Source organism: Phoca vitulina, unplaced genomic scaffold (assembly GCF_004348235.1).
Source record: "Phoca vitulina isolate PV1807 unplaced genomic scaffold, GSC_HSeal_1.0 scaffold71, whole genome shotgun sequence".
Lineage (NCBI taxonomy): Eukaryota > Metazoa > Chordata > Mammalia > Carnivora > Phocidae > Phoca > Phoca vitulina.
The window spans coordinates 9412477-9556655 of NW_022589774.1; the positions used below are offsets into that span (position 1 = coordinate 9412477).

The 144179-nt window shown below is 45.7% G+C and overlaps 3 protein-coding genes across 8 annotated transcripts; all 3 read right to left on the bottom strand.

Moving 5' to 3' along the window:
- Window positions 1-4059: 4059 nt before the first annotated feature.
- On the bottom strand, window positions 4060-31420 carry RNASEL (ribonuclease L). The gene is given in 8 exon segments (XM_032393199.1): window positions 4060-6203; window positions 6205-6313; window positions 6977-7122; window positions 9871-10012; window positions 17407-17612; window positions 18788-18873; window positions 26949-28609; window positions 31191-31420. Coding segments are annotated over 7 exon segments (2214 nt in total). The 5' UTR covers window positions 28423-28609; window positions 31191-31420; the 3' UTR covers window positions 4060-6152.
- Window positions 31421-38126: 6706 nt separating this feature from the next.
- Window positions 38127-43933, bottom strand: RGS16 (regulator of G protein signaling 16). 2 transcript variants are annotated; one of them, XM_032393209.1, is made up of 5 exons: window positions 43748-43933; window positions 42709-42819; window positions 41854-41915; window positions 41401-41567; window positions 38127-40006 (listed from the first exon to the last, which is right to left on the bottom strand). In XM_032393209.1, exons 1-5 carry the CDS (start codon window positions 43789-43791, stop codon window positions 39785-39787), a joined length of 606 nt encoding a protein of 201 aa, XP_032249100.1. In that variant the 5' UTR covers window positions 43792-43933; the 3' UTR covers window positions 38127-39784. The 2 variants fall into 2 exon arrangements, with proteins under 2 accessions (XP_032249100.1, XP_032249099.1); XM_032393208.1 differs by having other exon boundaries at window positions 41854-41918.
- Window positions 43934-75537: 31604 nt separating this feature from the next.
- RGS8 (regulator of G protein signaling 8) lies at window positions 75538-119797 on the bottom strand. 5 transcript variants are annotated; one of them, XM_032393032.1, is made up of 7 exons: window positions 106833-106873; window positions 106418-106491; window positions 104361-104489; window positions 101497-101598; window positions 100593-100657; window positions 84811-84977; window positions 75538-83378 (listed from the first exon to the last, which is right to left on the bottom strand). In XM_032393032.1, exons 3-7 carry the CDS (start codon window positions 104384-104386, stop codon window positions 83196-83198), a joined length of 543 nt encoding a protein of 180 aa, XP_032248923.1. In that variant the 5' UTR covers window positions 104387-104489; window positions 106418-106491; window positions 106833-106873; the 3' UTR covers window positions 75538-83195. The 5 variants fall into 5 exon arrangements, with proteins under 5 accessions (XP_032248923.1, XP_032248920.1, XP_032248919.1 ...); XM_032393029.1 differs by lacking the exons at window positions 104361-104489; window positions 106833-106873 and adding an exon at window positions 119622-119797; XM_032393028.1 differs by lacking the exons at window positions 104361-104489; window positions 106833-106873 and adding an exon at window positions 119482-119706.
- Window positions 119798-144179: the final 24382 nt, after the last annotated feature.

Here is a 144179-nt window from a genome sequence, read left to right on the forward strand (position 1 = left end):
TAACCCTACACCTAAAGGAGCTGGAGGAAGAACAGCAAATCAAGCCTAAACCCAGCAGGAGAAGAGAAATAATAAAGATCAGAGCAGAAATCAATGAAATAGAAACCAAAAGAACAGTAGAACAGATCAACAGAGCTGGTTCTTTGAAAGAATTAACAAGATTGATAAACCCCTGGCCAGACTTATCAAAAAGAAAAGAGAAATGACCCAAATCAACAAAATCATGAATGAAAGAGGAGAGATCACAACCAACACCAAAGAAATACAAACAATTATAAGAACATATTATGAGCAACTATAGGCCAGCAAATTAGATAATCTGGAAGAAATGGATGCATTCCTAGAGATGTATCAACTACCAAAACTGAACCAGGAAGAAATAGAAAACCTGAACAGACCTATAACCACTAAGGAAATTGAAGCAGTAACCAAAAATCTTCCAACAAACAAAAGCCCAGGGCCAGATGGCTTCCCAGGGGAGTTCTACCAAACATTTCAAGAAGAATTAATACCTATTCTTCTGAAACTGTTCCAAAAAATAGAAATGGAAGGAAAACTTCCAAACTCATTTATGAGGCCACCATTACCTTGATCCCCAAACCAGACAAAGACCCCATCAAAAAGGAGAATTACAGACCAATATCCTTGATGAACATGGATGCAAAAATTCTCACCAAAATACTAGCCAATAGGATCCAACAGTACATTAAAAGGATTATTCACCACGACCAAGTGGGATTTATTCCTGGGCTGCAAGGCTGGTTCAACATCTGTGAATCAATCAATGTGATACAATACATTAACAAGAGAAAGAACAAGAACCATATGATCCTCTCAATAGATGCAGAAAAAGCATTTGACAAAGTACAGCATCCTTTCTTGATCAAAACGCTTCAGAGTATAGGGATAGAGGGTACATACCTCAATATCATAAAAGCCATCTATGAAAAACCCACAGCGAATATCATTCTCAATGGGGAGAAAATGAGAGCTTTCCCCCTAAGGTCAGGAACACGGCAGGGATGTCCATTATCACCACTGCTATTCAACATAGCATTAGAAGTCCTAGCCACAGCAATCAGACAACAAAAAGAAATCAAAGGCATCCAAATCGGCAAAGAAGAAGTCAAACTCTCACTCTTTGCAGATGATACGATACTTTATGTGGAAAACCCAAAAGACTCCACCCCAAAACTGCTAGAACTCATTACAGGAATTCAGTAAAGTGGCAGGATATAAAATCAATGCACAGAAATCAGTGGCATTCCTATATAACAACAACAAGACAGAAGAAAGAGAAATTAAGGAGTCGATCCCATTTACAATTGCACCCAAAACCATAAGATACCTAGGAATAAATCTAACCAAAGAGGCAAAGAATCTGTACTCAGAAAACTATAAAATACTCATGAAAGAAATTGAGGAAGACACAATGAAATGGAAAAACGTTCCATGCTCATGGATTGGAAGAACAAATACTGTGAAGATGTCAATGCTACCTAGAGCAATCTACACATTCAATGCAATCCCTATCAAAATACCATCCACTTTTTTCAAAGAAATGGAACAAATAATCCTAAAATTTGTATGGAACCAGAAAAGACCCCAAATAGCCAGGGGAATGTTGAAAAAGAAAAGGAAAGCTGGCAGCATCAGAATTCCAGACTTCAAGCTCTATTACAAAGCTGTCATCATCAAGACAGTATGGTACTGGCACAAAAACAGACACATAGATCAATGGAACAGAATAGAGAGCCCAGAAATGGACCCTCAACTCTATGGTCAACTAATCTTTGACAAAGCAGGAAAGAATGTCCAATGGAAAAAAGACAGTCTCTTCAACAAATGGTGTTGGGAAAATTGGACAACCACATGCAGAAGAATGAAACTGGACCATTTCCTTACACCAACACAAAAACAGACTCAAAATGGCTGAAAGACCTAAATGTGAGACAGGAGTCCATCAAAATCCTAAAGGAGAGGGCGCCTGGGTGGCTCAGTTGGTTAAGCGACTGCCTTCAGCTCAGGTCATGATCCTGGAGTCCCGGGATCAAGTCCCACATTGGGCTCCCTGCTGAACAGGGAGCCTGCTTCTCCCTCTGACCCTCCCCCCTCTCATGCTCTCTCTATCTCATTCTCTCTCTCAAATAAATAAATAAAATCTTTAAAAAAAAAAAATCCTAAAGGAGAACACAGGCAGCAACCTCTTCGATCTCAGCCACAGCAACTTCTTCCTAGAAACATTACCAAAGGCAAGGGAAGCAAGAGCAAAAGTGAACTATCGGGACTTCATCAAGATAAAAAGCTTTTGCACAGCAAAAGAAACAGTCAACAAAACCAAAAGACAACCGACAGAATGGGAGAAGATATTTGCAAATGACATATCAGATAAAGGGCTAGTATCCAAAATCTATAAAGAACTTATCAAACTCAACACCCAAAGAACAAATGATCCAATCAAGAAATGGGAAGAAGACATGAACAGACATTTTTCCAAAGAAGACATCCAAATAGCCAACAGACACATGAAAAAGTGCTCAACATCACTCGGCATCAGGGAAATCCAGATCAAAACCTCAATGAGATATCACCTCACACCAGTCAGAATGGCTAAAATTAACAAGTCAGGAAATGACAGATGTTGGCGGGGATGTGGAGAAAGGGGAACGCTCCTACACTGTTGGTGGGAATGCAAGCTGGTGCAACAACTCTAGAAAACAGTATGGAGGTTCCTCAAAAAGTTGAAAATAGAGCTACCATATGACCCAGCAATTGCACTACTGGGTATTTACCCCAAAGATACAAATGAAGGGATCCAAAGGGGTATGTGCACCCTGAGGTTTTTAGCAGCAATGTCCACAATAGCCAATCTGTGGAAAAAGCCAAGATGTCCATCGACAGAGGAATGGATAAAGATGTGGTATATATATACAATAGAATATTATGCAGCCGCCCAAAGGAATGAAATCTTGCCATTTGCAATGACGTGGATAGAACTGGAGGGTGTTATGCTGAGCGAAATAAGTCAATCAGAGAAAGACATGTATCATATGACCTCACTGATATGAGGAATTCTTAATCTCAGGAAACAAACTGAGGGTTGCTGGAGTGGTGGGGGGTGGGAGGTATGGGGTGGCTGGGTGATAGACATTGGGGAGGGTATGTGCTATGGTGAGTGCTGTGAATTGTGCAAGACTGTTGAATCACAGATCTGTACCTCTGAAACAAATAATACATTAGATGTTAAAAAAAAAAAAGAAGATAGCAGGAGGGGAAGGATGAAGGGGGTATTTGGAGGGAGAGACAAACCATGAGAGACAATGGACTCTGAAAAACAAACTGGGGGTTCTAGAGGGGAGGCGGGTGGGAGGACTGTTGGCCTGGTGATGGGTATTAAAGAGGGCACGTTCTGCATGGAGCACTGGGTGTTATATGCAAACAATGAATCATGGAACGCTACATCAAAAACTAATGATGTAATGTATGGTGATTAACATAACATAATAATAAAAAAAAAGAAAGAAAAAATACATATATACCTCAAAAAAAAAAAAAAAAAGCATTAGGCACTGGAAACCAGCAGGTGCTCAAGAAGTGGTGATTGTTACTTTACCATTATTTTCTCTCCTATGTTGCTTGTCCAGAACATTCCAGGCGGGCAACCTCCTCTCCTCTCTCTATAACTGGCACTCCTGCTTGACAAGCCCAGGCATAGAATCACCTTGCCTAACACAGTACCCAACATGAGCCACAAACTCAATTAAATGTTTGTGATAATGACAATGTCATGAGAAATATTTGCAGAGTGTCCAAGAAACCTTCAGAGAATTAAAGCAGAGGGTAAATTGTTCAGTTCTTTCCTTCCCTCTCTACAAAGACACCCAAGCTGGCTACTGTTCCAGAATAACTGGAGGGCTGAAAATAGCCTCCTTTTTCCATTACTAAAGAGCAAGATGCCCTTTCTTAAAATTTACCCAGGCATTACTCATTGAACATTTTCTATTATACTTATCACTACTCTTTATAATGAAAATATCACTTTGAGAAAATCAGACTTAATAAGATGATTCCAAGTTTTATTGAATATGCTTTACAAATGGGCATTTTGATTGACATATCCAGGCTTACTACAAATCAAAAAAACAAAACTTAATTTTAAAACCTAAAGCAATCTTCTTGTTTCTAAAACCTTTAGAACAGCCTGAAGTTTCTTTCTTCCAGTACTTCCTTTTTTTTTTTTTAAGCAAGGAGAGAATGATCCATGCAATCATAGGTGAGAGCGGAAGACATCAATGTCAATTTTGTTTAGTTTAACTTCCAACACTTCTTGACTTTAATGAAGTCAATGAAGCCTGGTTCAAGCTACCTTCTCTTCAGAAAGAACCTAAGATACTGTTGTTTTTTGTTTGTTTCTTTGTTTGTTTCCCCAGATCCTCCCATTACAAAGCTCCACCTTGACCACCACAATGAGAATAAGTGGAAAATACATCAGACTTAATGCCAGAAAATATGTTCAAATCAAGACAGTGATACTTCCTAGCTATGTATTAGAGCAAATCAACATGTCTCTATCCTCATCTGCAAAATGAGGATAACAGCATTTACCTCACAGGATTGTTTTGAAAACTAAAAGAGAAAATATGTAGGTGTAATTTATAAATTATAAAGCACCATTAAAATGTAAGGTAGCATTATTATTCATGTATGAAGATGGTTCATTCATTTTTCAATGAATATTTATGTGGCAGACTTTTTGCTAAGCATTAATGATACAAATAAATTTTATATATATATATATCTCATTATATATATAACTCATTGGCACTTGAGCTCTTATCTTATAGTCCAGTAGGGAAGAAGCATGTGAAGGTGGAGGGAAGCATGCTTTGATGTGGCTATAGGTGCTAGGGAGCCAGAGAAAACACTTGGACTGGGGTGTGGAAAGTGAGGGTGTTCAGGGGACTTCTTGGAGAGGTGACACTGGAATTGTTTCACTACAAATTCAAAAGCAAGAAAACAAATCCAAGTCACTCCTCTGTGAGGTGGTCCACATAATCCATGGTCCTGGGGCCCAAGTCAGTTCAAAGGTGTCCTGATCCCTTAAGGCAGTGTTTCTCAGTCTTGGTACAACTGATATTTTAGGCTGGATAATTCCATGTTGTGGGGGGGCTATCCTGTGCACCGTAAAATGTTTGGCATCATCCCTGACCTCCATCTACCAGATGCCAATAATATCCCCTTATCTTCCAGATTTGAAACCGAAAGCATCCCTGGACACTGCCAAATGGCCCCTCAGGGGCAAAACTGCCCCTAGTTGAGAACTACTGCCATAAGGTCATAGAAAACCAGTGCAGGTGGTTCTAGAAGGAATGGAATTCATACAATTAGTGCCTAGGCTTATTCTAGGTGCTTAAAAAATATTGAATGAATGAATAAGTGGAGTCAATGAATGAATGAGCTTCCTGGAGTCCCCTTGACATATTCCTTTTGGGATCCATCCAGAAGATCCCTGGGCTAGTAATTAAGTTCAAAAGTACCCACGTGAGTAATAACAATAACACAACATGCATTTATACAGTGCTCTGTAAAAATTGTGTGATCTTGGGCAAGTAGTTCAAACTGTCTGAGTCTCAAGTCTACCAGTTCTTGTTCTTTTTTTTTTTTTTCCAGAGATTTTAAGTAATCTCCACACCTACCATGGGGCTCAAACTCACAACCTCGAGACCAAGAGTCACATGCTTTACCGACTGAGCCAGCCAGGTGCCCCAGGTCTGCCAGTTCTTATGTGGAGATAACAAACCCTAGCTTGCAAGGTCATTGGGAGAACCAAATGAGATAATCAAGCATTAGAGGTCTAAGCACTCACTCCTTCGTTGCAACTGATAAGAGGACTCTTAGCAAGATGCCCCCCCACCCAGCTCCTGCCACTAAGCTTTACCTGTAAGAAGGACAAGGAGGGTAGTTGGAGTGTATACTTTTTTGGTTATAAACATGTGGGGAATACTGAGCACTGTGCCGGGACCTGACACATCCACTATCTAACTCACCCTTGCAAGCAACCAGGTTAGTTAAGAGGCCCAGAGAGTTGTGACATGCCCAGGATCACACAGCTAAATAAGTGCCTCCCTGAAAGCAAAAGCCTCAGCCACCACTCAGGGCTGACCTTCATCACACCAATGCTTGTTTGGATTGTGAGTTTTTGGGGAAATGCTTTCTGTATTCTGTGTTCTGTAGTTTCTTATAGACATACATGACCAGATCGGGAAAATTCTTCTGCAAATACTGGAAAGGTTCTCCAATTCTCGACCTCATCCTGAAATGAAACATAAATGTATTAGCATTGTTGTCCCCAGATCATCTTCCCCCTTTATAGCATCTGGGCCTGGAGATCTCTTTGCTCCCTCAATTTCTAGAGCAGAGCACGTCAGGACTTTGGAATCCAACAGAACAAGATTCATCTCCTAACAACTCTTCAGCTAATTGGCAACTTATTTGTGAACCCCAGTTTTATCATTCATAACATGGAGATGATATAGTTCCACAATCTCTTACCTACAGTTCCAAAATCCAAAAAAGCCCTGAAAACTGCAAGGTTTTTTGAGTTTGCAGCTACCATTTTGGGCAGCAAAAGCTGATTTCACTAACACGGGTCTACTTTTTAGACATTTACAGTGCTACATTCACCTTACCCAGCTGCCCAGTCCCCCGCACTGCTTCCCACGAGGGAGTCACTACCCTTCTGTTCAAGAGGGCTCAGCAAAAAGCTAAGAAGGAAGATGAGAGCCTGCCAGGCACATCCATCATTTATTGTTCTGACAATGTGTTGGCCCTTTTCCAAACAGAGGGAAGGAATTACTTTTCATTTCATCAAAATAAATTTTCTTCTTTCTAACAAATAGCAGATATAAATTTAGAATGGGATTTTTTAATCATCCTCATTTCATATATGGCTTACAGGAACAGAAATAATACTCACTCCTTATTTTTTTCTTCATTAATATGTTCTCCCAGATTCCGGATGAACCTTAGCAGATCATTCACAGTGTCCTTATAGGTGTAGGTGTAGGTGTACCTTTTATTTTCATAAAATTTATTCATTTCTCCCATAACATACTTGTCAATCTAAAAAAAACATTATGCAAAAGATGTGGTAGCACCACAGAATAAATCCTCATGGGATGTTAATACAAAGAGGCAAAATACAAATTTGAATATATGCCCAATTTACCACTAATTAATAGAGCAAATTAATAGAAAGAAATGAATGGAAGTAAATACTATACAGTAATGGCGTCTGGATGCGGGATCATAAGGAACTCTACATTCCAGTCTCTCTTTTCCAAATGAACTATTTTCATGAGAAATTAAATATATTGAAACATGGTTTAGGAATTCTTTGGCTGTTATACCAGGAAATTTGCTCATCATGCTATGCAGTATTTTTATCCTTGCAGTGACCCATCCGAGTTGGTAACTGATTGCATTTCCCCCTTGAAGAGGATTCATTCAGACTAACAATAGACCTGACAGCCATTGCCGAAGCGAGGGTGGTTGTTTTTGTTCGGTTTTTTTTTGAATTCTATTTCCAAAGGTCTCATGTTTCTCCTTGCCTCTAAGTGTCCCAGAGCAGTTTCTCTCAAGTCAACGCCTCTCTCTTTGTGCGTGCACCCTTGTCGATGGCTGTCATATTTAGAAAGCCTGTCTGTGTGGCAGGACGGGGCAGCCTGTGGAGAGGAGGCAGCAGTAAACACTGGAAAACCTGGCTCCTCCACATCGCCGCAAAGCTGAACGTCCAACCGTGAAAATGGGCAAGTCACGAAAAGCAACAGAAAATCAAAGTCTCACATGGGAACTAACAGATAAGACTTGAGTCTGTCAAAATTCAATATAAGTCAATGAAGTTTAGGGGAAAGAACTGATGAACTGGGAAACGAAAGAACAGGTTTTCCCTCCCGGTTCTGCCAATCTCTGCCTCTCCAGTCCTGGCTATTTCAGGTCACACCTCTGAGTCTCAATGTGCTCAACCGTTAAATGGGTTGGTGGACTCGATGGCACCATCTCTTCCTGCAGGGAGTGGCTTTAGCACACGGCCTTGGCAGCCAGACTGCCCAGTGGCAGACTCTGGGGCTGGCTCTGGACCGTTGGAAAAAGTGATTTGTCTGTGCCTCCATGGGCCCACCTGTGACAGGGAGGCAATTAGCTCAGAGGTTGTTATAAGGATTAACCGTGGAGACTCATAAAGCCCTGGGAATGGTAACTGCCATATAGTCAGCACTAGAGAATTGTCAGCTATTACTGTCATCGGCTTTGGTTTCAGACTTCTCTATTTCTGCAAGTTTAAGTTTTAGAAGAGGCTTTTTTTTTTTTTTTTAAGATTTTATTTATTTATTATAGAGAGAGCACGAGCAGGCTGAAGGGGCAAAGGGAGAGGGCAAAACAGGCTTCCCGCTGAGCAGGGAGCCGGGCACGGGGCTCGATCTCAGGACCCTGAGATCATGACTTGAGCCCAAGGCAGACGTTTAACCGACTGAGCCACCCAGGCGCCCCTTAGCTGAAGTTTTATAGACATTCATTAGCAGAGTCATGGTGCACCTACTCCATGCCAGGAATTCAGTAGTGGACAAGACAACGGACAGTCTCTTCCCTTGTGGAATTTGCAGGGTAGCCGGAAAGATGGACACCAAGGCAGCAATTATGAGTGTGATGTATCATCTAGGGGCAAGCGAGGGAAGGAAAGCAAAATGAGAGTCAGAAACAAAGAGGTGTGGGAGAAGCAGTCCTAGATCAGGCACAGGATAGGGAAGCTGTTGGTCTCAGTCAAAGAACTGAGGATTATGGATTCTCCCATAGTGCTTTGCACAGTCTCTGGGCTGCCCAGCATGCATCCCACAGGCAATGTTTCCGTGGGTCTCTCGGCCTTGCATGGACCATGCTGTACTCTGCTTCACATGCCCATGGCCTTGTGTGGGTCCAGCAGGTAACTGGTACTTGATAGATGTCTGCTAAGTAATAATAATGAAAGTTCTGGGAGGTGCCTGGGTGACACAGTTGGTTAAGTGTCCAACTCTTGGTTTTGGCTCAGGTCATGATCTCAGAGATGTAGCCCTGCCTCGGGCTCCACACTCAGCACAGAGTCTGCTTAAGATTCTCTCTCTCTCTCTCCATCTCCCTCTGCCCCTCCCCCCTCCCTGCTCTCACACACACGCATGCACTCTCTCTCTGAAGATAAATAAATCTTAAAAAAAAAGAAAGTTCTGATAGCACCGACTAGATTGAGATGATGGCTGATTTTTTATGTTTTACTATATTTAGTTCAAGTTAGGTGGACCCTTTCCTGAAGAGGAGGAATTTGAAAGATCACCTTTTCTTCACAGTGTGTTTTCTCAGGCAGAAGGTAGATGTGTGTGTGGCTGCTCAGAGCTGGGCTGTACACAGATAGCAGAGGCAGCTGATCACTCCCTGGATGAGAAGCCTCATGGTGGAGCAGCTCCTTGGGGTTAAACTCTTATTTAATCAGCTGCTCTTGTCACAGTAGTAATAAGATCATTAGCCAGGCCTCTCTTAGAACCAAGGCTGGAAGGAAAGAGCCCTAAGAAAGGAAAAGACCCCTGGACTGGGACAAGGCCTTCCTAAAGAGGAGTGTAGATGAAAGTCTGTCTGTCAGGAGGGCCTGGCCTCTGAAAGATGGAGCAGGGACCCAACAGGGCAGAGGGGGACTGGGATGGAGAGACAGGCAGGGAAATCACCTCTTCCACCCCTTGGTTGAGCCAGGCCAACAATATAAAAAAAAAAAGTTAGAAAAACTAACTTAACACATTATACAGATCCTTATTCCTAGAATAACTTCCAGACCATAGGAACTGTTCATACCTTAGAAGTCCACTTGGCAAAACTTCTGGAACATTCAGATTTTTCAGGTTTTAGTAGTTGGACAATCTTGCTCTTATGCAATCGTCTTTTGCAACTTTTAATGTCAGATTCATTTCCCACATCCCTAAGGGTCCTATAGCGGCTGAGGATGACAGAATTATCATGGTCATTCCATCTGCCCTCTCTTTTCAGAAAGAAAACAATGTTACATTTTGCTTTTTGATAAAAGTAGTAAAACCATGTCTCTAAAAATCCTGCATGATGAGAGAGGCAGACAGGCATCTTTTTCTCTCTCTCTTTTGCTGTTCTTCAGAAAACAAAACCAGAGGGACACCTGGGTAGCTCAGTCGGTTAAGCGTCTGCCTTCGGCTCAGGTCATGATCTCAGGGTTCTGGGATTGAGCCCCACATTGGGCTCCGTGCTTGTGGGGACTCTGCTTCTCCCTCTTCCTCTGCCTACTGCTCTGCCTACTTGTGCTCTCTATCTCTCTGTCAAATAAATAAATAAAATCTTTAAAATTAAAAAAAAGAAAGAAAACAAAACAAAAACAGAATCTAGAGAGGTTAAGTCACTGCTCCAAAGACACACAGCCAGGAAATGCCAAGCTGAGAGGAGAGCCTGGGTCTGTTGATTCCTAGCCTGACTCATTCCCACACCGCCCTACCACTATGGTTAATATCATGTGTTAATTTGTCTGGCCACAAGGGGCCCAGATTAAATAATATTCTAGGTGTATCTGTGAGGTGTTTCCAGATGAGATTCGCATTTGAGCTGGTGAACTCAGTAAGGCAGATCACCATCCCCAATGTGAATGGGCCTCATCCAACCCACTGACAGCCTATTTAGAATAGAATATGGAGGAAGGGAAAAGATGGCGGAGGAGTAGGGGACCCTATTCCAACCAGTCCCCGGAACTGAGCTGGATATCTACCAGACCACTCTGAACACCCACGAAATCAGCCTGAGATGTAAGAAGATAGATCTGGATCTCTACAAACAGAATATCGCAGGCGGTTCGTTTCAAGGTACAAGCAGGGAGCTGGGATTCCACGGGCAGATGTCGGAGGATAAACAGAAGGGGTAGGGAGCTGTGGGGATCCTACACCACCGGTGAGCGATGGCCTCTCATGCTAGGGCTGGGGCACAGACTTGCAGACCAGTAGCAGCAGGGAAAGGACTTTAGGGCAGCCCCCCCAGAGGGAAACCCAGAGCAGGGCCAAGCGTGCGAACTGGGGTGGCTGCTGGTTTTAGAAGCACAAAGGGCAGAGACGTGCCCTGACCTGGAGGCAGGACTGGGAGCCCTGCAGAGGGGCACACAACCCAGGACACTGCTGTTTATAGCAGCATGGACAGAAACTGAGATAGTGTGGCCGGGAGAGCTCACTGAAGAACAGATGGCAATCTCTCTGCTCTGAGGCAGAGGGTTGGAAACAGTCTCTTCTGCTCTCTCGGAAGAGACGCAGAAAGCTGCCAGGGAAAGCCCCCAGAGAACAAAAGCCCCAAAAAACCGGTTTTCACCAAGCCCATCCCACCTCATAGAGGGCAGGGCAACTCTGCCCAAACAGGGTTGCCTGAGTAACAGTGAGGCAGGCCCCTCCCCCCAGAAGACAGGCTGGGAAAACAAGAGGCCAGCAGCCCTAAGGTCCCTAGAAAACAGGTGCATCTTGCTTGGGTTGTGGTCAATAATTTGGACTCCATACATTCCCTCAACCACCCCTCAACAAAATGACTAGGAGGAGGAACCCCCAAAATAAGAAAGACTCAGAGATTATGATTTATGCCAAAGATTTACAAATGCATTCAGATATAACCAAGATGTCAGAGATGGAATTCAAGCTAGCAATTGTGAAGACAATGGCTAGAATGGAGAAATCAATTAATGGCAACATAGAGTCTCTAAGGGCAGAAATGAAAGCTGAATTGGCAGAACTTAAAAATGTTATCAATGAGATCCAATCTAATCTAGATAATCTAACAGCTAGGGTAAGCAAGGCAGAAGAACGAATTAGTGACCTGGAAGACCATTTAGTAGATAAAAAGGGAAAAGAGGAGGCCAGGGAAAAACAACTCAGAATCCATGAAAATAGAATCAGAGAAATAAGTGACACCATGAAACGTTCCAGTGTCAGAATTATTGGGATCCCTGAGGGGTAGAGAGAGAGAGAGGACTAGAAGATATAATTGAGCAAATCGTAGCTGAGAACTTCCCTAATCTGGGGATTGAAACAATCACTTGTGTCCTAGAGGCAGAGAGGACCCCTCCCAGGATCAAGGAAAACAGGCCAACACCCCAGCATGTAATAGTAAAACTCACAAATCTTAGAACCAAGAAAGCCATCTTAAGGGCAGTTAGGGGGAAGAGATTCCTTACGTACAGAGAGAGGAACATAAGAATAAGGTCAGACCTACCCACAGAGACCTGGCAAGCCAGAAAGGCCTGGAAAGACATATTTAAGGTACTAAACAAGAAGAACATGCAGCCAAGAATACTTTATCCAGCAAGGCTGTCATTTAGAATGGATGGAGAGATGCAGAGCTCCCAAGACGGGCAGAAACTGAAAGAACATGTGACCACTAGGCCGGCCCTGCAAGAAATATTAAGGGGGGTTCTATAAGAGGAGAAAGACTCCAAGAGTGATACAGAAAAGAAATTTACAGGAACAATCTATAAAAACAAGGTCTTCACAGGCAACATGATGACAATAAATTCATATCTTTCAATAATCACTCTCAACCAATGAGAACAAACGAAATCAATGTGGACGGCCTAAATGCTCCCATAAAATGGCACAGGGTTGCAGACTGGATAAAAAGACAGGACCCATCCATATACTGTCTACAAGAGACTCATTTTGAACCTAAAGATACATCCAGACTGAAAGTGAGGGGATGGAGATCCATCTTCCATGCCAGCGGACCTCAAAAGAAAGCTGGGGTAGCAATTCTCAGACAAATTAGATTTTAAACTAAAGACTGTAGTTAGAGACACAGAAGGACACTATATCATTCTTAAAGGGTCTATCCAACAAGAAGATCTAACAATTGTAAATATCTAGGCTCCCCAACATGGGAGCAGCCATCTACATAAGCCAACTGTTAACCAAAATAAAGAGTCATATTGATAACAATAGGTTAATTGTAGGAGACCTCATCTAAGCAATAGACAGATCATCTAAGCAGAAAATCAACAAAGAAACAAGAGCTTTGAATGACACACTGGACCAGATGGACCTCATAGATATATACAGAACATTCTACCCTACAACAACAGAATACTCATTCTTCTCGAATGCACATGGAACTTTCTCCAGAATAGACCACATAGTGGGTCACAAATCAGGTCTCAACCAATACCAAAAGATTGAGATTATTCCCTGCATATTCTCAGACCATAATGCTTTAAAACTGGAACTCAATCACAAGAAAAAATTTGGCAGAAATTCAAACACTTGGAAGCTAAAGACCACTCTGCTCAAGAATGTTTGGGTCAACCAGGAAATAAAAGAAGAACTTAAACAATTCATGGAAACCAATGAGAACAAAAACACATTGGTCCAAAACCCATGGGACACTGCAAAGGCGGTCCTAAGGGGGAAATACATAGCCATCCAAGCCTCACTCAAAAAAATAGAAAAATCCCAAATTCACCAACTAACTCTACACCTTAAAGAACTAGAGAAAAAGCAACAAACGATGCCTAAGCCATGCATTAGAAGAGAAATAATTAAGATTAGAGCAGAGATCAATGAATTAGAAACCAGAAACAAGTAGATCAGATCAACAAAACTAGAAGCTGGTTCTTTGAAAGAATTAATAAGATTGATAAACCACTGGCCAGACTTATCCAAAAGAAAAGAGAAAGGACCAAATTAATAAAATTATGAATGAAAGGGGAGAGATCCCAACTAACACCAAGGAAATAGAAATAATTATTAGAAATTATTATCAACAACTCTATGCCAATAAAGTGAGCAATCTGGATGAAATGGATGCCTTCCTGGAAACCTATAAACGGTCAAGACTGAAACAGGAAGAAATTGACAACCTGAATATGCCAATAACCAGTAACGAGATTGAAGCAGTGATCAAAAACCTCCCAAAAAACAAGAGTCCAGGGCCTGATGGATTCCCTGGAGAATTCTACCAAACACTCAAAGAAGAAATAATACCTATTCTCCTGAAGCTGTTTCAAAAAATAGAAACAGAAGGAAAGCTTCCAGACTCATCCTATGAGGTCAGCATTACCTTAATCCCCAAACCAGGCAAAGACCCCATCAAAAAGGAGAATTTCAGACTGATATCCCTGATGGATATGGATTCCCAAATCCTCAACAAAATCCAAGCTAATAGGATCCAACAATACATTAAAAGGATCATCCACAATGACCAAGTCGGATTTATCCCCAGGATGCAAGAGTGGTTCAATATTCACAAATCAATCAATGTGATAGGACACATTAATCGGAGGAGAGAGAAGAACCATATGGTCCTCTCAATTGATGCAGAAAAAGCATTTGACAAAATACAACATCCTTTCCTGATTAAAACTCTTCAGAGTATAGGGGTAGAGGGAATATTCCTCAAGTTCATAAAATCCATCTATGAAAAACCCACAGCAAATATCATCCTCAATGGGGAAAAGCTGAGAGCCTTTCCCTTAAGATCAGGAACACATCAAGGATGCCCACTCTTGCCACTATTGTTCAACATAGTACTAAAAGTCCTAGGAACAGCAATCAGACAACAAAACAAAATAAAAGGTATTCAGATTGGCAAAGAAGAAGTCAAACTCTCTCTTTTCACAGATGACATGATACTTTACGTGGAAAACCCAAAAGACTCCACCCCAAAATTACTAGAACTCATCCAGCAATTCAGTAATGTGGCAGGATACAAAATCAATGCACAGAAATCAGTTGCTTTCTTATACAATAACAATGCAACTGTAGAAAGAGAAATTAGAGAAACAATTCCATTTACTATAGCACCAAAAACCATAAGATACCTCGGAATAAACCTAACCAAAGAGGTAAAGGATCTATACTCTAGGAACTACAGAACGCTCATGAAGGAAACTGAAGAAGACAAAAAAAGATGGAAAAATATTCCATGCTCATGGATTGGAAGAATAAATATTGTTAAAAATGTCTATGCTACCCAGAGCAATCTATACCTTCAATGCCATCCCAATCAAAATTCCAATGACATTTTTCAAAGTGCAGGAAAAAACAATCCTAAAATTTGTATGGAATCAGAAAAGACCCCCAATCACCAAGGAAATGTTGAAAAAGAAAAACAAAGCTGGGGTCATCATGTTACCCAATTTCAAGCTATATCACAAGCTGATCACCAAGACAGCATGGTACTGGCACAAAAACAGACATATAGACCAACGGAACAGAATAGAGAGCCCAGATATGGACCCTCAACTCTATGGTCAAATAATCTTTGACAAAGCAGGAAAAAATATGCAATGGGAAAAGGCAGTCTCTTCAATAAATGGTGCTGGGAAAATTGGACAGCCACATGCAGAAGAATGAAACTCAACCATTCTCTAACACCATTCACAAAGATAAACTCAAAATGGATGAAAGACCTCAACATGAGACAGGAATCCATCAAAATCCTAGAAGAGAACATAGGCAGTAACCTCTTTGACATCGACCACAGCAACTTCTTTCAAGATACATCTCCAAAGGCTAGTGAAACAAAAGCAAAAATGAACTTTTGGGACTTCATCAAGACAAAAACCTTCTGCACAGCAAAGGAAACAGTCAACAAAACAAAGAGGCAACCCCCAGAAGGGAGAAGATATTTGCAAATGACACTACAGATAAAGGGCTAGTATCTAAGATCTATAAAGAACTTCTCAAACCCAACACCCAAAAAACAAATAATCAAGTCAAAAAATGGGCAGAAGATATGAACAGACACTTCTCCGAAGACATACAAATGGCCAACAGACACATGAAAAAATGTTCATCATCATTAGCCATCAGGGAAATTCAAATCAAAACCACATTGAGATACCACCTACACCAGTTAGAATGGCAAAAATTGACACGGTAAGAAACAACAAATGTTGGAGAGGTTGTGGAGAAAGGGGAACCCTCTTACACTGCTGGTGGGAATGCAAGTTGGTACAGCCACTTTGGAAAACAGTGTGGAGGTGCCTCAAAAAATTAAAAATAGCGCTACCCTATGACCCAGCAATTGCACTCCTAGGTATTTACCCCAAAGACCCAGATGTAGTGAAAAGAAGGGCCATATGCACCCCAATGTTCACAGCAGCAATGTCCAATTGGAAAACCCTGGGGCAAGAGCTCTCCTGAGGTCCTGAAATAGAGCCCCAGTGTTCACAGCACAATAGCCAAACTGTGGAAAGAGCCAAGATGCCCTTCAACAGACTAATGGATAAAGAAGATGTGGTCCATATATACAATGGGATATTACTCAGCCATCAGAAAGGATGAATACCCAACTTTTACATCAACATGGATGGGACTGGAGGGGCTTATGCTAAGTGAAATAAGTCAAGCAGAGAAAGTCAATTATCATATGGTTTCACTTATTTGTGGAACATAAGGAATAGCATGGAGGACATTAGGAGAAGGAAGGGAAAAATGAAGGGGGGGAAATCGGAGGGAGAGATGAACCATGAGAGACTATGGACTCTGAGAAACAATCTGAGGGTTTTAGAGGGGAGGGGGTGGGGGGATGGGTTAGCCTGGTGATGGGTATTAAGGGGGGCACGTACTGCATGGAGCACTGGGTGTTATACGAAAACAATGAATTGTGGATCACTACATCAAAAATTAATGATGTATTGTATGGTGACTAACATATAATAAAATAAAATTTAAAAAAAAGAAAGGTAAAAAAATAAATTTTATTGACATAAATATTAAAAAAGAAATAGAATAAAAGATGGAACTCATCCCTTCTTGTCTGATTTTTTTCAGCTGGGCCATCAATCTTCTCTTGCCCTCAGCCCTCCCAGTTCTCAGGCCTTCAGACCCTTACTGGAACCCACATCATCAGTGCCCCTGGCTCTCAGGCCTTTGGATTTGGACTAAATTACACTATGGGCTTTCCTGGGTCTCCAGCTTGCAGAGGCAGATCGTGAGAATTCTCAGCCTTAATACTGCATGAGCCATTTCCTTCTAAAAAAATAAATATATAGGGATGCCTGAGTGGCTCAGTTGGTTAAAGTGCCTCACTCTTGATTTCGGCTCAGGTCATGATCTCAGGGTCCTGAAATAGAGCCCCACGTCGGGTTCTGTGCTCAGCACAGCAGTATCTACTTAAGATTCTCTAAATAAATAAATAAAATATTTTTAATAAGTAGATCTATATTTATATTTATCATTTGGATATCTATATCTATATCTATCTAGCTATATATCATTTGAACATATATATATCTCATGACTAATACACTCATTGTCTCCCTTCTGGAGGCCTGGAATATGCCATCAACTTTTTTTTTTTTTTAAAGATTTTATTTATTTATTTATGAGAGCAACTTTTACTTACTTCTCCCAACTCCAAAAGAAGGGATGACCCAGCAGGCCACTCAGGTGCCCCTGCACATTGTCTCCAGGGTTAAACAGTTGATGAATGAGGTCCCGAGTTTCCTCATCTGGAGAAAGTTGAATCACCTCTTCATTACTTTTAGTCTTCAGTGTCTCAAAAGGGAGCTTTCCCTTCCTTACCACATATAGGACTAGCTGTCCAAGGGCCTGCACAAAAGCCACAAATCAAGCCAAAGGTGTCTGTGAATTCTCACTCTGTATGGAGGTGTGGTGCAGGTTATGACCAAATGGAAAGTGGGAGAAATCTCGAGGAGTCCACAGGTTCTGCATGGAGAACCCTTCAAGACAGTATATGGTCCCCACAATTTAGGTTTATAAGGAGCAAAAGATAATCCTAGGCCAGAGTTGTCAGGGCAAACTGCTTAGAGGAAGAGGAATTTGAGCTGGACCTTAAAGTATGGATCGAATGTCAATAAACAGGGGAGAGGAAAACTGTTTTCAACAAGGGAAATGCCAGGTCTCTGACTGGAAACTGAGACTTTGGGTTGGGACTATGTGAGATGGCAGATAAAGGAGCCAGTCCAGGTCCAGTGGGACACGGTGACAGCTCCAGGAGTTAGGCCATGACAGGGAAGAAAGGTCAAGCAGGAGGCCAACATAGGCACTTCCTACAGCAGGCAAGACACCAGTCACGGAAGGAACTAAAATCCTTTTAGCAGCAAAGGCCAAATGTGGCTGGAAAGCTCTTGCCCCAGGGTTGAACGTTCTGCACCCTGGAGAACCCCCCCAGGAGGAAACTGCCTGGACAGGGTGAGAGTCAGCCTGGGAGCTTTGGTCCACAGGGGTCAGGCTCTGTTTCTGCTGTCTCCTCCCAGGAGAAACAGCTATTTCAGGCTCTTAACCTCTGTGGCCAAGATTAGTTTCTTTCAAGCTGAAGACCAATCCAATCCCTCCCATGGGTTTCAGAGGGCCTTCGTATCTGGCCCTTCTAGGAGTTTAGCATACGAGTTTGAACGGAATGGGAAAAGAAATCCCATTTGCTTTGTCTGCAGGCAGGAAATACCTCCTGCAGGAATTTTGGAGGCCATTTGGACATACCTCCTGAAGGTAATTTTAGAAGAGGTATGGCATGCTCAATTCATTTCCTATCTAGCTGGTGGAGGAAGAGAGAGCCAAAGAGATACAGAAAGGGGCCACAGCAGCCCAGAGAAATGCCACTGTCGGCAAGGGAGGGAAGGCAGTGAGCCCTGGGCGAATGCCTTGGAAGTTAGTTAGAAGAGGTAAAACAGAAATGACGTCTAATTGGCCATAGGAAATAAGGGAATGAACGAAACAAATAAGGAAGCAGAAAGATGGAAAAGTAAACCAATTGTAGAATTTACCTGTAGATCTCTCTTGATTTCCTGCGGTTCTCCAGTCCACTTGATGCTTTCATCAAAATCTGCCAGGCAAACAGCATTCTTGGAATCTAAGGGATAGTTTATAGAGATACAGTGAAAATCCTCTCTCTTCATGTTGTAATTAACTTGAATAAATATGTACCACAATGCGCTATCATTTCTGAAGAAGGCAATAATAAAGCTTATATCTGCATGGCTATTTATTCTTCAAAGAGCCATGTGCACAGTGTCATTTGACTTATTAGTCAATGGCAGGATTTAAATTTCATTTTCTCCAGGCCTGGGCATGGGGAAGGATGAGGATAAAGTTAACCAGTTCCCCATTCAGGCAATTCCTGGGGGCAATGAGCACAGATTTATAAAGGGACTGTTGGCAGGAGATACGTTGACTTCCTAAGGCTAAGTAACAACTAACCAACGAGACTCCAAATCCAAGAGCAGCTTACCACAGCGCTCCACTCAATCAAGCCCACCAAGCACAGCCCCCTATGACACTGTAATCAGTTATCATGGATTAACCACGTGCTTGGAATGAGCCACTACCTCCTTGCCCTCCTCAGAATCGTTCTCTCTTGAAGGAAGCCACTGAGTCCTCGGGAAGAAGGATGCATGGATGGGTGAGGTCAGGAAAAAGATGAAAGGAGAGCAAGTCAGTGACCTGTCCTTGAAGAAGTAGCTCCTGCTTCTGGCTTGAAGGTGTCTAAGAAAGCAAACTGGGTAACTACAGGCAGCAGGATGGTCAGCACAATTGTGTGCTTCTCAAACCCCTTTGGTTCTAAACTTAGATATCAAAGTTGAGTGGAAACCCACAATCTAACAAAAACGAAACAATTAAACTATTCAACAAGGGTCTAGTGAGGGGAAAAATGACAGTGAAAGAGGAGAACACAGCACAGGCCCTGTGGAGTTTTGAGTCTCTGAGCAATGAGTGAATGTAAAATTAATTGCAACTTTATTTTTTTTAAAGATTTATTTATTTATTTTAGAAAGAGAGAGAGCAAGTAGGGAGAGGGACAGAGAGAGACAAGCAGACCCTGCGCAGAGCATAGAGCCCCATGCAAGGCTCGATCCCAGCACCCTGGGATCATGACCTGAGACGGAGGCAGATGCTTAACTGGTTGAGCCACCCAGGTGCCCCTAATTGCAACTTTAAAAATGCTAGCCCGAAGTGCAGGATGCTCTGAAAGTGTATAATAAGAGCCACATGGCTGTGTGGGAGAGAAAAGTCTTCCTTTAAGGAAGGACACTGAGAACAGAGATCAGTAGAATTCACGTGGGTGAATGGAACAGGGAAGAGAGAATTCCAGATAGGAATTCCCAAGGCGAAAAGGAACCTGAGGAATTCCACTCTGACAGAAAGGAGGCCCGACAGCCTGGAGAGAAGGGATGAAGTTGGAAAGTAGCCTGCAATGAGGTTGAAGGGGCAGAGGGTGCAGATTGGAAACCAGGGACTGCTTACAGCTATTCCAACTAATAAATCCCCTTCACTGTTTAAGCCACTTTGAGTTCTCTGCTACTTAAATTTGCAAGCACCTAAGGGAACACTTCACAACTCTTCTAACACTTGATTTTTTTTTTTTTAACGAGCCCCAGGGTTTTTTATTTATTTTTAGATTCAGTCAACATTGTTAAAGTGCTATAAAAATTTTAAACTCTTACACTTAGTTTCTGCACTTATAGAATCACAGACTGCTAACAGCTGGTGGGCAGAGTTAGGATAAAATTTGCACACTCCACCCTGCTGTCAGTGAATCAAGAGTCTCTTCATCCTCACTCCCACCAGAGCGATATCATCTAAGATGATATTTTTTAATTAAAAATTTTAATTAAATAAATAAATAATTTTTCATTAAAAATAACACATATTTAGGTTACTTAAACAATTAATTTTTTTTGTTTATTCTTTGCTGCTTATAAGTCACTGTTTTCTACCAGGCTCTTTCTCTCCTTCCTTATGCATATCCTCTAGCAGTTCTTTCATATATGGTCTGTGGGTAGGAAGTCTTCCTGGATCCTTAAATGTTTAAAAAATGTATTTCAACAACTGGTGCTTAGAAAAACTGGACAGCTACATGCAAAAGAATGAAAATGGACCACTTCTTACACCATACACAAAAATAAACTCAAAATGGATTAAAGACCTAAATGTGAGACCTGAAACCATTAAACCCCTAGAAAAAAAACCAGACAGTAATTTCTTTGACATTGGCCATAGGAACATTTTTCCAGATATGTCTCCTCAGGCAAGGAAAACAAAAGCAAAACTAAACCACTGGGACTACACCAAAATAAAAAGCTTCTGCACAGCAAAGGAAACTATCAGCAAAACGACAAGGGAGCCTACTGAATGGGAGAAGATATCTGCAAATGATATATCCAATAATGGGTTAGTATCAAAAATGTATAAAGAACATATGCAACTCAACACCAAAAAACACAAACAATTTGATTAAAAATGGGCAGAGGTCCTGAATAGACATTTTTTCCAAAGAAGACATACAAAGGGCCAACAGACACAAGAAAAGATTCTCAACATCATTCATCATCAGGGAAATGCAAATCAAAACCATGAGGAGATATCACCTTACCCTTGTCAGAATGGCTAGAATCAAAAAGACAATAAATAATAAGTGTTGGCAATAATGTGAAGAGAAAGAAACCCTTATGCACACTGTTGGTGGGAATGTAAATTGGTGCAGCCACTGTGGAAAACAGTATGGAGGTTCCCCAAAAAGTTGAAAATAGAAATACCATATATCCAGTAATTCCACCACTGAGTATTTACCCAAAGAAAACAAAACCACTAATTTGAAAAGTTATATGCACACTTATGTGCTGCAGCATTATTTACAATAACCAAGATATGGAAGCATCTCAAGTGTCCATCAATAGATGAGTGGGTAAAAAAGATATGGCATATATATACACATATATAATGGAATATTACTCAGCCATCAAAAAATGAGATCTTGCCATTTGTGGCAATATGGGTGGTCCTAGAGAGTATAATGCTAAGTGAAGTAAGTCAGTTAGAGAAAGCCAAACACCATATGATTTCACAAACAAAGGGAGAAAAAAGGGCAAACAAAAAAAGACTCTTAAATACAGAGAACAAACGGGTGGTTTCCAGAGGGGAGGTGGGTAGGGGGATGGGGGAAATAAAGAGGATTAAAGTACACTTTTCATGATGAGCACTGAGTAATGTCTAGAATTGCTGAATCATTATATTGTATACCTGAAACTAATATAACACCGTATGTTAATAATACTTCAATCAAAAATATGTATTTATTTTGAATCATGTATAATTTGATGGTTGTCTTAGTCAATTCTGGATGCTATAACAAATTACAGTAGATGGGTGTGGCTTAAACAACAGAAATTTATTTATTTCGCACAGCTCTGAACACTGGAAATCTGAGCTCAGGGTGTCAGCAGCATTGCGTTCATGGTAAGGGCCCTCATATTGGTGTACAGACAGCCATCTTCTTTGCTGTATCTTCATATGGTAGAAAGACAACTAGCTAGCTCTTTTTATAAGGGCACTAATCCATCCAAAGCAATTTTGAGAAAGAATAAAGCTGGAGGCATCACACTTCCTGGTTTTAAATTATATTACAAAGACCTAATAATCAAAATAGTACAGTACTGGTATAAAATCAGGCACATAGATGAATGAAACAGAATCAAGAGCCCAAAAATAAACCCACACATATACAGTCAACTAATATTTGACAAGGGAGCCAAGAATGCTCAATGGGGAAAAGATAATCTCTTCAAAAAATGATGTTGGAAAAACTGGATAGTTACATGCAAAAGAATGAAAGTAGACCCCTATCTTATGCCACTCACAAAAGCTAATTTGAAATGGATTAAAGACTTAAATGTAAAACCTGAAACCATAAAACTTCTAGAAGAAAACATAGGGAAAAAGCACCTTGATATTGGTCTTAGCAATGATATTTTAGATATGACACCAAAAGCAGAGCAACAAAAGCAAAAATAAACAAGTGAGACAACATCAGACTAAAAGCTTCTGCACAGCCAAAGAAACCATCAACAAAATGAAAAGGCAATGTATAGAAATGAAGAAAATATTTACGAATCATGTATCTGATATGGAGTAAATATACATATTAATATATATTTATATATATGAAATTTCTATGCATATGAAATATATATGTTTACATATATGTGAAATTTATATATATGAAATATATACTTATGTACATGAAATATATATATATTTATATATATGAAATTCATTCAACTCAATAGCAAAAATCAAATGCTCTGATTAAAAAATGGGCAAAGGACCTGAATAGACATTTTTCCAAAGACATTAAAAGAGCCAACAGGTACATGAAAAAGTGCTCAATATCAGTAATTATCAGGGAAATGCAAATCAAAACTACAATGTGATATCATCTCACACATCTGTTAGAATAATTATCAAAAAAACAGGAGATAACAAGAGTTGGTGAAGATGTGGACAAAAGGGAACCCTGTGTGTTTTTGGTGGGAATGTAAATTGGTGCAGCCACAGTGGAAAACAGCATGAAGGTTTCTCAAAAAATTAAAAATAGATAAAACAGAAGTGTATCTGAAGGAAATGAAATCACTATCTTGAAGAGATATCTGCAGGGTTTCAACATACGAATTCTGGGGGAATACTAAGATTCAGCTGTTAGTAGGTTCTTTCTCCTCAGTTCCTTCTTTTTGTATTCAGGTTACTGATGAAAGAAGTCTCTTACCAATCCTGATTCTGGTTTCTATGTAGGTAATTTGTTTTCTCTTGGGAGCTTTTGAGGTTTTCTTTTTCTCCCTTGATGTTTTGATATTCCTTTAAGTTGCGACTCAATGGGTTTTTTTCCTTATTTACCCTCAGCTCTTGGTGAGTTTTCAATAAGAGAACTATATCTATCTTTATTTCTGGGACATTCTCACTTTTTTTTTTTTTTCCAAATATTGCTTCAACCTCATTACTTCTTCCCTCTGAAATGCCTGTTAGAACTTTGGATCTAAATCCTATCCACCCCTTTATGCTTTTCTATTATTTCCTAGGAAAATTTCTCGGGCACATCTTCTAGCTCGCTAATTTAATCTTCAATCCAGTCTCGAGTTTTAAATTTTTAAACAATTATATTTTAAATTCCCAAATTCTCTATTCAGTTCTTTTCACAATGCTTATCGTTGCTTCTTGGATGAAATAACCTATCTTGGTTCTCTGGTTTTATTAATTATACTTACTTTAAAGTACTGTGGTTACTCAGGATGGCAAACTCAGTAAATGCCCATGTCCTAACCCCTGGAATCTGCAAATATTACTTTATATAGTTATACACTCACACAAAAGGACTTTGCAGATGTGATTAAGAATCTTGAAACAGTGGGCACCTGGGTGGCTTAGTCAGTTCAGCATCCGACTCTTGATTTAGGCTCAGGTCATGATCTCAAGGTAGTGGGACCGAGCCCCATGTCAGGTTCTATGGTGAGTGTGGAGACTACTTAAGATTCTCTCTCTTCTCCCTCTGCCCCTCCCTGCTCACACTCTCTCTCCCTCTCTAAAAAAAGAGAGAGAGAATCTTGAAATAGTAGAGATTATTGTGGGTTAGCAGGGTGAGTCCTAAATGCAATCACACATATCCTTATGCAAGGCAGGCAAAGGGAGATCTGACAACAGAAGAGAAGGCAATGACTACAGAGGCAGAGATTGGAGTGATGCCACAAGCCAAGGAATACTAGCTGCCCACCAGAACAGGGAAAAGGCAAGGGTCTCCCCCCACAGCCTACAGAAGGAATTTGGCCGTGCTGACACATGATTTGGGGCCAGTGGAACTGATTTCATACTTTTTGCCTCCAGAACTATGGGAGAATAAATTTCTACTTTTTAAGCCACCAAGTTTGTGATAATTTGTTCCAGCAGCCATAGGAAACTAACACACTCAGTTAGCTTTGTTTCTTTGGGTCTAAGTTCTTCTATTTCATGCATCTCTTTCATGGTATCAGCACTTCATAAATATCTTCAGTGATTTTTGACTGTAAGCCTTACTTTGCAGTTGAGAATCCCTGATCCCTTTGAGTTGCTTCTGTTAATGCCACCCAACACGGGGGAGAGATGGAGGCAGTTGTCTGAACTTCTGCTTTGCGTTTTATTCAGTGAAACTAGGGGGTAAGCAGGATGTGCCACTTAGTAGGGTGCTTTGGCAGAAATCTTGTGGATTTAACTGCTCTTTGTTTCTCTTGAGATTATCAACCACCCAGTGTCTCAAATAGTAGCCCTGTCTGCAGACAGACAGGCCTGGCACAGATGCTTGGTCTGTGGGGAATGCACAGGGTGTGATCTTCCTATTTTCTACTGATACAGCAATCTGCCTGTTAGCTGATCTTTTGTCTTCTCCTGCTTCTGGCTTCCATTACTCCTGAGTGGTGTTTCTTTGCACGGTTCCCACTTTTATGAGTAATATCTAGCTGTGGCATCCTGCATTTGTCCTGGGTTCCCATGTCTTTCTTTAATCCCATCCTATCATGTTCAGTCTCTTTATGATTCCTCAAAGATTTTGTCCTGTAAAACCTCTTTTGTTATTTTGATCCCAGCTAGGAATTCATTTAACAATCTTTTCCTATCATTTTAGGGATCTAATACAAAGAACAGTCTGTAGTATGTGTTAGGTTCACCACCTGGAGGCAGAAATATAGTCAATTCTCAATTCTCTATTGTTCAAGCTTAAGAATAAAAGAGATGGTGCCAGAAATTCTGAAGAAGAGTTAGTGACAAGTAATTTTTCTTTATAATGTGACATGTGACTCTTTTGCATCAAGATCAGCAGTTAGAACTGGGAAGGACCCTGCCCTTGGCTGCACCTTGAGGATTCTGCTTCACTTTGTAGAGCTGCACATATTTCTGGCCTTTGTCAGTCTCCCCAACAAAGTTGCTTAAAACCAGGAAGGAATGCCACTAGCACCTGTCCTCAAATTAAAGCCAGATTCCAGTTGTATTCTGATGTCTACCTACTTCCTTCCAGGTCTTGTCCAGGACCTTAAATACTGTTCTCTGCCTTTCAATACCTGAACCCTCTTTTTGTCTTGTTCCCTTACACCTACCTTAAATCTCAGTACATGTCTGTAGATTAGGTATCTGTTTCTGCTTAGCCCTCTAGACAAGTACCTGGCCTTTGCTGAGTACCTACTACGTACAGGTAACTTGTCTAACACACTGCACTTAGACCTCATAACAACCTTATGAAAGAGGTGTTAGTCATCTTAAATGAGGAAACTAAGGCTCACAGAACTAAGTGACTTGTTTGAGGCTGCAAAGCTACAAAGTGGCATGACTAGGCTGCAAGCCTCCCTACACATGGCTAAAGCCAAGACTCTTCCTACTGCACCACATCACCTCTTGGGACTTTACACTCAACTCTGCTTCTTTCCTTTAATGTTTCTTTCGTTTATTTTGTTTTTGGCTGAGGCCAGTGGGTGCTGACTCGTTCTGCCCACTTGGAGTCTGTTTCACTTGTTGCATCTTATCCTGGCATGCCCAGTTTTGACCTTGGTTTTGCCATTAAATTTCACAGTGGAGGGACGCCTGGGTGGCTCAGTCACTTAAGCGTCTGCCTTCAGCTCAGGTCATGATCCCAGGGTACTGGGATCGAGTCCCTCATCAGGCTCCTTGCTCAGAGGGGACCCTGCTTCTCCCTTTGCCTGCTCTGCCTGCCACTTCCCCTGCTTGGGTGCCCTTACTCTCTCTCTCTGACAAATACATAAATAAAATCGTTTAAAAAAATTTCACAGTGGCTACCATCTTGGCTGAAGGAACACACCTTCAGGATTCTCTGACTGGCAGGCTACTTTAGGAATTCAAATTTCTGGAGCTGACTCCATCCAAGACATAACCTTCATATTTGTATTTGCCAAAGGAAATATGAGGTTAGCCTGGTATTCCATTGGCATCTGTCACCTCCATTTGGGGTAAGGGTTATACCTGGTAGCAGGAGAGATAGCACTCTAATTATGAATCTGTTGCATTAATCCTCAAACTGAATAATCCACACTTACTCTACTCCTTTCCTCCTTGTAATGAAAATCCTTTCTTTTTGTAAATAAAGACCTCGCAATTTCTAAGAGAAGACTGGGGACTCACCTATTAAGATGTTTTGTGGGCACAGATCCTGGTGAGTGTATTCACACAGCAGATGTAGCTCTTCAACAGCCTTAAATACAGATGAGAGGGTGTTTCGGGCAAACTCGTCTTCCTCGTTTTCCACAGCCTGCCCACTGTGCTTGGCCAAGTGTTCCTCCAGGGTCTCCTCACAGAGGGCAAGACACACATACAGACAGTCCTTGTAGCTCTCACTCCCGTAGAATGTCACCAAGTCACTGTTTGCTCGGCAGTTCTGCAGACAGGAGACTTCCTGATGTCCATGTGTGCTGCCTTCATAGAATCGTTTCACAGCTACTTCTTGCCCTTCATAGAACCCAAGGTAGATGTCCCCTTCAGAAGTGTCAGCAATCTTATATTCTTCATCAATAAAGATCTTGAGTTTGCCAATCATAGGGCGGTATATTCTGCGGAGGTGTTCTAAGGCCTCCCCCCAGCGTGAGCTCTGAGGCTTCCAGTCTTCAGCGGGAGGGGGACAATCTTCTCTGGCCCCATGAGAGAGAAGAAGCTTTACAAGGGAACTGTCATAGTTGCGCCTCGCTATCATCACAAGTTCCCCACAGTCTGTGATGGCTCCTTTGTTGCATAACAGTTGAGCAATTTCCTTCAGTCTGAGTTGGACAGCCAACAGAAGCGCTGTTTTGCCCTCACTGTCTGTCTCATTAATCTCTATATGTTCTTGTTCCAAAAGCATCTGCACCAAACCCAAGTGCTTCTTTTCCACTGCCAGGATCAGGGGTGTCTTTCCTTTCTCTCCCCTCACATTGACATCAGCCCCATGGTGCAGCAGAAGGCGAGTGATGCCCTCCACGTTTCTATCATCAGAATTCCTAAATGCATAGATCAAAGCATTTCTGCCCATATTGTCACGGGCTTTGACATCTGCCCCCATCTCATCAAGGAGGATCTTCAAGACATCTACATGTCCATTTTCAGCAGCATCCATTAGAGCTGTGGCCCCTCCTTTCCTAAGCTTCTTTTGATCCTTCTTTGTCTTTCGGCTCAAATTCACCTTTGCCCCATTCTCGTACAGGAATTTTAAGGCTTTATCCCTCCCATTCACAGCGGCTTCCATGAAAGCTGTGAAGCCATTAGCATCACACTCATTGACATCCGCACCTTTAGAAAGGAAAAGTTTGAGCAGCTTCACATTTCCCACAATCCCAGCAATGATGAAGGGAGTGGCCTCATTCTTCTTCTTCAGACAAGGGTCAGCACCATAACGAAGCAGAAGATCCACCATGTCCTCCTGGCAACTTTGTACCGCGTTATGCAAAGGTGACCAGCCCCACTCGTCCTGGAAGTTGACATCAGCCCCTCTTTCCAGCAATTGTTGGACCAGCTTGATGTCTTCATCTTTAACGGCTCCAATTAACTCATTGCCATCCACTGATGTCTTCTCATTGCTGGAGGGTGTGGGTCTCTCCTGAAGGTCGTTATGGCTCTTGGTCTCCATGATGGTAATTACCACTGGCTACAACTCTGTGCCTTTGAGAAAATGAAAACTTATCTCCTTGGGACTTGATCAAAGAGACATGGAGCTCTTTGCACTATCAGGTTAAACAGAATTTATCTGGCTGTGGACCAGCAATATGAGGAAGGAAATACTCTTGGAGTCTTCTAACATTCCACCTGGAGATGAGCTATTTTGTAATTTTATAATAGTGAGAAAGCATTTGAATTAGAAAAATTAATTTTACTAGCAACTTTTTCAAAATACATCTACTTATTTATATAGAACTTTTTATTATAGAATATTATGAACATATATAAATTAAAAACAAGAAAATTTTTACACTGCAGTCCCACCACCCAGAAATAGGCATTGTTAAGATTTTAGGGGACTCCTGGGTGGCTCAGTTGGTTAAGTGTCTGCCTTAGGCTCAGGTCATGATCCCAGGGTCCTGGGATCAAGTCCCACATCAGGCTCCTTGCTCGGTGGGGAGCCTGCTTCTCCCTCTCCCTGTGGTTCCCCCTGCTTGTGCTTGCTCTCTCTCTCTGACAAATATATAAATAAAATCTTTTAAAAAAAGATTTTAGTATATTTTTTTTAAAGATTTTTATTTATTTATTTAGAGAGGGAGACAGTGCAAGCAGGGAGAGGGGCAGAGAGAGAGGGAGAGGGAATCTCAAGCAGACTCTGCACTATGCCGGGAGCCCGCCACAGGGCTCAATCTCACAACTCTGAGATCATGACCTGAACTGATATCAAGAGTCGGATGCCCAACCAACTGAACCACCCAGGTGCCCCTATTTTAGTGTATTTCTATAAATTTTTTAAAAAATAGTTGAGATCATGCTATGTGAGGATCCTGTATAAATATCCTGCTTTCTTTCATCTAATGCCATTGTATAAATAATTTCCTATGTTATCACAAAGTCTTTTAAAACATTTTTAATGGCTCTGCAATACACCACCAGTCAGTTGCTTCATTTCCCTATTACTAAACAGTTTTTAAAAACAACTTTTAAGCAAGATTTTTAAAATTGGAATTTTCTAACCATTCTAAATAATGTTGCAGTAAATTCAGCTTTTTAAAGCTTGTTTTCTTATGATAAATCTTATAATAGATTTCTTATGATAGATTTCCAAGAATTGAATGACTGGTCGAAGTGTAACAGCATGCCAACAGGTCTTAAGTGTTAATTGGCTTCAAGCTTATCCACTCTTTGCTTGCTGACCTAAGTCCCTTGATCTGTAGCAGAACTAACTTACTTTCCTTGAGGTTTTCAGACCACTGGCCTTGAGGAGTGAAGGACCAGACTTCCCAGAAGATAAGGCCTAACTCCATTCAGGAACAGCTGCTAGAGATGCTAGCCTACCTGTTTAGGGTCATACTGACATACGACTGACTGCCCGCACCTGCCACTCCTGCATGCAGCCCCCACCCCCACCCTCTTTGCCATGCCTTTCCCCCTAAAGCCCTCCAGCTTCCCCTAGGATGAGGAAGACGGTCTTTGAGACATTAGTCTGCCATCTTCCCAGGTTGCCAGCTTTCTGAATAAAGCAGCCTTTCCTTTCCCACCATTACCTGCCTCTCTAGTACTGATTTGTGAGCAGCCAGCAGGCAAACCTGAGTTTGGAACCGGTTCTCTGTCCGGTAACAAAAGGATTATCATTGTTTTAAAAATTCTCAACCTATGTTAATAAATTTCTTCCAGTGTCATATTAACATACTCTCACTAGAAATAGATGGTCTCTTAAAAGGAAAAAAACCCTCATTTATAGGGGAAAAAATGTGTTTTGTGTCAATTTGCATTTCTTACACCTCTCAGTGTATTTACTGGCTCTGGGCATGTCTTTATGCATGTGTGCTTCTATTCAAAGTAGTAGAGAGAAGTGGAAAGAGCTCAGACTCCAACCTCACAAGATTTAAGTTTGAACCCTTGATCATTTAACTTCAGACTGTTACTGCCTAATTGTGTAACATTAGGTTATTCTCAATTTTCCGTCCCCTCATGCATATAAAGTATGGCAAATATTAGGCATTCAATAACCGATAGACTTAATAATGTCCCTTCAGGAAAACAAAATTCAGCGATTCCTACTCTCGCCATCCAAGTGCATACACACGCTACACAAATGGGGGAGCTGGTGGTGTTGAGTTAGTCCAACTGCCCTTCGTCAGAGGAGGGCAACAGAGCCACAGTTCAGCCACCAGACAGCACGGAACTGGTCCTTGCAGATTTGTAAAACTGCAGCTGCTACAGAACCCGCCAAGCGCCTGTTTTTCAGCAACCTGGCCACCGGGACACTCTCCAAGCCCCCACCCTCAGAGATCTAAATCGATTGTGCTACAAAAGCAAATCACCTGGCAATGAAATCTTTGAGACACATGTTTGTGCTCAAAGTTCCTGCTACAACAGGTGTGAGACAGGCTGGTCTAAAGAAAGGAGCAGAGAAGGGAAGTCGAAGAAACCAAACCCCCAAGTAAAATAGCTGTCAGGTACAAGCCTGCTTTCGGTTTCGTTTTCTCGCTCTCACCATTGGTGCTGGACAGAGAGAGATGGCTTGATTAGGTACGGCGTGGACTGGACTGACTGCGGGCGAACCCTGGAATTCCGGGGTGGGGGGGGGGGGTGGTCAGGACCAGAGAGCCCGGCCAGAGGCCGGCGGGCTCCGCGCTGTGCACTCACCCCTTTCCATCTCCAGAGCCCGGAGCCCAAGGAATCCCTCAAAGGTAACAATTTCTCAAGCTACCCCAGCTCTCCAGCCCCTCTTACCTTCTAAACTCAGACGCCCCTCCGCTCTTCCTTGGAGAGCGTTCAATCGTCAGATCGCGGGGCCAGCAGCAAAGCACTTCCTCTCTGTGATCAGAGTCCGCGGGGCGGGGCAGAGAGAGAGAGGGAGTGAGGACAGAGCCGGGAAGGTAAAGCCGCCCGCCCCCGAGTCCACAGCGCATTTAACCCTTGGCAGGACCGCGAGGCCTCCGCTCTGACCGCAGAGGGCCCATCTGACGGCCCACACCGAGCCGAGCCCGCTTCGTCTTTACCACGTTATTCCAAATCCCCTATTGAGGGAAATGAGTGGTAAAGAAACATTTATTGAGCACCGACTGGGTGCGGGGCCCCCTGACCATTGCTTCACAAGTGACATGACCCCGGTTAACCCCTGACAACCCAGATGATGAATCTGAGGCTCAGGGAAGCTAAATAAACCCAAAGCCCAAGCTCCCTCACTCATCTGGGCACACTCAACTCACTCATTGCCTGGAGGCCCTGACCACCCCCCACCCCCCACCCCCCCCACCCCCCCACCCCCCGCCCAGAAGGGCACCAGTCGGGCAGTCTAAAGACTTGGTCCTGCAGCCAGTGCTGGGGCCCTTTAGGGGAGTGAACTCAGGTGGGTGGATGGTTTAACCATGTGAAGTCTCAGTTCTCTCGTGTAACATGGTTTTTAAGATTCCTTTCTGGTCTAGAAGTTCTGTTCTTGCCACTTTCCTAGCATTGAGATGCATACTGTGTACTGAACGCTGCAGTGGGAAATATTCCTGTCCTCAAGGAATAGCCAGTCTTGCTGGGGAGACCAACTCCTGCCTATCTTGAACCAGGAGAATCAAGAAGGGGTGGCCCAAGAGACATGTAAAGTATGACAACTGTTCTGGTAGGAGGAGACTTCAGTCTGCCCACAGAGACCCCAGGCACGAGGCTGAGTCCAGAGCTCCAGACTCTGAAGAAGGAGCCACCACCAAGAGCACAGGCAAGCAGGCTCAGGAGTGGGTGGGAAACCAAGGGGGAGGACATGCAGAGAGACACCTAGGCCAAGGCCAAGGCTAAAGATAAGGATGTCTCCCTCCATCCCTTTGGCTTCCCGTTTCCACACACAGCATGTTAGATATTGGGACACGGTATCTCACCCTTCCCTTCTTTGGACCTTCTTTGCATTTGACTTACCAGAAGCTCCTCTTCTTCAATCTTGGCAAGAAGACAATGGGGTCAAATTGAATCAGATATATTACTGATGTTCTCACAGCTTCATCACAATTTTGCTGATTAAATCCAGATTTTCCTGCTTTCCTTTGACTGTAGTAAACATTCATCTTAGCTATTCTGTGACTTGTTAAGAATAAAATAAAAAGATGAGGAAGTAGAGGTGTGGCTAAAATAGGAAATTAAAATTTGCAAACAAAACAAACAAAAATGCTCAGGACCCAAGTGATCATAAAGCAGAATTCCAAAGGAATAAACAAAGGAGTAGCAAGAAATGTGGGCAAGGCCAAACAGCTGGTATGGCTAGAAACTCCCTAGCACTTGCGAGTGAATGAAGGCTCTTGCCAGGGCATTCCATGCCCATGGGCAGGAGCAGGAAATGGCAAGACTCTTGCTAGCAGATGTCAAGGCATTAAGTCTCCAGAATGCTTCAGAGCAAGGACTCTGGTATCAGATTACCTCGCTTCAAATCTACACTCTCCCACTGTGTGTGATAGAATAATTACAAAAAGTAGCCACATTTTTTTTCAACCCTCCCTCTACCCGTGCCCTTTACAATTTAACTTCATACTTTTTCCTCATTAAGTACTCTCATTACTCCCCTCTTTGAATCTGGGCTGGGCACCCTGCCACCATATGAAGATGCCTGGACTAGCCTGATGGGTGATAAGAGAGACACAAGGCCCAGACACCACCATTGCCCAAGCCAACAACCAGCCAATCCTTAGATATATGACTCAGGCCAACCTAGACCAGCCAGCTCTCACCAGCGCACCAGTGGATCACAGACACAAGAACAAGCCAGTTGAGATTGGCTGAGCCAGGCCCAGAGAAGCAGAAGTGCCTAGCTGACCCACAGACTCATGAGCAATAATAAATGCTTATTATTTCAAGCCAGAGTTTTGGAATGGTTTGTGATGCAGCAATAGCTCACTAATAGAGCCCCCGGCTAACTCTTTGAATTTGGGCAATTTCCTTAAACCTTCCAGCCTTTGGTTGCTACATCTGCAATATGGTGATATCAAATAATAACATAAGTTACCTCACAGGAATATGGTGAGGATTACAGAAATGGATATATGTGAAGCACTTGGAATAGTGCCTATCACACATATGTAGCTATAATTCGTGGATTATAATCTGTGGAGCACTGTGCTGAATATTTTCCATAAATTTTCTCATTCTGTCATCACAAAAATCCTTTGAAGCCAGTCCTATTTCTTATTCACAGGTTACGGGAAAAAGTGAGTCTGTGAGAAATCCAGTAATGTGCTGAAGATCGCTCGGCTGATCAGTAGCAGATGTGGGACTGAATTCAGAGCCTGCTGTCTAAAGCTTGATTGTCTGTGAAACCGCCCCTTGGTACCGGCAGGATGGAGTAAGTTAAGACAATGATACTCTCCAGCACAGAACTCTCTCTTAAGTGGGGGCCCAAATTATAATCCAAATAAAGGATTAATCCACGCGTTATCACTTTTCTCAAAGTTTAAATCAAATCCTTGTCTAGGTTGGTGACCAAAGCTTGGGAATCACCAACACCGTAAGTCAAGAGGTATTTTTTCTAAATGATGGAGATTCAAACTGTTAGCTCCATCTAGCAGCTAACGGCATTACATCCCTCACCCTTGGGATCTCTCCTCCGTTATTTAAATTTCAAATCTTTCTTTTCTTCCCTAAAGCAATTTGAAGAGCTGGACCAATTTAAAGTTTCAGTGAAAGGGAATTAGCTTGAGATCAGCCCTTAATATGCCCTGAACACCTTTCTCTCTTTACCTAAGAGCTTCAGTTTCTAAAGTTAATTTAGCCCTATTGACTAAAGAAAATCTTGTTTTAAACCCTATACCCACTGGTTGTCTTACCAGTTATGCTAATTATTCTCATTTATATTAAACGTTCACATATTTAATAAAATGCGTTAGTAAACAAAACCATAAATTATATCTCTTGGAAATCATTCCAAAGGAAGGAGCCAAACAAAATAGAACCAAAGTCAAGCAATACCAGGGAAAAAGTTTGCCTTGCCTGGAATGGACACAGGGGGGCAGCAGAGGGTGAAGGATGGGCCAGAGTCGCCGGGGGTTGGGGGGGGCGGGGTGGCTTCCAGTCACGTGGGAGCAACAGCACCGATTTGGAAGGAGCGCGAGCTGACCCGGGTTTGAGGGAGTTGATGAATGGCTCAAGCCTTGATTTCCTCACTTGAAATTCTGTAATGCTCTGCACATCAGATGATATACAATAGTGAAACAGCTGTACTATTCTTGAAAGAAACGTAGACTTGGACTCTGGTTCTTCCATTCTATTCAAGAAGTCAATACAAGATTACTGACTGCTGCCTACTGTGTACAAGGCACTGTGCTAAGTACTAGGAATCAGATAATAATAATAATAATAGTAACTAATATTCATGGGACAATAACACTGTGCCAAACACTTATTTCATTCAATGTCTCCTCTGAGGGGTTCACTCTTCTATCTTCGTTTTACTGATGAGCGAACGACCCTAATAACTTCCTAAGTCATACAGAGAAGGAGCCAGGGTTCCAACCCAAATATTTTGATTCCACGGCCAGGGCTGTGAACAGCTTTGCTGCAGTCTGTTCGGTGCCATCTTATCAAGGTAGATAATATGGCTTCTGGCCACAAAGAGACCAGTGTAGGGGGAGGAAAACATGTGAAGTGCGCCCTACAGTGTGGACGGCAAAGTCAAAAGAGTATGTCCTAGAATCACAGACATGGGTGAGATTAACTCTGCGCAGTAGACATCTGGGAAGGCTTCACAGAGGAGGTGATGCTTTTGCTGGATTTAGAGGAGGGCATTCCCCTCCTCACCACCCCCCAGTTAAAAAATAAGAGGAAGAGGCCATTCCAAGCAGAGAGAACAGCGTGTGCCTAGAGGCCATCTGGGCAGGAGACAGCTCAGGAGAGGGACTTGGGTCAGCTCAGAGTGAGCCTCAGATGCCATGGTCAGATCTGGACTTTCTCTTGGGAGTCAAAGGGGAGCCATCAAAGGGGTTTGAGTGCAGCCACGACCTGCTCAGATCTGTGCTTTAGGGATGAAGACTGGCAGCGTGGGCAACGAGTGGGAGAGGCCGGGAGAGGGAGACCAGGTGGAAAGCTGTCTTTATAGCTCGGACCGGAGAGGGCGAAAGGCTCCTCTAAGGAAGTCTCGGTGAGCCTGGGGAGGAGAAGCTGGACTCAACCCATTTCCCAGACTGGCTGAGATGACATGTAGAAGAGATGGAGAAGCCTGAACTTGGGTGGCCAGGGCCTCTGTGTATCAAGGTCAGAGAAACGGAAGGCGGTGCGTATCTGTTGGGGACGACGATGACCCTGGTTTCAAATGTGTTATGTGTGAAGACCCTGCAGGACATAGTTGTAATCTGAACTTTCTTCCTGCTGGATTTGAAACTAATCATTAACTCAAGAGCCATTTGCTGAAAGCTTAGCTGCAAGGCCCTGGGGAGAAAAAGACCTGCCTAGTCCCAGGAGCTTGCCATCAGGGGCAGAGAGGTAGAAAGCAGGGATCTAAGTGTTCCAGTTCAGGTGAGCATCAGCAGCAGTGGTACATGAAGGAGAGGCATCCATAATCAGACCCAAAGGCTCAGGCAAGTCTCCCCAGAAAGATCCTTGAGTTGGCCCTTGGAAGATGCCTCCCTAGCTGATTAAGGAGGTGGAGGGCAGCAATGAGAGCAGGGGACACAGCAGGGAGGTGGTCCAGGAAAGTTGGAAAGTTGAGACAGTAACAGCGAATCTGGGACCTGGGACAGATCTGTTTTCAAGGGACAGGGGAGAGAGTAGCGAGAGAGGGCTGGGAGGCCAGCCACAGGCTATTTAGGAAATGCTTTCCCTGCTGAGCCAAAGCCTAGAGTGCTCTGGGGAGGAGGCAGAGCTGGGGAGTCCAAAGATATCAGAGCCACTTGCTAGCAGTGTGATCTTCAGGAAATCCCTTAAACTCTCAGTGAAGCATTACAGCATGGGACTGTTTTGAGCCTGACACCTGGGACATGTCAAAGGTCAGCAAAGAGCAGTTCTCCTCTCTAATGTGGACCTACCACCTTCAGCCACACCACGGAAGCCAAGACCACTTTTTATGTGAAGGGGGATGGGGACGAGCCTTGAGGATGGTCTCACTGGACTGTGGGGCCCACCAGCACGCACCCCCGCCACTGGATGTCCATCGTCCCCATTCATTTCTCTGTCACTCACTGATTACACCTGCCTTTTCCTACTGGCTGCCCACGTTGCTTCAAAAAGCGCACATTGGTGCCCTTGCCTAAACATACTCAGCATCCCCACCCACTATTAAATAAATGAGGTTACTTTCTGTTGAAAGTACAGTTACTGCTTTTGGTTTTCTGCCAGGCATACGTGATGCATTCAAATGCATGTAAAAAGGCAAAAAGAAGGAAAGGAAGGAAGGAAAAGAGGACAATGTGAATACCTCCCCGCTTCCCTGGGTACCCAGCTTTCTTCTTCCCTCATCAATCTCCACACCCATCTCTTGCACACCGGATATGCCCCCCAATGGTATAACTGGGCTGCCCTCGCATCTCCATCTCCGCTGCTCTCTCTGGCCCACTGCCCGGGGTCTGTTCCTTACCCCACGAGCCTCAGTCCCCTGAATCACAGGCTAACATACCTACCTCATGGAGCTGGTGGAAGGACTTCATGAGATCGGGGCCTGCCACAGCATCTGATCCAATCTTCCTTCTCAGGCCCCTCAATTCTGAATTCCTCCTGGAGTTGCCCACAGAACCCTCCCTTAGACCCGGGCGTAGAGTGTGAATCCACCGGGTTTTCTACCCGCCATCCCTGGAGTCTGGTCACTTACTCAGACTAACAATAGGGGAGAAATAAAAGCCAATAGAAGGTCCAGATCTGTGTACAAACAGATAATTCAAGAAAAGTGCTTGGGAAGATGGCAGTAGGAAGACCCTGAGCTCACCCCGTCCCACATTTTTAACTAGATATTGTCCACCTCCAAGTCAATAAACCAGAGTACAAACAGATAATTCAATAGAAAAGGAATTTTTAAATAGTGGTAAGGAGGGGGGGGGGAGGATTTGTAGGGTAAGAAAGGCTATTGGCGAAGGAAGAGCAGATATGATCCTTGCAAACCTACCCCCAGATTGTTTCAAGCCCAGCTCAACCCTCTTGCTCCCTCAGCCCATGGAATGGAGCAGCCTCACATACTGAGTGGCTTCCCATAGCTCATCTCAGAGACTTCTATGAAATTATTTGCAAAATACTAATGCTTGGAATTTATATGAAATTCTAATGCAAATTAAAAATGGGCAAAAGTGAATATGCCCCGAAAGCCACCATCTAACTGATCACCTGTGGCTACTGGACCAAGGGGAGCCTCACCTTGTGTTGTGAGAGGCCAAGTTGGGAATGGTTCACTCTGGGCGAAGTACATGGGCTCTCCGATGACAGCAGGCGGACTGGGTCCCATCGACACAACAGCCCGACGCAAGTTGGGGAATCACCGGCTACAGGAAGTGACCAATCTTGGTGGCCACCCTTAGCACATATCCCCTTCTCATCAACCCTGCCAGTCACCAGGCAGACATGGGTCTTTCACTTGGGCCTCTGCCTGGGACCCAAGAGCTGTCCCATGCGCGGGGAGGGATCGCCCGGGAGGGGGGCGGGGCGGGGGGCAGCTCCGCCCCCAGGCTTTCCCGGGTCCCTCCCCTCCCTCAGCCAGACCACACAGCCCTTACAGACGGGATCTCATATTTGGGTTTTATTTTTATTTTACAAGAATATAACATGCTGAAACAGGGAAACAAGGATAAAGTACATCATTCCTATCCAGGAAACCAGCTCCATTGTCAACAATAAATAAATATTTAAACGGTGAGGAGCCCCTGACAGGCGCTCAGAGGTTCCCAGCACATTCAGAGGTAGAGTCTGGTGGAGAGGGAGACAGTCGGGCGACCAGCCCCTGCTGAGATTCTCCAGCAGAGGCAAACTGAAATTACAATAATAAATAACAGTAGCAACAACACAACAGTAATAAAAATAATATGCTATGACAATGGTCACAAAACCGACAACACATTATACTTAAATAACTTTCTCCTGGAGGAGCTCATAGTGCAGAGAGAACAGTGTTGCTTTTCCTGGGGCAGAAGGGAGCCGCCTGGTTCATTCACCTCCTGGGCCTGGGCTCATGCAGAAGTCCCAACACAAAAATGTGTGTTTGGTGTTGCCCTGAGGTGACAAGCAGGTTCTGATTTCCCCCAGTCCTGCTCTTCCAAGCAGCCTCTCTCTCCAGCTGCACCCCCGGCTTCTGTCTTCCAAGGGCCATCGTGGTCCCTGGTCCAACTTCTCCCCATACTCCGGTAAGTGCACGTCACATCCACAGGAAAGAAACATAAGGTTCCCCTTCCATTCTGGGCATCTTTTTCCTTGTTCTCACACCCACAAAAAATACTGGCTTGATTTCAACGGAACTTTTGGGAACTGCCAAGAGATGTCTTAGGATCCTTTTCTCCCTCGTTCCACACTGCAGAGCGTAAGAACTCATTGAGAGGCCCCACGCCTTCTTCCTCATGGGCCCTACGGTCCAGGGCAGCCCGGGGCCAAGGGAGGGCACACCCCCGCAACAGGCCCTCGCAGGCCCTGCCCACAGGTGGACCTTGCTGCCAGAACAGGTTCGGGGACCGCCTGCAAAGGTCACCAAGAGCACCAAGATCAATTTCACAGGAGCAAGATGGCCCCTTTTCCAGGCTCTCTACTGATGTGGGAAAGGGGCTCCAAAGGCCAGTTTTTGTGGTATAAAAAAAAAATCTCATTTTGGGCAAGGGTCAAATTGGTTCTCTGGGCCGTGAGGCTGGGCACAGGAATGGGAAGAAGTGCAAGCTAAGGGGGCCGCGGGCAGCCCAGGGGCAGGTGAGGAGGACAGAGTGGGAAGGCACCGCATCCGCAGCTCCCTTCTGGGCCTGACAGCCTGGGAACTAGGGGAACAGGGCGCCATCTGAGCCAGCTCCTCACCAGGCAGAAGAGCTGATCTGGTCGTCTTGCTCTGTCTCATTTTCAAGTTTCCTTTATCCGTGTTTCCCAAACCACCCCGGAATATTTCTTGCCCCGTGGAAAACGATAAGAGCCAACAATAACTCCTTCACCACCTTCCCTCTCCCCGGAGAGCCCCACACAACCTTCCCCTTCGGCCCATATGTGCCGGTCCTGGAAGGGGGGGTGGGGGGGGACCCTCTCATGCATGGAATCCAGTCCCACAGTATCTGGAGGAGAGGGGGCTTCCAAAACAGGCTGCCAGATGGGCGTCTTCCTTCACTGTCCTCTCGCGCTTGCTTGGTAGAATCTGCCCCAGGGATGGGTGACCCCACCTCTCCTCCCGGCTGGCTCCCTCACTGCCACGAGGCTCAAGTGTGCAAGGGCTCTGCGGGGCTGCAGCTGGCTGGAGAGGCAGAGGTGGCCGAGGCTTGGGCCGCCAGGTCCCGGTAAGCAGGGGACTTCAGGAAGCGTGGATAGGAGTCCTTCTCCATCAGGGTGCGAGTCTTCCCCTGAGCCACGTCGAAGCACGTGGCCGTGACAGCCTGCAGGTTCATCCTGGTCAGCTCCCTGGTCTCGTGGTCTATGTTCACCTGTGGGAAGGAAAGCAAGCACATGGGTGAGGGGAGGGTGGGCCAGGCAAGGGGTCCAGCAGGCCGGGGGGGTGGGATGGGGAGAGGGCTGACTGGCAGGATTCTGAACCAGGAACCTGGGGTCTCCTGAGTTGACCATTAACTGGCTTTTCAATTCTGGGCCTGTCCGCGCATCGGACCCAGGGTCTGCCCTCCAAAAGTTATCAAGCATACAAATCTAATGCCTTTTCATCCCTGCCTCGGGACAGTCCTGGTTCAGATCGCCGTCACCTCTCTCCTCAGGTTAGTGCCAGAGCTGCTAACTGCTCTCTCTCCTCGCCCCGCACTCCTGTGGTCTGTTCTCCAGCCAGCGGCTAGAGTGAGCCTTTGAAAACTCAAGTCAGTTTGCCAGCAGCAGGGCCATCCTCCCATGTCACTCAAAGGAAAAGCCAGCGCACGTGCTGGGCCCACATCTGGCGCCCTGCCACTCACTGGTCCGACCTCCTCTCCTAGTCTGCCTCCCTCACTCTCCGTGCTCCACTCGGGCCCACTCCCTGCTGGGTTTGCACTTGCCATTTCCTGTGTTGGAATGTTTAGAAGGGAGTGAAGTGTTCATCTGTCACCTTATGGGACAGACCACCCCTCACTTCCCTTTGTAAAGCAAAAAGACTTCAAGTCCACCCACCCCATACTTCGGTGCTCCCTTTCAAAACCTGCTTTGCTTGGATCAGAACACGCACCATCCCCTGACATGTATTTACTCATTTAATCGGTTATTGTCATCTTCTCTCATTAGGGTAGAGACTTTTTGTCCCTGCTATGTCCCCAGTGACTATAACTATGCCTTGCATGTAATTGGTGCTCAATAAATCTTTATGGAATAACATGGAAAAAATTCAAGTGCTCAGAAAATACAATACAGCGTAGGATACAAAAGCAAGGCATTACTAGTCTCTCTCCACAAGGTGGCCCCACTCACTTTAGCAAACGCTGGTGGCCCCCGCGGAGACCTGAGGGCAGGCACAAAACCTCGCCGCCCACGGACCAGCCAGCCTGAGGCAGGTCAGCCAGGGGACTGAACCGGGTCACACAAGGTCCCCAGGTTGCCCTGTCTCCACACTCGTGTGTTTTGAGCCTCTAAAAAGGCCTTAGCTTGCAAAAGTGGGTATGGACAGAAGCCACACCACCTGCCAAGCCCTCTAGCCCCATCAGCGAGACTGAGGGTAAGGGCACCAGGAGCAGCAGAGCGCCTGGGTTTCCTAGTCTCCGGCCCCAGAAGCCCATCCAGCCCCGTGCCAAAGAAGATCACTCTCTAAACTCAACCCTCCCCCTGCTGGACAGCCCCCAGCCCCAATCCTCGGTGGGGAAGGAGCAGGCACGGCGGCAGGATCCCCAGAACATGCTGAGGCTCTGACCTCTTTTGGGGCTTCACGGCAGATAAATTCCTCAAAGATCTTTTGAGCCCGGGAGGCCAGCTTGGTAGCCGACCGGAGCTTCTTGAACTCCTCACAGGCCAGCCAGAACTCCAGGTTCTCCTCACTGAACTCCGTCTTCAGGAAAGCGTGGAAGGCGGCCACTCCATCTGGGGTTGAGGGAAGAGAGGGAGAGACAGGTCAGACAGCAGGACAGCGGGGGAATAAAAGGAGAAAGACAGCAATTGTAGTTAATGGCTCTATTTTTAGGATGTAATTTTCTTGAACAAGGACCTGCCTTTGTATTCTGAACAGAGCCTGGCACACTAGGGGATCATTATTATTATTACTACGACTATTATTTTGCCCACGCTTTTCAGCATCCCTCAGGCTGGCTCCAAAGCACATGGGTACACATGTGCCATCCACAGACAGACACAACAGGGTCCTACTCACTTTTACTGCTCAGTAGCAAGTCAAATGACTCTTTCCACCCCAGCACATCTTCTGAGAAGTTTCTGCTAAAAAAAAAAAAAAAAAAGCCAAGATTTTAATTAAAAAAAGACCAACACACTAATGCATAGCATAAATCCTAGCCAGAACTCTGATGGAAGTTGTATAATTCACACAAAGACTTGCTCAGTGATTATTGGAGCTGACTCCTCAAACTCTTAGTTGAGGCTACAGGTATTTTTCTTTTTTTTTTTTTTTACAGGTATTTTTCTAGAGGACAGTTCAATAACAAGAAACCAGAGCCAGGAACCTTCTGGCCCTCAGTAAGTAACTCTAAGACGGTCTCTTCACTGTCCAAAATTGTTTCTGTTCCTCTGACTCTGAGCTTTGTTTTCTACACTCCCCCCATGGAAATAAGGGCCTCAGGAATAGAGATTAAGTCTACCCATAACCCCAGACACTAGTGCAGCACCTCACACCCTTGACGTTCAATATGAAAGGGCTCGTAGGCAAAGTGCATGTTAATGGAAGAAGAGTCATTGACTGAAAAGCCTCAAGTGTTCTTAGACCCTGTCCTAGCCCTGGTTGCACAGACGATGACATCTCCAGGTGGGACAGTCTGGTAACTAGACATTCCAACCCTGATACACACATCTGTTGGTGGCCTCAGAGCCCTGGAGCCACCTACCTAGTCACCCACAGCAGACCAGCAGGAATCTTCACGAAAATCTCCAGGAAGGGGTCATCACGGCCCACCCTAGCACGTCCTAATTTCTCCTCGTATTTTCTTTCTTATGGCTCTTTTCCTAAATCTGGCTCCCTCCCCTCCAGGGCCCTAGGCCAGCTAGCAGGACTTACCCCTCTTTGCTGTGTTTGCTGCTCCACTCGAACTTGCCAACACTCCCAGTGTCAGAGCCCAGCTCTGATTTGTGAAGAAAGATCCCCAGCCGTGTCTTGAACTCTTTGGCTCTGAAAAACAAAGCAGGAACACATAAGGATCCTACATTGGCTCAGCCAGGGCTCAAAGGTTTATGGGGTCCCGAAGAAGAGTTTAGGCTGGTGTCACCTTCATTCCAGCCTCAAGGGTTCCTGGGAATCTTCTGCTGTTCCCAGGGCTTAAACTCTGCTTGTCTCTTTATATCACCAGCCCAGAAACAGCCCAGAAAGTAATGTTTCAGCTGTTCCTCAGTAGGACTTACACTTTCTGAGTTTAGAGCACAGCACACATGGGCTTTTTCCCACTTAAGTCACGCCGATCTATCTTTGTGCCTGTTGATTAGCAGAAGGCAGTTCAGCACCCTCTAGGCTTATGGTGACTATTTCTGGAACTGTGTGGAAATTGATTCCTGCTTTCACCTTCTTCACTTTTTCCTTCCCAGCCACCAGCTCCAGCAAGGACTAGAGGTGGTTGAGTAGCTCCCTGGGAAGTGGGCACATGCCTCACTGGTGGACCCAAAAAAACACCTCCCTGCCTTCTCGGGGCCGGGCAGGCCATGCTCCTAGATCTGGGCTGTAGAATGAAAACCAAGTGCTGAAGAAACTAGAAAAGGGAGTTCTGCCTGCTGATGCCAATGTGCTCCTCCTGCAGCCGGTCTTCGGCAGGTCCGCGGAGGACTGCCATTTGTCAGAGGATGGGGAATGACAGTAAGCAGGGGTTCCTCTGCTTCCCGTGGTTCTTCCTTCTCCCTTCTCTCGGCCCGTCGCTTCTCTAGGACTCTAAGGGAAGCATCTGAAAAGGTGGAACCCAGGTGACCTCCGCCTCTCCACTCGAGTCACTAGAGTCCCATTCTCCCGCCGCCCGGTCCCCAAGCCTGCCGCTCCACTCCCTAAGGATTGGGGGGGACTTGGACTTCTTCCTGCGGGCAGCGGGCAAGATCCAGGGACAAGCTCCTCTTACCTCTCCAGGCAGGTGGTGGGGAAGGTGGCCAGGGTCCGGCACATGGCTGCGGGTTCAGGGCAGCACGTCGTGGGGAGGATGGTGACGGGCTCCAGTGGTCTCCGCGAACGTGAGGAGGCAGAGGGGCAGGGGCGGCGACCGGCACTACTCAAGGCGCTTTAGCTTGATCAGGCTGCACGCGCGGACTCGCGGCTACCCCGGCTTTTATTCCCTCGGAGGGAGCGGGGCGGGGCTGAGCGCCGCCGACCAATCGGAGAGCGGGACGGCGCGCGGGTAAGGTGGAGGCGGGGCCCGGGAGCTCGACGGGGCGGGGCGCCCGCAACTTGCACACCGCCGGGCGCACGCGGCTGCCCTCCCCTCCGGGCTGCTCCGGGTGCGGAAGGAGAAGCGGCGGGGAAGTCACACGGCCCGAGAAGCGCCCACTCAGTTTAGTAGGAAAAAACCCGTCGGCCTCTAGTAAAATCAGAAAACCAACTCAGCGGTAGCGGGCGGATTTGCGTGGGGAGTGACGCGTTGGGGAGGCACAGACCGTGCAGACCACTCACTGCCTGCGCCTGAACCTGCTCGGTCCTCACGGACGGGAGCAAGGGGTGCAAGCCGCGCAAGGCAACGTGTTGATTATACTGATTACTACCATTTATTGTGCTCCTACCCGAATGCTTCTGGGGCTAAGTAGTAAGCCCTTTACCGCAGCTCCTCATCTCATCTCCTCTCCTCCGTTTCAGAGATGAAGAAACTGAGTCAGAAAGTTAAAAGAGACTTACCCAAGATCAGGGGGTTGGAATTAGCAGACAAATGGCCCGGGGTGGGGTGGGGGCGGGGCGGGGCTCTTTATTGAGCATCTGTGCGCCAGGCATTTTTACTAAGTGTCAGGTTAATTAACTTGCTCAGCGTTACAGTTAGTGTTACGCCAGAATTCAAACACGAATTTACCACGCTTTTTCCACTGCCCTCCCAGCCAAAATTAGAATCCCCACACCTCTGTAAAGTGATGAATGATCCTGGGTTTAAGCAGCAGCTAGTTCAGTGTCCTTATCTCTAAGGTCAAGGTAAGAAATACCCTCCCTCTCTCCTCACCCTCCCATAAAGGCCCTACAGCACCCTTCGCCTCCCACCGTGACCCCTCAGTTCCCCTTGGGATTGCTATTAATGAGGCTGCGTGTGAGGTTTAGAGTGTGGAATCCAGAGCCGGATTTCCAGGTTTCGAATCATGGCTCCACCACTTACTGATAGGAGACCTTGGGCAAGCTTCTTAACCTTTCTGTGCCTCAGTTTCCTTTTCTCTAAGATGAAAATATGATACACCTATTTCATAAAGATGTGAGGATTAGGTCAGTTCTCAGTTTGAGTTCCCAGGAGACAGGAAACACAGTTCCCCTGAAGCAGAGCCTTGCTAGGGAGAGTTCTCAGACCAGAGAGGGATTGAGGGAAACAGGGTTGCTCAGAGGAAGGAGTTAAATGCCAGGTTGCTGCAACAGAGACCACAGTTGGCCCCAGGGCCTTTGTACCACATTGACCATTCATTGGATGTGATTGCTCCAAGAACGTGGCTTAATCTTAAGCAAGGCAACCCCCTCTGTTAAGGCCAGAGGGACTGTGCTGGCAGCCTACAGCAGACAATAGGGTGGAGAATGAGGGCCGAGGTCCCAAACAGGGGATCTTGGTGGTGTACCGTAGCACCCCCAACAAGGTGCTTAGATCAGTGCTGAACACATAGTTAGCACTCAATAAATGTTAGCTCTCAGATTTATTTACTAGGGACACAGGAATTGCTAGACAATAAGGAAAAGTAGTAAGTTTTTTGTGTGTCTTGGGATTTAGGTTTTTATTTCATGAGGGGCATCTAGGAGTTGCTGTTCTTCAGCAAGGCCTGGAAATAAAGGGTCAGAAGAGAGAGAGATAAGAGGAGAAGAGGTCCCCAGCTGAGAGAGGTGGGTGAGACAGCCCAGAAAACCTGGTTGGGGAAGGAAAGGTTGAAACCACAAAGGGGGAGGGCACAAGAAGGCCTGGAGATAGTAGTTGAGCAAAAGAGGCCCAAATCAGAGCAACATGTGGGGTCATCTGTCAAAGGAGAGTCTCTGGGTAAGCCAGGGCCTGCAGAAGATGACCCAGTTAGTCAAAACATAATGCACTCTGAAGAGTAGAGTCCAGTCCTTCCCCAGCCTCCCAGTGGGTTAGTAAACAGGGGCAGGTGCTGAGCAGCTCACACATTGGCAGCATCATCCCAGATGTCAGCAGCCCCCCCCTCCATCTCCGGTTCTTCCTTTCTCTCAAGTGCAGGACTGCGTTGGTGTGGGGCAGGGAGAGGGGTAAGGGTTGTGGTGTGCAGCCAGGCAATGTAAGGATGCCTTTTGAATGTCTGTTTCTCAGCATAAGCCTCCGTCCACACGAGGCAGCAGCCCACGCGGCCCATCGGCAGGACTTCTGTGGAGGAGCTGGTCGGCTGAGGTGAGGCCCGCTCTTTCCCCCGTGCTGCTCAGGCTCCAGGGCATGATTGTATTATTCAGCTCTGGCGTCTGGGACAGCTTCTCTTCAAGCGACGAAAACAAGTCTATGGATGAATCGAATGCCCGGTCTTGCCCTCAGGAGCACCATGTTGGAATCAGCCCAGACATAGGCACATAACAATAATAATCGTGATTATGCACAGAATCTCCCTAAACCTTCCTGTTCCATCTGCATCCCTGTGAATAGGCCAGAGGAGCCTTTTAATTTCCATTTTGTGACAACAAAACAGCCAGTGCCTAAGGTGCCCTCTCTTAAGTGCCCTGGATCAGAAAACAGCTGAATCGTGTCCAGCTCTCCAGATTCCTGAGCTGGTGCTCTCTCCCACTCGACAAAGAAAGCAAAAGAGGCAAGAGAGACAAAGCGATGCTCGCAGTCTGGCACATCCAATCCAAGAGCACAAAGCTCAGGGCTCAAGAGGAAGAGCCCTTTCTGAGTTCAACCTGCCTTCCCAGTTGCCATGGTTACCTCTTCAGTTTCCAGGCAGAAACTTTTTGAAGTTCACAATGTATCCCAAATTCTCTTCCCAGGAGGTGGGCTGGTTCACGTCTGCAATTTCAGTAATGACTCGACAGTTGCTGTAAATCCAGCAAATGGAGCCCACCTGTGAACCGCACTGGCTTTGACATGAACCTGACCTCGTTTTTCGCCCAGCGCTCGCCGCACAGCTGTGCTGTCTGTCATGGAGGGTGTGGGGACACAGCTCCGCAGCCTGGGTCATCTGGGATCAGGATTAACTATCCCAGGACATCCCAGCCACACGGCCCTCCAGCCGCTTCTGCCTCTCTGCCTTCCCCATCCCCAGCACCATGCTCTCCCCCCAGCGGAAGGCCACAGAAGACCTTTATCTCCTGAAAAGGGTCAGGGGAAATGGATACACTTTCTTGACTTCTGATTTGGCATAGATGGTCCTCACAGGGGTCTGGATGTTCCCCATTCAATCATCGATCCACTGATAAATATTTATTAAGAATTTATTATGTTCCTTAGCCGGTGGGGAAATCACACAGCTTTTAGGCTCTTCGCTGAGTTTAATGACCTTCTATTTCCTCCTCGCGGAGGAAACGGAACTAGCACAGCGGGGAAGGAGAGGTGAAAGGAAGTTGTTGACAGGAGTTGCAACAGAAGTCCAGAAAGAGGAGACATCCAGGAGGGTCTGCAGTATTGAAAGAGGAGGGAATGAGGTTTGAGCAGGATGGAATACAGCCAGAACATGCCGGACATGTAGGAAGGAGCATGCTCCACGTGGGAGAAATAGCTAGGAAAAGCCAGTTGTAGTCTGGCGGTGCAGAAAGATTTAGAAATTCCCTATATATAGCAGAGGCTCTCAGGCATGTAGGATGCACAAGTGGATGTCACTGTTTGGTAGAACATAAAAACAGCAGGAGCTGCACACATCATGAGGCAGCTCGGTAAGGAGAGAGAGAGATCCCCTCCTGAAGACGGGAAAGAGGGGCTGGATACATCAAACAATTGTTTTTCCCGATGATCCTTCAGAGCACTGGGTACAGCTCACTTTGATGGCTGTTTTATGCTTCTCCCACTTCTCTTCCTCTTTCCTCCCTCCTGTCTGGGAAGAGCTCTGAGGGAATGGGAGTTTGGGAAGCCTGCTTTTCTCTCCCCAACCAGGCCAATGGACCCCTAGCTTCCAAGGCAGGGCAGTCTCAGCCACTTGGGGAGGAGGCTGAAAATCGTCGGTGGTACCCACGGCTGATAAGGGCATGTCTAGACTCCTCCGTACGGCATATAAGGCTCTGACCACCTGATCTCATATCCATCACCTCACACCCTAAATCCCAACCAAACTGAGCAGTTGGCAGGTTCCCACAACTCCACGCCGCCTTGCACGTACAAAGCCCTGAGCCTGAGGTTCTCTTGGCCTAAATATCCTGTTCCTGTCTGTACTACTCGTTTTAAAAGAAATTCCCGTCATGCTCCTTCCAGCCAGTCCTACCGACCCCTCATCAGAGGCGACCAGTATTCTTACTCCTAGAACCATAGCACCAGTGTTGACTCTTCTTGACTTTTGAACTTAATTTTGAGGCCTAATTTTGATTTCCAGTCTGTTTGCTTATGAGCTCCTGGAGGGTAGGGACCATTGCCTTGGTCACCTTTTCATCTTCAGCGTAGCACCACACCCAGTTCAGGGTATGTTCTAAATAAATGTTGGCTAGATGGAAAGCGTGTTTCAACACAGATCAGAACAGCTAGCATTTATTGCACACTTCCTTTGTGCCAGGCTCTGTTCTGTGTGTGCTTCCCTGAATTCTCTTCCAGCTCTCACAAGTGCCCCATAAGATGATTACCATTTTGTCCTCATTCTACATTTGAGGAGACCGTGGCTGAGATTGGTTAAGTAACTGGCCTCGGGTCACACAGCTACTTAGTGGTCGAGCTGGGTTTTGATCTCTGACAGTGCAACTCTAGAACCTGTACTCCTAAGCATACACCATGCCAGCCTGGGGTGTGGTATTCTCCAGAAGGCAGCATTTGCGCACCATGAGAAGAATAAAGCATGAGCCTGGGAAATCCTGACAGGATGCTCTAACTTCTCGAGCTGTCTTCTGTAACTTCCTCTTCTTATTTCCTCTCCCTCTCCCTCTTCTTTGCTAACTCCATTCTTCTCTTGTCCTGCACATCTTCCCTTCGGTCTCTTTGCCCTTCGTGTATGTCGTCACTGGCTCTGGACTTTTCTGCTTCTTCAGTCCCTTGTATATGCAGTTCCCACGTGTGGCGGCAGAGAACCCCTTTTTCTGCTGAAGTCCTTTCATGAATATCTGGGCTTTGATTTATCTTTGCAGGAAAACTCAGAGTTCCGTTGCTTTGCCTGCCACCGTTTCGGGCTGTGCTTCCCCATCTCTCTTGGCTCACACGGGACCCTGGTCCCCACCTGGAGGGAGCCCTGGGGCAGCTTCCAAGGGAGGCAGATCTTCAGCTCCCAAAGTCTTGGGGGAGGTTTGGGCCCTGGGGACCTTTGCTCACCTTCAGCTTCCTGGGAGCCTGACTGCTGATAGATGGCGCTTCCAGGGTTCATGCTTTCTTGATTCTTAAAGGTTGGCTGTGGCCCTTCACAGGCCCTTTGCTAGGCGTCTGTGGTCTGACACTCACGCATGGGCTTGCCCTCCTGGCCGTGATGGTCGGCCCCACCCCACACCTTAACCAACCGGCAGCCTGCCCCCGACTCCTGAATTCTCCCTGATGGCCGGTGCCTGGCGTCCTCCCCACAGCAGGCCTGTCCCCGGCCTATATGCACACTCATCCCTTGCTGCCTCCGCTCTCACCTACAAGTGCTCCTGCCATCACTTTGATGCAGTCCCTAAAGTGCCAACTAAATTAATGGCAATAAGTGAGCCCTGTCTCATCCTAAGACTGCAAAATAGGAGAAGTACTCAAGAACCCTGGGTTTCTAAATGTCTTCCCCTTTCTCACCCTCCCTCCTCATCCCTTTGTTCACTTTTGTCATGAATGTCATATTCCTGAGAGCATTTCACTTCTACTCCTGGAGACATAGAAACACATTTATCACAATGTGAATTTTTCTCATTTAATAATTCTTCAAGGCCCTGAGGAACCACTTAGGAAGAAAGATCAGAGGGGGAAAAAGGGAGCTCTGGGATTTGCATATCACTGAAAGGTGCCGTTTACAATTCCAACTCCCTGATCCTTCCCAGGCTGAGGAGTGAGGACTTTAGGATTCCAGAACTGGAAAGTCCGGCAGGTGCTATGTGCTGGACCGTGCCTCTTTCCAGGCAGGAAACAAGTACTGGGGGGCGGGGGTGGGATCTAATAGATGCCACCCCCTAGTTGGGGAGGAAAGGGGAATTCTGACCAACTCACTCTGTCACGTTCCTCAACCAGGACAACCACCTGTGCTCGATGTGAATAAAGAGAAGGCACACCGCTCTTTGGGAAGACTCTGCCAACAGCCTAATTGTTGCTTCAAGGGGGACAGGGATACAGAATAGGTGAGGATGAAGCATTGTTTTACTCTCCAACTATGTGTGTGAGTGTGTGTGTGTAGGGCAGGGGACTGAAAGACCCCCACAGAGGGAACCCTCAACTGCATCAATTTCAGCCCCAACCCACCCCCCTCCTTTCTCAGGAAACCTCAGCACATCAGATGATCCCTGATTCCAGAGACACACGATGTGCTCTCCGTGGTTGGAAAGCCACCTTTGAGATATGGGTGCTCGTGTGGGCAGATCTAAACCGGCCTTAGGGAGGCCTGGCCCCCTGAATCTTGGTGCCCAGCCCAGTGTCCCGCACAGCATGGGGACTTTTTAAATGGTGAATGAGGAATAAAGGAAATGCATCCCACTCTAGATGCAGTGGATGTCTTCGGGGTCATTGTCAACCCAGCTTTCCAGGATCTTGGGGATCACAGACATTCTTGGCCGAACTTCAACCAGACGACTTCCTGGAAATGGGTCACAGACAGGCCGGATTACGCAGTGAAACATGACTACGCACCTCCCAGGCGTGCCTCCCCCAGTGGCTTCTGGAGTCCCCCAGGGCAGGCAAACCGGCACTAAGTCTGGGAAGGGTCTGACAGGCATGAAGGGTTCCAGAGCCCAGCTTAAGATGGAATCTGTGCCACGTCATCCTACTTCTCTGAGGGTCTCGAGCAAGGAAAACCCCGACACACTTGGGCCCCCTCGCCCCCTCTCATAGGCATTTTGGAGAGGCATGTGCTGGGAAGAAGCTGGGGGCTGGACCCAGTAAGAACAGACTTCAGCTGCTTGGCTGACACCTGGCCTGCTCGAAACCCCATCCAGGAGGAAGGGTAACTGCCATTTGTAGGCCTCAATGCGATCTAACGCTGAGCTCAGTGCCGTATAGACACCACCACAGATGGTGAACCGGACAGCCATGGGTAAGTAATCCAACCAAAGTGACATACCCAGTAAATGGAGGTGCTAGGATCGGAACCCGGTTCTGTCTAGCAGGTTCCAGCCCCCGGCTACTCTAGGCCTATCCTCTTGCTTCTGAGCAGTGGACGCTGGTGCTACTTCAGGCCCTGTCTCCACACTGCCCTAGTTAGGGATTTCTGGGTGCTTACGTAAGCTGCAGATGAGATATGAGGCCCATGGAACAGCAAACCCAACATGTGAACAGCACCGGCACGTGCAGAGATGATAGGTCGGAGCTCTAGGAGGGTTTTTGCTGTCTCCTGGGAGTTAGGGACCTGCCCTCCGTGCAGCCTCTCTCCGTCCTTTGAGTCACCTCGCATGCTCCCCCATGTCCGGAGAGAGAGGGGGGTGAGGGTGCGGTGGGCTGATGCAGGGAAACAGAGGAGGTTCAAGGAGCAGCAACAGTAGCTGTGGGCGCCGGACAAGTTGTAAGGAAACGTGCCTGTCACAATGTGCCCGCAACACCTGAGCAGAGCGAGAAACGTGCTGTGCTGTGTGAGCAGTCAGAGGCTGGGGTTGGCGCGGTTGGGGCGGGCGGGGAGGGGGCAGGGGGAGCAATGGGAACAGGTGGTCCTTTCACAAGCTCCCAGGCCATCAGCCCCTGACACAGCAGCTGTCCTAGAAACAGGCCCAGGTGGACAGAGGGAAGAGCACAGTGGGGGGTGCGTGATGTTTTGCAGAAAAAGAAATGAGCTCTCCCTAATGGGCCCCACACATCTGAGCACGGGGAGACACGCGGCGAGCTGGGTGACTGAGCCTGCCCGAGCCCCTCCTTCTCCACCAGCTGTCTGGCTGTGCTGCTCCAAGTATGGCCGCAGGGGAACCTGCCAGATCCAAATCCCCGGGCTTGCTGAACCCCCAGGCTTGCCGAACCCCCAGGCTGCAGTAGTAACAGTGATCATGGCTAACGTTTAGTGAGCATTTTCTGTGCTCTACATTTATGGTGATTCTAGTCTTCATCTCGTTTAATCCTCGCACTAACCTCTGGAGATGCTACTCTCCTGTTGTTGTTTTACAGATGGGGAAACTGAGGCATTGAGAGGTTGAGGAAGGAACAGAAGGCAGAACAATGACCCCGTATGGGGTCATCTGACTCCAGCACCCGTGCATTAGCCACTCACTCCACACACACTGCCCCCGCCTCCTCCAGAGTTCCAGAAAGCTCTTTCCTGCTCTGGGTTTCAAACGCTCATTTCTCCAGCTCCAAGAGGATTCGAGAGATGAAGTTCTATCTTCTCTTACAGGTCAATCTGGTCTTCACTTCTCGGGAAGGGTAGAGGAGGCACAGGAAGAGAACGTTCTGCTTCCAAGACTCAGTTTATAGAGGGCCAGCCTTGGGACCCCCAGCAGCTTTTGACCCTGGGGCCATGCTGTTCATCTAGAACATCCCTCCAATCTAGAAATGGTTCTTCACTTACCCAGCAACTACCGAGTCCTCACCTGGAGTTTGGAATTCCACACATACGAGCTCATATAATGCTCGCTGTGAGCCTGCCGCAGGGGCTCAGCTCCCACCTCAGTGGCCGCTCCTCTCGCCTTCTGTCTGTCCATCCAGTACAGGTGCTGCTCAGGCTGTGGCCTTGACCCGCCTCTCTTTTTGTATGACGGCCTCTTCCAGAGTAAGTTGTTATTGTAACCATGTCTATAGGCTGATGACCACCAAACCTATCTCTCTGGCCCCTGCTAGAGTTTAAGGCAAGTTAGGTGCCTTCATACTTAACTTGTCCAAAATGGATTCAGTATTATGTACATGCCGCCGCATTTGACTAGATTAATGATGTTAATTAATGGCAATAAGGCATCTATTCACCTGCCTTTGAAGGAAATCTCACTCGCCATCAGTGACCCTCCCTTCCATCCCTCCTAACTCCAGTCAGCCTCCAAATCCTATCTACTCGGATCTGATCTCTGGAATCTTCCTCCATCTTCACAACCTTTGTATGTTAACCCTCTCATATGCTAACCGTCCTACCCATTCCACCTACTCTGGTGCCAGATAAAGATAAACCAGAGCATGGCATCTCTCTCTTTCAAAGCCTTCAGTGTCTCCCACCTTCCCCAGGGTCACCCTGAAACTCCTTATCAGGACATTCCAGTTCCTCCACAGCCTGGTTCCAATCAGTTGCTCCAACCTCCTCTTCTACCAGCTCCCCTACCCCTTCAGCTCTGGTCACCCTCTACCTTTCCACCAAATACTCCATGTTGCTCACCCACTTGCTTTTGCTTGCATTGTCATTGAGACCTGGAATGACCTTCCTCTTTTGTCTGACAAACTCCTAATTATCTGGCAAGACCCAACTCAAAATTCACCTCTGTGAACGTCCTTATTCTTCGAAGATGCGTGCTGAAATGCTTGGGAGTGTGGTCATGACACCTACCACTTACTGTCAAATGATTCAGCTATATGCCTACATAAATGTCTACCTATCTATGTGTCCGTGTCCACTGATCTGTATATCGAGAGAGAGAAAGACAATATGGTAAACCATGGTTGAATCTGAATGGTGACTGTAATCATCTTTTAATTCTTCCATATGCTTGAAAAAATTCAGTTATAAGTTGGAGGGAAAAAAATGACCTCATCCCTGATAGTTTCCTCATTGCCTCTGACAAAATGAATCACCCCTTTCTCTCTAGTCCCATAACACTCTGTGTTTGCAACAATACAGCACTTTACTACATTTTCCTTTAATTTTGTGTCTAGCAACTTTCTCTTCCATAGATTGTGAACCTGCAAAACCACAGTAGCTGCACACAGTAGGCACTCAATAACTGTTTATTTGCATGAATGAATGTCCTCTCCTGTAAGGCTGAGCTGAAGGAGCAATAAGCCATAGGAACAGGAAGTTACCATACTCCAGCCCCCCGAGGCTTCTTTCTCCATCACATGGATGCTCATGAGCACACAGGAAAGACACCTGGATAGGGAGGGAAGATAACAAATGGCTATTTACTGGATTGACAAAACGTAATTTAAAACTCAGGAGATCTAGTCTCTGTGACTGGTTCTATGACTAAGCGAGCTGTGTGACCATGGGCAACCACCGACTTCTCTGTGTCTCAGTTTTCTCACTTGTAAACAGGGAGTAATGATGTCTGTCTTAGCCATCAAATGGGGGGAAAGTGTGTGAATGAGCTCTGAGAAGTCTAAGATACATGCAAAGAATGCAGTGCTATCCTGATTTTTGTTATTAAACTGAGCAGGACTTTGTCCTGACCTTGACCGGTGAAGAATTCTGAGTCACTGGTTTTTAGGGCAGGGGAGGGGCTTTGCGTCCATAAAGAATGGGAATTTCCACCCAGCTAGAAGTAATGAGCGACTGTGGCTTGGGCCTCCTTTTCCCCACCCCTCTTTCCCTTTGCTCTGATCAAGTGATGATTGCTGGGAAACAGACAAAACTGGGGATCTTAAAATAGAGCAGCTAATGTCTGAACTCTCTGCCCCAGGCTCAGTTGCACCACCAGTCAACTTACACAGCACACACACAGAGAAATTGGCTCACGTGGCACCCAGCCCCCTGAGCCGGAAGACCGAGGCCATGGAAAAAGTCATGCGTTGATTCCAGAGGAAAGCGGTCATCCAGGAATGCAGTGTTTTGGGTGGCTGCCCAGCCCCAGCTCCATCCGTCCGGATGAGATGCTTTGCCCTGATGCTCCTGTATCCTCCAAGGCCCTGGGCCCCGCCAAGGACCAGCTCTTTGTGGAAGACGTGGCTATCCCACTAGCCGCAGCAGGCTGGGGAAAGTCAGTGAGGGGCCTCTGGGGGAGAGGCTCCATGACTCACTGGTTTCAGAAAAGCTTGACTTCCCAGGCTGTGAATGCTTAAGGTGGGGATGCTTATGCAAAAAAAACATGGGCAGACTTCAGTGCCTGGCAGTCGAGGGGCCCCCCGTGAGGATGGGGAGGAGGTCCCTCAGGCAGCTTGCGTTCAGGGAAGGAAAACAGGTCATGAACAAATAGCAAATTGGGAAAAATAATTGCCAATAGTGACTAACACAATCAAGGAAACAGAAACAGGGGGAACTACTTTAAGTTGAGGGGTTTGGAAAGGTATACGAGTCAAGTTCCTGTTGCTACGGACAGAAATGAACTTTCTCTGACTTAAAGAGAAAAAAAAAATTTGAAGGCAGTTCGGGGTAACCCGAAGAATTTTCAGGCAGTCTCAGAACACAGATAAGAACAAAGGGAGTCTCAGCAGCCAAAAATCCCTCCACAAAACCACCCTGATGAACGCCCAGCCGGTACCAGCAGGTACCAGATGCCTCAGCCCGCTCCCCAACCACAGCTGGGACTCCCCAGACCCCGCGGCCGGCTTTGCCGCCCTGGAAACCGGATGCTGCTGCCCGCTAGCCCCAAAGTGGATTCTCCACCACCTCATTTTTTTGCATCACCAGCTCCTGACTCAAGGTCCCAGAGGGGTGTACCTAATTGGCACCACGCTGCTTCTGATGCAAAGTTTCAAGCTGTGCCGGCCAGGCCTGGCCCCAGTGCTGCTGGAGGTGTGCAGGCCTGCACTTAGGGCACGGGGAGGGGGAGGTGTGAGGGCGTGTTGACTATCCATCCGCTCTTTATTGAAGTCCTCTCCCAACCCTGTGTGGCAGGGACAGCCTTTCTCCTTCCCCCCATTGGGATTTCAGCCTCTCTTCCAAGAAAACTAATAGCTACCAATTTTGAGTGCCTGTTCGGTGCAAATCCTTCACAGACATCATCTCTAAGGCTTACCACCTCTTTGCAAGGTAGTTAGGTACCGTCTCCATTTTCAGATGCAGAATCTAAGGCTGGGAGAAGTGAGAAATCCTGTCCAGGAAGTGGCTGAGCCCATAGTTGAATGCAGCTCTATTATGTTCTCAGGAGTACATGCTGCCTCCCGAGGGCATTAAAATTCCGGCAAATTTTCAGCACTGAAGTGATCCCCCGCTTCTGAATCCAGGACATCATACATGGGGGGAGGGAACAATAAACTCCATCTGGATTTAGGGCCTTTACCTGCCAATCACCTATGGCCCTCTTAATACTCCAGGACTGCAGCTGTCCCAGCCTTTCAGGTAGCCAAGCTCTGTAAGGCTGTTTGGCAGGGATCTCTGGTGTCTTCTTTGTCAAGGCAGACCCCTCCACCCCCCTGAGCCTTACCCCACCAAGGCTCCATAAAGCCCCCTGGGGTTCTACACTTCTGGGTTTATACTGCTATAGGCGAGGCTCACGTTCATAAAATGCATATGGCCCTGAAACTGTGTGTGAGTTGCATTTTTGTGACTCAATTCTATATACTCATTGGCTTACACCATCGTTTCAGAAATCATTGTTCATCTCCGGCTGCTCCTCACTGATCCTTGACAGCCAGGTACTTCAGCTTCAAATAGCATCCCCCTCTGCCTTCTCTACTTTTCTGTGAAAAGATCCATCAGCCAATATTTAAATGTACCAGGAAAGCTTACCATTAATGGACGTCCAAGGGGAATCATCTTAAAGTGAAAAAATTGCTCCTGCATAAGAAAGATCATCCCCTAAGACATTTGTATTATGAATTGGACTTTTTTTTTTTCTTGGCTTTAATGCATCAGATTCTATGTACACACTTAGCGGTCTAGTAATAAACCGTACTGTTAAATGGGTAATTTGCTCAAAGACAATGAAGAAAGAAAGAGAGGCGATGAGAATAAATAGGGATTTCTGGAGCTTTTTGTTACAGGTTAATCGTGGGTCACACAGCCAGTCATTCAGGACTCAGTTTCTCTCTTTGACACACAGAGCACAGAATCTTTTGTATATTTCATGAGGCTGTCATGAGATTTTAATGAGGCTCTCTGGTTAAGGTCCTTTGAGATAAGCACAGAGTATTATTAGAATGCCATCAGTATGCATCTATTAAGAGAGCAGCCTCTCCCCTATGGGTATGATGAGGAGGCTATTGCCACTGCTGGCTAAGTGCCCCCCACCCCCGACCAGGGTTCTATTTTCCCAAAGTGCTAGTGCCTGAATCATTCCTAGCGAGGAGCGGGGGCACTGCCTCATTCACACTTTTCCCCAAGGCCTCAACAACAAGACAAGCAAAATGACTGTAAGGTTGAAGACTTAGTCTCTGGCTACTGCTGGAAATCTGCACAGCGGTATTTCCCCTGGTAGCAGACAGCTGCCGTGCTAGGTGTGAATCAAACACGCAAACCTCTGGAGATTTGTCTTTCACTTCTCCGAGACACAACTTAGCGGAATTGCTGAAAATATGGTGACACATTGCCTCAGCACGAGGACTCTCGGGGAGATGGGGGAGAGGAGGGAGGACGGCTCCTCACTAGTGCTCAGGAGGGAGTGCAGTCCCATTGCCATCCTCCTGTGGGCTTCCATGCCCTGACACCATCTCTGTTCTCCACCCTGACTTTCGGGAACAATCAAACTATATAAGAAGCAGAGCAAGCCCCCAGCTGCCCCAGACACTTGGGACTGTGATTACATCTCTAGAGGCACTAGGGGCTCTGCCTGGAGACCCCAGGGCAGGAATCAGCCTGGAAATGAGCTTGGTTCCCCCATCTGTACCCTGAATACTTGAGTTAGGAACCTACTCCATGTGTGCACCTATGTGTACCTGTGTGCACACACACGTGTGATTCTTAAGCTAAAGGACTAAAATTCTCTCCAGAAATGTTAGTGGGTTTCAGCTGCACTCATTTGCCTTTCCCATTGGAGGGTTGGCAATCCCCTGATGATGTGCAAGCAGGAAGACACATTCTGCAGCCTCCTGCAATGATGGATGTAGGTAGACTTGCCATGTAGAAGCTGAGGGCAGCCAGGGAGCCAACAGAAGCCTATCCAGAACTCTTGCACTTGAGGCCTAGGAATTTATTTTAGGTCAATATTGTTTGGTACACTTGGCATTAGTTTATATGCAAATATATACATATCAGCTATGAATCCCAGTCCATTAACTATTTTCTTTACTTCTTATAGCTTAACGTAATCTTTTGAATTTGAGCATCCATTCCACAGACTGCTTGAGAAGCAAAAAACAAAATAAGAATCAGATCTATCTAAGGTACCTCTCTGCAAAATGGTATCAGTGTTATGAAGCTTTCTATAGCACCAAGGCATGAAGTAGTGGGAATGAGTGGCCTTCTGATCTTTGATCCTGTGTCCACTCAGGTTTCTGCTCAGACAGTTATAATCCTTATCTGTGATCAGGTCCAGCAGCCCCCTGCTACTGTGTTACTTATTTTGCTGAACAGGAACCTTTTACAGTATTGTCTTATGGACCCCTTGCCCTCCCAGCCCTTCCTTTCTAGCATCTTGCTGCTCCCTGGAGACAACCCTGGAAAACAGATCACAGGCCCCCTCTGCTTTGATAACTAAGAAGCTGTTTACTCCTTCCTGCCCCAGCCCCAGAGGAATCTCTTTTGAATGGTAAGACAAAACTCCTCCATAAAGGAGACTTATAGATGCCGACATTTGGGGCTCCCCATGGGAAAAAAAAAAACACAAAAAAACAGTGTTCTAAAAGCCCTGCTCATGCACACAGAGCTTCCAATGACACTCTTAGTGCTTTGCTCCTAAATATGAGTGAACAACCAAGGATTGCCAGATCTTAGAGCAAAATCTCAAACATGAAAGAGACTAAAACAAATGGCAAAAAGGAACCTGAGAGAAACAGAAACAATGAAGGGAACAGAATAAAAAATAAACAAACTAAAACAAAACAAAATCCATCATTAATATCTTTAGAGAAATAGAAGAAAATATTGCATTTGTGAAACAAGAACAGAGTTCTGTTTTGCAAAAAAATAATCGGAGAAAAAGTACAAGCTCTTGGAAATTAAAAATATGATAGCAAAAAAAAAAATGAATTAGAGGATAAAGCCTAGGAGCCTTATTTCTAACTAATAGAAATGCAAGGGGGAAAGGGGGAGACAGAGAAAACAGTGGGAAAGAAATTATCAAAGAAATAATATAAGCAAATTTTCCCCAAAGTCAAGCATAAATCTCCAAATTGACAAAGCCTATCACGTGTTCATACTGAATGTTCATATTGACTCACATCAAGCCCTGCATCACTGTAAATTCAGAACCCTGAAACAAAAAGGAGATCCTAAAAGTTGAGAGAACACAGTGAGGGGGACTGGGGAACAGACCAAAAATGTTGAGTGGGAATCAGGACAACATCAGTCTTCTCAATCACAATATTGAAAATGGAAGACAATAGTAATGCCTCCAAAATTCTAAGTGAAAACCATTTTCAACCTGGAATTCTGTACCACCCAAATCAAGAATAGGCAGAGAATTAGATTCTCAGTCAGAAAAGTCTCAAAAAAATTATCTTCAGTGTACTCTTCCTTAGAAAGCTACTACTGGAAAATATGCTCTGTCAAAATAAAAACAGAGGATAGGTGGGAGACAAGAATTAGGGGACGAGAGAGGTGAAAGGAATTCTCAGGAAGTTGGCAAAGAAAAGGGTTACAACAGCTAGATAGCAGAAAGCTCAACCAATCTCTAATCAGGGAGTCAGAGAACTCCAGGAGAGCCATCTGGGTGTGGGATATCTGACAGGCTTAACTATGTGGAAATGTTGTTGAGCAGTGTTTCACAGAGCTATGGGAGTATGTGAGAGAACTTAGTCAAGTGTTGATATAAAACTAAACAAAGGAAAATTAGAGGCAATTATTAACCCCAGGAAAAACAAAAAAATATGTGCAAGAATTGATATGTAATTAAAATACATTAATTGGTTTAATAGTAAACAATATTTATACAATTATGATAACAAAAGCATTGTTAACCAGAAATAGGGGAGGGCTAGAAGAAGAGAAGGAGGGAATGTACATGAATTTAAAATCCTCATTACCATTATAGGAAGTTTATAACTAATGTCTAAAATTGGTAAGCAAGCAGCACACTCTGTGAGTTGGAAATGTAGGGGACATACCAGATGAATAACTTAGAGTTGAAAGTGATTTTCTCTTTGGAAAAGGAAGTGGGGCAGAGAGAGAGGAATAAGAAATAGCTAATTTTTATTACATTTTTTTTCTACATATATAACTTAAAACTAATTACCCAGGAATACTTTTATTTAAAATAAAAAGTATATTAAGTAAATATTAAAAATGAACCCCACTGTATGCAAAACAGACATATAAACAGATCAGTAGAGAAAAGAATTACAGGTCCTACCTATACACAGGTAAGGTGTGGACATAAAAGAGAGAGATCATTCCACCTAAGGAAGGAGGGCCAATTAATTCCTGACTTCTACTTTTTCATCTTATCCAGAGACACTGCGGCCTGTGTGCATATACAGATGTGGCTCACTTGAAAAAACCTGAGAAGCAAGGTAGAAACTCACCAAACATTCCTGGAAAGGTGGTAGGGTCTGCAGGTTAGGACTGCAAACCTGAGCATCACACTGCCTGGCTTTGAATCCTACTAGCTGTGTCATTTTGGGCAAGTTACTTACCCTCCTCGGTCTCCTCAAATGTTTCTACCTCGTAGGATTATTTCAAGGATTAAATGAGTTAATGTATAAGGGGCTCAGAACAATTATTGGTACATCTCAGTATTCTCTCAGCAGCCACCAGGTGAATCAGCTGAGTGCAGGCGCTGGATAAGCAATGTGTGTGTGTTTGTGTGTGTGTGTGTGTGTGTGTGTGTGTGTGTTGGGGGTGTGTGGATTACAAAGAGCTCTAAGAGTGTCCCTGCCCTCTAGGAGCTTAAGGAGGGTTAGGGATTGGGGAAGAGGGAACACCTATAAATAAGGATATTACCAGCAATAGTGACCAGTAGCTGGATGCAGAATGGGGGGACTTGTTTCCTAGAGACAGTGGCTGTCGATATGTGCTCCACTCCATAGAAGGGTCTAGGAGACCCTTTTTAGATGCCCCTTTAGACACTTTTCAGTACCTCTTTCTCTAGGAATTTCTCCTTCCCCTCTTGCCTCCACACAGTAGCAGGAGAAGCTGCTGTGTCCTGCCTTCGTGCCTCCTTGATCCAGGAAACACACTCAAATCAAGCTGAGCCAATCAGGCTCTTACTTGGGAATTTCGGACCCAAGACTGAGAGATAGAGTGTTTTCTCTCTTGATTTCTTTGTGTCAGGACTCATATATAAACATGAAAGCTACTGGCAATTTTTTGCCATGGGAACTGGGAACTAGGAAACAGAAAAACAGTATGCAAGCAGAGAAAAGAGTGTGGCAGATACACAGAGAGAAACCAAAGTGGGAAGAGAGACAGGGCTTCTGGGTTCCTGAGGTTTTGTTCATTGTTTCTGATCCCAACCAGGTTACATCCCTGTCTAGATTCCATGGGATTCCTGAATACTGTGGCCAACCCCTCCCCTCCCTTTATTAATGCTGGTTTGAGTTGAGTTTATTTTGCAAACCAAAATTCTTTAGTAATAGAAGAGGTCCTCCCACTCCTTGCTCCTGTACAGGCAGGAAAAAAAAAAAAGATATGACCATATTCCCTGGTCTGGTGAGACATTTGGTAAGTCTAAACCTGGAAAAACCTAAAGGAGTCCCTAGGGTTGCACTGAGATAGAATCTGGCTCTGGCCCCAGGCCAGAGCAGCTTTGCTTCCTGGGATGGACTTGGACCTTGGACTATGGAATGGGCTGAAAGAGTGGACAGAGACTGTGGGCTGTGGGAGAAGTCAAGGCCATCTGGCTAAGGGACATTCACGCTTGAAGTACAGAGGCAGAGGTGAGAGGACTGACGGGAAGGCAAAGAGAACCAGTAACCACAACAACTGGAAGGTGAAAGGAGTGTCAGCAGCTACTAAGGCAAAGGTGAATTAGAGGAGGAGGTGACAAAGCAAGATTCAGGTGCAGGCCAATAAGTGGTAGCCTTGCCACCCATTAACATGTCCTCTTCTGCCCATTGTAAGCTAGGCAGCAAAATTTTGGGACAAAGGAATGAAAGACCAGCTTTTCAAGGATTCTGCTATGGACATGAGTCATGGAATTGAGTGTTTCCATTGTGTCCCCTTGGTAGGTATGGCTGAGGAGTCACTGATGAGCAGTTAGAAGCACCACTCAAAGCTACAATTCAAATATGCCAAAGAACCAAAGATCAGAGATCACACCTGGTTGGGAAACCTGAGAAGGCTTCCTAAAGGAAGTGGACCTGGAAAGATGGATAGAGTTTGAAAGACCAAGCTTTGCAATATCCAGTAGCCAGATAGGATTCCTCTTTGTAGCTCCATCTCCTGCAGTCCTAACACAGAGGATGCTCAAAAACTATATTGAACTGGATTCCAGGCAAAAGGAATAGCATAATAAAGGCAAAGGGTTTGAGCTCTGTGTACTGGGGCCACATGTAGTAGTCCTGTTTGTGGTAATATGAGGCACAAACTGGATCAGTGGAAGACATACTGAAGAGGCAAGTTGAGGCCAAAGCTGTAACTTAAGAATGGCTGATCAGGACTTGAACTCCCTGAGGACAAGGGCCATGGCAGTTATCTTAGTCTGCCTCATCATGGGCTCACCTGTGCAGAATAGATGCACAGAAATTAGTCCATTTTGGGGTGCCTGGGTGGCTCAGTCGTTAAGCGTCTGCTTTCAGCTCAGGTCATGATCCCAGGGTCCTGGGATCGAGCCCCGCATCGGGCTCCCTGCTCCTCGGGAAGTCTGCTTCTTTCTCTCCCACTCCCCCTGCTTGTGGTCCCTCTCTGGCTTTGTCTCTCTATGTCAAATAAATAGATAAAAAATATTTAAAAAAAAAAAAAAAGGAAAAGAAATTAGTCCGTTTAATTTAGGACCTAGTGCACAGAAATTATTTTTGCACACAATTTTTAGGATGAAACCCATTGAAATGGTAAATGCTTTGGAATGTAGACCTGTGTCTGAATCCCTCTTGACTGTTGGGGGTATACTTTTTTCTGATTCCTTGTGTTTTGTTGTATTTGTAGCTTCTGTCCCCAACTTGTTCCCCAATTTACTCAGTCCTACCCATGGAAGTAGCAACACACTGGTCTGTGAGTTTGGGAAAAGGAAGTGGGCATGCCCAAAGTGGCTTGTCTCCAGAAAGCCTGCAACCCCTACTCTACTCTAAGTTTAGTGGGGCCCCAGAGGAAGCTTGCAATTTCAGAGTTCAGTTCAGTTCAAGAGAGCCTATTAGCAGACCCATTTGGCAGCACCTCTCAGCCAAGCCTTCCAAACCAGCTTTTATCAGCAATAAAGTTGATATTTTCATCATTGTATGCCTGACTCCTGAGTCAGACAGAGTCCAGAACTCAGGAAGTGAGTGGGGAAAAGGACTGTTAGTTATTGACTCCCTGAAACACCAACTATTATTGGCTTGAGCATTTCTTACCAATATGATGGGTATGATGGTAATGGCCATCACATAGGGTTCAGTGAAAAACCTCAGATAATACATTAGATGTTTCTTAGTTAACAAAAATATCATAGACCAGGTGGCTTAAACCACAAACATTTATTTCTCACAATTCTGGAGACTGGGAAGTCCAAGATCATGGTATGGATACTGTGCGGAGAGCCGGACTCCTGGCTTGTAGAGAGCCACCTTCTCATTGTGTCCTCACATGGTGGAGAGAGTGAGTACCTTGGTCTCTTCTTCTTCTCATAAGGACACTAACATAATCATGGGGGCTCCACCCTCCTGACTTCATCTTTACCTATCATCTCCCAAAGCCCTTACCTCCTAATACCATCCCACTGGGGGTTAGAGTTTCAACATACGAATTTGGGGGAGGGGACAAAAATAAGCAGTCCATAACAGATGCTCAGTAAATGTTGGCTCTCTTTTTTGAACATCTCTACAAAGGCAGAGCTATATTATTCTGTAAGTCTAGCATGTTTTTTGATGTTTTGTAGAGGCTCGAAAAGTGGAAATGATAAACGTAGGGCCTCCCTGCAACTGATTCATTTCTGCCCATATTTTTTCAAACAGCTTTATAGTGGGATAATCAACACACAATAAAGTGTACATATTTAAAGTATAAAATCTGATGTTTTGACATATGTAAATGCCAGTGAAATCATCACAATAAAAGAGTGAGCAATCGGGGTGCCTGGGTGGCTCAGTCAGTTAAGTGTCTTACTTTGGCTCAGGTCATGATCCCAGGGTCCTGGGATGGAGCCCTGCTCCATGCTCAGCAGGGAGTCTGTTTGTGCCTCTGCCCCTCCACCCCTCGTGCTCTCTCTCTCTCTAAATAAATATAAAATCTTTAAAAACAAAACAAAAGCTCAGTGAGCCATCTATTACCCCCCCAAATTTCTTCAAGTCCCTCTGTGATCTCTGCTTCCCACTTGGCCCTGCTCTCCTGTCCCCAGGCAGCCACTGATCTGCCCTCTGTCTCTAAGAATTAGATTACATTTTCTAGGGTTCCATATAAAGGGAATCACAGCATATTCTCCTTTTTGTCTGCCCACTCATAAATTTGAAAAGGGGTAGCAATTACCACTGAATAGTGGAGGAATACTGATCCTGGAACCAAGGGACCAGGGCTCTTGTTCTGAATAGATAGTAACAAGTTGTGTGACCTTGGACAAGTCATGTAATCCTTCTGTGCCTCAGTTTCCCTTATCAGTAAGATGGGGAATAATAGTATCTGCACTACCTCACAGATTCATTTATGGTAGAAAACTGCATAAGGCATGATACTAGAAGATGTATAATGCACCGCATGTGTGTAGCTAGATGATATTTGACAATACTAATCTGAGGGGTTTTTTTCACTGCCTAAGATGTCCTCTTTCCCTTCCTTTCTTCAAGCAAATACCTGACTCTATACCTTCTTTTGTCAGGGAAGTATTGTACAGAGTGGGAAAACAGAAGTAGCCTGCAGATCTTCCTGGCTTTAGATTTCTCCGACTCGAAGCCTTGAGAAGGGTACAGGTTTGCAGAAAAGTAAAAGAAGGGCTTTGTGGGTTCATAATGATTGTGTCTTAGGGAAGTAGTGGAGAGGGTGTAGTGAATACTTCTCAACAGTCCTGCTACAGCATCCACCCCTCCTTCTCCCTCCTGATTCCTCTGGTACCTGAGCCTTTCTGGGATTCTGCAGGCCAATGAACTTGCCTCTTGTCGGTCAACAACCCCATCCTTTCACCTTATCCCTTTGGGGTCAGGTTTGACCTCCATCCTCTCGTAAGTCATTTGTCATTTCTCCATCTGCTGTCTCCATATATTATTGTGGGTTGGAGATGTTATCTAGTTTCACCAAGCTAAAGTTTATTTTGCTGTTTCTTATTCTCCTAGTTGTTTCTGAGTTGTTCTCACAGACAGTTTCATTGCTACCATCCCACCCCATCCGCAACTAGGTACTTACTTTTCTGTTTTTGCTGTTATTGTTGTTGTTTTATCATAGATGAGTTTGCCTGTTGTAGAATTTCACATAAATGGAATCATACAGAATGCAGTGTTTTGTATCTGGCTTCTTTTTTGAGTTATGTTTATCAGTAGTACATTCCTTTTCATTGCTGAGTAGTGTTTTCTATGAATTGATAGACCATGATTTGCTTATCCATTGTCCTGTTTATCTGGGTTGTTTCAAGTTTTTGCCTATTGTGTATACAGCTGTTATGAACGTCTGTGTACATGTCTTTTTGTGGACATGTTTTGAGATCTGTGAGTGGAGTGGCCGGGCCACAGGGTAGATCACTATTTAGTTTTAAAGAAACTGACAAACTGCATTCCAAAGTACTTTGTACCATCTTATGTTCCCACCAGCACTGTATAAGAATTCCAGTTATTCCACATCCTTGCCAACCCTTGTGATTAGGATTTTCATTTCACATATTCTAGTGGGTGTGCAATGTATCCTCACTGTTGGTTTTGGCATAATTTTTCCAAATGTTCCCTAGTCCCTAGCTCTTAGAGCTCTGGACAGGGGTCTCTGAGCCCTCTTTTGGGTTGTCATTTGTCCTTCACAAGTGCAGCTGTTTATGGGCAAGGGAGAATCATTATGATACTATGCTAATAGTCACGTGGGTTTCTGTGTTTACAGACGGTGGGGACCGCAGCCCATTGAGAGATCGATCCTTGGCAAAGAGAAATATTAATATGTCATTTGTGAACTTAGAAAAGAGGCTTCAGAGGCCACAAGTGAAAGATTATATAACCATTGACATCTATAAAAAAATCTAGCTGTACCTTCATGGGTTCAGTGCTGTGGATAAAAATAATCTGGAGGCAGAGAAAGGATATAAGAAAATGTTTTATAACTAAAATATGAAGAGGCTCTTGGGAATCCATCCAATTGTTAAGGACGCAAAGCTGTCTCAAATGCTGGCACCACTATTTACAAAGTTAGCTGTTGGCAAACTGATTTGCATTTTCCTAATGACTGATGGTGTCAACCAGTTTTTTTTAATTTGGTTTATTGGCCATTAATATACATCCTTTTGTGAAGTGTCTATGTGAGTCTTTGACCAATTTTTAACATTGTTCTTTGATTTGCATTGGGTTGTAGCAGTTCTTTACATATTCTGGCTACAAGTTTATTGTCTAATGTATGTATTGTAAATATCTTCTCCCAGCCTGGCTTCCCTGTTTATTTTAACAGTGTCGTTTGATGAACAGAAGTTTTAAATTTTTATATAATCTCATTTATCATTTTCCCCTTTTATGCTTAGCGTTTTTTTGTGTCCTAAGAAGCCTTTCCCTGTCTTCAAGCCAGAAAACTATTCTCTTGTTTTCTTCTAGAAGCCTTATGCTTTTTGAACTGGCCTCTGAGAAACCCTAGAAAGGCCTGGAGGGGAAATGGTGAGGTCTAGCCAACTTGACCCAGACTTTCTACCTCCTTTGCTTCCTCCTTCCTATGTCTCCACCTCAATCAAAGCAGGCTTCCATCTTCATTTTATGTACTTTTTTTTTTTTAAAGATTTTATTTATTCATTTGAGAGAGAGAGAGAGCACAAGTGGGGAGGAGGTAGGGGCAGAGAGAGAGAGAGGTGGACCCTCCAGCTGAGCACAGAGCCCGATCTCAATCCCAGGACCCCGAGATCATGACCCGAGCCGAAAAGACGCTTAACCGACTGAGCCACCCAGGCGCCCCTATACTGGGGTTTTAATTAAAACTTAATTTAACCAAAAGATTTCCACTTTGTCTTTCTTTCTTTTTTTTCTTTCTGGCCACTCCACTGGACTGTAAATTCCTTGAACACAGGAACTATGCAATCTTTTACTCTCCGTTATGTCCTCAGCTATGCACAATGCCTGGGCACCTTGTGAACACTTAATACAAATTTTTAATTGAAATAAACCTAACCAAATTTGAAATGGGAAGAGAGGCTCTATTCAGTTTAGCCAAATCTTACATAATATGTACTCCTGGGCTTCAAATCTGGGCCAGGCTCCCGTGAGGGGAGAAAGGCTCCCAGTGGGAATGAGATCAGAGGCCTCTGCCTGCAGTAAGCTCCATAGGAAGCAGTAAGAAAAGCATTGCCTTACACTTATGTAACCTTTTACTATTTATAAAACACCTTCATATACCTTACCTCCAAAAAAAAAAAAAAAAAAAAGAGCTCCTAAATGTAAAAAAAAAAAAAAAGGCAAATACCCCGGAGTTTCAAATATTTGGGAGGGGTACCGGGAGTGAGGAGGCTGGTCACGTTTTCAAACTGGACAGATTCTGAGCCCTTGGAGTGATGAGGACACTGAAAGGGCCCTTTTTCAAGCACCCCCCTTTCCCCAAAATTCCCACTGATGCTCAAGGTCTCACCAAGGTTTATCCCTTCAGACGAAGGTCTTTATCCCAGTCAAATGCTAGTCACCCTCCAGTTTCCACATGGTGAGGCAGGATGGGTGGTGTGAGAAGGTCAGTAATGGCAATGGGGGGACATATTTCCGGTGGGACACTAGGGGCCTCCAGGGTCTCCCTTCTGGGTCTCATAACTGCGCTCTGGTCAAAATCCGCAGCCACCACCTCCGTCTCTAGACAGGCAGGTGTGACCTAAAATACAGGATGCCCTCGCTTCCTGTCTGTGGCACCCACCTCCACCCCAATGCCTGGTTTCCGCCCCCACATTTTCACTATTGATCTCGGGGTAACCCCATCTGACCTAAGAAACTGTCCCAAGTCTGTTTCACACCTAGAAAATGAATAGTTGGAGACATTCTTTTTTTTTTTTTTTTTAAAGATTTTATTTATTTATTTTTTGACAGAGAGAGACACAGCAAGAGCAGGAACACAAGCAGGGGGAGTGGGAGAGGGAGAAGCAGGCTTCCCGCCGAGCAGGGAGCCCGATGTGGGACTCGATCCCAGGACCCTGGGATCATGACCTGAGCCGAAGGCAGACGCTTAACGACTGAGCCACCCAGGCGCCCTAGTTGGAGACATTCTGATGGTTAGATACTGTGAAGATTTTTTCTTAAGTATATAAGAAGCTCAGCACCATGCCTAACACATCATGAGTGCTATACCTTTTGAAAATAAGTACAGAGTTCATCCCGGGCTTCTGGTCTGTCTCATAGACCTAGACCTAATCATGCTGCTGGGCTGGACTAAGTCACTTTTTTCAGGGAAGACGAGGTAGCTTTCAGGTCAAGCCTGATGATTTTTGAAAGATCCATGGGTTGTGAAATCACTCGCACCCCCAAACCATCTGCCCAACTTCCATCACCATTAGGGTTTTCCAGGATTGCTTTCCAGTGACTTCTTTTCCTTTCCAGGCTTGCTGTGGTTGTCTCCTTTCCTTAGTTCTATCTGACACAAGAGCTGAGCAAAGGGGTCAGTACATGTGATTGCCACATCTTCTCCAGGTATTCTGTTCCCACAGATAGGAGGCTTGGGATGCAGGGATAGAAATCAGGGGACTGCTTCCAACCCCATGACAGATGTCACCCAGCTCTTCCACCAACCTTAACAGCACTGAAACTCAAGATGACACTTTCTTGTCAAATCTGAATTAGGCATTTTCACTCTAACTGGAGTTGAGTCTATCAATCCCCTGGAGGAAACCTGGAGCTCTGGAGAGCTTTCAGATTCAGCAAACAGTTTTTGGTTGCCTGCTGCGTGTCAGGTAGGCCTTGCATTGTGTGTGTGTGTGTGTGTGTGTGTGTGTTTAATTTCTATTCCCAGTTGCATAGTACAGATGAGGAAAGCAGGGCTCAGTGAGGCTGAGGGACTTGCCCACCTACAGCCAGCAAGGGGAAAGGTCAGGTTTCTAACCTAAGTTTACAGCCCCAGGTCCAAGTCCACTGTTCTTTCCATTAGACTACAGATGCCGCTCCAGGTGCAAAGCCAGACCACCTCCCCCAGCATCCTCCTAGAATATTACAGACCACATCGGGCTCTCATCTCTCTGAACACCAGCAGCATGGCCATGTGTTCATTTCACCTGCAGAAGCTGCCCAGGCTTGGGAGCTGTGTCTTGTTCTTTCCATCCACTGATATAATGCAGGACATGTAGGAAAGCAACCGTTTCCTGGGAGAACTTAACAGTCTCAAAGGCTTCTCATACATACTGTCCCCATCCCTCTGTCCCACAGGATAGGTGAGCTTCCTTTGCTCTAGTGAGGGAGAGGAGAGTAGTGGGAGGGAGGAAGGAAGCAGAAGGAAATTAATGAGTGACTTAGGATCCATCCCTAAAGGACCAAAGCACTAAGGATCCTGATTTATGGGGAGCAAGATCAGGTCCATGGTTGGCTGGGAAAATTGAGAGATTAACTTGATTTCTTGAGTACCTACTGGATGCCAGACAGTGCTTTAGTAGGTTGTTATGAACATTGCCTCATTTAATGCAATCCTGTAATGTCTGCAATCATATTTTTAATGCACTTTGGTGCACAAAACTGAACTAATCTTTATAATACTTTATTCATTCATACTATCCTTATTGGTCCATGCTTGGGTCTTAATTATTTTTTTTCAATCATTTATTTTAGTGATCTGATGAACACCCTTGAATCTACATCTGACCCAAGAATAAGAACACTAATGGTAATTTACCTCTATTCATGTGTTCCTTCCCTACATTGTCACAAATTAAAATAACGTACCAGCCCTCTCCTGTAGTTAATTTTCATAAGAAGCTATTAAGACTGGCTTCAACCGTCCGGTCCATAATCTCTCGAAATAACAAAATAAATAATTTTATCTAGGTGATTAAGAAAAACCCTTCCCTACCTCCCCTTACAACAGGCCAACCCCATCCCCGATCATTTCCTTGTTCTTTTTTAGTTTTATTGTATATATATGGAAACCTTAAAATATATTGTTTATTTTGATTATATTTAAATTTTAATAAAAGGACTTGCTTTTTTAGCTTAACATTATTTTGCCAAGATTCATCCATACTGTCGCTACTGGATCACCGGGGACCATCCATTTTCACAGCTCTACGAATTCCGTTGTGTGAATGGGCCACAATTTATCCACTCTTCTTTTGAGAGCCTTTCGTGTGGTGTCCGGTCTTTTGCTATTGTTACTAAGTGCTACTGTTGCTACTTAGCACCACTAAGAACAGTCTTGGGCACTTCTTTTTGTGTCCGTCTATAAAAATATTTTTGAGGTTTATATATCTAGGAATGGAAATAGCTGGGCCCATTTTACAGATATGGAAACTGAGGCTCAGAGAGGTTAAGGAAACTGTTCAAGATCACACAACGAGTAAATAACCAGATCCAGGATTTGAATCCAGGACTGCCATGAAGAACAGAGGCAAGGAAATACTGGGGGAGAGGGGATGTAGGGGGCTATTGGAATAACAAGGAAACCTTACACTTTATCATCTTATCTTGAGACTAGAACTTATAATTACTGAATGTTTTCAGTACTTTGCATACCTGTCCTCATGGCTTGGGCCTGTGCTGGGCTTGGGAAGCTCCAGAGGTTGGAAGAACCTCCAGCCAGCCCTGGCTCTGGTTGAAGCCACTTGCCCTTTAATCCCCAGAGCTGGCTGCTTAGTTACTGAAGTGGCAAAGCTTTCTGGGTTTCAGAAGCAGCCAGTTCCCAGGGTACCTCCTCCCTCCTACCACATAAGGTACTCCCAGACTCTGCCCCTGCCCAGCGCCATCCTCCCCCATGACACACGCAACCTCGCCAGAGCCTCCCCTGTCCTTCCTGATGGGCAGCCTCAATCCTCAGCCGCCCTGGCCCCGCCTGCCCCCTCCACCCCAGGCACACACACTACAGAGTGAGGCCACCCACAGAGCTATTTAATCATCCTGAGTGCAAGGCCACACCACAGGCAGAGGCGACAGGAAGGGAAAACAGGACCTGCAGCTGTGCTCTGATGTCAGTGATGGGGCAGGTGGGCATTCAAATAAAAATGAGAATTACCAGGCAAATACGCCCTTGGCAGAGCAGCTGTTCACTGGCCTCAGGCTTATAGGATTCCCAGATCTGTGTATATTTAAGTAATGGCAGGGCCTATAAAACCCCTCCCCAGAGGGCCCCCAGGCTCAGATCCTGTTCCTCTGGACAGAGGCCTCATTCTTTCCCAAGGCCACAGACCTGCCCTCACCCACGCCTTCACCTTCTAATGGAATTTGCAATCCGTTTTAAGGGAGATTGGAATTGGAAAAACTAATATCGAAGCCCTATAGATAGAGGGCCAGGGATATCTATGCACAGGAAGGACAGCCCCATGTTACCTTGGATCATCGGGGAGCATCCAGGCATTCACTGTGCATCAGATAAGAGCCCTAGACAGCAGAGACTGCCTTCCGAGAAGGTTCAGACTTGACTCTTGCCCTTGCTTATACTCTGGGTTAAAAGAGGAAGAAAATGAATGACAGATGAAAAGTTAAATAAATGGCTTAGCTCTCCCATAGAAGAAGTGACCTAGAGAGGTCTTTTCTCCCGGAAGGCAAAGCCCAGCCCCAGGAAGTGATGGAAGGCCATGGCCAAGAGTTCGGTGCTCATCGGCCAAGTTCTGTCTGCAATCCCATCCCGCCATTCGCCTGGAGACATGGCAATAACCCCTGAGGGCCACATGTACCTTTCTGTAAATGGGACAATAATGCCTGTTCCCTCAGGCTGTGGTGAGGATTGAACAATAGGATGTTTGTAAGTTCCAGTTATAAAGTCAGTCAGTCCCGGAGATGTCCTGTGCAGCAGGGTGACTATAATTAACAATACTGTACTCTGTGTCTGAAAGTTGCTAAGAGAGTAGATCTTAAAAGTTCTCATCACAAGAAGAGAAACTTGTCACTATGTGAGGTGATGCGTGTTAACTAGACTTCCTGCGGTGACCATTTTGCAATATATACAAATAGCAAATCATGAGGGTGTACACCTGCAACTAATAAAATGTTAGATGTCAATAATATATCAATAAAAAAAAAAACAAAAGCAAAAACAGGGATAGCCTTGCCTCGTGATGATGAGGGGGGGAAAGAAAGTGTTTGTAGAACATGGGCTTATAGTCTGCACTTCACAAATAGCAGTGATGCTTCCATCGAGAACTGCGAGCCCCCATCAAGTTCTCTGCTCCAATTCGACGATTATCAGACATGTTCTATTTCCTCACCTTGTCTGTTTCTTTCCTCTCTTTCTTGATGGGTTGTGGATGTGTACATAAAGCATTTTTTCCTACAGCTTTAAAGAATATCTCCCTGCTCCCCTATCCCCGCCAAGCCCCCCTCCACCGACTCCCCCCAACCACCACTCCCCCCAAAGGTGGGGCCTGGGAGGGTAAGCTGGGCTGGTCCCCGTGGAAGGGCAAGGGCAGTAGGCCGAAGCCCCCGAATCTCTCCACAGCAGCCCAGCCTGGCCGGCCTCTGCCTGGCCTGCGACTCGCCTGTCTGGCTCCGGGACAGATGCTTCCCCGGGGACAGGGAAGTGGAAGCAGGGGCAGGTGCTACCAAGACAAAAAAAGGCTGGCAGACAGGCCAGCTGCCAGGGTGTGGAGGGGCCCTGTGTGTGGGACCTGAGGTGGGGCAGGGTGGGGCACGTGACAAGCACCCGGGCCGCGGTACCCCGCTCACGGCTCACCTCCCAAAGCTAATGGCCCAGGCAGGCCGTGCTGAACACATCCTTTATTCTAGAGGCCAGGCTCCCTCGCTCCTCAAAAGAGGGCTTAACCCAGGCTGGTGAGCAGGTGGCCAACAGCTGCTCCCTCGACACAGCAAGACTGTCTCCGTGGCTACAAAGCAGGCCCAGATGCCACCCCTCTGCGTGAGAATGTTTCCTCCTGGCTGAGACAAGTCCCTCCACAGAGCTGCCTGAAAAGGGCCATTTGCCAGGGGGAGGGGCTGAGCCCCACAGCTCCCCTGGCTGCCCACAGGCACTACCTCCCCTCTTCTCTTGCAAGACCCCTTTCTCTTAGCAACTGCCAGCCCTGAGTCAGGAAAGCGAACCACTATATTCTCCTGGGTAATTGCTGTCTATTCATCTCCCCAGGACTCAACTCCCCTTCTCCCCTCCATGCAGAGAGAGGAAGTTTGCCCTACTCAGCACGCTACCATCTGGGGGATTCTGTGATTTGAATGTGATTATGATGCAGAAGGTCCTAGAAGCTCCTCTCCTAGCTCCTCACCCCTTCCTTGCCATTTCTCGGGACCGCTGCCAACCTAGGTCCTGCAGAGTTGTGGATTTAAATCATCCTCACTATTGGTTACAACTGACCTGAGAAAGCACCTACTGGAAAACCCTGACCATTTCATTTTTAAAGCATGGGATTAAGATAACTTCCCTTAACATCCCAGCAAACATAACACACTGCCATTCTGTATTCGAGGCGGGCTCCATTTGACCTACTCCAGAGCCACTTAGCACTCTTCACCTTGAGTGAGAATGACCACCATCAGTTATGTTTCCCGTGTTTCTCCAAAGGCTACAAGTCAAAAGTCTAACTCTGGCTCCAGCATAAACTAGGTCAGAGCATACCAAAAGTGCCGAGCAGTTGATCTGGTTTTGCAAGACACAGGATTTTGTTTTTAGACTCTGCCAATTCAAAGTTCAGTTAATTTGTTTGCATTTTGTGTGTCTCATTGGAAAGCCTGCATGACAAGCGAGAGTGATCCCTGTTCTCTTTAGGTCATAGGGCATGTAAGGAGGGGTCCTAATACCCTGGCTAGGGCAGAGCACCCTGCTGAATGAAAGGCACCTTGTTTTGGTTCTAGTGACAGAGGTCCTGTTTTTCAAATGAAGCTTACATTCGACCTACCGTGATACACTTGCCAACCGCCCCAGGACAGGCTCTGGGATGTCTACAAACCAGAGTCTGGATCTCCACTAGTTGTGGCTACTATTTTGGGGACACCTACACAGACCAGCTCCTGCCCAGGTGCTTTGCCCAGTTCCTCCCCAATCCTCACAGCCGCCTTGCCTGGAAATGTGGGAACTATTATCCCCCTTTTGCTAATAGGAAACCTGAGACTAGGAGAGGCCAAGTTCCTTCCCCAGGGTCAAACACCCAGAATAAGTAACAGTTTCAGGATTCAGTCTCAGGCATCTGAATCCCCATGTTCTTTCCTACCACGTGTTTAAGAGGAGAGCCCCTGCCCCTTTGGGTGCCTGCAAGACGGGTCTTAGTGCCTGAGGAGTTGGGGCTATTTCTCCCTCCGCGGGAAGGGCATGCATGGAGCATGGATGTGCTCGCCCCCTGCAGCTTCGGGAGACAGAGACCACACTTGTCCGGGGTTGGGGGCGGGGCCGTGACTCAGCCTCCCCCGGAAGAACGTGCCGAGCGAGATGGCAGTGGACTGATCTCTGTCCTAATGGAGACAGAATACAAGAGCGGGGCAGAAACAGAACAAACTAGCGCAACTCCTCCTGAACGCCCAGCTCGGGAACAGCTCGGGCAGATAATCGGCTAATCCAATTTCCAGCCGGCTTTGCAATGCGTGTCAGCCACCATCATTTTCCACCAGGCCTTCAGCTTCTCCAGGAGCCTGGATTTTTGGGCGAGCAAAAGATGAAGAACTGACCCCCGTTTCCACACCTCCCCTCACCTCTACCTCGGCCTGCGTTGGCATTGACATGCATCCTTCCCACTCCAGGGGCAGCTCCGCTCTGGCACCCCCTCCCCTCCCCTGCACCTATGCACCCCACCCCAGCCCTGCATTCCTTTCTAGTCCACAGCAAAGCAGGGGTTGAGAGCACCCGTTCTGGATTCGCAGAGCTGGGCTTCTAAATCCGATTCTGCCACCCACAGGTTGCATGCCCTTGCCTTTGGTGCTTGAGCTCTCCTGCTTCAGTTTCTTCATCTGTATAGGGGGATAATAACCCCAAAACGGTATCTACCTGTTATGGGCTGAACTGTGTCTCCCCCAGATTCGTATGTTGACGCCCTAACCCCCCATATTTCAGAATGTGACTCAACTGGGAGATAGGCCTTCAGAGAGGTGATTAAATTAAAATGAGGCTGTTGGGGTAAGCCCGAATCCAACCTGACAGGTGTTTTTACAAGAAGAGGAAGAGAACAAGGGGGCAAGGTCACCGGGGAAAGGCCATGTGAGGGCACAGCAAGAAGGTAGCCTTCTACAAGTGAAGGAGAGAGGCCTCAGAAGAACTTAATCTTACCTGCACCTTGATCTTGGACTGCAGATTGGGGACGGAATACACGTCTGTTGTTTAATCTGCTGTATTTGTGATGGGAGGCCTAGCAAATCAATACCCTACCTCAAAGCATTGTTGTGGGGTTTCGACTAGATGGAGCATCTAAATTGCTCTACAAAGTGCCTGGCTCCTAAGCGTTTTCTATTAGGATGGCCACTTCTATTAGTATGGCCTCACTTTCTGTAGCACTCATTTGGTAAGCCTTGTGCCAAAGTTGTGAAGGGTTGAGTTCCTGGGAGATCGAAGTAAGTTCTCCGAGGGCCCTGGTGGTAGATTTCTGGCCTCCGCCTCCAGCCTACCCAAGTGCCTAATCTATAAGGGCTGTTCAAAAACATTTGTAGATATAATATTCTTGGATTTCAAGAAATATCTAGGGACTGGAGCAGGGAACAAAGCAAACAGTCTTCGGGACGTTGATGGTTTAGCGGGGAAGGAGGAGACACTGATCACGTAACATCACTTGCTTTGAGTGGTGTCCTTTTGCTTCCACCAAGAAGCAAGTGAGCTCTGAATGGAGGTGCTCCTTTGAGTCCCGGTGAGCCCAGTGAGAGAGGAGACCGCAGCTTGCACCTGCTGTGGGCCTACTATGTACATCGTCTGCACAACAGCCCCAACTGGTTGACTCTGTTCTTATTTTAGTTTTTCAGATGAGAAAACTGAGGCACAGGGAAATAACTTCCCTAGGCTCAGACCACGTGTAAGAGTTAACAGCTGGGATTCAAACTCGGGCAGTCCAGCGTCAGAGCCCAAATTAGCAGGAAGAGCGTGCTGATGGAACCGCAAAGATAGTTCTCGCAGGCTTGTGGTTTTCTGTTTCCGTGGCCGGGCACGCAGCCACTGTGATGTGGGGTAGGGACCTGGTCTCTCCTCTGTGCTCTAGAATCAGTCGTGGGCAGGGGAGGCAGCACCCACTGACGGGTCCCCACACTTTCCTTCTAGCCTTCAGAATGGCTTTGTCCCATACCTCCTGGACAGGGGACAAGGACAGACCTCAACTAAGAAATGCAACCACAAGAGGGAGTTCTATCAATGACTTCTCTTTTGTTTTCCTCTGGCCACTTTGTTGATGTAGACAATAGGACCAGAAGGGATGTTGCTTGTTTTTCCCACATTTACTGCGTGTTAATGAGATGCTCAGCATAGTGTTAAGTGTTTTCCTCTGAAAGAGGCTTTGTCAAGGCCTCGGAGACAGATCTTGGATCCAAAGGGTTCCAGACCAAGCAAACACCGCAGGGAGGGAGTAGAAAACCAGTGAGGGGCATTCAAAACCTGTCCCACAGAGGAAAAGGTCAGGGGCTAGAGAGAACTTGTGAGGGTTTTTGGAGAGACCTTTTAGCATAGGGTGAGTCCAGCCCCCCTCCCATGGGGCTAGGGGCCTGCCTCTCACCTCACTCCCAGGGAGAGCGGGTACAGTGGGTCCCTCGGAAAGGGAGGCTTGGAAACCTGACCCCAGCCAGGAAAATCAAAACCATGAGCTATGGGCTGGCTGGGCGCCCTGGCAGCAGAACACAGACAGAGCAGCTGCCGTCTTGTAATTCTAGGGCGAGGAAGACCCAGATGCTTCCAATGGGTCAGCTGTGGAGCTCTGAGACCAAAAGACTGGCATGGGGTCATCTGAGGAGCTCTCCAAAAGGGTGTCCTGGAGGGACAAACAGATGGCAGCAGTGAGAAGTTCGGGCACTTCCCAGGACGGGGCAAGCCACCAGCCAGAGTAGGAAGGCATTCAGCCTGTTTGGGGGGAGCTGGGGGTAAGAGGGGAGGACTCCTCAGAGACTTCTCCAATGGACCCAGGAAGTTCTCCCAGGCCCAGAGAGCCTGAGGCCTATCCCAGAAGGCATGCATGTCAGGTAGGATCCCCTTGCTCCCTTCCCTCTCCTCCTTCTCCGCTCTTCTCAGTCCTGGAAGGGACAGAAACCCAAGTGGCAATAGGGGTGGGGGGCGTGGAAGGGAGAGGCTGGAAAGAGAGGAACCAGTCACCCGCCCTCCCCAACAACAGCGTCCTGTCTGCACCAGCCCAGGCTGCTACCACTCATAGCCCAGTCCACCAAACTGGAATTTGGAAGCCGTCATTTGCGTCACAGAAGGCTTTTTCATTTAACCCAAAGCATTCACCTTTGAAGAAACATCAGCTTTCCTTTAAAGATAGACCTTCTCTTGTGCATTTTAATTATTTGGATTATTAAGATTATTATTAAGATTTTACATATCTCTATCTTATCCCCACACCTGACAAATGACCTTTGATGAGCAGACACTGCACCTTATTCTCCTTCAGCCCTCTCCACGGGACCCGATCACCAGAGACACTCAAAGATTTGATGACTAAAGCACACTTTTCAGGGACACGCTGACTGTAAAAAGTGAAGTGCAGTCATAAGCAGGATCAACCCACTCCATTTTCAGATTGCTCCAGCTGAACAAATATATAAACCATCCCTCAGTCTTTTCTCCCCCTGCATTTCAAGCAGTAGGTGGTACTAATAAAAACACCACCTCATATTTGTATAGCACATTACAGTTCCAAAGCCACCCTCATTGCCCAAAGTCACTCTCCACCCCCGCACAACCCCAAACCCTTGCCACCCCAATTCCACCCACGTGGCTGCCTTTCCCCATGGCCCGCCCTGTGCCAGTCCTTGCCTGGTGAAGCCACGTGCCCCCTGGGGGGAGGCCATGTGTTATGTGAAGCGTCTCCTCATAAAGAGTCAGCTGGCCAGAAATGTGGGCAGAGAGTGAAGGGCAGCGCGTTCAGGTTCTGTTTATTATGTTCTCACAGCCTTGTTTATAGTAAAGGTGAATGACATTATTCCACTTTGCACAGTAATGAAACAACTCAATGAGGACTCCACCAGCCAAGCGGTTTATATGGCAGATGAGCTGCTACGAATCTCCTGTGCACGCCGCGTGACTCAGCTATGCTGCCGTGGCTGGGGGGCAGGCCGAGCCCAGCCACCTTTTCCCACATGCGGCAGAGGGAAGGCTGCAGAAGGGTCCAAAGGGAGTAACAACCAACAAGGGCACAGTTTATTGAGAGGGTCTGGACCCCACACCTGGGAAGGCCAGTGGTGCCGTCTTGCAGTCTCCCATATCGGTCCACAGCACCCTGTGGGGTCCTGAGAGGCCACGGGGACAGGAAGACATTTCTGCTCTTGGCTTCTTCCTCCACGATCTCATGCCAAGTGGCACAGGTTCTCAACGGCAGGGGTGACTTTGCTGCCTCTCTTGCTTCTAACCCGGAGAGACACATATTTAAAGAGGGCTGACACTCAGCCGACTGCAGGACAGTGTCAGATGGAAAATGAAATTCCTCTGCTTTGCTTGGGAGTAGGCACAGACAGGGTCCGGAGAGTTCTGGGCACTCATGTCGATGGGAGCCATCTTGCCTCTGAATGTGCCGCTTTTCACCTGTCCCTTCTGCTTGGTGGAAAAGCAGACGCCACATCAGCTGCTTGTCTTTCCCACCCTGTTCCTTCCTCTTCAGTCTTCCCCACTCCTACCGTCCCCCAGCTCTCAACACAATGGGTTCAGGTCTTTCCCTCACAGTCCAGGGCCTGGGCTATGGGGACACTTCGGCCCTGCTGAAGAAAAGCACCCAGGCCCTCCCTGCACCCAGAGGCTGGGCCTGCAGCCTGGGCAGAACACCATTTCCCAGCTTTGGTTTGTTCAGAGCACAAATTCTGGGGGGAGCACCAGAGAAGAAAATCAACTAGGAACCTTCCAGCTGCCCATCCAGCCTGAGACCAAAGAGTGAATCGTGCGGGCTTAGAGCAGGAACTGAAACCCCACTGTGGCCTTGGAAAAGAAAGCCCCGAAGAGCATGATATTCCCAGGATGGGACACACCCTTCGCCCATCACCTGAGTTCCAACTACCCTGTCGCAAGGCCTTGGACACAGAGGCACAACCTAATGCAAACGGCCAAACACAGAGTGCATGAACACACACAAACAAGGGAGAAGCCCAGGAGGCCAGCTTGGAGGAAGCACTACGAATGAGACTCGGATGCATGGCAAAGCCTCTCTGAATCAAATACCCTCCAGAGCTGCCCACCATCGGCCTACCGACTGCCTCACACCCCATGCAGCTGGGGCAGAAACATTATCTCAAAGGGGCACCCAGAGTCCGACTCAGGGCCGGCAGGTTCCTGGTTATTGTGCCAGTTCGCCTCTGGCTGTGCTCCAGCCCCCTAGGCCCTGCCGCTGGGTAAGCTCAGCCATACTCCTCCTCACTCCCCAGGCCGGTGCTTCCTAACCTCATCCGCATGGGCAGTCACCGGGGGTGCTTTAAAAATGACTGCTGTCTTGGGTCCCAGCCCCAAGGTGCTCTGGGGTAGGACCAGGACATTTAGGTCTGAAAACTCCCCAGGTGATTCCAAGGAGAAGCCAATGCTGGGAGCCTCTGTCTCAGACCATCTTCTTTCAAAGCCTACTACTCCATGGGAACATATTAAAAATGCAGTTTTCTGGGTGCCCCCCCCCCAGGTCTTTTGGATCAGCATCTCTGGGTGTGCCACCTGGGAATTAGCACTTGTAACAGGCTCTCCTGGTAAGCCCTGGGCACGCTCAGAGGATGCTGGGCATGCTCAGCCCACGGGCGCCCTGGGGCTATGAATGGTTGTCATTGATTAGGTTCTATTTGGTTTGCCGAAGGCAACAGGTAATCTCACACCAGCCTAAAAACAGGTTGACACTCAAGTAGGGCCAAAAGGCCGCTTGCGGGGTGAAGAGCAATCCTAAGAATCGCAGCTCTGCCTGGCCCACTGCCCTGGCTTCCCTGGGTCTTCAAAGGGCCCAGGCCCAGAGCAAGCCTCGAGCCTGGAAGGCAGTCCACAGCACGAGCCCGGCCTGAGGACCAAAGGAAGACCTTACACGGAAGAAGTGGCACCTGCAGATGCCCACCTAGTGAGGCGGACGAGGGTCCGTAGAAGAGGAACTAGGAGAGAGGGTAGGACTAGGAGACATGGAAGGTCAGGGATGAGGTATGCTTTGATATTGCTCTAGGTGTTGTAAACATTTCTCTTTGTTTCATCACAGACCAAAATCTGGCTTGGCATGACCTAAGTGCCTGAACATAGGCATCAGAGCAGAGAGCTCTGTGCCTTTTGTGGGAAGCAGGACGGAAAGGGTGTGAGGACAGCTCCACCCCATGGGAAGACCATCTCTGTGGGGTACTGGCCTCATGCTCACAATGGTCACATACACACGCACGCACGCAGACACTCCACGGGAGTACCATAAATATAGCTATCACATTCCTCTACACACAGACACACGCCCACATGCCCTCCCATAGCGGCAAAATTCATGATACCCAAGCTTGGTCCTTCACACCTCCCCATCGTGGGAGGAAGTCACCCAGCGCCACGACCCCACCATCTGCAGCCTTCGTTCCACAAACGGTTGGCAAGAACTCCAGGCCTCAGCTGAGGCCACGGCCCAACACTCTGTGCAGACTTCTCCTGGGGATAGTGGAAGTGGTAAAAAGGCCCCTCTTAAACATTTCATTTTTCCATAACTCTGTGCTGTTCCAATTTACATGCACTTCATATTCGACAGTAGAGTTGGCAGCAGATGCATGTTTCATGTGTAAACAATGTTTAAAATACCCTGTTCAAAAATTTGATCATTAAATTAATTCTGGCAGCTTTAGCTAAGAATGGTTTTTTACCCGTGGGGGCAGGGGAATACTACCTGATCTAACTAGGAACACCCATTTGAGGCTTCAGAGTTCTTGAACATGAGATTTCACAGGATGCTTCAGTGTGAGGGCTAGGAGGCATGTGTTCTCTCTCTCTTTGATGGTTCAGACAGACTCACCAACCCTCGCTTACAGATATAATGTGTTGTGGCAGGGCAATGGACCCTAACACCAGTGGGACTCAAGAGCCTCCTTGACCTTGTCTAGCTGCAGCCAAAGAAGGAAGAGATTCACAAAGTTACTGGACAGGAATGCAAATGCTGGAATCCCAGCAAGTGTATCTAAAGAGGCCCATCACCCCACAAGGGGAGAATGCAGCCCAGGTCTCAATCACCTAAACTCCAGAGCTTTTGCCTAATCATAGCTCTTCCATTTAGTCAGGCTGAAAGTTTTGGAGATCTGCAATGAATCCAAATGCATTGGCTGTGAATTATCCCAGTAGTACCTCCACCACATTCTCTATGATTTGGTCCACCTGGAGACCAGCCTCTTCCAGACTCCTCTTCCACTTTCCGGTCTCTCTGCTGAGGATTCACATCCCAGGCACTGCAAACTTGTGCCAAAGTCCACTTTTTCTCAGGCAGCTAGAGTGCTTTATGCTCATCCTCCAAGGAAGAGTTTCCTGACACAGTTCCAAAAGCAGCCTCAGGGTACCATGAAAGCATTTTAGGAAGATTCTCCACAGCCAGATGTTCACAGTGATCTTAGCCTCACCTCCTGTTCCATGTTCAATCCCAAAAGGTCAGAGATCAAGAAAGAAGTTGCTGAATAGCCAAGGTGGCCCTCATGAGAGAGACCTTTCTAAGAAAGCATGCTCCCAGGAAGCAAGCTGAAGAGTTACAGCCTAAGTTCCCATTCTCCCCCATCATAATTACATGACCTGCATGGAAGGGGGGACAGGGAGAGACAAGGAGAGTATTAGGCACCATGAGAGCTGTCCATGCTAGGGGAATTCACCTCCCTTTGTCAAGCTGTCTGTCATTCTAAGAGATCAGTGATGTGTGATGCCACAGGGAGGTGAGGGCAGAGAATACAGTAAGCAACAGAAAGGATATATGGTGCCCCATTGCACAAAAGTCTACTGGTGCTATGTTCCCTGGTCATTTGACTTCTGGAATACTTCTTGGTAGAATCGAGGAAGATTTGCAAGCTGTATCTTTCTTAAAAGCAGCTCCACATCAGAAGTCATGAAAGTCATCTCCCAAGACCCTTCCTGGAATTGCGAGGGTAAAAAAAGTCTTGTGAATTTCCTAGGCTAAGATGGGCAGTGATCACAGCTTTTCATACTGGTCCAGTGGAAATGGAAGAAATAGCCAACCTCATGGAGTTTGCCCCTTCTCCCAGGGCCACCTGTTAATGACAGTGCTAGAAACCTGGGATTCCCCAGAGACCTCTCTCCTACATTGTGAGGTCCCAGCACGCAGGACTGGCCATTACATTGTGACAGCAAATCACAAACATGAGCCAGAGTCTTCTAGCTCTTCCTCACAGGGGTATAGTACAAGTTAGAGTCAGGAATCTTAACTGAGGAGGGTATGGAAGTGGCGGAAATTGCATTTGCATTATTTACACATTAGCCCAGCTAGCAAATCTGCCTTCTCAGTGGAGATGACCCAAGGCATTATGGAGGGCAAGTCGCTGACCCAGAAGAAGGGTAATAGCAGCAAGGTTCTACCACTAACCGAAACACAAACATGGGTAAATGGAATAGAGTCCAAGCTCTGGTGACTGGATCTTACTTTGGAATGGCCTTTCATCCATTTCTCATTCCCAGGCTCCCAACCTAAACGCCATTGCTTTTTGAACACCTATCACATTTCACGTTAGAATATGGTCTTGGCAGCAAAGGGAGGGGAAAAGCCAGTGATCTCCGAGAGTCCCCATCTGAGGTCTAACTGAGCCTCCTCTGGCTTTGGGACAGCAAATCTAAGTACATTTTGGACCTCAGGAACCTGGGATAAGAGTCTTTCTCCATGAGGCTGTGTACTTTTCCCTGGGCTTGGTCAAAGCAAGTCAGGGATGGCTCCTGCATGTTCTTCCTTGTGGCTTCTCGGGTCTGGAAGTCTATGTTTACCTGGAGACACAAACAGAGAGCATGGTCACAGGCCCTCAAGGGCCAAGGTGCCTGGCAACTGTTCCTAGCTATGTAATAATTATTAATGACAGTATCTTATATATGTCAGCTGATTCATGCTTTTCAAACTGTTTTCCTGGACGTCATCCCTTTTGATCCCAGCAAGAATCCTGTGAGGTCTGAAGACCAGATACACCTCACCCCAATTTACAGATAAGGACACTGAAGAACGGAGATACTGAAAAGCTGGTCTAAAGTAGTATGGAAAGTTAGTAACAGAGTCAAGGCAAAACCCTAATCACTTAACTCCTAAGCCAGGGGTCTTCACCATATCAGGCAAAGGGTGAGACTGAAGGTAAGTATTAATGTGGATTCCGTAAAGAAAGCTTGCCCTACCTACTAGGGAAACAAATGTCCCCGGAAGAGAGACCATGGTTATAATGGACATCTCTCTTCCAAGCAGCATTATAAGGAGCCTACAATGTCCTGGCCACTGGCCAAAGATCTCCTACATCCCAAGTCAAAGGATAATTGAAGAGTTCTAGGTATATAATGCACTGAATTATAGATAGATAGCAATCATAGATAGCAAATATTTTTCTTCTATAAAACCATCCCAAGTAAAATTCTGCTTTATAACTCAGCATAGCAATTCATTTTATTATTGTAATGATACTAAGTTATAATAAGATAATATAAATGACTGTAATGACTCATTAAGAAGCAGTGACAGGAGGTGCCTGGGTGGCTCAGTCGTTAAGTGTCTGCCTTCAGCTCAGGTCATGATCTCAGGGTCCTGGGATCGAGCCCCATGTTGGGCTCCCTGCTCAGCAGGAAGCCTGCTTCTCCCTCTCCCACTCCCCCTGCTTGTGTTCCCTCTCTCGCTGTGTCTCTTTCTGTCAAATAAATAAATAAATAAAATCTTAAAAAAAAAAAAAAAAGCAGCAGTGACAGATGTTGAATAGGTGCTTTATCCCTAATACTCAGAGTAGTGTTGAAAGGTAGGGGATATTATACACTTTTACACTGGGGAAAATGTGATTCAGAGAGACTAGCGGACTTGGCCAAGATCACACAGCTAGTAACAAGATTCCAAAGTGGATGCTCATCCCATTAAGCCATGCTGCCTTCCACTAGGAAAACTAACATGGATTCAATGCATCTACCCTTGCAGAATCCCTATAGGAACACAGGTCCTGCAGGCGCATTTTTGACAGCTAAAACATTCCTAATAGAGCTCTTTTTTAGAAGCCCTGGGCTCTGCACCTTAAAAGTGATCCTTTTTTTTTCTTCATTAAGAGTCATCAGAGAGGTAAGGCTCCGTTCAGAAGACAGTACCCATCAAGACTGGCTTGAACCCCCACAAGGAGAGTGATGTGAGCCAGGAGCCATGGATAGAGGTCTTACAAGACTCTCGCCACTGCCAACACACCTCCCTCGGAGCCTGCACATCCACAAACTCCTCAAAGATCCTATGGGCCTTGGAGACCAGCTTTGCAGTTGACCTGGTCTTCTTGAACTCCTCACACGCCAGCCAGAATTCCAGGTTCTCCTCGCTGAACTCCGTCTTCAAGAAGGCGCGGAATGCAGCCACCCCATCTGTGGATGTGGTGGGGGGGAGGAAGAGAGAGAGGAAGAGGCTTAAGCTCATGAACTATAGAAGCAAGAGAGAAAGGCAGCAATAATGTGAAACCAGCCCGGACTGTCCAACCCCCAGTGCCCCACATCCTCTTGAAGACTCTCTCCTAAACACACAAGTACACTCAGAGGCAAGCTCTGCTCCTGCTCAAGGCTGTAGCAATGTGAGGGAGAAATGTTGAGGAAGCCATAGTAATAATGATTATGAGAAGCCCTGGTCACTCTTCATCAGCCTTCGGGGGTCACTGCCTGTCCCCTAATGCAGAGTCCGCTGTCCCCTGAGTCCACTGGTGAACCTGTGTTTCTAATGAGGCCAAAGTAATATTTGTAATGCATTCCCTACCCTAATCCAAGTTAACCACCCTGAAACAACAATCTGTTACAAGACAAACTACAGGAGGGTGTTAATGCCTCAGGGCAAATCCTTCACTACGACCAGAAGAACGTCTGAAAGTAAACACTGAAATTCAAACACTAAAGCCATTCTATTACCTTCACAGGGTTCCCAGCCTCTTCTACAAAACTTTTGAGGCCCTGTGTTTTAATGGTTTAGCCTGTGGATACTTTATTTTAAAAGATCTTGCTTATCAAATTACATGGTTTAATTAAGATTAATTATAATTTTTCTCCCGAATGATTTAATTATGAACACACCTTTTCATTTTTTTAAAATCCATGTCATGCATATTGCCAAACAGAGTTTCCAATCAGAATAAGATGAGCAGGGTTACCATGTAGATTTGGAAAACAACATCCACTGATAGCTTATACATTCAGTTAATGTTTTTATATTAAGATATATTTTATAAATTATCTTAACCCTCAAAACACTCTCCTCCACTCAAATTAGAGCTATATCTTTCTACAAACTGTCCTCAGGGAATGGGCAGACACAGCCTAGAATGAGGTGACTGCATTGGTTAAAAATGACTCTGACCAGAATGTTTTCTTTCTTTTCTAAAACTTGTTAAAAGGACAATATGTCAACAGTTCTTAATTCTGAGAGAGGGGATCACCTGAGCATCTGAGGCCCACCAGTGTGCACCAGGACAACGTGCCGCCCAGGGTCATGCCACGGATTGGTGGCGCCCTGCTATCGACACATTTAAATGTTTGTTTTTACTTTTGTGAGACATTTTCATTTCTAATTAAAAAGTCATTGGGTATCTTTGTCTTTCAAAATAGATGTTGTAATGTCCTACACTGGAATAATTGTCATAAAAAAAACCAAGACTTTTAGTTGCCAGAGCCAGGAACTTGAGAGAAAAGGGTTTTGATGGAATTCCCAAATCGAAAAGATATCTAAGTTTGGAGGCCTGAGTTCAAAGTGTTTAACAAAAGTAGGGTAGCCATGAAAACTACCCCCCGAGCCAGTACGTTTTTGAGAGTCAATGGGGGGCATGCCTATTAATTACACAGAGACAATGGGCATAAACTACGGCCACCATAGACAAAAACCAGAACATATGATCACCGTAAGACAAGACATATGGTCCTCTAAGATAAGGAGTATGGAGAAAGCAGAACATGATGTAAGGCTGTTTCCCGTCAGGCAGGATGGAAATAAAATTGCTCCTGTGCCAGGGAAGGAAGAGGAGAGTAGTGTTTAAACTCATATGAGAGTTTGGCTCAGGGCCCCACGCACCCTCATTCCTACATTGGGTTTAAAACCCTGAGAGGAGGGAGTAGAAACCAAAGATAAAATGAGAATCAAAGAGAGCAGGAAGCACTAACATGACGAAGATTAGACAGAGAAATGGCCAGAGAATCATTCATTCATTTTAACGATTTTTTTAAAACTACCAATGTACAAAATATGTCAGGTCATAAAATCTACCCATAAAATCCCTTGTGGATGCTCTTTTTTGCCACAGCTTGTCTCCTCCAAGTTCTTTTAGAGGTAACCCAGAGGTTTCCCCAGGCTCTGAGGAACTCAGATCTGAGAGCTAGCCTGCCTGCCAGGAGATTGCCATTGCTTGCAGAAAGGGCCCCTGTAGCAGAGGCCACAGGCAGAGGTTGGCTGGAATACCATTTGGAGCTGTGGAAGCCTCCAAAGAGACTCAGTGCCCATGAGAGCCAAGGTGGAGCTGGTCCAGCAAGGCAGTCTCTGAGCAGTGACCGGTCCACACATGACAAGAGCCATGGATGCTATCGGTGGATGCAGGGAGGACCTGAGGACCACAGGCCAAAAGCCTTCTCCTGTGGGCAGGGATTGGGAAGGAAAGGGCAGGGGGAGAACCCTAAAACACTGTGCATTTATCTAAAAGAGTAAATGCAAAGTGGCTTGGAAGAGTCACTGGGAAGGGCCTCTTGTTTTTAAACTGGAAGAGACCAAATCCTTTGAATGGCAAAGCTGAAGTTTGTTGTTTGTGTTAGATTTTGTGTTGTTTTCCATCGAGAAAAAATTGAATCCAGTTACAGATAAAGAAAATTACCTTTCTGCCTCCCTTGATGGCATTGGTGAAGATAACCCCGCTAGGGAAACTCTCCTACCTCATGCGAGACAAGAGACAGACATTATCTCCCTTCACTGAAGTCTCAGCTTTGTTGGGCCTTTGTGTGGATTGAAAAAGAGAGAACACCTGCAAGGTGCTCTCAGGAATGTTGCTGTACTTCTCCCAATCTTATAGGGGAAGAAGCTGATGCTTGGAGATCAGGCTTGACGGAGTTCACGCAGGTAATACTGTGTAGCATTAAAATACAAAGTATACTAACTCCCAATCCAACATAGCAATAATGCCTCCTCCATTCATTCACTCGCTCATTCATACACCCATTAAGGGACCCAGGCATTCTTCGAGATGTGCTAAAAACAGGCACAACTAAGCCCTCAGAACTTGCAGTGAAAGGGCCGTTTGAGCCAAGAAAATATAATTTGGTAGTTCCGATATACACAATAAGTGGGATGGCAGGGTAAGCATAGGTTGCTGTGAAAGCACCCAGCAGGGATGCCTCAGCCAGACCTAAGGCCCTAAGAAGGACGGAGAAGCTTCTAAGCTGAGATGTAAAGTAGGAGGAGCAGGAAGCTAAGTGAAAGAAGGGAAGGGGGGATGGAGAAGAGAATTGTAGGAAGGGAGAGCCACACCAGCGAAGGTCAATAATTAAGAATGTTTGAGTAATTAGAAATAGCTCAGGAAGACTAGTGTTTAATAATAATCACGTAAACAATTATTGAGCCTACTTATAAGATACATCAAGAGTCCTGTGAAAGAGCCAGAGAGACAGAAGGATAACACAGCCCTGCAAAAACCCAGGGAAGCGAAGGTTTTGAGGAGGAGAAAGCGGCCATGTGGCCAGTGCTACCCAGAGATCAAGCTAGCTACGGTCCGAGAGGCGGTTGTTGGATTCAGTGATGAGATTCAGCGACCATGGGCAGTTGCAGCTTTAGTGGTGTGATGGGGGCCCTGGGCACTGGGGTGAACGTGGGGGTGAAAGAGAGGAGAGGAAGCAGAAATAGTTCATTTAGATGTTTCTTGCAAGAAGGGGAGGAGAGAGATCAGACAGCATAACTGGAAGGAAATCAGAGGTCAGGAAAGAAGGGCTTGGGGTTTTCTGGTTTTGTTGTTGTTGTTGTGTGTTTTGTTTTGTTTTGTTTTGTTTTTGGTAAGATGGTCTTGAGTATGTTTGAATGCTGATCTAATCAGAAAAGACTGCTTGACTGGAAGGAGTTGAAATTAAAGGACAGAAAGAGTTTAACTGATAAAATGTTGCAGAAATAAGCCTGAGAAGAGAATTATGATGGAGAGGAAGAGAAAGGGCTGCATGTGGATACAGGGAAGTTTCTAGTTTGGGTGCAGGAAAATGAAGGAATTCCTGTCTGATTTTAGCTGGAGAAGGTGGTGGGACCTAGGGATGGCAGGGTTTTATTTTTATGTATTTATTTAGGATTTGGGGCAGAAAATTTTATTTATTTACTACATGCCATATTTTTTGCTGGGGATTTTGCAAACACCAGCTCAATTTATTTTCACAACAATGCTGATACATAGATAGTAGCACTCTGGTTTTCCAAACGAAGACATTAAGACTTACTTACAGAAGTCGAAGAAGTGTCCCAGTTCCACAGCTGGCAAGGGGAACCAAGTGTTGCTACCAGGTCCATATGACTCTAAAGCAAGATCTTTTTTAGATGTATTTGCAGGCAGAAGGAAAAGACCAAGGGAAGAGAAAGATTAAAGAATCAAAAGAATATATCTGGGGGCGCCTGGGTGGCTCAGTCGTTAAGCGTCTGCCTTCGGCTCAGGTCATGATCCCAGGGTCCTGGGATCGAGCCCCACATCGGGCTCCCTGCTCCGCGGGAAGCCTGCTTCTCCCTCTCCCACTCCCCCTGCTTGTGTTCCCTCTCTCTGTCAAATAAATAAAATCTTTAAAAAAAAAAAAAAAAGAATATATCTGGTGAAGACAAATCCTAGAGAAGGAGGGGGACCAAGAAGGAGGAGGAGAACTTGTCTCCCTTAAAGTCAAAAGTAGAGAAAAAGAAAGTGGGGTGGGTGAGGATAGAAAGAACTGGCCAGGGAAGGGGCATCTTTGAGATGTATAAGGCTGAACAGCTTTGGTCTTCATTAATTTGGGGTGAAGTCCCCGTGAAGGCAGTCTGCCTCCACGTGCTAGGCTGTGAGGATATGGCATGAGTAAATCAGACGAAGTCACCACCTCACAGAACTCAAAAGCTAGTCCAGTGTCACAGACATTGAGCAATAATTTAAAATAATTAGTTGAATATTATAAGTCCAGTGTGTGATATAGGGGTTTGGGAAGGGTTTGGAATAGGTACTTTGGAAAAATAAGCAGGAATAGGGTAAGAAATAGGCAAAGACTTGTGAGGTTCTAGGTTCCAGCTCCTGAACAAGGTTACAAGGCACCAGGAAGGGAGCAAGAACTTTTAACTCTGAGGATGCGCCCATCGTTCAAAGAAAGGACCGTCAGTTCCAGGTTGGCAGACGAAGCTTGAACCCGGAGAACAGCAAGGATTTAGGATCTAAACGTTGGAACATAGGAAAAGAGGAGAAGGATAACCATGAGGTTAAAAAAAAAAAAAAGGTTGACGTTAGAGAAGGAATTTTGAAAATGGACCACTGCAGGCCCTGAATGCGCACTTACTTTGGGCCAGGCACCACATTAGATGCTCTATGAACCACCAGCATTTGCTCCATATGGCAAAGTTAGAGCATAGGTCCTGAACTACTGCCATTTTGTAGAGAGATAAAGGAAGCTTAGAGAAATGAGATCACTTGCCCAAGGTCACAGGGTTAGTAAGTGGCATGGATGCCAAACTACAAAGCCAGCGTTCTTACGTGAGTCAGTGGTCCAGTCCCTGGCTCGGCATGATGGCAGGGCCTACAGGAAGCCTACGCCAGCAATGGCTGGAGGGGCAGGGAGGGGAGTGCCATCTCAGCCCAAGACAAGGGGGCCATGAGTAACTCCACAGATGGTGACGTTTCCAGAAATGATGGCAACAGATGAGGTGGGGAGAAATCGAAAGTCACTGTGGAAGGCAGAGGAGTATCTTGGAGTAGCAGAACAACCTAGAGACAAGGATGGACATGGGCAACAGAATTCAACTGAATGACATTGGAAGCAATTGAGACTGACTCAGGCGGGGATGGGGATTTGATATAAAATGTGTGGTAAACTCATACCCAGCTCATGATCGCCTGTTGGCTTCACTGAGGCAGCCTACGGAACCCTGCCCGTCCACCTGGGACAGAAGCACCACTGTCCCAGTTGGGAGCATCTGTTCTGATCAGAGTCAGGCTCATAATTAGCTCTGTGACCTTGGACAACACATTCAACTTCCCTGGGTCTCAGCATCCTCAACTGTAAAGTGAGAGGGATGGATCCAATTAACTCTCCCTGCGTAAGATCGTGCTCTGCTCTGTGCTCCTTTTGCAACTCAGGCCTGCATCAGACACAGCTCTCAGCCAACTGTTTCCCACCTCCCCCCCAGGAACATCGTCACCACCACACACTGAGGACTTACCCTGGGCCCAGTTCTGTGTTGTCCAATCTACATATATCAACTCATTCAATCTTCACACCCACCCTATTGTCAAGGCAGAGGTCCTGGAGTCAGACAGCCTGGGTCTGAATCTGTGCGACCTCAGAAAAGGGTCCTAACATCTTGAAGCCTGCCTCATCTCATCTGTAAAATGGGAATAATACTGGGACTTGCTGCCCCAGATTGTTATGAGGACGAAATGAGGCGATCCAGCAGTCAATACATGTTAGCTCTTATGGAAGCTCATTTCACAAAGAGGGAAAGTGAGACTTGGAGAGTTTAAGTTCAATGTGTGGGGTCACTTGGCCAGTAAGAGGTGGACAGTGGATTCGCACCCACATCTGTGTGACTTCAGAGCCCACTCTGCCTGTGTCTCTTCTCGTGATCGGAGAGCCTCATGTTAGCTCTCCCTCCAAAGGACGGAGGGACAAAAACCTCAGATCAAGCAATCACACTGAAAGTACTAGGGCAAATGAGATGTCTAGCTCACAGAGCTGGAGGTTCTGCAGGAGGACACCTGCCATCACCTTATCTGTGGTGACAACTGAGGCCATGAGGTGCTCCCGGTAACCTGGAATCTGTCTAAACTCTCTTCTCTCCTGCAGCACGGCCACCTCCCTGAGGCACAGGGCCATCCTACAGAGCAGACTGGCACACTCCCCAGTGGTGGCCTGGGGACACTGTAACAAAGTGTGGCTAAGTGACCTTGTAAAGACGTCAAGCTCTTTCAGGCGGCCTCAACCCAAGATGCGATCACCTGAATTTCCAGAGCTGGCTTCAGAGAGAGTGGGAGGGGGACCAAAGCAAAATATGGCACTTAAAATTTGTCAGGGATTTCAAAAGAAGAGCTTGAGGAGAGACAGGAAGTTGGGGGGAGAAGGCCTAGGGAGGTGAGATGGGGAAGTGAGGGGGAGAAGGCCTAGGGAGGTGAGATGGGGAAGCTGGGGGGAGAAGGCCTAGGGAGGTCTGGACCTAAGAAGCCGCATCTAGAGAACAGACTGTGGCAAAGAAAAAGCTCACAAAGCCCCACACAGACTGTGCCTGTCCACAGCCCTCGTCCTCTGCTCACCCACCCCTCTTGGTCCCAATCTCTTCCCACCCTGCCATATTCCCAAGGCTGCCTCTGAACAAGGCTGGGGTGAGGGTCACCGTGCAAACAAAAACTTCACCTGAGAACAATGGAAGTGAGAAGGGGGTGGAAGGCCCCCTGAAGCTGGAGGAGACCCTCCCCTTCCCAGAGCAGACAGCACCAGCTGCCTTTGTATACAGCCCACCTGGCCCAGACCTGGCCCACCTTTCCTGCTTAGGGGACCCAGCAAAGGAATTGTATGGGACCAGAACAGAGGCTTTTCTTCCCAGCTAGATCCTTTCCTCCTCCTTCTAACCCCTCCCACCTCTTCCCAGCAAACTTTCTGCCTGGTCCTCTCTCTGACTCTTCAGCATCTTTCTCAGCCCCTCATCCTTTTCTTCTGTCCTCCGTCCCTTTTTGCCCCTCCTTCCCTCATCCCCCTTCCTTCTCTCTACCAGGACCCTCTCCTTCCCTTCTGCTTGTCCATAAACTGGGGTTGGTTAAAATGAAGGATGTCCGTTTATTTCTGAAAGACTCATGAGCATTTACTGGCATCTCTCAGCGGGACCTGCTTTGCATTAGCGGTGCTCCTCTGCCTGGGCCCCTGTGTACCCCAGACCCTGCTCCTTCCCAGGTACCTAGGGAACTGGAGGCCCCCCTTTAGTACCTCCACAGATTTCAAGAAGCTGGAAAGAGTGACTTCTCTCTGATCCCTCATACTATTCTGCCTGGGATTCTGTCCTGAAGCTCTTCTGTCCTGGCTTGGACATGTAACTAGCTCAGCACCACCTTGGGCACCATGCTTAACCGCTCTGTGCTTCAGTTCCCTCATCTGTGAAATGCAGATCCTAACAGGACGTGCTCCATGGGGCTTTTGGGGTGAGGTGGAGTTAATACACACAGGGCCCAACCCTCAGTGAGGGCTCTGTGTGTCTTCGGGACCATTATGCCTGTAGAGTAATCATGCAGAGTAAACACACCTAATTCCCCCGAACAATCCTGGTCACTTAAAGGTGGTAGGTGGTAAACAGTTCAGGAAGATGGAAGAGAAACAGAAGGATCTGCCTTTTTTTTTTTAGTTTCATTTTTTCAGTTCACTTTGGTTTTCTTTGTATGGCATGCTAAGAAGTCAAGGCTCTATGAACATTACACATTTTTTTTTAATTAGTATCCGTCCAGTCGCAGGAAGGGAAAGGCTTACGTCCAGAATTCCTGGAACACTCGGCAGAATCCGGGCATCCCCCTGAGCATGCACAGAATCTCCAAGAACATCCCCATGGCCACACATGTTGCTGCCCACCGGCATTCTCCCGCTTGGTTCTGTGATGCAGGGTGCTTACATAAGAAAAGAAACTGGGTCACTATGAATGAGGAGTGCAGCTGGTGCAGCAGGGAGGGTGGCTTAGGTAACGGTTCAAGGTCCAGGAGCCGTGATACAGCTGGCATGTGGGTGGGCTTGAGCCTCACTCATTTCCCAGGCTTGGAAACATACCAGATCACAAGAAAGATTTTTCTTTTGGGTGGGGGGAACCTCTCTGTTTACTAAAGTGCTGTCCCAAAGACCAGAGCCCTCTTGCATCCCTGATCAATAGGAAAAAAATAAACTGGTGAATGGGTTCCAAGGTCAGACATTGGATAGGAAAGGAAAATATATTTATAAAATCCAGGATACATATACTAATGGTGAAGTCAAAAATCTCTTTCATTCACAACTGAGTTCACCACTTTGAAATTTGTGATGAGAACAGCAGTAGGATCAAAGTCTTTTTTGTGTGTGTTATCTGTAAAATACAGGTTTTTTAAAACAAATAACTGGGGCTTAGCAAGGTTTAGGTAAGGAGATTATTTAGAGAATAAACCATTTCCAGTTACTGACATTTATTGGGAGCAACTGCCATGTTAATTATACTTCAGTCTTGTGATTAACATAATTTTCTTCAATGATCTTCACTTTGTTAGTATACATATAGCAAGATGGTATGTTACAATAGTAGTAGGACCTGACAGTTGTTAGACTCTTTGAGCCAGAAGGGACATGAGAGACCCTAGGATCAGGCCCTAAACTGGACACAAGGGAATGGTGAGGCTCTAAGGTTGAGTGGCTTCTTATTCCTAGGACATGGTAGCAGCAGACTGCGGACAGCCTGGGTCTTACAACTCCCATTCCAATGTTCTTTTCTATTTTATCAAGCAGAAGCTGGGTCAACTATCATGAGAAATTAGCAAGGAGTTTTCTATTGAAGGGAAGACAAAAGAGAAGGGTCCCTAGTAGGGTAAAAGCATTCACAAATGACTCCTTCAATACCAGAGAAGTATTATAAAACTCCAGGTGCACCAGTCCCTCACCTAAAAGATTCTAAATGTCCAGGAATATTTGTCTAATTAGCCTGATATAGGAACACTGCTGGGAAGCTCAAAGAGGGAATATATCAGATTCGCCTGCAGGCCTTTTGAAAACCAAATCCCCAGAGGGAGTCTCTCACAGTCCCTGAGGGGAAGTTGGGAAGGGATGAGGGAGGGGTACCAAAAGCTCATGAGGCAAAGGAGGGTGAGGTATTATGGAATTTGAATAAGCCCCCTTGCGATTCTAATACAGTCCCCACTCAACCCTTGTGTTCAGCCTTCAGCTGCCTATGGAAAGAAGCTGATGTCATCTCTAGCATACAGGAAGTGTGAAATCCATGTTTTCTCAGTGAACTGAATGTTGTATTACAATAAAAATAATCAAAATCGTTCTCCTTTATGGAGCCCCCCCATCTCACGTTATCATGCTTAGCATTTCACAAACACAATCACAATTAATTCTCAAAACAACTGTGCAAGGCAAGTCTTACTCCCCTTTTACAGATGAGGAAAGCAAGGTTTAGAGAGGTGATGTAATTGGCTGGAGGTCATATAGCTAGTAAGCAATGGAATGGGTGTTGGAGGCCCATCCAATTGCTTTTCATTCAAACGTTTTGCAGCAGGCTTGGATTCTATATAATAGAATTATCTATTCCAGGCACTCCTTGTAGAAAGGCTAAATGCACCCATATTCCTGGGTGCAAGTAAAAATGATAGCAATGCAGACAGGTTGGCAAGGAGGAAGAAAAGCTTCTTTCGATCCGTGTTGACTTCCCATATCTCTTTCTAACCCTTAGCCTCCATTTATCCAGAAAACGCGCTTGCTGTATATGTTTATTTACTGCAAACAGCGTCCACCATACCTGCTAGGTAGCTGGCACTGGTGATCCATGGACGTCATACCATCGAAGGGACATTGGAAGGCTGTAATGCAGTGTTCAATGGGTTTCTTGGAAAGCACAGGCCACCTGCCTCCCAAGATGCTCCAGATTCATGCTTTACTTCCCTATGTTTTAGAGCAGTGCTTCTCAAGCTTTGGTGGGCATAAATATTACCGGAGGGCTTGAGGAAAAATTACTGCACCCCACCCCCCAGAGATGCTGACCCAGTAGGTCTGAGACAGAACTCCAGAATTTTCATCTCTTCCAAGTGCCCAGCAGCTGCTGGTGCTGCCTTCTTTGGATCACACTTGGAGTAACACTGTTCTAGGATTTTTTGGCTTGGAGAAGGATGTGGGGAGGGCGAGGCAATAAATGGGAACTGGATAGTTAAACTGTACATTCTAAAGTTAAGGACCGTTTGGATGAATAATTAAGGAATCTCATTAGCTTTAAAAACTAGATTTAAAAACTAGATCTAAAAACTAAATTTTAGCTAATAAAAACTTTCATGTTTTTGCTTGTTTTGGGTTTTCTGCTTGGTTGCTGTGTGACCAGATCAAGTCATTGTATTTTCCTATATCTCAATCATTATCCCAGAGGGGCTAATTTTAAAAAACTAAAAGCTTCTTTATTGGTCTCCTTTTCGCAGAGATGGATACTAACTCTGTGAATGCAAAAGAGCTTTCAATTGTACTAGTCCACTAACCTGGCATTCCCTCGGCCTGGCGGGGACAGGTCAGCATAGACCCTCCACACTCTGTGCAAACAATGAAACAAAGCCAAGGACCAAATGGATGCCCAGGGTGAGGTGCTCTGTCATCCAGGTGTGGGATCAGGCTGAAAAAAGGAAGAGGAAGGAGAAGGAACCCTGTCTACACTGTCCCCTTAAAACTGGAATGAATCCAACTTTTATGTCCCCCCAAAAAAAAAATCCCACAAAGTAAGGAAGGAGGAAGGAAAGAAGGAAGGAAGGAAGGAGAATCAGAGTTTGAACGGATTTAGAGCTCAGGACTGAATGTCCCACTAAAAGCTGGACAAATAACAAGCATATGTCTGAACATCATGAGGAAATCAAAGCAAAAGACATACAGTTTTGTGCACGCTCTCCCGCAACCCGTCAGAAAAAATTTCCCACAAGCTGGGAGCCTTCACTCTCCTGGGTATGAGCTACAGAGACAGGAAGGCTTCTGGGTGTGTGCACACACACACACACATGCACACACACACACCCTCGGGGGCAGCCTAGGTGCACAGCTCACAGACACCAAGTCTAACTGTCCCTGAGTGAGCAGGAAAAAGATGCCAAATTAACCCACATTAGAAATCCTTTGGAAACAAACGGAGGGTTCTAGAGGGGAGGGGAGTAGGGGCATGGGTTAGCCCGGTGATGGGTATTAAAGAGGGCACGTATTGCATGGAGCACTGGGTGTTATACGCAAACAATGAATCATGGAACACTACATCAAAAGCTAATAATGTAATGTATGGTGACTAACATAATAAAATAAAAAATAAAATAAAATAAAGAAATCCTTCGCTGGGGCGCCTGGGTGGCTCAGTTGGTTAAGCGTCTGCCTTCAGGTCAGGTCATGATCCCAGGGTCCTGGAACCGAGCCCCATGTCTGGTTCCCTGCTCAGCGGGGAGTCTGCTTCTCCCTCTCCCTCTGCCTGCTGCTCCCCCTGCTTGTGCTCTCTCTCTCTCTCTGTCAAATAAATAAATAAATAATCTTAAAAAAAAAAAGAAATCCTTTGTTAGCTAATAAAGTCATCAGCAATTGCAATTTTATTTTTCATTTCTTAGTTTAAAAAAAAAACCCTTAGCAGGTATCTATCCCCCAGACCTCCGTGCATGCTTCTTCAGCTTTATCCTTGTAAGCAAATGTGATTGGAAACCAAACTGCTCCAAATATTTACTTTCCAGATTTCTTTTCCCTCTTAAGTTTAAAAAGTAAAGTTGCTTTCTTCTTTTCCTGAGGTTTGAACCTGAGAAGTGCTGCCTACACAGCGGGACCCTGTCAAGGAGAGAAAGCCTCATAACACAGGTGCTTTAGCCCCTCATTTGGTTGCTTGAACCATTTCAGCTTTGAAGGGGTTTTACATAACCCTGCAAGCAGCGCTGACTCAAACCACCTGCCTAGGTGTTCGCTAATGGCCAGTCTCAGCATCCTAGAACAAGAGGGTAGGACTGGATCCCCAGTGCCTGAGACATCCTCTTCCAGATCCTTCAGTGCATAGATGAAGAACCAGATTTTCCAAGAGATTGAGGGATTCCGTTAAGGCTACCCAGCTATTTGGAAGCAGAAGTGAGTTAAAATCGTCCTTACGCAGGTCTGAAAACCAGCTAATGTTCGTAACTTAATTGTACAGAAGCATGTTCTCCAATTAAGTGGAAACCATGCTCTAAACCCAAAGCAGACCTGCTGCTGTCAGGTCAGTGAGGACTTCTAATACTGACAGAATGGAATTGAAGAGGAACACCAAATGTCAGGATTCTATTTGAAATCTTGAAGCTCCCTCGTCTGTAGGCAGCACACTGTATTATTTCTTATGTGATTTGTATGCATGTCCATGTCTCCGAAGGCTGCACTCTCCACCAGGGAGGTACTGTCCTGTTCATCTTGGTGCCCTTGCCCCCAACCAGCTGCTTAGCACAGACTTCAAACATCATGAACACTTAGTACACCTTTCTTTAAATAAATGAGTGCCCAAAACAGCCAGGCAGAGCAGGGAGGGTAAAGATGCTCTATAAATTGAGAATGGGAACAAAAATAATTATCTGAATTATCCGAAATAGAAAACTCCGGGAGGACAGTTTCCTAGGTATAGAGGATTACCAGGGGGGTGGTTTCTAGACTAATGCACATTTTTTTCCGGAAGCTCATTCAGTGATTCTCCTTTCTTTACTTTTTAGGACATTTTGCTATCTTAATTGAAAGCCCTGCACACCTCTGATCAACTGCTGTCCCTCCTAAGGGACCAGCACACATGCAATCCCTTTGGAAAAGATTAATCAGCCCTAATTGAGTCACAATATTAGCCCAAATTAATTAGACTTTAAGAAAGTTGTCAACACCCTTCAAGGTAACCTGGCTCTGTCGCCTCCCAGGGAGGAGTCGGTCAAGCTCTAAAACCTTGCAATTCTGCCAGTGACCCATGAATACAGGCCTCTTTCTTCTCAAAGACATTTACTCCATTGGCTTTTTATGTCTGTACTAAACAGAAATCAAAACAGAACATCAGACTCCAAGAAGGATCACAGAACTTTACAGTTCATTCTGCAGTGGTCTGACAAAGAAGCAATCTGGTGTCAGCTTGTAACCCCTTAGTGGAATCCCCATCTCAGAAAAGTGTTACTGCATTCCTGGAAACCGAAGCCATCCCCCATAGAAGCAGAAGCAAGCATCTTCAGGTCTAAAAGTCATTGAATCAAATAACATGGAAGCTCTTAAATCTCCAGGTCTTGCCACTGCAGCAATCCAAATATACCCTGAGATTGCATCCGTTAATTGAACCACCATAAACTCTGTCTATGATGGCTCAGCATTAATAATTGGCGGTGAAATTTGCAAACCTATTCTTAAGGCACGTTTATTTTGCATTCAATAAATAAAAGCATCATTTAAAAAACAATAGCACCATATTCTTTCAAAATACCTTTAAGTAGAGAACCCCAAATCATCTAAAGGTGTCCTCTTATGAAGATTCCCTGACCCAGGTGACAGGTAGCACACAGGTTTCTATCACCATTTCGGAATGAGGAAACAGCCTCAGGGACTTGAACTAAGTGAGTCAGTCATGAGGCTGAAATAGAAACCAAACTCCAAGATGACCTTGAAGCAAATGCAGCCAGAAAAGAAGGTGTAAGTTAATAGTGACATTTGTTTAGTCTATTGTGACTCCAGAAAACAAGTCAAAATGGCCTCATAAAGAACAAGCCTTACTGTCGAATCCTAACTATCACTGTACATAGGCCATTACCTTGGCAAACTCACCACATAAGCTTGCTGTGTGTGACATAAGCCATATGTCACACACACTGTTATCTCTGCTGCCTTGTTTTCCTTCCTAAGTGTAATCCATAGAACGCTAAAATGACTATGTCTCACAAAACTACATGCTACAAATATATGCTTATTCTTAGATTTTGCATTTCATTTTAAAATCTATTCAAGAGCATTTAGTAACCAGTTTATTAGGATCAGGGGCCTAGTCAGAGGGAAGTGCTCATCCAGCTGAAAGAAAAATCACCTCTAAAGACATCTGAAGATTGGGGGAGTCCATCAAGGCCACTCAATTATCTAGTAGCTGAGCTGGGTCAAAATCAAGAACACAGGTCTGACTACCAGCCAATGCCCTTAACCTCATTGTACAGAATCATGTTCCCCAATTAAGTGGAAACAAGACTCCAAGCTGAAAACAACCCTTCTGCTCCCAGATCAATCAGGATTTCTAATATTGACAGGAAGAATTTAAAAGGAGCACTGAAAGTCTGCGTGAAACCTTCTTTTCTGTGCAAAAGACCCTTCTCTCTTCCTCACCCCTGCTCTCCCACTCCCATGTATTTCAATGGCACTAGGATTTCAAAGCCTGATGAATTTGGACTTGCTTGTGATGAGAAAAAAGCAAGAGCTAAAAAGTCTGGCCGGCGTCAAGGTGTCCTTCCCACAGGGAAATATGCATGATTATTTCTGTAAGTTTTTTGGGGGGGGGGGGTGGATATGGGAAAACAGAAGAGGAGAGACAGCAGAAATGCATTCTAGTAAAACCCACACCCAGCCAGAAACTGAGGAGTGTGATACAGCTGGGGTAGTAAACCCCCAAAATAAAAAACAAGAAAACACAAAACTCTGCCAACTCAAGTGACTAACAAAATGCACACAATATTCATTTGATGGATAAGTAAACCAAGACTCTCCAGCAACTTGGCGGGGAAGGTCATTTAATTTTATAAACAAGATCTAAGATGGACACTAGACTGTCATTCCCACTGAGCCCATTACTCCAACTCCCTAAACTAAATTCTTTCTTGCTAAAACTGCTGAAAACATGAAGGCTTCTTGGGACCATCCTTTCAACCCAGAACACAGAAAAGAAGGCCCTCTTCCCACTACATTTAAATTACATCTTGTTATCTATATACTCCCCTAAGCAGGAGGCTCTGTGAGCGTAGGGACTGGAGCTGTCTGGGGCACCCGGCATAGTACCTGGATCATGGTGGGCATTTGGCGCCTCTTTTGCTAAATGGATGATTTGCTGCAACATGATGAAACCTGAATTCTACTTACACTTATGGGACAGAAGCACGTCAAAGGAATCTGCCCACCTCGTGGCTTCTTCTGTGGATAGTCTCCTAGGAAAGAAGAAACATCTCTCTTGAATAGTTCTGAAATGACCCTCCTTCTCCATCAGCAACCACTGAGATTTGCTCGGGGAAACAAATCAGAACAATGGCGGGCGGGGGGTGGGATGCAAATGAAAACCACCTGGATTCCTGCAAGTCTGTTGCTGTCAATGTGTACATTCTTAACTAACTAATGGCAAACCTCAGTACTGGAATTCAGTGTATTTGTATATTGGCTTTCAGTCTAAAAAACCAAGCTAAATAAGCGCAGGATATAAAGTTGTCAAGATAACAATGGAAAGAAACTGGCCTTAGCGTCAGAAAAAGTAGGCTGAGCTCCCGACTCCATATTTTACCATGACCTTAATCTCTTCACCTCTGCAATGGGGATCACGATGCCCACATCCCCAAACCCTGTGAGGGTTAAATGAGGTGCATCTATGACATCATTGAACCCAGTAGTTGCCCAGTATAGGCACTGAATCCAAATTATCTGAACCTAAGCAGAGTTTTAGAATACATTTGAGTGTTTGTTTCCAAACTGAGAGCTCAGACTGACAACTAAGTAGAACCAAGAAGCATCCTTCACCACAGCTTTATAAGAGTGGTGGATAATACGGTTTTCTTAAAAGTAAAAAGAGGGTCCCTATTCTGAGTTAGGTCACACATTCTGAAAAGGAAAATTCACATCCATGCACTCAGGGATATAAAAGGAGCCGCCAAGTGGCCGGAATTTATTGTCCCTCAGCTCATCTGGTCAACAACTCACTAGAGAACAGGTCCTACAGCTCAGTGGTGGGTGCCCCACGGTGAGCACCCTGGGAATGCCGTGTGGCCAAACTACTCACTTTAGAGCACGGTTGGGTTTGTCGGGAAGAATAGCTGTGAAATCGCTACACGAGTCTGACTTGTGAGACAGGCATCCCAGGCGGGTCCTCATCCCTTTGTTCCTGCAACAAGCACAGGGGCAGAAGGACGGGGAACTGTCATGATCATAGCTGTCAGCTCTATAAAGGGCCCCCGGAACTCTGCTGCAGGAGCCCGCACTGCCTCCCCTGACCCCCCATCCTTCCCCAGGGGGTCCCTAAAGATTTCATGAACAAGAGGAGAAATACCTAGAAGATCAAGGGATATATATACTCACTCCCTAACTTGACTCCTGGCATAGTAATAAGTACCCTACCCCTAGAGGCTTAATGCTCTTTCAAAGCTAACATGCAAGTTGATAGTAAGTCAATGAAGGTCATTATCTTGGAAGAATTTCTAAATTAAGATTCTCTGTAGGGAAAGGAAATACAGTGAAGACAAAATAACAATCCACATTTTGCTCTCCCATCAGGAGGGCAAGACAGCCACAGCTCCTAATTGCAAAGCCCCAGAAGAGGTAGCCACACGCACGCACGCACGCACGGAGAGTAGAGGGTTGCTTGCATAATACTGGGGTGCGTATCACAGAACCTCCAAGCACAAATGAAGCTTCCAGGCAAATTAATTCTGACTCAGGTGCTCCCCACTCATCTCCCAAACCTGGGGATACAGATTCATGAACGGCTACGGACCAGCCAGGACCAACACCTGCAGGTGAGGGCCAGAGCAGCTGGTACAATCAGCAGCTAAGAACCAGGGCCCCTTTCTCCATTCTTTTAGTTACTTAACTAAGCTCTCATATTCCTATTTGTATTTTGGCTTCTCTCAATCAACCTGTTTAAAACTTTAGCACGTATGTTTAAAATTCTCATATTTTTTATTTTCCTAAGGACCAGACATTTACATGTTATCTGTTATGGAAGGTCCGATGAGGAATTACACTAATGTCTCTCTCCGACGTCCAACATTAGCCCCTTTTTACCTTTAACCACAGATCAGCAAACTGTGTCCCTGAGAGATGCCTGTTTGTGTAAATAAAGTTTTATTGGAACACAACAACACCCATTATTTACATATTGCCTAAAGCTGCTTTCGAGCACCAGGGCCGAGTTGGGTGGTTGCAACACAGACTGTATGGCCCATAGAACTCAAAATATTTACTCTCTGGCCCCTGACAGGTAAGTTTACTGACCCCTGACCTTTAACCCATGGCAGCTCCTCACATGGAGAGCAAAGGGAAGTGGGAAGGGTTGGCTGTAATTCAATCAGGACCAAAGAGTGACTTATAAAAGGGCACTGCCACGTGCACGCTGGTAACAATGTGCCACAGAAATAGTCCCAGAGATGTTATTCTCCACGTGGAAAGGAAGTCCTTCTAGCCTGGCTTTCCCTTCCCCTGATTTGTGAATCCCGGGCCTGGGCAGAGACGCTAGAGGCCGTCCAATTCAATCTCTTCCTTTCACTCCAAATGGGCATCCATCCCTGACCCAAGCTAGTTATTCACAGAAATCTTATCCAACAAATCTAGTGGGATGGTATTATATTTGGCAAGGATGGACAACATTTGTATTCCACAGCCCATCTCCAAGAGCCTTTTAAAGCTGGAACATCCAAGTTCCCAGATATATCCCCTCTCCTGCAGAAAACTGGGCCTGCACGTCCTGTGCTCCCACCTCTTATCTCTGCCAGGCGCATGATGAAGCCATCAATTTTGTGGCGTTTTGAAACATTGGCGATAGCTATTCTCTCTCCTGCAATGGTGAGCATCCTATGTCCACTCACTCTTATAAATCACAGGGTGCTCTGCCCCAGGCCACATGAGCAACTGATTAAGGGCCTTAGAGTCACCACATTCCGTGAATTCAAGTAAAGGTCTTGCTTGGGCTGCACCAAGGCCAAAACCCAACTTCCAGTGAGTCAGTTCACTCCTCGGTGCCCCAGGATCATCAATCACAGAATAGTCAGGTCGATGCCCCCAAGAGCAATTAAGAGGACTTCAAAAAAATGGCAAATCCACACAAGCCATCTAACAACGTTTAGCAGGGGCTAAACCCTTTAGATGTAAAGGGTATAGTCGTTACCGAGACAACAGTGGTTCTCCCCAATAGTTTGCAAAAATCTTCCACAAAATATTCTTTGGGGCCCAATGGTTTTGATTTTCCATCTGGTCTAGCTGAGATCTGAATTATAACCTTGTTAGTTAGGTTTGAAATAATGGAAGCAGAAGTGAGAGTCAAAGGTTAAAGTTACTTAAAAAGGAAGGAAGGAGGGAGGGAGGGAAGGAGGGAGGGAGGGGAAGGAAGGAGGAGGAAGGGAGGGAGGGAGGGAAGAAGGAGGAAAGAGGGAGGGAAGGAGGGAGGGAGGGGAAAGAGGGAGGGAGGGGAAAGAGGGAGGGAGGGGAAAGAGGGAGGAGGAAGGGAGGGAGGGAGGGAAGAAGGAGGAAGGAGGGAGGGAGGGAGGGAGGGAGGGAGGGAAGAAGGAGGAAGGCGGGAGGGAGGGAGGGAAGGAGGAAACAAAAGTAAAAAGAAGTAAGCTTGCCCTTATCTTTCTTTCCTGTGCCAGGACCGTATAGAGGTCCCTAAATGGTTCGATGCAAGCTCATGCACAGTCCCACCCCATGAGTCCCGCCAGTCAATGGGAGGGTTTGGCACTGAGGTAGGTCCTGCTTGCAAGGCCACGACTTTGCAAGAAGCACCCCAGAAAGGAGAGCACCGTCCACACCAATGGCCTGAGGGGACGGACCACCCATGGGAGTCGAAGGCCGGGGCAGGCTCACACAGCAGGGGGGTGGGAAGGGGCAGAGAGGGGGAAGGGCAGGGGCGGGGAGACAGGTGAGCATCATTACCTGCGTGGCATCAGTAAAGCGGCCATACAGGCACACGCTTACGGTTAACCCTCTGGCCGGTGTGCAGGGACGTCAGGGCGGGAGATAGGACTGCGGGGCACAGGGATTTACCCTTTCACGTCCTCTCACCTAAAATCAAAGAATCTGCTGTAAGAGGGGAGCAGCCCTCTCTTATCTGACTGTGCTACAAATCCTCTTGGATGGCTTTCCTCTGACAGAGGGCCTCCCCCCACACAGCCCCTTCCCCACAAATGCCTGCTTGTCCTGACGAAGGGTGACCAGCTAAGGATGACCCGGGACAAATTGCTGGCTGTATTCGCATTGCTGCCTGTTGGTCAGGAGCTCCTATGTCCCCAAACACTGGCCATGACAGTGAAGTGGGGCACATTGCCCCAGGGGAGGAAGGCTTGGGCCTGGCAAGCCAAAAATTACTGCTCTCTTTGTCTTATTGCAGTGGGGCCCAAGTGACCAGCCAGCCAGGGATGGGGGGGAAGGGGGGGTCAGCACTTGCTCCAGAATTCCTTGATTGGCTGCTCTTCTGATTCCGGCCTGCCTCTCAGGGAACCCGTCCTGGAGTCCTGGAGCTTTGGGAGGGTGTGTGCGGGGGAAGGGTGGAGTAACTCCAAGGGAGACTTGTCAGGCCCCTGTCCCTGCACAGGCCTGCTCCTTTGCAGGATCGCAGGCACAAACTGAAGAAATGAATATGCAAGCCACTCTCTCTTGCCCAGATGGAGGCCTCCCGACCTTCCTCAACCTGGGACTGGCCCATTCCAGACCTGAAGCGGGGAGAAAGTCTGGAAAGGGGATACTGAGGTTGAGGGCTTGTTGACTGATCATCTCTCTCTCCTGAGGGTCCCCTTCTCAGTGCTTCAAACCCTTTGTTCCCACAGAAATGATAGGAAGAATCACGTGAAGAGAGCAGCCTATCCGTAAAGGGCTTCCCTGGGGAACCCTGACACCAAACATAGAATCCATTTTAAAAGAAACCTAATTTAGATAGATAAGGCCCCTACTGGATCTACTCTGTTTAAATTATTTTGGTATTACACGGAATATTTCACAAATACTTTTTTTAAAAAACACCTTCTCTAATAATACCAAAATTCATAAAATTAAAAGATTGCTTTGTTAAAACTAAAAAAAAAAAAAAATAGCTAGACTTTGTATCAAAGCTCATCCTCCAGGAGACTGGGCTTAGACTGTGTTCCCTAACAGTAGGAACAATTCCTTAATCTTTGTCCTAATGGTGCATCTACCTGCCTGCCCAGGAGTCAGGAAATCGAAGCCCTTCCCAGCTTTAAGGTTCTCTTCCAGCTGCGAGAAATCACTGTTTGGGGCACCTATGCCTCATTTTCTCTTGCTTATGGTCTACCGCCCGGAGGAGGGGAAGCCCGTGGTGCCAGGGGCCTTCATTACGCTGGTGCTGAACAGAACCAGGGATGACTCCCCCACAGACAGAGCAGGCAAGGTCATTTGGGGCAGGTATTACCAGGCCTGCAGTCACTGCCTTGTCGCTCTTCCCGTTCCCACTGCTAGCTCACCCTGGCTTGCCGGGACTGCTTCCATGCCTGCCTCTCTCCCTCCCAAATCCAGCACTGCCCACCACTGCCCCCCAGACCTTCCACCCTCCCTTCACTTAGCCTTGACTTCAATTCAATCAGAATCTGCAGGAGATCCTGGCCCCTGCTTCCTCATTCATCCCAGGACCTTGGGGCTCTAATTCCATCTGGCCCTTGACTTCCGGGGGACAGAGTTTGGGGTCCCCAGGGCCCCGGAAGGCCCATGGCAATATGCCCTGTTAGGTGGACATCAAGTGACAGGTGACTCTGGGGCAGACAGGATGGGACATAATGGAAAGAGGGAACTCAAGGAAAAAAAAAAAACAAAGGTTAAAAGCAAAGAGCAACGATTTTTAAAGAGGGGAAGAGAAACTAAGAGTCTCAGCGGGGAGAAAGCAATCAATATGCATGGAGAGGCAGGTTAATTAAATATGGATAATGCAATCAGCCCACATGGGTACCTTGAAGAGGAAAGAGAAAAGCAAAAGCAATACTCACTGTCTTTGACCAGTCCTCATGGCCTGCGGGTCTTTGCCAACTGGGTGGTCAGAGAGGCTGCGGGTTAAGGAGTTCTGGGGAAAGAGTAGATCTTTCTTTTAGCAGTCAGATCCTTGGTGGGTGAAGAACATGTGTGCATGAATGCACAGGCACACTCGTGCGTGCACACACACATATACACACGCATGCATGCACAACACACCTCCCCACCACTTGAGCCGGGCAGCAAGCGGCCCCGCTGAAAGCTCTTCTCTCTGCTTGTCACATCCAGTAAATACTGAAGCAGCCTACACCCAGCGGGCGGCGGCTCAGCTCCCGGGCACAGTCTGCACACCCATCCTCATTGGCAGGATGCAGGAGGTGCCCCTGAGCAGAGCTCGCCTGGCACTCCTCCCGTACCTTCCTCTTCACTAACCTGCTTCCTTGCTGCTCTGGCTGCAGCTCCGGGAGAAGTCCCCACAGCCCAAAGCTGCCTCCCTCTGCACCCAGAGGCTGGGCAGGGGGCAGCGAAGCCGTAGGTATTAACTCTTTCCAGCCACCAATGAGCTGAAAACCAAGTGTCCAGGGGGCCCTCTTCTAATGAGCTCTGCTGCTGGCTGAAGGCTGGTTGCTGCTCAGGGAGCAGGGAGCATAAAGATCTTGCCCCAGACAGCTGCTGACAGCAGGAGCCAAGCCGAATCAAATCTCCTAATGAGCCAGGAGGAGGGGGGCTGTCTTGCTGGGTGTGATGTGATGTGATAAATGCAGAGAGCAAGAAAGCTACGGGGCAGGTCACACATCTAAATTCCACCCCCTTTCTCCCAATTTCTATTGTGCTTCACTACCAAGCCAAACCACACAGCCCTGAAATTACCCCCTCCGCCACATCTCAGCTGTCCCCCTTACTCGACAGAGGCATTTCTCCCCCAGTCTGTCTCTACTCCCACCCCCCCAGCACCAAACACACCACTCCTCACTTCTTAATGAGAAATTTCCACCTCCTCTGCCTCCTCAAAACATGTAGATTTCCAACTCTGTGCTCCTGGTTTTTCCTACAGTGGAAATTCACCTCTCTCCCTCATCCATCACCTAGCGACTTTCCCGTTTGCATTTGTTATGGAGTGAGACTTTTCCCTTTGTTCTGCCCAATCGGCACATTATCCCTAATTTTTCTGTCTTCTGCAATTTTTTCTTCCAAACGACCTTACCCATATAGATCTTCACACTGCCTGTTTCAGCTCCAGAAGGAGAACTGTCTCTTCCTCTTGCCCTAGTACAGTAGTTCTCTGAGTATGGTCCTTGGACCTGCAACGTCAGCATCACCTGGGAATGTGTTAGAAATGCAAACTCTCAGGCCCCACCCCCAGACCTATAGAATCCTACTCAGGGGATGGAGCCCAGCCTCCCAGGTGATTCTGATGCATGCTAAAGTTTGCAAACCACTGCCCTGGGACAAAGCTTCCCTTCTCCCCATTTCACTCCAGTCTCCTGCTCCCACTCAGGAACTAGCTCCAAATGCACCTAACCTTTACCATAAGTCATTTTGGACACTCGGAAGGCGGCATTTGCTGGAGGCAGCAGAAAACTCTATGGAAAGTGATGGCTTGATACTAAAAATATTAGATTGCATTTGTTTAACCTTCTATAATGTAGAAAGCATGTTCATGTATTGTGACTCAACAACCCTATTCCATAGCCAGAGAGAGTATTATTATCCCTGAGTTACAGATGAGAAAACTGAGGCAACTCAAGGACCAGACTTGTTTTCTTAGAACTCTTATAGCAGAGCTCTTCCCACCACGTCATGCCGGGACCCAGAATTCCTGGCAGATCTATTGGTGGCATAACCTGTATTCTCCCAGTGACATGAGTCTGCCGCAACCCCACGTTGCCTGACGAGAGGATGAAATAAAAAGTCTGATGCTGCCTCCACAGTGACTCATTGTCTCTCTTGCAAAATGTCCACAGTGTGCCTCTGTTAGGTAAAGGGAACTTAGTGTTATGAAATGAGATGCAAAAGAAATGTTTCCCTGTCTTGAACGCCAGTGCTAGCCAGGGTTTAGAATTGAAGCATAAAGAGAATCCTTTGCTTCTGGACATATTCTTGATACACTGCCCCATACCAAACAGGTCCACAGATAAACTGGGAATAAAAGCCCAGTGATAAGCACTTCCCTAATCCAAGATTAGGTTATACGGTAAGATGGAGCCTCCCAGATTCCATGCACACAGCCATTGTCCAACAAGCCCTCGGTATGTGCCAGGTACTGGGCTAAACATTGCGCTACTGGTAACTCTCGTAACAAACTTAAAAGGCTGACATCTTTATCATCCCCATTTTACAGATGGAGAAACAGAGATAAATCAGTTACAAGTGGCAGAGCTGGTGCCTGATACCAAGCTTCCTGTTCTCAACCCTTGCTCTGCCCCTTGCTGTAACACAAAGGTGGTATCATCACGGGACTCCTCGTTCAGTGCTAAAATAGTGAAATAAAGGCCCCCTCCGAGTCTCATGCTGCCCCATCTGGCATCCAGGATTTAAAGGCACTGAGGAGATAGGGCAGGGCTGCGGAAGGGCCCAAGTCTCTGGTGGGGGCTGACTAATATTAACTAGGCATCAGAATCTTCAATTAGCCTTTGGAGAATATAGTCCTAGGAAGTCAATAAGCCAACCCAAACGTTTAAGGAAAGATATAATTATTAATAACATTTTAAGAAAGAGCAGGAATATAAAGAGCAGAGGGATAAGAGTGTGTGGACATGCATCTAGCAGGAGTAAAAAGAAAAAATTAAAACTTTTTTTTAAAGCAAAACATTCCTGAACACCAAAGCGTAACCACACAGCACCCTAGTTTGAGAAGCACAGACCTAGTACAGGCCCCCTCTCAGGGAAGGCCTCTATGTTAAATCTTCCTTTCTGTAGAGGCAGGTGCATAAGGAATTCCAGGGGCTGTTGGGGGGGGGGGCGGGGCTGGCGGCGAGAATTAAGCAGAACCGAGGGGTAAGCATTCTGGCATGGTCTCCTTTCCTGAAGGAGAGAGACAGGCAAAGGCAAGCAGGCTGGAGTACTAGTGAGAAAGGCACTCACCTACTTGGACTCTGTGTCCCAGGGCTCATAGCCCTGGCCCAGGAATAGAGAGCTCTGGATTCCTTTCTGGTTACTGCTTCTGAGTTTCTGGCTGGAGACTGGGCACGGCACGTTTCCGCTGGCGGCGACATGTGGTTTTTCCCAGGAAAACAGGCATTACAAGCTGTGCTCTGCCTTCTCAGCCTGCCCTGCACCTCTCAGCTCTTCCCATTTTCGGTTTGCTCCTCCTGGGAAACCCAACCTTCCCAGGCCTGGGCCGCTGCGTCTCTCCGGCATTGGTGCTCAGTCCTGCCTCTCATGAGCTCCAGACTGGCTTTTCCAGAGGACAGCTAGACAACTCCATCCCTCTCAGACTCTGCAGATGCAACTGTGTCAGAAACAACCACCTTTGCCTAAAAATCCTCCCTTCCTGCCGGGCTCCCTATGCTTGCTAATGAAATGACTCTGTCCTAGCCCCTCGAGGTAATAAGTATAGGTATCTCTGGCTTCTTTTTCTCTTTTGCCTTGTTGAATTGATTTTTAAAACTTCTCATTATATTTCTGAAATATTTCTCAACTTTATCCACCCCATCCATTGACACTGCCATTCAGAGGTTATTGGGCACCCACCACAGCGTATGCCTCTTCCACGGTGTCCTAAGTAACTGAGCTTCCTGCCCCCATGTCATTGCCTCCCCCATTCCCCATAAACCTCCTGGCATGCTACACTACTACCAGAGTTACCCACTGAACAGGTACCATAAATGGTCTGTATAGTAATTTTTGATGGGCTTCATGGTAGCGATTTGTCCTGCCTGACATTCTAACAATTTGGTCCCATTTACCTATCCAGGCTTATATCCCGTTGTGCATACACACATGCACACACACAGGCCTGATTCCTCCGCTGCCCCCTCTGTCCAGAATGTTCCCCACCCTTGCTCCCGGATCTACCTCTTAATTCCCAGTTGCTTCTCTAAACCTAATACCTGGAAGATAAAAATTCCCCTTTCCAAAGCTTTTCAGAACGGCCTCAATCAGAAGGAATCCTTCCATCCTAACACCACCACCACATTGCTGTGTGACTCTCTGACAGCCCGTAACCGTAGTCTGTAGTTTATCCTTGTGATTTATGTTTTCTGATCCTCCCAAATGACTACGTGTCCCACAAAGACAGACTCTATGACTTATTCCCCTTGCTATCAATTCTCATTGCCTCATATGAAGCAGGTGTTTAATAAATGTCAGCTGCATTTGATTTTGAGTTCCTGAAAAAAATCTGAAAAATCACCGAGGATTCCTTATGGCGGAAGCACTTTAGACTTCTGCAGTCTCCGGGTCAAGTCTGAAATCGGTCTAATGCTAATGACTCTCAGGGGCAGCAGCATGAGTACCTAAGGCATTTGCAAACTATTGTTCCCCACAGCCCAGTCAGGGCAGGGTGGAATTAATCAAGAGGAAAAGGAGCACCTGGCATTGTCACACAGGCCACAAAAATGTAATTAAATTGAAGATAAAGGGAATTAAAGTCTGCAATATAATATTTTTAAAAGCCATGTTAGTAGAGGTGCAGGTTTATCGCCAAACGCCCGCTGTGTGTTTATTTAATCAACATACCACCTAAGACAGTACCATATTAAAAGCTTTCCATAAAACAGTCATTCAGATATTAGATTTGAATTCTGGTCAGCATGCTAGAGCTCTTCCACAAATCTTTTAAAAGCAATTTCCACTTTGTAGCTTCCTAGTAACAGCAGAAACATGAATCAACATATGCTGCATTGATTTGGGGTTTCCATGGAGACTGGAAGGACACAGGGAAAGGAAGGACAGAAAGAGGCCACTCGGCCCAAAATTCTACTAAAAAAAAAAAAAATACATCTCTATTTCATTCCTCTGAGTATTAACAGCCTCATTTCCTGCTCATCAGTTCAAGCATCCGGATATTTAATTTGTAATAAGCCTGCTCAACTTCTCACAAGAAACATCAGAAGGGTTGTGGAAAGAAGTCAGCAGTCAAAGGTGTCAGCCCATGAGGTTTGCAAAGAGAACCGAACAAGCACAGGATCTGGAATGGGAAGAAAGGACCTCTGGTCCTAATTCTGTCATTAACTAGCTCTGTGACACTAACTACCTTAACTAGTTAGCTATGTGATCCCTAACATAATGAAGAGCGTTGAATTTCAATTCCTTCTTCTGTAAAACCCAAATTACCTGTCCTGTCTATTTTTCAGAATGGTTGTAGGAAAGAAATGAAAAAGTCTGTGGGAATGAAAATGCCTTGCAAATTCTAGTCCACTGTATTACCCTACCACAGACGGTTGCCAACTTACGATGGTTCCACCTATGATGGTTCCCTTATGATTGTCTGATTTTACCACAGTGAGAAAGTGATACGCATTAAGTGGAAACCACACTTTGAGTTTTGCATTTTGCCCTTTTTCCCAGGCTGGTGATATGTGGGATATCAGGGTGTTCTGTCCTGATACGGCTCTGTGGCAGCAGCCACAGCTCCGTCAGTCACGTGATCACCAGAGTCAACCACTGATATGCTTACAACCACCCTGTACACTTACAACCATGCTGTTTTCCACTTTCAGGGCAGGACTCAATAAGTTACATGAGATATGCAACACTTTATTTTAAAATAGGCTTTTATGTTAGATGATTTTACCCAACAGTAGCTAATGTCAGTGTTCTGAGCATGTTTCAGGTAGCCTAGGCTGAGCTATGATGTTTGGTAGGTTAGGTGTATTAAATGCATTTTCAACTTATGACATTTTCAACTTACAATGAGTTCATCGGGACATAACCCCATCCTAAGTCGAGGAAAATCTGTGTTATGCTTGGTGATGCTCTGAGCTTCCTTTTAAATGGAATTCTGCCAACAAGCAAGTATATGCAAATTTTTTTTTAAAAAAGAGAGAGAGAGAGATTGCTGATTTAGTGGGAAGTAGACTGACCTGGAAAAAAGAAGAGTGGGTTGGAGCAGCCTGAGTTTCAATCCCCACTCTGTAATCTTCCAGATCTGTAACTATAGGCATATTACTCTCCTTGAGTCATTTTCATCGCAGGTAAGAAGATCACAGTACCAATGTCGTAGGCTTGTTAAAGGATTGTTATACATATTAACTGAGGGATTCGCGCAACGCTTAGCAAATGGCAAATGAGTGTTTAGTGTGAGCCAGTAATATTAGCTATCTCATCTGCTTCGTCATCTGTAAAATGGGAATTAGAATTCCTACTCCTTCCTTACTTCACATAGAGGATTACTTGGATGACATCTGCTCAGCTATTTGATAAACTGCTCCGGAAAAGGCACTAAATAAATACAATGTTATTATTTAAAGATGCATGTTTACTACCTGCTAACGGAGGTGACACAAAAATGAAACACATTTGTGAGGATTTTCAAACGTCTAGGAGTCTAGGCGGAGAGGAGGTGACATGTGTCTGTTACCTTTTTCATTCTCTTTTGTTCCTCTCGAGCTTTCATTTGTCTCCTTGCTACTCACAGCAGCCTTTTCTTTTTTCTACCTCTCTTCTCTCTTTACTATCTTTATACCTCTCCTTTTAAGTGTGTCTAGAAGGAATTTTAAAATTAAACTTCAGAGACTTTGGAGTCTAAACTGAAATTGTTCCTTAGGCTTCCTAAAATTAAATGGTACACCAACATGGGGCAAAATGACACAAAATCAGGAGACGTCATAGAATTACAGGAATTACAGGACTGTCCCTCTGGCAGTGGTCACCAGTGTTAGATATATATCTATATATTTAAAGAAACACATCAACCAAATGCAGTATGTGAGATTTTGGATCCTGATTCAAATTTAAAACCATAAAAAAAATCAGGAGACAATTTGGGGAAATTTGAGCACTGATTAGGTATTGATATTAGTGTGGTATTGATGTTGAGGTTATTTTTTTAAGCAACTTATTAGTTAGAGATACATTCTGACATATTTAGAGTTGAAATGATATGCTATCTGGAAATTGCTTCAAAATCATCTAGGGTGGGAAGCGGGAGGTAGTACACAGGTGCTCATTGTTCTATTCTCTTGAGTTGTGTATATTTGAAATTGTGCATAAAAATGTTATAAACGGTATGACCACTGACAATATGTGCTTCAGGAAAATGAGCCGACAAAGTGAAAACTTTTAGTGCAAGGAAACTGAAATATAGAAAGAGGCCATTTGAATGGGAATTGATTTCCTGTATTATAAGTTTTCTTCCCCATGAATAAATCCATTTTCAGAAAAGCCTTTTATTTGACTTCTAGGGAGCAGGTGCCAAAATTCGTAGAGATTTAGAATGGGTATGACTCTTAGATATCACCTACAGAAATTAAATTTTAAAGAATTTGCCCGAGAAATCACACTTTTTTTTTTTTTTTAAGATTTTACTTATTTATTTGAGAGAGAGACAGAGATAGCAAGAGAGAGCATGAGCAGGGAAGAGGGGAAGAAGCAGGCTCCTCGAGCAGGGAGCCTGATGCAGGGCTCGATCCCAGTATCATGACATGAGCCGAAGGCAGAAGCCTAACCAACTGAGCCACCCAGGCACCCCCCAAGGTCACATTTCTTAAAGCATGGCCAGAACTCCAGCCCAGAGCTCTAGGGGTGGAATCCCACTACATCCTATCTTCCCACTGCTGAGCTGCCCACCCACACATCCAGAATCTAGGGCGATAAGTCAACCTCAGATGAAGATACAAATGATGATCTGTTCACTTACCTCCCCAAAACTTCTCCATTCCTATTGCAACCAGAGACTTAAACAGTAAACTTGGTTTTTACGAACTAGTGTGAGCTAGTCCAGTGGCCAGCAGCTGAAGGGCAGAAAGCCACAGTATAGGGAAAGAGAGGGCAACAAGCACAATCCTTCACACATCCCCAGCCGGATCTCCTGTTTCACCAAGATAATCACGGCCTCAAGTATGAAATATCTCAGCCTCTTTCCCTGTCTCCTCCCCTCCAAGTCTATCCGCATTTACACACAAGCTTACGTCCTACCCACCACTCACAGATGTGTCTACTGAAGGTAAATCCTTCCTCCTCTTGCCTTGGGCCCCTCCTTCCCACCTGCCCAGCTTTATCAACCCTTTATTTTTACTCTGTCCTTCTCCCATGTTATTCTACACTTACAAATAAAAATACTTTCATTTAAAAAAAAAAATTCTCCCTGGCGGGGGGGGGGGGGGGGCCTCCTTTTGTCAGCAAACTACCTGAAAACATTTCCTGTTTCCCTCCTTCCTATCCCTTCATCAGACCTTTACAATTTTGGCCTCCATCCCTACCATTTCGCTGGACGAGCAACCTCTATATTGTGAGGCTCAGCGGTCCAATGGACCTCTTAGCTGCACTTGCCATGGTGACCATTCAGTTCAGGTACCTCCACCCCCTTGACCTCCTCAGCCTTACACGCTCCCTAACTGGCCTTCCTGTTGGTCTCCTTTGCTGGCTCTTCCTCTGCCTACCTTATAATGCTGACATTCTCCTACGCTCTAGCCTTGGTTTCCTGCACTTTTCTCCTTAAATGCTCCTTGAGCAATCTCATCCTTGCCCATAGTCCCAACTACATCGGGTATACTGACCATTTCTGAATATTTTCCACTAATTCCGGTCCCTCTTCCAATTATATAGATTTTTATGGCCCATGGATTGCTGAACATACCCCTCAGGTATCCCACAGACACAACAAATACAAACACATCTAAAACTTGAGCGCATCCTAGTCCCTTCTTTTTCTGACCCATTCTACCCCCCACCCCCATCCCCCATGTCACCTCACACACACATACAAATCTTCTTCCTCTGGAATTCCTGGTCTCAGTTTCTGACACCACCATCCACTGAGTAACTCAAGCCGGAAACAGGGAAGTAATTAGACAAGACTCCTTTTCTCTCATCTCCTATAGTCAGCCAATTACCAAATCATACTGATTAAATCTCCTTGCAATTTTCACATCTGTCCCCTCCTCTCCATCCTTACTAGTACTGCTCTGCTCCATGTTCTGCTCCGTGGTCCCCGGTTCTTGTCCTCAGTGTCTTTGGTCTCTGTGATCCAGACATGCTTCTCTACATCAGAACGTGCTGTGATTAGGTGCCTGCAAGTCTCTTCTCCTAACTGGACTCTTAAGGCCATCAAGAGTAGGAAAGTGTTTTCATTCATTCATTCATTCATTCATCCACTTATTCAACTAATATTTAGGTATCTCCTATGTGCCAAGCAACGTACCAGGCATAGTACATTACCTATGCACGTTGCATATGTGAAAGCCGTATTTTTCATCTCTATATCTCCAACATTGAGCACAGTGCGTAGAACCAAGAAGATGCTCCATAAATGTTTGTTGAACCTAACTGAACCAGCCAGCAGACAGGTGAGTGAAACCATGTTTAGAGCAGGATGCTGGCAGGGAGAGACAGCTTAAAGTCATAGAAATGGCACAGGCTCCAATGTCTAGTGACGAGGGTTCAAGTTCCAACTCTGCCCATTCATGGCTGGGTCATCTTGACTGAAGGCCTTGCTTTCTAATCTATGAAATCAGAATTCCTAAGGCCATGCCAACCTCCTGTTTTATTGTAAGAATTCAGTGAGATAGATAAGCAAACATGGATTGTGCATTATTCAGTCTCCATGAAGTCACATTGACAGCATTGGAGTCATAGAAAGCAGGGACCCAACACCAAATGGGGGCAGGGGTGGAAGCTGCAGAGGAAGGGGCAGCAGGCCAGAGAGACAGAAGCAGCAGGACCTAGTTTTCAAAGCCCTGGGGCTGCAATATCAGCACAAGGGGCTGCCACGATTGCAATGTGGCTCTCTCCTATCTCACAGTGCCAGGGTGCTGGCTATCAATCTCTTCCCCTCCTTAGACAGTGACAAAAGCTTTACCACTTGCCATCAGGGTCTACAGCTGTGGGCAGAAAGCAGCTTCGGCCCTCTCCTCTCCTCTGAATATAAAACAAGCTCTTGCTAATCTTCCATTTTCAATGACTTCAGCCCATGGCTTTTATGTCCTCCCAGCTCCATTCTGGCCAGCCACTTAGAGTCACACGAAAAGGAAACCCCACGGCCATCAGACCGGGGATGGGCTCCGGCTCCAGCGCAGCGGTTTAGTGGTAGGAAATAGTGGAGCGGAGTCCGGGCCACCTCCAGGGACAGCTCTCCTGCTGGGATCTGCTCCTCCCTGCACAGAGCCCTCAGGGAAAGGAGGTGACTCGCTTTTGTGCCTGTGCGGGGTGCACATTAATGTCTGTACTGGGGGCAGGGGGAGGGGCCAGAGCTGTGTGGGTGCGCTCTGATGCACAAAGATGCTGAGCAAATTCTGACACTTTTCCTGGCGGGCGAGACAAGGCCTGGTAGGAAGGTAGGAATCTACCTTAAGCCATTTGGCTTTTCTGAGGCCTTCTTCCTTCTAGGACTTTTGGTTGAAAAATTCAAAAGCCGTTTGGAAATTCCATACACAGCACACTAATAAAGGCCCTGATGAGAAGGCTGACGCTGCCTGGACAGTGAAAAATATCCTGATCCCTGAGGCACAGATGGGAGCAAGGAGCAGTTCTAGCATCTCTGGAGATGGAGGTGTTTGGACAAAGAGGAAATTAAAAAGCACAAAACAGAGAGCCTGGGATCGGATAGGCAGCACAAAAATGCTAAGACATAAAGTCATTACATACAACAAAACTCACGTTTATATGGCACAATCACAACCTCCAAATTGCTTTCACTTCTCTGGCCAAATCTGATCAAGTTCCTTAGCCTCCACGAGCCTCAGTTTGTTCCGGGAAATTGAGAAGATGAAACAGCATAACATAGGGAAAATACCTAGCCACGCTGTCTGGTACACTGTGATCATTGGCAGCTACCATTATTCCTTTTAGTTTATCTCACAAACACCTCTGGAGGTAAGCTGGGTGCTTGTTCCTGTGCCCATTTTACAGACCACAAAAGCAAAGCTGTTCAGTAGCCCTGAGTGAAGGGCCCAGGATAATTCCACTAATGGCCCTAGGGACACTTGAACCCAGGACCCCCAGGGTTTTCTCTACTCTACACACATTACAACAGACTCGGTTGCTGCTGCATACTCATCACTGAGATCTGCGTTTGCAGGATTTTTTTTTTTTTTAATGGAAGTATAATGGGTTTTGTTCAGCCATCCATCCACACTCTCACTCAATCCCCTGGGAGTACCTGGCATTTGTGAAATGGCTATCTATTTAATTCAACTAGACAACGATTATGAGAAAGTTTTCAGATTCTTTGTGTGTTAGGCAGTGGGTGAAATTAAAGGAAAAAAGTGCCTGTCGGACCGGGTCCCTAGGGGCAGCTCACCGATGCCCGGCCCTGGGGGGCTACGGGGCACTAGAGACGCCAATCCCTGCTCACCCTAGTCCTATCGACCTTCTCCAAGAAATCTACTCTGAGGATTGAGCAGAGAGCGAACGGTTAATAAAAACTAGTTTACTGGATTGATTGAGTGCTCATGCGGCTATCATTCCCAAAATAATAACAGCCATCCATAGCATCATAAATACCACATTGCACATTTACAGCTTTGAGATTTCCCCAAACATGTATAGACTCTCATGATAACAGCTATCTTGCTGCCCCACTTTCCAGCACCCCCTCCATCTTCCAAAAAAACCCTAAAGTTTTCCAAATCTGTAGGAACAAATAATCCAAAGATAACCCAAGTTGCAGGCTGTGGTAGGCTTTCCTTATGTCACTAGGTTGAAACCCCAAGATCAGGACTTACAAGGACCTGAAAACCAGATTTTCAGTATGTGTGTGAAACAATGGATTGAGAGTGAATGGCTCTAACACAGAAAGAGAAAAGCCACTCTCCTCTACGCCTCCCAAAAGTCACTACTGAGACAGCCCTCAGAAGGACCCATTCAGCTGATGCCAGGGACTCATTACCTCCTATAAGTGGCAACTGTGCCCTCAACTCATTGCTTAGCAATTGGTGACCTGTTAAAAAAAAAAAAATTGGTAGCTACGTGTGGTGATGGATGTTAACTACATTTATTGTGGTGATCGCTTTGCAATATGTACGTATATCAAATCATTATAGTGAATACCTGACACTAATATAATGTTATATGTCAATTATATCTCAGTTAAAAAAAAAAAAAACCCTTGCCCCAGCGAGTCTAGTTTTAAGAATACATCTAAGAAAAACAATCCAGAAGGTGAGCAAAATTTTAACTATGATGTTATTTCAGTGTTATATATAATAATAAAAAAATTTTTAATTAAAAAAAAGAAATCAGCAACCTGCCAATGGATGTTAACTTGATTGGGGGGGGGAGCCTTTCACAATGTATCTGTGTATCAGATTGTCACATTGTACACTTTAAACATATCACAATTTTATTCGTCAATTCTACCTCCATAAAGCCGGGGGGGGGGCACGGAACACAGAAGAAACTGGTGACCTCCCATGTATTTTAATCTCCCTCCGACTCATTGGGATGGTGAGTCCTTCTGCATCGAAATGTGTCACCAGCGTTAGTCACCAGCAACGCTGGAGACCTGCACGCTGACAAAACAAAACAGATGCTGTGGGCAGCCAGACGGCTGTGCAGGTGACCCACTTGAAACAGCAGCAGAAAAGAGACGGTGTCACAGTGCAGATATCAAACCTATGATATTTTCAGAGCTCCCGCAGGGCTCTGAGTGAAGAAACCGCATCTCTCAAGGGGGGCCAGGAAACAGGTTTCAGGGGACATGGGGAGTTAGGACTGAGGAGAAAGGAGAACAAAAAAAGAACCTTTGCAGCTAAGGGCCCACTAAGTGGGAAGAACGGGCACCGTCCAGCACTCTTGCTCCTGGCAGGGGTGACAGGCTTGCCCCCCTCTGCAGAGCTCTGTTAGAGAATGAAGGAGGACGACAAGAGGATAGTGCCTTTTCTGCCCTGAGGTGCCCTGCCCTTCTCACAAGACTTGTGGCTGGGGATGGCCAGTCCAGGGACCCATCCAGGCCCTGCTGGAAGGAGCTGCTCTCTCTTACCTGTCTGGCAGTGGGCAGTGCAGCGGGGAAGGTGTGGCTGGCCCCGGCCCCAGCTGGGCATGGCTCGGTGAGGCCCTGAGTGACAGAGTCAGCCACCTCCTGGTACATGGGAGAAGGTGGCGGAGGACGGCCCACCTCACCTTAGCGCCCCTAGCACAGCTGCTGCAAAGTGCCGCTCGCTCCCCGCTCCCGCTGGCTCTGCTCGCTGGGGCTTTGCATCTCATGAACAGGGAAAGAGTGAGCGGCAAGGGAAGGGGGTGGGGAAGCGAAGGGAGGGAGAGGGGCACTCTGACAGATGATGCGTGCTGCCACGCAGAGGCAGAGTCGCAGAGTCGGGGGAGGACCCAAGACTCAAGACTCCAGCAGGATGGCACTGCCTGTGTGGCTCTCCCGCTGACAGCTCGTCACTGAGGGGCCGGCTGCTCCGGAGAATTCAGGGAGAGACAGAGAGCAGAGAGGGTGGCAGAGCCAGGAGGTGGGTAGGGAGGAGAGCCCCGGCTTGCACAGAGGGGAAGGAGGTGAAGTGGGGTAACTGGAACGGGGGAGAGAGGATCACCTGCTTTGGCTCAAAAACAGACCAGGTTGGAAGCATCACTTTATGAGGTGTTGTGGAGGAAAGACTGAAGCATCATATGCCTGGTCTGCCTTCAAGGTTGTCTCTGTCCCCGCTCCCGCCGCGCCCCCCCCCCCCCCCGTTCCATAACCAAGCAACAAGCCCACCCTGCCTTAGGAATTTGGAATGGCTAGACACTTTAGATCAAGCACAGCTCCAACTTTCTCAAAGAAAAGAAAAAGAATTGGCATGAAAGAGTATAATGCATGAAATATTTGGTGTCATATGTCACTCTACCCTGCAGGCAAGTCTGAGTGTCCCCTCCATCATCTGCCCAACCTCTGACCAGGGAGCTGCGGTGGCAAGAGCAGGAGCAAAGGGGAGCAGCCCCCCATCGGGAGGGGATGGAGTGTGTCACTGATGTTTCTGTCTGTAAAGTTCCGTTTGGATAGTCAGGAGCAAAATCTGCCGGGCAGCTTGGGCCAGTGCCTGGGGAAGCTTCTGAGCCTGAGGGTACCCCAGAGCATCTGATGCTAGAGTCTACTTGACCTGCCACTGACACGTGGCGGGTTCGCCACACAGGCCCCAGAGCTGACTGTCATCAGGCTCTACTTACAACCACAGCAGAGGAAGAGGCTGACAGGGAAGAAAATAAACAAACAATGGAAGCCGAAGAAGACCAAAGGAAGCTGCAGCTGGGGCACAGGCAACCAGCTCAGCTAAGGAGGGGAAGAGAGCACTCAAAGAAGGGACTTCTCCAGAGGGAGGGGACTGGAGGCAGAGGGGGTGGAGAACCGGTGTGCTGCGAACTTCTAGGGAGCTGTCCACCCCTGGTGCAAGCTAGTGCTCTTCTTCGGGCCTGTCTCCAGAGTCCTGACGAGTGCTGCCCCAGATGACCCCTCAGGGGTGGCGGATGGTCGGCACACCGCCTCGCCTCTGCAGACGGTCACGGTCACCATCTCACTGAGGCATTAAACGTCACACCAGTTCAACAAGATCAGGTCAATTCAGCAAGCCATCGTTGAGCCTACTGTGTGTTGGGGGGATGCAAAGGCGATAAGACAACTGACTTACATCTCATGAGATCCAGAGGAGAGAGAGATTTAACTATGTGACTCTAACACATGGATAAGTAAGCTGAAGACTCAGTGACACCGCGACACCGGGCGGAAAGAGAGACAGTCACCTAAGCCATCACATATGTCCTCCCAGAGGAGGTCTCATCTGACCTGCCCTTTAAAGGTGACCCATGGATTTTGACAAGCTTGAGTTTAATGGAGAGAACTCAAGACAGAGGAACAGCCTGGGCAAAGGCACAGAGTCTAGAGGTGCCTGGTACGTTTGCAGAATAGTGAGTGCTCTTTCTAGGGAGGCTGGAACAGAAAGTGAAGTGGGATAGGAGGCCACCGTGGAGGATGTGATTTAAAGGGCTCATTGTGACCAGATAGTAAAAAACTTTAAATGAAAGAATGTTGGTCAAGTCATTTTCATGATCAGACCTGTGCTTTGAGAAGACACTGAATGGTGAAGGACTGGAGGAGAGGGAATGATAATCAAGGTTATGCTGTAAATCCCCAGGCGAAAGGACGGGCACCAACATAAAACAGTGTACCCAAGAGGAAAGAACAAAGGACAGAGACTTGGGATGGTTGGATCAGCCGGACTTGATCTGGTGTGAGGGATGGGGGGGAGTCCAGAACAGGGGAGGGTGGGAAGGAGTTGAGAATGACCCTACAATCTCTCATTTGAAAACTGGCTTCAAAGGCTAGGGGACCTCAGTCCTGCCCTGCAAGGAACTGGATGGATCCAAAGAACCCAAGAGAGCAAGGAAACAGGTCCTTCCCTAGAGCCTCTAGAAAGGAACAAAGCCCTGTGGACACCTTGCTTTTATCCCAGCGAGACCTGTGTCAGACTTCCAGCCTACAGAACTGTTAGAATGTGATCATTTGTTATGGCAGCAGTAGAAAATAACATAAAGGAACTGTCCTTAGTCATAGTTAGGATATGTTTTGCATAATGTAGACATACAGAAATCATTGAAGAACCAACATCAGAAATTAGATAGCCTCCTCATTTCAGTGAAGCGTAAGGTCTAAATATCTCCTGTAGAGTATGTCATTCTCATACACACACACAAATGCAAGCACTCGTGTGCACACACACACACACCCCCACAAGTGAATGTCTGAGCTCAGTCTTAAATGATTTGTTAGGCTCCCTCCCCATCCCAGGCATATTCTACTTCTAGCAAAAGTGGCCGTATCTCTCTGATTGATTAGCCATTGTTGAGGAAGTCTTTCTTTGCTCTCCCATATAGTATCACCTGTCAAAGGAAACACAATTAATGCTTAAGGCTTAAGAGAAGAAAAGTAGAGAGGGGGACACCTCCTTTAGCAGAAGAGAGCCTCTGGCAATGAGAAAACAGAACCTACCAACCCGAAAAAAGAAAGTAAACAAACACAGAAACAAAATCAAAATAACCCTATCCCAGGGTAGGAGAAGTAGATTCTGAATAAGAAGAAAACAGAATAGACAAATGGATAGATACAGTTAATCAAAGGAGCAAAGAGAGCTGCTGAACCTCACCCTCTGGATCAATCTATATATAGCTCTGTTAGAGTTGAACCCTCTCTGTACTTGGATGCATATGGGCACTGGCCTGCATATGTTCATGTGCAAACACACACATGAGCATCACTCAGAGTTGGAAACTTGCACGTATCTGAAGGTTATTTGTAGAGAATAGAATTTATATGTATCCAGGAATTCTGTTCTCAACCAGATCATTCTGTAGGAGGTCTAAATGATCCTTCAACTATACCCACTTCTCCCCTATCCCCATTTCCACAGGCAGCAGATGGAAATGATGAAGAACATGGATTCTGGTACATTAAGAAGAGGTACTCTGTATACAAATTGCAGTTCTGCCACTTACTGGTTTTGTGACCTCGAGCACATCACTTAACCTCTCTGTGGCACAATTTCCTTTCCTGTAAAATAGGGATACTCATAGCACCTGCCTCATAGGGATGTTACGAAAATTAATGAGTTTATATGTAAGCAGCTTGGACTACTAACAGATATCCCATCTGCTCTCTCAGGATTTATGCCCCCCCTTGATTCCTCATAACATCCTGTACTTATCCATGTGTGTGTGTGTGTGTGTGTGTGTTTAATTATCTGGTTTCTTGTCTGCATATTCCCAATAGACTATAAGTTCCATGAAGGCAGAAACTATATCTTGTTTCACTTTGCTTTTCTCACATCATCCCATGTGTTCAAAAAATCAAAGATGAAATGGAGTTTTCTTTTTTTTTTTTTAAGATTTTATTTATTTCAGAGAAAGAGAGAGAGCACAAGAGGGGGTAGGGTTAGAGGGAGATGCAGACTCCCTGCTGAGCAGGGAGCCCGATGTGGGACTCGATCCCAGGACCCTGGGATCACGACCTGAGTCGAAGGTAGACGCTCTACCGACTGAGCCACCCAGGCACCCTGAAGTTTTCTTTCTTAACCAAGATTAAATTCCCAGAGTATAGGCTTAGATGTCTAAAACATGTATCAGTACTAGCTCTCTGTGGGCAAGCCATCCAACTTCTTTGTGTCTCCATTTCCTCTTCTATTAAATGACAGGGCTAAGCTAGGTTATCTATACATTTTCTTCCATTTCCATAATTCTACAATTTTGTCCTACATTTCTCTTGCTCATCTGGAATAAATCCTTGGAAGAGTTTGGACAAAGGATGTTTAGTAATTTGATAAGACCATTGCTCACGTATTATCTATCACAGGAGTGTAGACTGCGGAAGTGATGGCCCTCAGTTTGTTCACAGCTCTCTGTACCCACGCCCTTGGATACTCTCTCCTGCACTGATTCTAGATGCAGCCATGTAACTACTGAGTAGAAACATGTGACATAGTCACCACTGTTGTACCAACCAACAGCCAGTCAACTGCCAGACATGTGAGGTCGTGCTAGATAATCCAGCCACCAGCCAATCCACCAGCTGACTGTGGACACATGAACAAGATCAGCTAAGCCAGCCCAACCAAGATTGCCCAAATGATCTACATCATCATGACCTCAATAAATGGTCGTTGTTTTAAGCCAAGTAGTTTTAGGATGTTTTGTTACACAGCAAAAGCTCACTGATACATCATAGAGTAGCCCAGATTTTGAAGCCCATTCTGGGTACTTCAAGCTCCATTCCCTGAACACCAGTCATTTTTATTGTACCACTCCCCCAACTTCATTTCTAACATTAAAGAGCAAAAACTGACACAAGCAATTAAATGAAATCCAGGCTTTATGAGAAAGTCAATTTGTGTTTGTTTCTTCTGAAACCTTGGACCATCTTTCTTTGCTTCTGGGTGGTTCTATAATGGGCATATTAATTTACCCGCCTATCATTTATCAAACACAGCTTTGGAAGTTAACTTTGTGCAGGCGATTTTGCCGAACTGTCTAATTTTCCACAGGAATTGCTTACTCTCGGAGAGCAAATAGTCATCCTTCTTTGCCCATCACAGTCCCTAGTGTAGCATTTCAGTGATTTCCAGACCTGTAAATCATGGCCCAGTTATGTTTATAAAATTCCCAAATGGCAACCACAAAGTCGTCAAACTTTTATTTTTCCAAATAAGAACATTAAAAAGTTATCTACCATTGCCATCATTTTATAAAATAAAGATAATTTCGATGCCAAAAACATACAGGACATAATCTCAGGAGGAAAGATAATTCTTCCCATAAAAGTACAGTTGGCAACCCTGCACCACATTTAGGTACATAAATATTAATATAAAGAAATATTTAAACACATGCAAATGCCCATGTACACACATGCGCGCGCACACACACACACACACACACACTACATTGTGTTATTTTTTTCTTTCATTTCTCTGTGACCAGTGATTTATCTTTGGCACCTATGGATGGACTTGATTTGGGAACCACTAGCCTACAACATTGCATATACAAAACAATTACGTAGTAGAACACCTAGGGGATATTTTAGCATTCATAACCTCTGCTAAAGGGGTTAGTCTTTTTCCAGACTGACCTGGAAGCCTATACTAGAGCAGGCTCTGACCCTTATCACTGCAGCAGATACAAGTGAGATAAATTTGCAGCACCACAAAAATGGACATGTTGTAACAAATAGCTGCCAACTCACATTTTCCCAGAACACTCTGAGGGAAAATGATCTCCCTCCCTTCCAGCACACTCAGAATGGTGCAGCTAATGGAGATCAGGAATCCTACTGAGGGGACTCTGTGGACAAAGTCTCAATTTTGAGAAACTGCAATGCTGCTTACAATCACTCTTAAATAGGCATTTAAAAAAGCATTCTCTCCAAGACTAATATCTAACATGAATGGCCCAGTACACAGAAGTGGTCACTAAACAATGCAGAAGCAAATGAAAGAATAAGATAGTTACTACCTGAACAGAAGAGACATTTCCCAGTCTGCACCCTGTCCTTAGATATGAAACATTGGACATAAACAGCAGAACACACTACAGTGCAATGTACATGTTGTGCACATGCTTAAGATACATGTTTAGTAAACCGCTTATATACAACCTGTGTCTGGTAGATGTGGAATTTCAAAACTTCCATAGAATTGTGCACCTGCATCTACTCACTTACGAGCACCTGTACCCATATATACTCAATATAAAATTTGTTGAAAGGATGAATGAATGAACAAATGAACCTCTACAAGAGAGATGATTTACTTAGTAATTTAATCAACATATGTTTATTTAGCACCTCCTATGGGCCAGGCACTGTGCTAAGGATACCATTGCTAGGAATACTCCCATGAACAAAACAATCTTGGTTTCTTCTCTAGTTTTCATTTTCCTTACTCTGCCTTCATTCCTTTGTCAAAACCCATGTAATTTAAGAATCCACCAGCTAGTCCTGAAGATAACTCATAGACATCCCAAGGCCTTTCTCAATGATGACTTAATAAGCCCATCTTTTGTTTTTCAATTGTGGTTGCTCCAAACCTAGTCTCTTACTCTAAACCATGAGGTCTGAATTTATTTCTAGAGTTTGAATCTCTCTACTTGCCCTGGTGATCTCAAATCTGGCTCACCTCCCTTGACTTTTCCAATCCTTCTGCCTTAGGTAGGTATCTCCAGTCAATTTCCAGCCTATTAGGGGGCAACCACTGAAGCCAACCCGTTCCTAACAAGAAAGAAGCTCTGACCCTTCCATGAGTCAGTTCCCTTATTCTTAAATAATCTTTCTCTTGTCTTGAAAAAGAGCAACCCTTCAGCTATTGTTAAAAATAGGTATCTGAACCAGGCTGAACTCCAGCTGACTACTGTAATCAAAATTTTGATACTCAGAGAGAGCAGACCACGTAAGAGGAACCCTGACAAAATACTATCTTAACAAGGCTTATTCCTTGTTGAAAGATAGAAATAAAATACATTTTCTCAATTCTAAAACATATTTTTTCCTCACATTTTAACATTTCTGTAGCAAGATGTTTTATAATCAGCATATAATTATAATGTGGTAAAGGTTGGTGACCCCGATCTGTGTCAATGCCCCTCAAAATATAAAGCTGTATTAAAAACATAACTCATGTTTCAATTGACAGAATCTTATAACTGAGAAAATGTAGTGGGCCACGACATTGCCAAAGGCCAAGTGAGGGCTTATTAAAATGATTCAAATTGAAGAAGGAGAAAAGAAAGGCCATGAGAAAGGGTAGGGATTCCAAAATTTTTAATGCATTAATAATGTCTCTAATTCAGGGAACCAGAGGTAATACTGGGAAGGATGACACAAATAATCATTTTCCTCACTTGACAGTTTCTAGAATGGCTGATGATCATTGAAAGTGAAGGGATTTGAGTTCCCCTGTCTCTCCCTTCCCCTGCTACCCTCTGGCATAGGAGCTGCTGGATAATAGAATGAAGAACAATATAAAATCAAGGAGAAGGAAGACGCCAAAGCCACGCAGATTCTACAAACCAGTTGATAGACTTTGAATAAGGAGTTGACACCATCTGGGTCATTGTAGGGTTTGTTTCTTTGTTTAGATCTTTGTTTTATTTTATCCATCATAAGGACTAAAGAGGGCAGGTCTGGAACCTCACTGTTTTCATTTGAATCCCAGCTCCACAGTGTGTGTGACTTTAGGCAAGTGACTCAACCCAGCTGTGCCTCAGTTTTCCTATCTGTAAAACAGGGATCATAAGTGAGTTGATACCTTTACACTTACACTTACTTTACACTCCACACAGAAGCACTCAATAAGGTCATTTATTATTACTTTCTACTTGAAATTTCCTTAAAGAAAAATAATCCCTTCTCTCTGGAAAGCCGAGAAAGAATTCCATAAAGTCCTAGAAAAAACTTACATCCTTCCCTGATGCAGAATTATTTCCCCTCTAAGATTAAAGTCACATATACCTTTCCCCAGGACTTTTCCTTTTGGTGGGTTAAAAAAAAAACAGTAATATTATTTAGGTGAGGGTGAATTTGCTACTGGGCAAAATCCTTTTTCGGTGTTCAAAATTTCACTAGTCCTGAATAAGAAAAGGGCAGGGTGGTCCCAGTTGGAGTCAGATGCTTACCATTATTTTGTTTAACCCTGAAGTGAGTCTTACTTCACAAGCACAGAATTTACTGATGAAACTGGAACAGGAGGAACTAGCCACTGTGTGTACACATCTCCATAATCAATGTGTAGTTCCATACAATCAACTTGTCCATGTAAGTGCTCAGAGACTTACAAAAAAGAGTCTGCAAAAGACCTAGAGTCTGCAAAAAAAAAGCACCCAGAGAAACACAGACTATTTATTTAGACTGTTTTTTTATATATATATAATCCTGCAGAAGGTTAAGCAGAGGATGGGTTATTGCATAGACAGAGCTAGGACTCATGCATTCTGATTCATTCTTTCATATTAAAAGCAGCCTCTCCATTTTTGCAAATGACGTATCTGAGAAAGAGTGTCCAAAATATATAAAGAACTTATACAACTCAACACCTCAGAAACAAATAACCCAATTAAAAATGGGCACAAGACATGAACATACATTTCTCCAAAGAAGACATCCAGATGGCCAACAGACACATGAAAAGATGCTCAATATCACTTGTCATCAGGAAAATGCAAATCAAAACTACAATGATAGTTTGAGCTATTACCTCACACCTGTGAGAATGGCTAAAATCAAAAATACAAGAAACAACAAGTATTGTCAAGGTTGTGGAGAAAAAAGGACCCTTGGGCACTGTTCGTGGGAATGCAAACTAGTGTAGCCACTGTGGAAGACAGTATGGAGGTTCATCAAAAAATTTAGAAATAGAACTACCCTACAATCCAGTAATCACACTACTGGGTATTTACACAAAGAATACAAAAACACCCCTATGTTATTGCAGCATTATTTACAATAGCCAAATTATGGAAGCAACACGAGTGTCCATCGATAGATGAATGGATAAAGAAGATGTGAGATATATATATACCAATGAATATTGTATATATACAATATTACAATGGAATATTATTCAGCCATAAAAAATGAAATCTTACCATTTGCAACAACATGAATGGAGCTAGAGAGTATAATGCTAAGTGAAGTAAGTCAGAGAAAGACAAATACCATCTGATTTCACTCATATGTGGAATTTAAGAAACAAGAAATGAACAAAAGGAAATAAAAAGAGACAAACCAAGAAACAGACTCTTAATATAGAGAACAAACTAGTGGTTACCAGAGGGGAGGTGGGTGGGGGGATGGGGGAAATAGGTGAAGGGGATTAAGGAGGGTCACTTATCATGATGAGCACTGAGTAATGTATAGAATTGTTGAATCACTACACTGTAACCCTGAAACGAATATAACGCTGTATGTTAACTATACTGGAATTAAAATTAAAATCTCAATTAAAAAAAAAAAAAAAAACAGTTTAAGCAGTTTCTCCTCCTGCTGTACTTTCATTGCCCTGAGCTCCTCCATCCCTGGGCCAGAGGGTTTTCCACATCATGATAGAAACAGGCCCTCATTCATTTCATCTATTCCATCTGGCATTAAAGATATTGAAAGGGGAGTTATGGCTGAGTGTGGGTTTCTATCAGCAAGGCCTTGCGTTTGGAAATCAGAGAAATTTGCTCTCTGTGTGGGTAGTGGGGTGCAAGGGGGAGGCGGGCTTCTGCAGACCCACAACTGCTCCAGACACCTCCCAGGGAGCAAAGACTAGCTTGGAGACCCAAGCCTCAGTGGCAGGAGGACAAGGGAAGCGGGCCTGAGAACTTTCCCAACTCCAGCCTCTGGGGATTGGCATTTGCCACAGGGAGCATGGAAAGGATTTTACAGAAGAGGCTAGACACGCGCCATATGGCTGTGTCCTCAGAAAACTCTCACGAACATCCCTGTTGGAGGCTCTTCTCCCTGCGCGCTGGCTCCCCAAAGTCGGCTTCATTGCTGCGGGGACTTTAGGAATCCAAGGGGATTCACAGCACCATGGGGATTGCAATGAGGATGCAGGGAAGGAAAGTCTCTTGAGCGGCCTGCAACACGCTGCAGACTTGGGGTCTTCCCGGCAGGACGGATATCTCTATTCCAGGAGCCAAAGGTCTGAAATCTGGAGAAAGGGCTCCCTCGGGACCTATAATGAATGCTGTGCTCCAGCAGCGCCAGCATGGTTCAGCTGTTTGATTAATGCCACATGAAAAGGCAAATTTAATAGGAGAGCAAACCCTTCCAGGGTGCCTGCACTGGATAAGATCCGACACCTCACACCCCCGTCAAGAGGACTGCAGAGGGGTTGGTAAGACTCCTTCCAGAGCTCTGGGCCAAAGGCAGAAGTGTGGGAAGAGTGTGCCTTGGTCTCAGCTTCTGAGTCCTGAATGCATAACAATGTGCCCTGAGAGCCAGCCAAGGGGAGAAGGGCCTCCATCTGCTCCTTCCCCATTCTCTGCTCCAGCGAAGGGGAGGGGGCATCCTTCAGCTGTTAGGCTGGTCCTGTCTGGCTATTGGCTGACACATTTTGAAAGCCACTCTCAAAGGCTTTGATGAACTGGCTTGTTGCTGGGCAGCAGCTGAAGCCATTTGCCCTGGAAAATGGAAGGAAGCAGGTGTAACCACTCACCCCAAACTGACCCCCCCAAAATACACCCCCCCACCCCACATACACTCTACAACTGATTGGGTTACTTTGTCCCTGTACATTTTAATGAGTGCACCAATTTCTGACCTCTTAGCATCCCTTCCCTAAAATGAAACCAAGGGCAACACTGTTCTTGACCTCTCTTTCAAGGGAAAGGAAGTGCTAGCCCAGGGTGGTATCCTGGATAAGACTCCAGGTTCTCCTCAGGCTGATTCTGGCTGCAGAAGATGTGGGATTGCTCTCCCGATGTCTACTTTCCATAGCCTTCATGGAATAGCAGAGAGGCCGGAAATCTCAGGAAGACTGAATGCTTTTTATTAGATTCTCATTTCATTAAGTACAAAAAAAACCCAACCCTGAAACAACACTTTACTTAAGAATTAATGCAATCTCTAATTTTTATTAACTGATGGGATTTTATATCTGAAAGTGCTTTGAATTTAAAATTTAATATTTGAAAGGACTCTTTTGCAATCAACTAATTTGATCACTACCACAATCTAGTGGGCTAAGTGTCTTTGAGGAAATTGAGACACCAGAAGAAAACTAAATTATCTAAGGATTTATTCTAGTAATATAGCAGAACTGGGATTCATATTCGAGTTTTCCCAATCCCAGCTGAATACCCTCTCCAAGCTTCCTAATTTTAATAAATAAATTATATAGATCATGAATCATTATTTAAAAACCTGTCGTATAAATTTACCCAACATGTGTGTCATGTTTTCTTGCAAACCTGTTAAATGCTGCCCACATGACACTTAGGCCCCTTCTTCCTCTACCTGCAGCCCTATCTCAAATGAGGCAAAGAAGTGAAATTGGTGGCAGAGAGTAGAAGAGTGGGAGTTTGAGCTGATGGACAACAGACAGCCACTGGATGTCCTTGAGCAGAACTGTGACCTCATCTCAGCAGCATTTTAGGAAACTGTATCTGGCAGCAAGGTACTAGTCTCCGAAGCAAAGGCAGATCAGAGTTATCACTTCTCTTGGGCCATATTCATGCCCGATCTTGCTTTGGGACAAGTGCAACTTTTTGCCCCTCAAAACGTACCACGAATGAGTTTCCTGCAGCTGCTCCTGGGATGAGCTAAGACTTCAGGGTTGACCTCAAGATTAGTATTTAGAAACATCTGTCCCATCCAGCAGCCTGAAAAACTGAATGCTACTGACAAAGGATCTTGATTTCCTGCTGGTGATGGGGCAGAGCCTGGATGAAACTGGGAAGCAGGTTCTTCTATCTAAATAGGCAGAGTAAAAGTCCAGTCAATCCTTGAGCTGAAATCCTTGAGTTGTCACCTGTCCTCTGATCTTTCCTCCATCACTAATGGCTTCTCTGCTTTTAAAGCACTTGCCTTGTATGTCAGATACTCGTTAACAAAGGAATCAACCAGCTAACCTGGGAGAGGGGTAAAGTTCCAATCCTAAGTAAAATATTTCCATCATCTCAGATGTCCTAAATAAGCACATATTCCATTTTTCTGTGACTTCCTAAAGAAATTCAATTCTTTAACTTTGTTACCTAATCCCTAAGTGATAATAATGATGGGAATTTTAGACCAGGTCAAAGGCATGGGTCACCAGGGGATGACCCAATATTTCCAAAGAGATAACAACTTTTGTCTCATGATACCTAGCATACTTATATCACAGTTGTCTAATTGCAAGCACATGGCCCAGTAAGTCACCTCTTCTAAATGAGAGTGCATGGGATATGTAGGCAAATGACAAAAGGGCAGGAGCACTTTGATTGTTTCCAGCAAGTTCATTCATGCACTCATCCACTCATTCATCAGAAAACCTGTTATGTGCCCTGCACTCTGCAATGCTGGACAAGATAGAGGGGTCCAGAATGGTCCAGATTCAGTATACAATTCCAAGTTAGAACCCTGACATAAATTTTGCAAAGATCCCTACCTCTAGGGGTGCCTGGGTGGCTCAGTCGGTTAAACATCTGCCTTAGGCTCAGGTCATGATTCCAGGGTCCTGGGATAGAGCCCCATGTCAGGCTCTCTGCTCAGCCGGGAGTCTGCTTCTCCCTCTGCCTGCCGCTCCCCCTGCTTGTGCTCGCTCTCTCTCTCTGACAAATAAATAAATAAAATCTTTAAAAAAAAAAAAAAATCCCTACTTCTAGGCTTCAACCTCTCCAAAGTTCTAGCTCCTCCCCTCTGAAGAGGAAGGACCACTTTTTCCTGCCACCCAAATTTCTGGGAGAGATGCTTGTGTGGTAGCGGAAGTTATAAACCAGAACTCTTCTCTGGGGGCTGGGAAAGTTGTGGCATCTAATCTGAATGACAAACTGCTCTGGTCTCACGGGTCCTACCTACCACCCACACCCCACCCTCCACCCTGAACAACCTGGAGAGAGAGCAAATAGAAATCATCCAGGCGTGGCCTAATGGTGAATCTGTATAGACTTCAGCTAAGAAAAATACTACCCTTTTGTCTTGGGTCTTCAACTCACCACCACTCCAGGGTTTCTATAACTTTATTTTCTCCTAATACATGCTTATAGCATCCTCTCATCTTTTCCCTCTGTTCTAAAGTAGAAATGCAGAACCAATATCAACTATAACCTGATTATCTATAAAAATTGGGCCAGCACAGGGTCATGGATAATAACCACAGACAATTCTGAAGAATCATTCCAATTTGCTTTGGCCTACATTTGTTTATATGTGTGCATTTCAAAGTAGATTTACCTTCCTAATTAGGTTTTGTTGGCTTTCCTTCAACACACATTGACCGAGAAGTCAGGGAGGGGGCCATGGAGTGGGCTGAGTGTTAAGAAAAGCTGGTTTGAGATAAAAATTTGTAGGAGTGAAACCTCAAGTTGCATCATTCACTTAACAAATATTTATTGAATAGTAACAAATGGGATAGCACGGCACTTGGTTTTGCAGGAGATACATAGTCGGGATGAGATACAGTCTCTGCCTTAAAGAAGTTTGCCACCTTCTTAAAAAGAGTGCATAAAGACTTTACATTTATACAATGGAGATTTCACTATAGCTTTAAACATAAGCCTAAATAGCACTGTTTGTTTTTTTTTAAGATTTTATTTCTTTATTTGAGAGAGATAAAGAGAGAGAGAACAAGCAGGGGGGAGGGGCAGAGGGAGAAGCAGGCTCCCTGCTTAGCATGGGGGTGGGGCTCAATGCCAGGACCCTGAGATCATGACCTGAGCCAAAGGCAGACGCTTAACCGACTGAGCCACCCCGGTGCCCACAAATAGCACTGTTTTTAACCCAAATATCCACAGGGCCCAGATGGCTTTTGATCTAGTGAGACTCAGATAAATAATGATTCCTCCAGCAACCACACTGCAGATTTCTAGGTTTCTCTGCTTGTATAAAATGCAAGTTACTCAGCTTATATAAAATAGCACAGGAATCACTTCCCAAAGTACATGAGTGTTCACGATAATGGGTCGGAAATGTTTCCCCTTGAGACTCCACATCTGAATTTACTGACAAGTTAATCACTGAGGAAGCAAATACTTGATGTCTCACGTTGTCCTCAGTTTAACGATTTCCAGGCAAGCCCCACCACAGCTTTCCCTCTGGTTTATATCCCTGCGCCTGGAATCTGTTACACTCCCTCAAAGTGCAGAAGCCTTCCCAATTCAGTCATCCACAGAAGCAAAACATGCCAATTTGGGAAAAACAAGTAAGGGGGCAGGGCTGTCTTGGACCCACATGGAAAGTGGGACAAACGTATAGTGCCATGCACTAACCTCCACCCCGGTTCTCCCCACTAAAACTGGTTCCTTTCCACTCCCTCTCTGTTATTTCCACCAAAGGGAATTGGCAACGTGGATTATGTGCATGTCTCTTGTTAGGCGTGAATCCCAGATCGACTCTTCCTGCCCCCATTTCTAGGAGTCCATCTCAGACTCAAGATATCCTTGGTAGAGTGCGAGGAGAGAACGTGTCCCTGTGCTAGGAATGAGTGAAGAATTCACAAAAAGCACCTCCAGCCAGGACTACCAAGGGCCAACATTTTTAGCATTGTTGTCAGAAGCACTCATGATACACCTGGCCATTGATGCTCGTGCAAGCCAAGCGCAAATGTGAGTCTTGGCCTCCTGACTGCAAGGGATCTATGAACTCTGTTTCAGAGGCCAAACAACAATTTTTACACACAGTGAAGGTAACTATTGTTATGTGAAATGACAGATACATTATGGATATTCTTATTCTGTATCACAGTTTAAAAAAAAAAGCTATCTACAGTAATACAGCATTAATATAGGTGAGTGTGAAGTGGAAAGCCTTAGAAATGATCCCCTAATATTCACTGAATCAATGCTATAGTAAGAGTAAATATTTGTACGTGTACAAGCAAATGACAACTTAAATAAAAGGACAAGGGATGTGGAGGGTGAGGTTCCTTTTAAAATAAGCCTGTGTATAGGAGAACTGTCGGCCCTTTCCAATTCTTGGAAGGCATTCAAGTTCCCAGAAATGCCTCTCATTCCCCTGACTCAGCAAGGAAAAAGCAGCCATCGATTTTAATAGCTTCTCCTATAACTGAATAGTTTTAGGAACAAGTCAGGGAGCAAGAGGGTGAGATTCAGTGCTTCAGAATCCCAAAGAAACTTTTTGGACCTAGATCCTATAAATCAGGATAATAATTTGGCTCTCCTGTTCAACCGGTGCTAATCACGCCACCTACGAAAGCTGAGCCACACAGGAGAGATTTGAAGACTAAGATAAAACAGGTAATTAACCACCTAAGTAGGAAGACCTGATGTCCCCAGAATGCCTTCCCTACTCTTAAAATTAATATGGGAAGATATCATTTTTTCTGAAAATCCAAATTTCCCGGAAGAAGTAACACTAAATTGTCAGTCATATACATCTCAGTGTGAATTTGTTTCAGATCATTTTCTAAAGGTATTGATTGGAAGTAGAAAAGATCACGAGGACCCCACATGCCTTGGAGGATACTACTATGGTAAACGGGGCCTTGAGGAAGATGGCTGGAGAGGCAAAGACAGACTTTCTACTTTGCTTTGCTCGGAGCTGGTCCAGCTGAGGAACATGGCCTCCTGCCCACTAAGAACACTGGAGCAACTGTGAACATTGGCCATTTGAGCTTGGCTTTGAACCTAGAAGTCCAGCTTTCTAAGAACATTGGCCATTTGAGCTTGGCTTTGAACCTAGAAGTCCAAACCCAAGTATGAAGCAGGGTAGGATGTCCTAGAAGCATCAAGAATTTGATTTCAGTATTTGTCAAACCATCTTTATTCCTTTTCCTACACCTACCTCTACCTGCCATCAGGATAATCATTCCGATAACCCCCTAACTTGGGACCAGATGATCTTCATGCTGTGGCCAGAAAAAGTTCAAGGGGCAGAAGCACCTAAGACAACTATCTGGTCGTCATCATCATCAATAAGTAGAGGTGTTGATACTAGCTATATGCCAGCATGGTGCTACATTTTTTATGTGGATCATTTCTTATGAGCATCACAACAACATGTGTGGTAAGTTTATCATTGCGCAATGATAACAGGCTGAGAGAGGCTAAGCCAAGGTCACATAACTTGTAAGTAGGGCAGCTGGAAGTGAACCAAGGTAGCAGCAACTCTTGGGAAGAAGTGCTAGTTAGTTGAAGAGTCAACCAGGAAAAGTCTGCTTCCTTCTGTGTGTCTTCCACTCAGTGACCTCATCCCTTCACAATGTGACCTGGCAAAAGAATTTTTGCCCATAGTGCCTTCCAGGTCGTAGTGGAGAGGAAAGCCTGGCCTGGGCCCTATGATGTTCTTCAAGGAGATGCATGAAAGAGAGACAGGACCTGACTCACAGCCACCATTAGCCCTGTGCTGAAAAGCAGCCCTCTATGGAGGCGTGCCTGGGCTCCCCCACCCCTGAAATGAAATCATGGCTCAGACAAGGGGTTTGAAGCCATCAATGGACTGACAGCATAATACCCATGACTTTCACCGCATGTTGTCTTTCAGCTGCAGAAATAAGGGCAGGATAATTTTAGCTCTGCGTGTCTTAACACAGCTCCATCTCTCCTGCCACCAGGCTGGCTCCAGACAGAGGCCAATTGTGTCCTTCTGCTCCCAGGCTCCCAGACCCTGCAGAGAACCACTGACTGCAAAGTCTGGGGAGTAAGTTTGAGCGTCAGTGCAGAACAGGGCTCAGGGCTACCACGAGCTCTCACCCCAAGGGCTAGAGCCGTGCGTCAGCAGGAAACCACTTCTTGTCTGACCACAGGCCTGAGGTGGTGACCTCTGAATGAATATCCAGACTGCTGCCCCAACATCTGCTCACTGACACATAGCTCCCCTCAGCAGCTCTCCACAGGCAGAGGACAGGGGAAGGAAAGAATCACCTGTGTGGAATGCCGGGACGGCCAACATCCTTTGACCTAGAAAGAGTGACCCAACCAAAATGCCTTTTCTCATTTTCCACATACCTTCTTCTCCTAATTTCTTTCTTTGGTTTTAGTGGCTCGTCCTTTTCCTGATTTTCCTTCTACTTTTGCAAATGTGCTTTTATGTATGTGTAGGGTTGTGCCTTTTTTTTTGTTTATCCTTTATAGGACATTGTACACCTCTCTTGCAAAATCCCCCTTTTATGGGTCTTATGTCTTAGTGGGAAGACCTAGGGTCTCATCATTTATACTCTGACCAGTATTGCTCTCTTCAACCCATCTCTCTTTGCTCATCAAAGGCCAGGCATGAGTGTTTACTGAGGGAAAAGACACAGAATCTCTGAGTTATGCACACACACGCTCTTCCCACTCAGGCCACAATATGCTTGGCTCAAACTCATCAGAGCCCTTTGAAAGGATGACCTTTCTCTTTTATGGTCTGATTATGATCTCCACATCAGTATGGTGCCTTACACCTAATTGCCTTTAGAACCCAGGGACTGAGCTTCCTCAGTTCTTGGTGAACTATAGGGCCAAAGACTGAATGGGCACCTACCATGGTGGGGGGGTGGGTACAAGGCATTGCCACTGAATGACACTATATTTCATTGGCACTCCCCTACCTAGTTGGAATTTTAGTTCTGACAAGCTATCTCTATTCTCTGTCTTTAAGAAGAAAATACCAAGTTGCAAACTATTGTCAAGTTAATTGTTCTTTTTTTCTTTTAAGATTTTATTTATTTATTTGACAGAGAGAGCAAGAGAGCACAAGCTGGGGGAAGAGTAGGAGGGTGAGGGAGAAGCAGGCTCCCTGCCAAGCAGGGAGCCCGATGTTGGGCTCGATCCCAGGACCCCGGGACCACAACCTGAGCCAAAAGCAGACGCCCAACCATCTGAGCCACCCAGGTGCCCCTAATTCTTCTTTTTTTCAAATCTCACTACTGCCCTTTACTTGCTTTGTGAACTCAGGAAATCCTAACAATGTCTTTGCTTCAGTTCCTTCATCTTTAAAACAGAGATAATAAAAACCACTATCCTTTAGGGCTATTGTGTCAAATAAATGGGAAACACTACAGTTCTTCGTTGCAAGCAACAGAATCCAACTCTGGACAACTTAACCAATGAGACAGCTCCCAAATTCAAGAGGAAAAACCGAATGCTCAGGTCCCAGAAAAGGCATGGTCCAGAGAAACACCAAGATTCTTGGTTCCAGAAATGAACAATTTCCCCAGGGCAGCCCTATCTGGACTAATCAACCCTATTCATTTTTCCCACCTTGTTTCATTGAATTCAAGTTTCATATTTCCACAGGGAGAGACCCTGATTGGTCCAGAATAGGTCACACACCCATCCTCATTACCAGGGGAAGGCACAGAACTTGGATTCACAGGTGTGCTTTAAGGCCTAAAATTAAGATCCAACATTACATGTGCCTTGACATCTGGGGAAAACAGAGAGGACCTCAAGTGGCCTAACCACAGATTCATTCTCCTCCCCCCACCCCATTCCTGCAAATAAGGTCCCTTAGCCAAAAGACCTTTTGTATCAAACAGACACTATATGGTGCAATTCCTGTTTATCCCTGAGTAGCTGGTTTCAGTTCCCTGCCAACTCATGGAATTACTCAAACAACCCAATCACATCCTCATGTGAGAACCAAGGGCCACCTTGTCCTCTTGGTACTATGAAGTCTGCCTCCCACAGCCCCTGCTGGTTTACTCTACTCCCAAGGGCAATCCCCATGTGGCTCTGTGTGACATGCAGTCTCCTCCTTCTCACTGAGTATATATGACTAAGAAACTGCTGTCAATCCCATCTGTCCAGTGCCAGGTGTCATGCGTCTGGCTATCCCTATAACCATCACCAATGGGGTGAAGAGGAGGTGATAAAACAGGTCCCCAAAGATCACATACACTGGGTGAGTCCCAAGAGAAAAATCCAGGTGGTATTACCAGAAGATGAGGAGGAATGCAGGAAAAGCACAAACAACAGGTGTTCGATACATCATGAAAAGTGTTCAACACAGAGCCTAAAAACCAGAAAGTGATCCAAAACAGGTAGGTAGTAGTAATATTATTTCCACATTGTCCTAGAAATCGACGGTCCCTGAGAAGACTCTCCCACTGTAGCATTTTCTATGTTCAGAGAGTACTTTTCGCCCCCTTCCCTGGCACCTCTCCCTAGCACCTTCCTGGCAATGCAGAGCAACAGGCGTCAGGAAGTCAGAGGGAACACCCCCTTACATGACACCCCCTTGCGTGGGATTCCTGACTCGAGCAGATGGATGAGGCACCCGGAGTACATCACACAAGCACCTTGCTCTGCAATTAAAGTCACTGTCAGCCCAAAATGCATCAGGCTGGAAGTGAACAGGTGATGAGCCAGTACCTCCTTGCACTGAAGCCTTCCCCTGATTATTTCCCTCCTCCTGGTAAGAGTTAAAAACACGACGTCCAGCAAGTAGTGGCCTTCTGCGCTGGAAGTGTGGCCACCGCACCATGATGTGTTCTAACCACAAATGCTAGACACAGAGTCCCCGGACCTCAAACGTCAACCTGTTGCCTATCGTTCTGCCATTAAAATGTAATTCTTCCAGTGACTGAGAGTCCTTTTCCAAATAACACGGGTCCCACCTTGTCAGCAAATACCTTTGCAGAGGTTTGCTCTCTTTAAGCTGAGAACCAAAATAGGACACAGACTGGGTACCTGACTGCAAGCAGAACACCTGACTAGGACAAGACCCAGGAGGAAGGAAAGGAGGACTGGGAAGTGGCTGGGGACACACACCAGTGACAAATATCAAGATAGCTACTCAGTGGACCAGGGGCAACCAGCATTGGCCCCACCTTCAGGTGTGGGACCACCCAACTTAGGGATGTGGCTGCGGGCAGGGATCACCCTAACGCCCCTGTCTGCCAAGTACTTGGCATCTGCATTGACAGCCAGGAACATGCTGGCCCCAGAGATTGGCTAAATTCCCTGAATTTTCAGATGCTGCACACAGCCTGGGATCTCAGCTCCTTGAGCACCAGAAAACACTAACTCCGGCTTCCCACCATTTTCCTCTTTGGCTTTCCACCACTCTGGCACTTCACATTTGTGTTATGTTTAGAAATAAAAATTCTTAAGTAGCAGGGCGCCTGGGTGGCTCAGTCAGTTAAGCGTCTGACTCTTGATCTCAGCTCAGGTCTCGAACTCAGGGTTGTGAGTTCAAGCCCCACACTGGGGCTTGGAGCCCGCGTGGAGCCTACTTAAAAAAAAAAAATTCTTGAGTAGCTGTAGGCATAGCTCTCTGCAGCTTAAAAGTGCATATAATAACAAGAGTAAGAACAACAATTAAAGACTTTCTTAAATGCCAGGGACTTTATAAATATTATTTATTTCCCTACAATAATCCGGAAGGTGGGCTTTGTTACTCTCATTTAACAGGTGAGGAAATCTAAGCCTAGATGTCAAGGGACTTGTCCAAGTTCACACAGATAATAAGTGGCTTAGCTAGGACTCAAATCTAACTGCTAAGCCTCTAACACACTCATTGCCTCTTGAAAAAAAGGTGCTAACTTATCATGTCCTAAACATGCTGGGAAGGTCAGCCATACACCCATGAATGATGCATGAAAACAGGACAGTTTTTCTTGGAGTTTTTACTCAGACATTCAGAATGTAAACTCATACAACTACTTGGATGTCAATCCACGGCCACATTTGACCTTATTACCCAGGTCCCGGAGAGCCCAGACCCTGCCCTAGAAGCTAAGTAAATAAACATATCTCGCCACATCTGAATTCTGCCATGAATCCTCTAGTCTGTTTCTCGAGTCTTTATTGATATATCTTCCCAATGTGTTCACATATCACCCACGACCAGAACATAAAAATGGGTCTCTGGCTTGGAACACCATATGAACAGCATTACACCTTTTAAAATGTGGGCATCCTTTAAAATAACCACATTTTATAATAAACAATGCCATTTAGGATGTTCCGAGACAGAACCATTCTTTTCCTTCTGTTCTTCTATTGTAGTCATGGAGACCTCAGATTTGGTTGAAATGAACAGACAAAATTAAAACCTGCACAAAAAGTTGGCATCAGAGAAAATAATAATGACTGTTTATATTTCAGTGATATTTGTGTGTGAGGAAATCAATCATTCTACAGATGTGACCTTGTTCTGATCTCTCACTAAGGTAGGAAAAGGACAGGTGCTCTTGATGCTCCTAAGACCCACACGGGACAAATGGTGAAAACCATGATAAGGAGACAGGGAGTCTGTACTACACAGAACTACGCAGCTGAGACATTAAAAAAAAATTGCACCCACCCAGTTGTTTGGCATCAGACTGGTCTTTTTTAATTTTTTTTAAAGATTTATTTATTTATTTGAGAGAGAGAGAGAGCCCCCACCCTGCCTGGCCAGAGACACGTACACCTAAACCTTGACCCCATCATTGCCTATTTGAAAACACCCTTTTTCTCTCCTTCTCTTTAGGATTACTTTTTTAAAGTAGCTTTATTATTATTATTATTCTTACAAGAAAGTATATCAAAAATATAGTAAATAAAACAGAAACAAGAAAATTAAAAGTAGACACAATCCCATTACCCAGAGATAAAACCCTGTTAGCATTTTGGTATATTCCTTACAGACTTCTCTATGTGCACAGATAGAGGCATTTGGTACCAGGCATTTGGGCAGAGGAAGAAGGAGAAAAGCAGACTCCCTGCTGAGTGGGCAGCTAGACGTGAGGCTCGATCTCACAACCCTGAGATCATGACCTGAGCCGAAATCAAGAGTTGGACGTTTAACCTGAGACACCCAGGCACCCCATCAAACTGGTCCTAAATTAATCATCTGAAGCTAATGATTAATCACTCAACTCGACCACATTGGTCCATACAAACAAGAATCGCCAAATTTACCAATAAGCCATGAAGAGTAGCTGAGGTCACTCTGTTGAATGTACCACTTAAAAAAAAAAAAAAAACCAACATTCCCCTGCCCTACCCTATGTTGCTCACCCTGCTAACTACCATTGTCCCACATAATCTCTCCATTGTCACCAGGGGTGTGTCTCTAAAACACAGATCTGATCACCTTACTCCATATTGACTTGAAACTCTTCCTGACCACATAGGTCCTTCCTGACCTGACCTCTTGCCTACTTTCCTGTTCCATCTCTCACCCCCATCCCCACTGCCATGCTGTAGTCATTAAGAAGACATTCAAGTAATGAGCAGTTATATAAACATTGCAAGCTGTTGCCTGGCAATACAACCCACCCGCCCCCACCCTGCCTGGCCAGAGACACGTACACCTAAACCTTGACCCCATCATTGCCTATTTGAAAACACCCTTTTTCTCTCCTTCTCTTTAGGATTACTTTTTTAAAGTAGCTTTATTATTATTATTCTTACAAGAAAGTATATCAAAAATATAGTAAATAAAACAGAAACAAGAAAATTAAAAGTAGACACAATCCCATTACCCAGAGATAAAACCCTGTTAGCATTTTGGTATATTACTTACAGACTTCTCTATGTGCACAAATAGAGGCATTTGGTACCACACCAGTTTGACTTCTGAGACTCCATTCTAGTGCCACTTCCTGTAAGAAGATGCTTCTAACCTTTCCTCCCCCGCCTCCCCCAAACTTAATCATGTTCACTCCCACTCACCCTTCAGGTCTTCACTTAAATGTCACATCCTCAGACAGTCCTTTCCTGAACACCCAAAGCAAAAACTGCATCACCCCATTACTCTCTCTGATAGCACAGTACTTTCCTTTCATCCCATTCTCTGAATTTATCACTGTGTGTTTTTGTGTTTATACATTCAAGTCTTTCCCATTAGACTGTAAGCTTCATGAGAGTAGAGGCCAGAGCTGGTAATGCTTATCCCTGTACCCTCAAAGCCTAAAACAGCATCTTTGTCATTAAACAACAATGAGTATGTGTTGAATAATGAAACGAATGGTGGTTCCCTTCTCCACAAACACTCCCACCCCCACAAACACCTTACCAATCTCTACTATGTCAATTTATTTCATTATACCAGTTGCTCACTGCTAAACTATGCGCTCTTGGAAGACAAAAACTGTCTTCCTTTCTATAAAGTAATACTTACATATGAAGTCATACCTACTCCCGCCCCCCAATACACAGGATCCCGAACACGGCAGTCTTCTGTTCTTTTGAATGACTGAAAACATAAAGGAAGCAATTGCTGGACGGGCAGCATACCTTGCCACTGATGCTCTAGGGTGATCCTATTTCTTGCATAAACCCTTTATTCCTGGCTCTTCTTAGTAATGGTCTCAAGACGATACCAAAATCTAGCTGAAAAGTGAAAACATGCTCCTGATGTTTTCATTTTCAGAAGCCAAACATCCGGATCGTTAGACACATGAGAACAACTAAGTGTCTCTTCATTGAGCTGTCTGACATCTTCTTGGCTCGTCCTGAGTCTAATGAAAAATACAAAATGAATGCTTTGCCCCTCCACCACCAATACAACTAAATAAATATAAATAATTTTAAAGAAAACTAAATAAATAATGACTGTGATTAAAGCCCACATTTTCCGTGCACCATAATCTTTGCACATTTCAGAGAGCCCTGGTTTACACAGAGACAACTGTTATGTGGGAATATCAGACAGTTTGTTTTCAACTGCAAATAAGAAACCAACTAAAAGTAGCTTACATATCAATAATTTTATTATAGCACATAAAGGAAAGTCCAGAGTTTGGCTAATTTGGCAGCTCAGCAGCATTAACAAAGACCCAGTTCTTTCTACCTTTCTGCTCTGCCTTTCTTAAGAAACATCTTCCTCATAGTTTCAAAGTGGCAAGAATAATTCCAGGTGTTCCATACACCACAAATAGTATCCTGTAAGGAAGAATGCACCTCTTTAAATGCGCAAAGAAAACTTTAGCACACTTCCCCTTCCCAGCTGACTCCTTCCCAAGTCCTATAGACCAAGACTGGGTCATATGGCCAAGCTTAATCCAATTATTGGAAAGGGCAATAAGATTATCGTGATTGTTTTAGATCAGTGGTTTTTAAGCTTTAATAGAGTCACCTAGAGGGTTTGTGAAAACACAGATTGCTGGGCTCTATTCCCAGAGTTTTTGATTCAGTAGATCTTGGGTACAGCCTGAACTTGTGTGGTTTTTTTAAAGATTTTATTTATTTATTTATTTATTTGAGAGAAAGAACACAAGCAGGGGGAGCGGCAGAGGGAAGGGAGAAGCAGGCTCCCCGCTGAGCAGGGAGCCCAAAGCGTGACTCGATCCCAGGACCCTGGGATCATGACCTGAGTCAAAGGCAGATGCTTAACCAGCTAAGCCACCCAGGCACCCCTGAACATGTGCTTTTTTAACAAGTCCCCAGGTGATATTGATACTGCTCATCCTCGGACCACATTTTGAGAACTTCTGACTTGGACCAATCATGATCTACCTACCAGGGATGGGGAGAGGGTCAAGTCTGTCAGGTATTGTGGTTGCTTGAGAGCTACAGAGAATTGTGGTTTCCTTTGCAAGGAAGTGGGTGGTTGGCTGTAGAATGGCAATAGTAGGGTCTGCCACAGTGAAATGGAATGAT

Bases quoted from the DNA above. Each gene is read 5' to 3' on its own strand.
- RGS8 (XM_032393028.1), bottom strand. From the start codon at position 119,589: ATGTACCAGGAGGTGGCTGACTCTGTCACTCAGGGCCTCACCGAGCCA. The intron at 100,658-101,496 runs GTGAGTAGTTTG...CTTCTTTCCTAG, and splicing joins AAACCCAACCGTGCTCTAAA to GAGACTATCCACAGAAGAAG. The intron at 83,379-84,810 runs GTGTGTTGGCAG...TTGTGTCTCCAG, and splicing joins ATGTGCAGGCTCCGAGGGAG to GTAAACATAGACTTCCAGAC.
- RGS16 (XM_032393208.1), bottom strand. From the start codon at position 43,791: ATGTGCCGGACCCTGGCCACCTTCCCCACCACCTGCCTGGAGAG. The intron at 42,820-43,747 runs GTAAGAGGAGCT...TTTGTTTTTCAG, and splicing joins CCCACCACCTGCCTGGAGAG to AGCCAAAGAGTTCAAGACAC. The intron at 41,919-42,708 runs GTAAGTCCTGCT...TTTTTTTTTTAG, and splicing joins AGCAAACACAGCAAAGAGGG to CAGAAACTTCTCAGAAGATG.